This window comes from Bufo bufo, chromosome 1, assembly GCF_905171765.1.
Source record: "Bufo bufo chromosome 1, aBufBuf1.1, whole genome shotgun sequence".
NCBI lineage: Eukaryota > Metazoa > Chordata > Amphibia > Anura > Bufonidae > Bufo > Bufo bufo.
In genome coordinates, this window is record NC_053389.1 from 479214679 (window position 1) to 479358857 (window position 144179).

At 43.8% G+C, this 144179-nt stretch overlaps 1 protein-coding gene across 3 annotated transcripts; it reads right to left on the bottom strand.

Moving 5' to 3' along the window:
- Positions 1–18035: 18035 nt before the first annotated feature.
- CPSF6 (cleavage and polyadenylation specific factor 6) lies at positions 18036–83067 on the bottom strand. 3 transcript variants are annotated; one of them, XM_040409729.1, is made up of 10 exons: positions 82910–83067; positions 73434–73643; positions 62111–62214; positions 39900–40045; positions 36855–37031; positions 34371–34857; positions 34179–34294; positions 31390–31543; positions 30626–30811; positions 18036–18186 (listed from the first exon to the last, which is right to left on the bottom strand). In XM_040409729.1, the coding sequence occupies exons 1-9, from the start codon at positions 82967–82969 to the stop codon at positions 30631–30633; spliced, it is 1635 nt and encodes a 544-aa protein (XP_040265663.1). In that variant the 5' UTR covers positions 82970–83067; the 3' UTR covers positions 18036–18186; positions 30626–30630. The 3 variants fall into 3 exon arrangements, with proteins under 3 accessions (XP_040265663.1, XP_040265649.1, XP_040265655.1); XM_040409715.1 differs by having other exon boundaries at positions 30626–30814; XM_040409721.1 differs by lacking the exon at positions 18036–18186 and having other exon boundaries at positions 30623–30814.
- Positions 83068–144179: the final 61112 nt, after the last annotated feature.

Consider the following 144179-nt stretch of genomic DNA (forward strand, 5'->3'; position numbering starts at 1 on the left):
GCCCGAACCGATCTGAGCTGTCTCAAACCGAACTCCAGACTGGGTGGTGAAAGGGGGAACTACTGGTGCGGCTGAAGTTGGGGGGCTGCCAATCAGGGTTTGCCAGCACCTCAGGGACTCTACGGCCTGTCTGTGCGGTGGCTGCGACGGGTAACTATTGCACGTGCCACCGTACCAGCTTCAACTGCCCTTCTGGTGCTTGCCACTTCTCCATGTTGTACAGCATGCTGGTACTAGGTCCAGGGTGGGCTGCGCTGCTGGTGTATGCCTCACCACGTAATCCGACAGCGCCACCCCACTCTGCTGCCCTGGAAGCGGATCCTGCGCAACCTGTGGTCTAGCAACACGGGGCCGGGTACGCCAGGTGGGGAACCTCAACCTCCTCGTCCGAACTCTGGTCAACTGCCACTGCTTTCTACAGGTTCATATTCTGACCCGCTGGATTCGTCAGTGACTGCGGTGGGCTGGGCGCTAAACGATCGCTAACTACCTAACCAAGGGGCCTAAACTATCCTAAAACCTAACAGTCAATACCAGTGTGAAAAAAAAGTGACAGTTTACACTGATCACTTTTTTCCCTTTCACTAGGTGATTGACAGGGGCGATCAAGGGGTTAATTGGGGTGATGGGGGGTGATCTGGGGCTATGTGTGGTGTTGGTGTGTACTCACTGCGATCTGTGCTCCTCTGTTGGGACCAACCGACGAAAAGGACCAGCAGTGGAGCACAGAAGCCATTTAAAACACCTTATATTTATACTATAAAGTGTTAACTGCTTCTGATTCGGGTTTTTGAAAATCAGCAGCCTGCCAGCGACGATCGTTGCTGGCATGCTGATGACGAACGTGTCCTGTTACTTTTGCCGGCCCGCGATGCACATGCGCGGGCCGCTGTGAGCGTAATCTCGCGTCTCGCGAATGACGCGTAGATGGGTGACTCTGCCGAGACAGCCGCCTCCGGAACGCGATCCTGCGTTAGGCGGTTAAGCAGTAAAGAAAAATTGCTGGGTTGTTATGGAAACCTGGAGTAAAACTGTTTATAGCAGTTGGGATTAGAAGAGAAAAACTTGCAGGCTTGTATTGGGGGGGGACTCATTTTTTGGGAATATCTCAGGAACGGTACGTCCTAGAGAGCGGAGACCCGGTCTAAAACTTCGCCCGGACACCTGATGTACCTGTGTGCCAAATTTGGCGAAGATCGGTCCAGTCGTTTGGTCGCGCATAAAGAACTCTCCAGACAGACACTTATTTATTTATTTATATATATATATATATATATATATATATATACATACATACATACATACATACATACACATGATAATAGACTTTCCTATGGTTTTGAGACAGTAAAAAGTCTGTGAACCGAAAGTAAACAGGTCTCGTAAGAGTGAGGTAATGGAGAGAAATGTCGGCAAAAAATATGACTGACTAAACCTCTAATAGAGAGTGAGAGTGTAGGGGGGAAAAAAATGTAAAAATGATATATGTAAAAAAAAAATATATATATATATATATAACACAAATAGTGCAGCAGCACAGTCAGATAAGGTGTACCGGGTGCAAAATCCCCACAGAGGTTGGCTCTTCCTCCACGAAGTATATCAGACGAATGAAAAGGCAGCACTTCCAGTATAGCGTAAACGGGTGAGGACCCCAAATTTATTAAAGCGACGTTTCGGCCTGCTCAATGAGGCCTTTCTCAAGCTACATAACAGTGCAAATCAGAAGGTATATATACCCACAATCCAATACAAATCAATTACAGAATGTGGTAGGGCGTATCTTTAGTCTGGTCACATGATCATTAACCATATCTTCACATGACATAAGTGCATAGTAAACATTCTCATATAAAAAACATCAAAATTACATACGTGATCATAATAGTATCAAGATAATTCATAGAAATACAATTACTGTGCCTCCATTACACTTAAGTGGGATATATCTATCCTTTCCATACATAATTATACATAGCAACCACTGTGCATAAAGTGACAAGTCCATAAAGGGTTAAAATCACAGTCGCTGGTACAGCTGTACCTTATCATAAGTTAAAAACATCAGGACGGAGCTCACCACACTTAGACTCTTGAAACACGCCGGCATTGGCGTCTCCTAGTCGACGATGCGCCTGCGCCGAGCCATACGTCACTGGCCACGCCCCCGGCACAGCCGCGCTCCCACGTGACCGCTCCATGGACCGCAGCGTCATCCATTGGAACGCATCATCAGGGAGACGGCTGTAAGGGGAGGGAGGCCAGAACATGTGACTCAGAGTCACGCGCACCGCACAAGGGGGTGTATACAAGTAACCATAGTGATGTAAACATTAAGGGGAAGTGCGGACATACGCTCTGATTCCAGAAAGCATAACTCTGCACACAGTCCAAATATCAGTATGCCATGAGGTGCATGAGAACACCCAAAGGGGGGTAATTGTACTATAGTTGCATGCAAAAAACGATTGCTTGATCAACAGTGATCATCACAAAACCACCTTATGTGTATGTGATTTCACCTCCCATCTGTCTAAACCCATGGCATTGATGTATGTGTGTCACCACCTGCCCACAATGGTGTAGCAGGTGAAGTGACACACACCATCCATACTCTTAAAACCTCTCACAGGCAAATTCAGCAAAGTGTGCATCACGCTATCAATCCGGGCCATCAGTCGCAGTCCAGCAGATCTCCACACTACGGTCACACTAATGTTCAAGTGTTCAAGTTCTGTAGGCGGCTCAAATCCTGTGCATAGACAAAAGCTCATCAAGTCTGCCAAAGTCATTTAGAATTCGAAAAATACATATCATTAAACATTGTTTGTTTTGTCAAAACAACATAACACTGTTAGGTGTCTCATACACCACACCGGGTGGTCGATAGGCCCACATGCCGCGAGCGACTACACACTTCTATCGATCCACATAGTTCCCATCTACATTCAGCATTAAGGCCATCGGGCTCCAATGTCTGTAACTTATTATCCACATAATCTCACGTTGTTTAAGTAATCTCTCCCTGTTCCCTCCCCGTTTAAGTGGGGGTAGTGTGATCTATTACCCTAAACTTGAGATCCTTCTCTCTGTGCCCAGTCTCAACAAAGTGCTTCGGCACAGGGAGATCTCTCCTTTTTTGACGAATCGAATACCTGTGATAGTTCATTCGGTCTTGACCTCACAAGTAGTCTCCCCCACATATAGAAGGTTGCAGGGCAAGACAACAGATAGATCACAAATGTACTATCACAGGGTTAAATGATGTCGTATTTCAAATTAGGGGTACCGTTATATCTACATTCACCGAGGGTAGTTTACCAGGTAGCAGATGCCATCAAAAAACACTGGCCTATTCTATACAGCAATTCAGAAAGGTCAAGGAATTTGCGTACCCCCCCTGATGTCCTATATGGCGAGCTCCCAATCTGAGGTATAAGTTAGTTAAGGCTGAAGTGGCTGGAAGTAAGGCCCAAGTCCAGACCTACATTGGTCGCAGGAAATACGGATGTTATCCGTGTTTAGGCTGCGTGAATTGCAGTTACATGCTAAAAGGTGAGAAATTCATACACCCGACACTGAAGACGCAATTTGAAATACGACATCATTTAACCTGTGATAGTACATTTGTGATCTATCTGTTGTCTTGCCCCTGCAACCTTCTATATGTGGGGGAGACTACTTGTGAGGTCAAGACCAGAATGAACTATCACAGGTATTCGATTCGTCAAAAAAGGAGAGATCTCCCTGTGCCGAAGCACTTTGTTGAGGCTGGGCACAGAGAGAAGGATCTCAAGTTTAGGGTAATAGATCACATTCCCCCACTTAAACGGGGAGGGAACAGGGAGAGATTACTTAAACAACGTGAGATTATGTGGATACATAAATTACAGACATTGAAGCCCGATGGCCTTAATGCTGAATGTAGATGGGAACTATGTGGATGATAGAAGTGTGTAGTGCTCGCGGGCATGGGGGCCTTCGACCACCCGGTGTGGTGTATGAGACACCTAACAGTGTTAATGTTTTTGACAAAACAAACAATGTATAATGATATGTATTTTCGTATTCTAGATGACTTTGGATGAACTTGATGAGCTTTTGTCTATGCACTGGATTGAGCCGCCTACAGAACTTGAACACTTGAACATTAGTGTGACCGTAGTGTGGAGATCTGCTGGACTGCGACTGATGGCCCGGATTGATAGCGTGATGCACACTTTGCTGAATTTGCCTGTGAGAGGTTTTAGAGTATGGATGTGTGTGTCACTTCACCTGCTACACCATTGTGGGCAGGTGGTGACACACATACATCAATGCCATGGGTTAGACAGATGGGAGGTGAAATCACATACACATAAGGTGGTTTTGTGATGATCACTGTTGATCAAGCATCGTTTTTTTGCGTGGCAACTATAGTACAATTACCCCCCTTTGGGTGTTCTCATGCACCTCATGGCATACCGATATTTGGACTGTGTGCAGAGTTATGCTTTCTGGAATCAGAGCGTATGTCTGCACTTCCCCTTAATGTTTACATCACTATGGTTACTTGTATACACCCCCGTGTGCGGTGCGCGTGACGCTGAGTCACATGTTCTGGCCTCCCTCCCCTCACAGCCGTCTCCCTGATGATGCGTTACAATGGATGACACTGCGGTCTATGGAGCGGTCACGTGGGAGCGCGGCTGTGCCGGGGGCGTGGCCAGTGACGTCTGGCTCGGCGCAGGCGCATCGTCGACGAGGAGACGCCAATGCCGGCGTGTTTCAAGAGTCTAAGTGTGGTGAGCTCCGTCCTGATGTTTTTACATGATAAGGTACAGCTGTACCAGCAACTGTGATTTTAACCCTTTATGCACTTGTCACTTTATGCACAGTGGTTGCTATGTATAATTATGTATGGAAAGGATAGATATATCCCACTTAAGTGTAATGGGGGCACAGTAATTGTATTTCTATGAATTATCTTGATACTATTATGATCACGTATGTAATTTTGATGTTTTTTATATGAGAAGGTTTACTATGCACAATATGTCATGTGAAGATATGGTTAATGATCATGTGACCAGACTAGAGATAAGCCCTACCACATTCTGTAATTGATTGTATTGGATTGTGGGTATATATACCTTCTGATTGCACTGTAGCTTGAGAAAGGCCTTCTGATTTTGCACATGTAGCTTGAGAAAGGCCTCATTGAGCAGGCCGAAACGTCGCTTTTAATAAATTTGGGTCCTCACCCGTTTCGCTATACTGGAAGTTGCTGCCTCTTCATTTCGTCTGATATATATATATACGTTTATATATATATATATATAATATATAGTATAAATAATATGAGGCAGCACATAGGGTTCAGTCAGTAGAAGGGTGCACGCCCTTAAGGATAAGCAGTCCTTGTATACAAAATATAAAAAAAAAAAAGGCTTAAAAGGATTAAATGAAAAAACAAACAAAATCACCTTTTATTCACCCCATGTGGCAGCGCAACGGTTTCGGCCTCAGCACTAGAGCCTTTCTGCCCGGTCCCTTTTAAGAACAGTGACCTCAACTGTGCCCGCCCCTTTAAGCAGTAAAGAAAAATGGCTGGGTTGTTATGGAAACCTGGAGTAAAACTGTTTATAGCAGTTGGGATTTAAAGAGAAAGACTTGCAGGTTTGTATTGGGGGGGGGGGGCTCTGATTTTTTGGGAATATCTCAGGAACTGTACGTCCTAGAAGCAGAGACCCGGTCTAAAACTCCCTGGACACCTGATGTACATGTGTGCCAAATTTTGTGAAGATCATGTCCAGTCGTTTGGGTCGCGACTATATTATAATATATCTCAAAACCATAGAAAGTCTATTATAAAATATAAGTAGATGAAAATTTTATATTATATATATATATATATAGTATATATTATATATATATACACACACATACACATATACACACACACAGTGTTTCACTGAAAATAAGACCTAGGCCCTCTCACACATGTTTGTCATACACTCGGCATTTGTCAGATTCACCGCTAGTCAACTGCTTCCAGCTTGGCTCCTCTACAGTTCTTGGCTGCCCTCTAGTGTTATAAACAACACAATATCCTTTTTACTTTATGGTCTTCTATGTACATTTCAGTTTTCTTATATTTGCATTAGTATTGATCAATTTATTACTTATCTATATTTTTAGATGTTTTAATTATATCAAATTTTTCATTATTTTCCTTAATAGTGTTGAGCGAATTTGTGTTTCAGTTCAGCGTCTAAAGTTCGGGGTCGGGTTATCGAAGAATCGCGTTTGGATTCCACTACCACGGACCATAAGTTATGGTCCGTGGTAGCGGAATCCTAACGCGATTCTTCGATAACCCGACGCCGAACTTGAAACACAAGTTCGCTCAACACTACCTTATTAATTATCTATATACTTTTCCTCTACCATGTCCGCTGAGGGATTCTAATAAAATACCTTGGACGTCACGTTCAATCATTGTGGAGGAAGATTTCCTTCAGCCATAGTCAAATGATACAGTGGCAATATCTGTACAATGTGCGGTTGATTCCGCCATGTCTTCACTACAAAAGTTATTGCACAATCTGTGGCCATGGCTATTACTAATGCACAAACTATGGTAAACTTCTAAAGACCCTGCTACCCCCGTCCAACCAATTTTGGTCCTACGGAGGGAATCCACTTCCATGTTAGCGCAAGGTATGAAAAAGGGGGTAAAGCCGCCCTTAAAAGGCGCTTTTTTACTGATCCCACCCCTAAAAAATTGCAAAAACTAATGACAAATGGGATCAGGATACTTCTAAAGCTTTTTCAAAAAAACATCAGTTACCGCTGCTAAAGCAGTCAACATTGAACCCTCCGCCCCTGAGGGTTGTCAACATGAAGCGGGCTTCTAAGGCTTTGAGAGTTAAGCCAGATTTCATAGGAACTCTTCCTCTTCGGAGTCCTCCTTAGATGAGGCTGATAATTCTGACATTGACAATATGTCCCTGTATGAGGACGTTTCTGATGAGGGAGATGAAATTTTTGGGAGAAAAAAGTTCTTCATCCCATATCTTAGATGGTTCGGGTGTCCCTTTCTTTGACCCAGGGATGATCAAACATCCTAGGTCAGGAAAATGGGTAACACAACCTCAAGTTTCCAAATTTGTTTCTTTAGGGCTCAAAAAAAACAGACAAAACAGCGAGAAATAAACTACGTTCAGAGTGCCCTAGACCCAAACTTCAGCATAAAGTTGCGGATACCCCGGAAATAGATCCAACCCTTATTATTTATCCAAATCTGGCAAAAATCCCAAAAAAGGAGTCGATTGTTTCTTCAGGTCGATCCACGACAGACTATTGGCCGTTGTTGGTCCATTAACAAAAATTTTAGATTTAACTGAACAGGCCTCTCTCTGGTAATCCAGTAGACTTATCAGTCCTGAAGGGCTGGTCTCAAAGGGTTATATGTTTATTGGGTAACACCAATGCATCTATATATATGAAAAGAAAGAGGTCTATCCTCATGCGATTAGACCCACAACTAGTACACCTGGCTGCTGCATCTCTTCGGAGATTCCTTTGTGAAGGACATAAATAAATATGTAGGACTCTTTTCATCCCTGGATGAGGCTCAAAACATCTTTAAAACGTGTTTTCCAAGGCCGTGTTTTTGGAAGGGCTGGGAAACAAAGGGGCCGGTTTCCCAGCCGAGTGTTCCATGAGAGACAATATTTCAGAGGCCCTCCCCCTCCTCAACCAGAACATTCTACCTTCCCAAACACCTCTTATACCACTCCTTTCTTGCCCACAAGAGGAAGACCATGGTGTGCCAAGGGCAATAGAGGATTCCCAAGGTCAAGATCCTCTGCAGGTAAGGAATCTTCTTCCATATTCTTCCCACATTCCCTTGGGAGGTCGAATAAAACATTTTATCCAGGTCTGGGCTATGATCTCAACAGAAGCATGGACACTAAACACTGTGAGAGGTTATCAAATCGATTTAGTCTGTCAACCAATACAAACACAACTACCCCATTCTATAATATTCTCAGACAGATCAGGGTCTGATACAATTGGAAAATCAAGGAACTATGTTCTAAGGGTGCATTAATCGAAATGCCCATAAAAAAAATCACTGGGTTTCCTGAGCAACCTCTTAGTAAAAAAAAAAAAAAAGAGGGATGGCGGCCACAGACCTGTCATCAACCTGAAAACCCTCAACAATTATGTCTGTTACAGACATTTCAAAATGGAAGGTTTCGGTTTACTGAGGGATCTACTCTTACAAAAAGATTGGCTCGCAAAAATATACCTAAAAGACGCCTACCGCACGGTGCCTATGCACCTCATATCTCAACCATACCTCCAATTTCTATGGGAAGGTCACAAATACCAATTCACCAGCCTACCAATCGGACTATTAAAACCAGTGGTAGCAATCCTTCGGACTCTAGGTGTACGTCTCATCATTTATCTAGACGACATCCTTATCATGGCTCAGTCTCATTCATTCTCCTTCACATCCACTGGACATTAACTCTCTTAGTCAATCTGGGTTTTTTGATCGACCACGAGAAATCAGTTTTAACCCCATCAAGACAGATGGAATTTTTGGAGTTTCTAGTGGATACTCAATCTTCTACTCTGAGTCTTCCATCCAGGAAATTTAAGACAATCAGAAAAGAAATTCGGTCCGTCCTCAATAAAAACTTAAGTGTCTCTCCGAACCATTGCTCGGTTTGCGGGTCTACTTTCGGCCTCAATTTAAGTGATTTTTCCTGCTCCCCTACACTACAGAGCTCTCAAACGTTTGAAAGCTCAACATTTGAGGGAGGGGTTAGGTTATTCAGATGAAGTAATTCTAACCCCGGATACCAGGGAAGAACTCCTTTGGTGGCTACAACATAACAAAGACTGGAATGGGAAAACCATATACAATTCTGTCCCAAATATAATTATTGAGTCGGACGCCAGTCGATTTGATTGTGGTGCTCAGTGTGGCTCCCGTTGCACAGGAGGGAAAATCTCCACAGAAGAAACTTCCCTTAACATCAATTGCCTAGAGCACTTGGCAGGATCTTTTGCCCTCAAAAGCTTCACGAAGCACAAATTCCATTGTTGTGTCCTTCGGATGGACAATATAGCAGCAGTACAATACATCAACCGTTTGGGAGGAACCAGATTGGAGACTCTAGCCAATATTGCCAAAGATCTTTGGCATTTCTGCCTAGACAAACATATCATTTTGAAGGCAGAGTACCTTCCGGTTTTGTCCAATACCATTGCAGATTCGATTCCGATCCAGAATCTCTAGGCACCGACGCTCTATCACAGTTGTGGCCCACAGAAATCTTTTACGCTTTACCTCCATTCAATCTCATCCCGAGGACTCTTCTCCTAACCATGTCTTAACAAACAACTCTAGTTATTAATAACCCCACTCTCGACAATTCAAACCTGGTTTCCCCAGGTTCTGAAAAATGACAATAGATTATCCACGAACTGTTCCGATTCATCCGTCAATCCTTCTAGATCTAACCGGACAGCGACACCCTTTGATTCTATCGGATCTTTTATCTCTAATAGCCTGGTTCATTTCAGGCTGACAAGACTTGATTGTGAAATTTCACAGTCAGCTAGAAACAGCCTCTCTGACGCCTGGGCTCCAGGCACTCTAAAGATCAGGGAAAAAAAAAAGGGGGGGAGACCCCGGATATGCCAGAAACAAATGAGGGACAGTGCCTACTCAGTGTAAATGTACTGGGGTATCCGAAAAAAAGAGATAACTCGATACAGGCTCCGAGTACAATGGCAGGAAAGGAAGGAAGCTCAGAGTACCAAAAAATGATAATAAAATTTATATTTTATTAAATCAAGAACATGATAAAGACACATATACAGTTGATGCCAAAGACAGGGAGGGGGGAACAGGGAAAGGAGAAAACAAGCGCCACCCTGGATGAACACACAGGTCACAAAATACATAAATAATAGTGATAGAATCATGAAAGATAAATATATAAGGTACAATGACCAGCTCATGAACCAGATACAGAAAATATATAAGTAATGGTATGAGGTAAGGTAAAGATCAATGAGAAGACCAACCACGGCTGTAGTGCATAGTGTGCTGACCAAGGTGGTAATACAAGGATAGTATGAAACCAGCAAAACAATGAAAAAGCCAAGTGAGAAATCTCAACATCGGTGGCACAAAATCGTGGGAGGAAGACAATGACCTAGTACTTACCTAAAAATGTACCTAGTGTGGACACAGAGAACCAGGATGGCGCTACCCCAACACGCGTTTCGGCGTGCCTGGAAGATCAGCCTGGAAGATTTGGTCTGATTGGTGCAGTCAACGGACATTGGATCCCGTATGTGCATCTCTAAATCGTATTATAAATTTCTGATTCTTTTGATGCAGGGAAGGCATATAGAACTATTAATGTCTACCGATCAGCCATCTCTTTATCATCCACCTATCCAGGCTTTACCAATAGGCAAACACCCTTTAGTTGGCAAACTAATGAAGCGCATTAGATTTCGAAGACCTCCCGTTCCCAAATATAACTCTACTTGGGACGTCAACCTGGAACTAAACTTGTTTTTAGCTTAGAAAGATAATGATCTTCTCCCTTTGAAGTGGTTATCCTGTAAATTAGCCATGCTATTATGTCTAATATCTTTTAATGTGTTTCAGATGTCCGTTCATTAGACATATCTCGTAGACAATTTTTACCACAAGGAGTTCAGTTTTCTATTGTCAGTCGTACAAAAACTAATATTTCTTCTGTTTTCTACCCCGCTTTCCCTCTACAAGAAAAACTGTGTGGTTAGGTGTCTACAATCCTACGAACGTAGAACTTTACCTCAGGAAATCCATCGGTATCCCAACTCCTCATTTCATATTGTAGACCCCATTTACCAATGTCACTGGCAACCTTAGCTAGATGGGTCTCTCAAACTAGGTCCTTAGCTGGGGTGGACACTTCTCTTTTTGGAGAACATTCCACTAGAGGAGCTATGTCCACTAAAGTTAGACAAGCCGGAGGTTCACTATCAGACATTCTAAAAGCAGCCAACTGGACCTCTGAATCAACATTTAAAACCTTTTATTTCCGACCGGAATCACACGTTTCCATGGTATTATTTAGTAACCATTAGTTAGGTATTGATAACTTTTGTTTACAGTCATATTATAGAGCATAAGCTTTGAACTTGTATAATGGAGTCTCCGGTCTTGATTTAAAATTGAAGATTTTCCTAGTTTTAATGAAGGAAAATATAGATTTTATGAAAGACAGGAGACGAACATTATCCCACCATATTGACCCGACCCTTGTTCTTATTTTGTCTCTTTCCTATTAGTTTAAAACATCTATTATCTTCAGGACTGCTTTCTCAGTGAGTCATCAAATTCTACTTCAACCTCCAACCACTGTTATTACGATGGATCTTTACGTCTTCATACTTCCTGTTACCCTTCATCTCATCAAGAAAGAAGGACGTTATTATGATGGGTTAAACCTTATATGATCTACGCTGCCTGTTGATTGGCAATTCCTGAACACTGATTTACAAATCTTGTAAAAAATGTTTTCTGTTTTACGTTGTTAACCATTTGCTGCTGGGAGTAAAAAGAAAAATCTTAAAGCATAATGTTCATCTCCTGTCTTTCATAATATCTATATTTTCCTTCATTAAAACTAGGAAAATCTTCAGTTTCTCGGTAATAGACTCCATTTGAAACATATCTCATCAATATACTTGTAGTAAATATTGTGCCAAAGGCAAACTATTTGGCTATTCTGACAAGTCATCCACATGTCATTGACAACCCGTCAACACAGTCATATTGTTACAATACAAGAGCAGCAACCAAGGGCACAATTAAAGTGTCACTAATATTTGAGTAATAATTGACATTAGTTTAGGATAGATTTTCTTGAAGGCAGTTATATGACATCTTACTTTTTTTAGTGTACCAATTTCTGACCCTGAATCCTGTATTCTAAGAATGTGGAACAAATGTGAAGGAAGCTTTTAATAGCCAGCATTTTTTTTTAAGTTACAATGATCCAAAGTGCTAGAAAAGGAATATTTTAGTGACAGATGCATTTTATCATCGTATTTTCCAAACTTTAAGATGCACCGCAGGTTTAGACAACCAAAAATTAGAGTTTTCTACTTATTAGGGCCAATGCACATGAACGTATGCCTTCCGAGACATACGGTCTGTGAGCAGGCCATATGACCCTAAGCGGCATCGATCATGTGCACGAGAGTGCACAGCATCATAGATTACTATGATGCTGTGTGCGCTCGGCCACCCACAGGACTACTGTCCCGCACTCATATGATCGGACCGTATGTCTCAGAAGGCATACATTTGTGAGCATGGGCCCTTAAGGCTTCCCTGGTGATTTAATGAAGTTGAGGGGCCAATGTCAGTAATTTACAGACATAGCACTATTACATACACACCTAACACAGCTCTGCTACATGCAGACACAGCTCTGCAACACACACATAGGCAAACTTTTTAATAATAGATATACTTGTAGGATACATCTTTAGAAATAGGTATTGGGTAAGTGCTCGTGCACATGACAGTGTACTGAATTCTGCTGACCCATTCACTTGAATGGGGTCCTTGATCCGCACCTCAAAATAGTAATGCATACACAACTTTTTTGCGGTACAGAGTGTGGAGTGCTCCCGATCCATGCCTCCATTCCACACCGCACCGCATCTTCCAGATTGCAGACACATTCAAGTAGGTTAATTGCGGGCTGCAAGACAGGCAAGGCCGGCACACAGTCCTGGGCATGAAGCCTAATAGAAATACCTCCTGCTGAAGGTCCCACCCAAGCTACAAAATAAAGGCTGTGTACTGCAACAACATTACATGATATTACCTGTGGGCAGGGCCAGATGGGAAGTGCACATTTATTCATATTTCTGCAATCCCCCCCCCCCCCCCCCCCCCCAGTCACATTTGTCGTCTTCTGCTTGTGCTGAAAGATCGTTCAGCCTTCTGTCCTGCTTGCATTGATCTCACACAGATCGGTGTCAGGCAGGGACCAAGAGAAGTATGCAGACGCACTCTTTTCTCACTGATCGGGCAAAGCACTTGCTGTGTGAGTGCTGTGTCTGAACATTAAGGAAGCAGTCAGGGAGACCTGGCCATGCTAGACCACCCAACTGTGGACTATAAGACGCTAAGAAGCGTGTCTTACAGCGAGAAAAAATACGGTAATTAAGGTATAGTACAGACCAAAAGTTTGGACACACCTTCTCAAAGAGTTTTCTTTATTTTCATGACTGTGAAAATTGTAGATTCACACTGAAGGCACCAAAACTATGAATTAACACATGTGGAATTATATACCTAACAAACAAGTGTGAAACAACTGAAAATATGTCATATTCTAGGTTCTTCAAAGTAGCCACCTTTTGCTTTGATTACTGCTTTGCACACTCTTGATGAGCTTCCCCTGAAATGGTTTTCACTTCACAGGTGTGCCCTGTCAAGTTTAATAAGTGGGATTTCTTGCCTTATAAATGGGGTTGGGACCATCAGTTGCGTTGAGGAGAAGTCAGGTGGATACACAGCTGATAGTCCTACTGAATAGACTGTTAGAATTTGTATTATGGCAAAAAAAAAGCAGCTAAGTAAAGAAAAACGAGTGGCCATCATTACTTTAAGAAATGAAGGTCAGTCAGTCAGCCGAAAAATTGGGAAAACTTTGAAAGTAAGGGCTATTTGACCATGAAGGAGAGTGATAGGGTGCTGCGCCAGATGACCTGGCCTCCACAGTCACCGGACCTGAACCCAATCGAGATGGTTTGGGGTGAGCTGGACCGCAGAGTTAAGGCAAAAGGGCCAACAAGTGCTAAGCATCTCTGGGAACTCCTTCAAGACTGTTGGAAGACCATTTCAGGGGACTACCTCTTGAAGCTCATCAAGAGAATGCCAAGAGTGTGCAAAGCAGTAATCAAAGCAAAAAGGTGGCTACTTTGAAGAACCTAGAATATGACATATTTTCAGTTGTTTCACACTTGTTTGTTATGTATATAATTCCACATCTGTTAATTCATAGTTTTGATGCCTTCATAGTCATGAAAATAAAGAAAACTCTTTGAATGAGAAGGTGTGTCCAAACTTGGTCTGTACTGTAGCTCCTTAATTAACAACTTTATAGACAGATCATAATGTAACAAAAAAAAAGTCATAACTATTTTATTATTAGGTTGAGAGTTTCAGAGTAGTGCGAAGCTATGTCAACACAAGATATCAACTTTACTTACAGTTAGATGCCCTTAGTTTGTAAAACTAATTCAAACAGCTCTGCCATTTCTTAAAGGGAACATGTAGTTTATTGTTTTCAAACACTTATAACGCTCATTGACATTAAACAAGCATATAAAAAGCTTTAAACACCCAAAAATTACCTGAAAGATAACTAGTAGTCAAAGCCAAGCAGTAAAAAATGATCAAAACAGACTTCAAAGTTACACACGTCACAGTTAAAAGTATGTGCTCTAGCTAAAGGACTACCACATGAACATTTCTAAGAAAATTAATTTAACATGTCCACATACAAGTGCGATATTTACACAGGCAAAAAAACTTGGCAAAAATATCGTACAGCTACATTAAAAATACTTTCAAGTCTTTATCCACAACCAAATTGAGCTATTTGAGCACATGCTCTACAAAGGAATACAAAAAAATTGAATATTTACAGAAGAAAGCTGCAGTCTAAAATATTTAAATGGTGAGAAAATTTACTAGAAGTGACAAGAGTAATACCAGGCAGCAAGTTTATAGCCAATCCATACAAAATGTGGCTTTCTACAAAAGAAATAAAAGTGTATATATACAGACAAAATTAGAGGCTTCAAGCAAAAAGGAGTTGTGTATGTCCACTTGGTTTAAGGAAATAGGCCACGTGTACTCCAGTTCACCTCAATGCACTGTAATATTTGTCCATGGACCTTGTAGAGTACTGCAAATTATTAGTGAATCAGGCTCATCTACTACACCAGACACAGCTGGAAGGGGTAGACCCTAGAAGAATAGCAGCTCTCCATTAATTTATGAAAACCTAAATGGCTTCTCTGGGAGCACAATATTGACAACTAAGGCTACTTTCACACTAGAGTTTTCAATTACACTATTGTGATCCGTCATAAGATCTCAATAGCGGAAGAAAACGCTTCAGTTTTGTCCCCATTCATTGTCAATGGGGGCAAAACTGAACTAAGTTTAAATCTAATGGGGGAAGGCACAGCTGACAGATTCCGTTCCATTTGGTTGCGTCCCCATCGACTGATCCATCCTGACACACAATGTAAGTCAATGGGGACAGATCCATTTTCTCTGACAATAAAAAACTGACCCGACCCCCATTGACTTTCATTGGTGGTCATGACTGATCAGTCATGGCCATAAAAGACATAATACAACCGGATCAGTTTATGACGGATGCATGCGGTTGTATTATTGTAACGGAAGCATTTTCTATGAGAGTGCCGGTGATGTGCGGTCTGCAAAATGCGGGACACACATTGCCGGTGTCCGTGTTTTGCAGATCCGCAAAACACATACGGACGTGTAAATGGACCCTAAGGCTGCATTAACACAGCCATGTGCAATCCTTGAAATGTGGCCCGTGTGATGGCCACACTTCAGACTGACAACAGCTCATGTGAGCTGAACTCACTAAATCATAGTGAACTATGATGCTATGAGAGTTAAATGATGCCATGCGTATGGTACAGTAGACCTGCGGTTGGTCTGGAACTTGCAGCATCGTAAGTCACTATGATGCAGAGAGTTTGATTCACTTGAGCCGCAGACAGTCTGGGAAGAGTGGCCATCACACTGACTGCATTTAATGGGCCACACATGGCCTAATGAAAGCAGGCTTATCCCCAGAATCAGTTATCAATATTTCATTAGTGAGGTTTGAAGAGGCTGCAGCACTCCGGTGAGTGCTGTGGCCTCCTTACAGCACCTAGGGACAGCGCTGTACATTGTATAGCGACTTTCCTTGGTATTGCAGCCCAGGCCCATTCACTTGAATGCAAATAAGCTGAGCTTAGGCCATGTGACCAATGAATGTGACATCACTGGCCTAGGAAAGGGCCACAGCGCAACCGGAGTGCAGTGGCCCTTTCAAACAGCTGATCAACAGGTGTGCCGTGAGTCAGACCCCACCAATAAGAAATTGATGGCATGATTAGGAAAAGCCATTCAAAATGTACTCTGGGAAGACCCATTTAACGCCGGAGCTTAAAGGGGTTGTCCAGCTGTTAATATTGATTACTTATCAGATAGGTCATCAATATTAGGGCTCATGCACACGGCCATTGTTTTGGTCCGCATCAGAGCCGCAGTTTTGGCGGCTTGGATGCATACCCATTCACTTCAATGGGGCCGCAAAAGATGGACAGCACACGGAGTTGTCCGCAAAAAAAAAAAATATATATAACCTGTCCTATGCTTGTCCGCATTTTGCAGACAGGAATAGGCAGTTATATTAACGGTTGTCCGTGTCGTTCCGCAAATAGCGCAACGCACACGGGCGCCATCCGTGTTTTGCGGATCTGCAATTTGCGGACCGCAAAACACACAACGGTCATGTGCATGAGGCCTTAACGGCTTCCTCTATCTCTGCTGTCAGTACACTGCCAATCCAGCTTTGATAAGCCTAGCATAGTCTTTGTAACAACCCCAGAACGGTTTGCTTTCTAACCGTCCCCTGCTAACAAAACTCAACACCTCTGCCTGTATATGCAGGAAAAAGGCATTGTGGCATATGCATGAAGTAGTAATCACTCAAAGGGGTTGAAACATTGTGGCTATCACTCACGTTTAGTATTTTAAAACATTTTCCAGTTAATTTCACTTTTACCTGACAAACTTGAAACACACGTGATCAATACAGAAGCAGCATAAAATCATAAAAAAATACTTACCTGGTTTTGTTTGCATTTACAAATTCACTGACAAATGTGTATTATAAAAACAGCTTTATACAATTTCGCTTTGCTGGATAACTGAACTACTGATCGTAGAAATACAAATGCAATGCAAAACTCCTTGGCTTGTTATACAGTAAGAGCCTATTGTCTCAGTCCTATATTTTGTGCATACAGTTTACTACAGAGAAGAAAACGTACTGCTGGAAGAACCTGTAACAGTATTCAAGCAGGATAAAGGTAACCGTGCCACCAATGGTCTTGAAAACTTGATATTATAGAGTATTCTGAGAGGAAGTAGATAAGACCTACCATAAATCTTTCACAGAAAGAAAACTGTCATGGAGCAGAAAGCAAGGTTAGTAATGCCACAATAGAATGATGTACTTGTGGGAAGGACCAAAAGATAAACTGGAATTTTAGTGAAAGCAAATTTTCAAAACCAGGAGGTGACACTTTCTGATTAATACTCCAACACAAGTTTTAATACACAGTCTGAAGTGCAAAATGGAATGGTGGCCTATGAGAACACACAATCATGGCATGCACTGGTTAAATGAATTATTTCTCTCTATTTGCTACCAAGCATTGTGTTGTAATATACAAGTGAATTACTAAATTTAAAATGTCCAACAGAGATGTAGCCGACTAACAAAGACATCTAATTCAGTTGCTTTACATGAAAGATGGGCACCCAAAAATTGCAAGTTGTGGTTAAAAAAACAAACAAAAAAAAATCCATGTATTGCTAAAACAAGCCTTTCCCTGAGGTGTAAACAGCAAAGAACTTGAACAGATTTACACATCAGCCCCATTAACCAGTTTATTACAATACCACATCTTGTAACTGAGGTGGTGCAATGTACAAACATCAGAACATTTTAACAGGAACAACTATAAAAACAAGAAAGAACTGGACTTCCAATCGCTTGCACATTATAAGGTGTCATTGTAATGCATAACCAAAGTTGCAAGAGCTATTAATGTTTACATCACATAGGTTACAGTCAAATAAAACATGTAAGCAACTTAAAAAATTAAAGTAGATCTACTGGTTACCATGTTTGCAGATTTGCTTTATTCACATCTAGATCTGTTCATTTTTATCCACAAGTTCTCAGAAACTGAGTCATGAAGCAAGCTGAAGGCCAAGTGTCTTCTGTGCAGAGTAGGTGTTGATCATTCAAGAAGCTCCTCTTCTTTCAGCTGTAATGTGTTAAAATTTTGTGATGTAGATTTGATACAGTACAAGGCATACACAATTCTTGTCAGAACAGTACCACAATACACTTAACGTCTCATTGAATATTACAGCTGTCGTGGGTTTCTGGCACAGAGCTTTACATGCCGCTACATACATTTGCATATACATTTAAACAACATTTACATGCATATATGATTGTCCAGTATCATACAAGGAGTTCTTTTTCCTAAAAATACAATTTTATCAGATACTAAAACAGTCTTATATACAGTTAAATGTGAAATATTGCATATACACACAGGTAACAGCTCTAAACACAGTGGACAGAAAAAAGTCTAAACATAAATAAATGTATAAATGTGCAAAACACCAACAAATAAAACTTTTATATGTTTACCCAAGATACTGTTAACATATTGTTTAATAGAACTATCCGAATTCCAGTTTAAATCACCTCTATATGGGCATTAAATAAAGAGCACACCTACAGAAACACCTAGCTCTCAAGAAAGTGTAAAATGGATTTTTCAGATAGCAAAATTGCCCAAAATAAAAGTCTAAACAAACAATTTGAAATGCAACACTACTACGGATTTAGTTCAAGAGAAAAATAAATAAAAAATGAACAAAATTACCAAAAAAATTACATTTTTCTTATTGGCTTAAACTGTTAACCTAGAAATTATCTAACACACATGCTTTGGCTACAGCTCAAAAAAGTCTTTATTATTAAAACCTGACCATTACAAGTTACAGGTAGTACCACCATATTGTGGAACTCAACTTTCATTTTGCATAAGAAAATGATGTTTATTAAAGAGACGCTTGTATGTTGCTGATGTTATTGTGTCCCGCCAGAAGTTTAACTCGGCTGGTTTCTCAGGTGGTGCTGTTGCCAAAGGGTTGTCGATCTCAAACTGATCTGTCAGCTGTGCCTTCCCCCATTAGATTTAAACTCCTGGCCGGAGAGGAAAACGCCAGCAACACGGAAAGCACACTTTAAACCTTGATAACAGATAAAAGGTACTATACATATTATATGTACAGATATTTGTTCCAAGGTCCGTCAAAATATCAAAAATAGGACCACATGACAAAAGTCACAAGTTAGTGTCGGAATAATACACCCTTTCTGCAAGTTCCAGAAACGTTAACATGGTGTTTAGTAGCGTAAAGTCTGCAACCAAACTCATTCTATTCAGGCCAATATAATAAGATTATTTCTAAAACCAACTGCCATTATTCAGGAATGATGTATTAGTCCTTTTTTTTTTTTTTTACAAAAAATAAAAAAATTATTTATCACAGCATAACTCACCAATAAAAAATAAAATAAAAAAATCAGTGGTCATTAATACAGGTACATACAAGCATGCCCACTAAATATTTGTACAATGTGCTAAACATGCCATATATTTCAGCCACGTCCTCATTGGTTAACCAAAATACAGCATTTTTTCTAGTTACAATATTTAAACATTTAGGGTCCATTCTCACTTTTATAGTTGAGGGTCCGCATCCGTTCCGCAATTTTGCAGAATGGGTGCTGACCCATTGATGTCAATGGGCCCGCAAAAGATGTGGACAGCAAACAGTGTGCTGTCCGCATCCGTAGTTCCGTTCTGCAGCTCCACAAATAAAAAGATAGAACATGTCCTATTCTTGCCCACAATCATAGACAAGAATAGGCATTTCTGTCAAAGGGCAGCCCATGTGTGATCCGCAAATGAATGGAACCTTACTCAGGTTATCTACTGAATATTTTCCATTTATAAAATAAAATATAAGACATGAAGTGTCTGATGATGCAAGGAAAGTAGGGCTAATATAAAGAGATCATTTTGTGAGGCAGATAATTCCATATACCTGACATCTTATGTCTTGATGCATAGACATAAAAATTCCTATTTATTCCCTACGTGTAAACTGTACTACTAAAACGCCAACATGTGAACCTAAGTTTTGACAAATAGCAGGATTTTTTAATCTAATTTTAAAAGGAAAATTATTTCCTCCACCAACTGGGGCTAAATAAAGACGTGGCCATAGACAGACAGGCAACTGCCAACGACAGATATATCTCGAAATATACATACTATTTCAAAGAGGATCTTTCAGTGGCACAAGATCCAATAATCATGCAGCATACCATTCATGATTCAGGGACATTGTGCTGCACCTTTACAATGAGTTGTCATTTGCACAGATGGCAGGAAAATGCTATTGCTTGCAGAAGCTCCCAATTCAAAGAGGTTAAATTTACAAGACTACTGTAGTTTAAAGCTCCACAATAAATCTGCTTTAGAGTGGGTAGGGGATAACAATTCAGACAATTTATTAATGCACCTCAAACGCCCTTGTCTCTAGTTAAGTCCAGTTCCAAGTAATCATGAGGATATTCTCCTTGAAGAACAATTACCACATTAGAGAAAATGGTACTTATAAATGTATCATTTGACAGTAATAAAGTTATGTGCAACTGATATATTTGTGTTTATTTTACAGCAAAAAACTCAGTATCATGCTTACATAAAGTATAGGAAATATCAGCTAATGCCTCTTTCACACTTGCGTTGTCCGGATCCGTCGTGCACTCCATTTGCCGGAGGTGCCCGCCGGATCCGTAACAACGCAAGTGAACTGAAAGCATTTGAAGACGGATCCGTCTTCAAAATGCGTTCAGTGTTACTATGGCACCCAGGACGCTATTAAAGTCCTGGTTGCCATAGTAGTAGTGGGGAGCAGTATACTTACAGTCCGTGCGGCTCCCAGGGCGCTCCAGAATGACGTCAGAGCGCCCCATGCGCATGGATGACGTGATCCATGCGACACGTCATCCATGCACGTGGGGCACCCTGACGTCACTCTGAAGCGCCCGGGAGCCGCACGGACGGTAAGTATACTGCTCCCCAGCTCCCCACTACACTTTACCATGGCAAACAGGACTTTAGCGTCCTGGAAGCCATAGTAACCATTCAGAAAAAGCTAAACGTCGGATCCGGTAATGCGTCGAAACGACGTTTAGCTTAAGGCCGGATCCGAATTAATGCCTTTCAATGGGCATTAATTCCGGATCCGGCCTTGCGGCAAGTGTTCAGGATTTTTGGCCGGAGCAAAAAGCGCAGCATGCTGCGGTATTTTCTCCGGCCAAAAAACGTTCCATTCCGGAACTGAAGGCATCCTGATGCATCCTGAACGGATTTCTCTCCATTCAGAATGCATGGGGATAATCCTGATCAGGATTCTTCCGGCATAGAGCCTCGATGACGGAACTCTATGCCGGAACCCAACAACGCAAGTGTGAAAGAGCCCTTAATCTAAATTATCCCTAATACAACAGACTACATAACACTGAATCCTCACAAACTCTAAGTTAAAAAAAAAACAGCAGCACAACGTTACAGACAGTGGCAGCTTAGCCATCCCATCAAAGATACAGAAAATGTTTACCAAGGAGTAAATATTACAAAAAAGTGGCTAAAAGTCTGACAGGCTAGGTCTAGGATGTGAAGAAAAAGAAAAAAAGTATTTTGGAATCCAGAGAATTAAAGGCGGGTTTCTGCCTGATAATGAGCCCCCAATCGACCATACAGCATATTGATCAGCACTCGTTAAGTGCAGTGTACATGTGACAATTATGGATAGAATAGGGACCAACTACTGTTAATACCTCCTCATACAGGTTTTTATTTGTGGGCGGCACATCCCATGTTCACAGAGGCCAACATGCTGCAGACAAATTATAATTTTTAATGTCACATGAAAGATACAATCACCTGAAAAATGATTAGTGCCATATTTGAATGGGGGCAATGATAGGGGACCCAGCGTTCCTATAAATGTTCGTTCCAGACCATCGGCTGGTGTAAAAAGGCCCTAAAGGCTATATCAGACTCTCGCTGGCTATCATCTGGCAATCTAATACCGACTCGGAATGCCTGATGAATGAGCAAACGTTTATTCATTGGGCAATTCAGATCTTTCAGTATGCTGAAAGATCTGAATTTGCCGGCGGCAGATTGTGCTGTGTAATCATGACCTGCCGCCCAGCACACTGACGTCCTGCATGGGGACGAGAGATGGCATAGCGATCGCTCCTCCTCATGCTGCGGAGATCTCTGCATTTAATAGTAGCAGTGTCCTCTCCTAGCTATCTGGAGAGTGCTGGAAGGGACAATCGCTTGCAGCATCGGGTGTCTAATACACCCTGAGTTTATTTATTTGCTACATAATGATGATCTTTTTTTTGACTCAGCATTTTTAAAAGTTTTAAAAACTATTTTAGATGGGGTGGAACAATTACCCATGGTGTTTTAGCTTACAATTTGCATACCCATTTATTCTTTGTAGAAGCAAAAGCACATATGTAAATATATTTTTGAATAATTTTAACAAATAAAAGGATTTACAGTATCACATGTAATAAATTCTCCTATGATACACATGAAGTATACTGAAGGTAGGTGTGGAATAAATGCATAAACTATACATCTTTTACATGTAAACAATCATCTTATGTTGCCTGTTACATGTGTTAACACTGCTTAGTGGGTAAAGTCAGGACTGTTACAAATGTTTTGATTTGTGCACTGCATATCAAAAGAAACATAATTTTAACCTTACGACAAATAGTAAAGTACACCTTTTTATATGTGGAACATAACAGATTACAAAATAAGAATGTAGTAATGCAAATTATATTTTACGATCAGAGGAACATTGTACAATAAAGACTGCAAGAAAGTTACAATGTATTTCAATTGTGTTCCCTGGCTAAGCTTAGGACGTTACTTAAAGGGGCTGTCTAGCTACTCTCTCCCACCCGATTTGACACTGGAGAGACACTGCTGCACACTGGGTTAGGCAGATTCAGGATAAGTTCAATGGCACACTACCACCAGTGGTGGTAGTCTAAAGCCATAGGGTGCAGGAGATGGGTCCTAGACCAGCCAATACAGTAACAAAAAGACTCCGCACTCCAAAACATAACTTGCAAAGCACACTTGATTTATTGAAGGAATATCCAGTGTGAAATTGAACGTTTTGCAGTGTACATGGCCTTTGTCAGACACAAGAACACAGCACTGGAAAGGAGATGGGGCTCTGCTGGTAATGGGCCTGAGCCCAAAGGAATGGTGCCATTCCTTAGGGCTTAAGACACATTTGCCAAAGCAAAGCATTTATTCAATCAACAGGACATATCATGTACGGTTCTTATTCTAGTTCAAATACAAAACATGCTAGGTGTCAGATGGATGCTGTGGCATCTGTCTCTTCCAGCCTGCAGAAGCTCTCTCCACACCCAATGTCAGATCGGACGGGAAACTGGGACTGAACAACACTTTAAAATTAGTGTATGTGAAACTGGCAGAGTAACACTGCAGTTAACACCTGGAGTTCAGATGACATAATTCTCACATACAAAATTCACTCACCATAGAAATACATTACGGCAGCAAAAACATCATTACATCTTTTCATTCCCAAGGAACAGAAATGCTGATGTAAATGTTTAAATACAAATGGCAGATTTTCTTTAGTAAAGTGGGTGTGCTGGCTTTTTCTATGAAAGCTAGCTAGTGACAATTTATGAAACCAATTTAGGATGAATGTCTAAGTTACTGAATTATTTTAAACCACAAATTTTTTGAGGTAAAGTTAGGTTTATTTTGAAATTATCAGATAAAATTTTTTTTACAAATCACTGAATATACAAGTGTTTTGAACAAAATTTACAAATAACCCAACAGAAGACACAAAGTAAAACTATTACTATGCTTTAGTTACAGCAGACCTGTCATTAGTGACACACTGCCCTAATTTAAATTCATGAAACATTTGTACATATTATATTCAAGGTTTAGTCAAATCCCGAGACACACACAGCAATGGTCTCCATAGAAGTCTATTAAGAAAGGAGGAAGAAGTGAGCTGAGTAAGATGGAAGCGGAGACACACAGAGTGGCTGCTACTGCTAATAGTGAGCTTTCGATCTGTCCCCAAGTGCTTTATTCACATCAATACTGTTCAGTGCTACTACATAATGTCATATGTTGCTACTTCTGAGTGAATAAGTATTAGAACGTCTCTATGTGCATTCTACAGGACATGATGCCAGCTAGTCCCGACCTACTAGCTTAGGGAGAACTGAGAACTATAGATGTAGCCTGCAGAGGGGAAAACTGCTAGAAGTGCAGAAGTCACATAACAGCCAGGTATAGTGTTATTCCTCAGCAAGTACCATATAGAGGGCTGCAAAGCTACTACTAAAAATCTCTGGTGGTGCTTGTACCCCAAGGGAACAATGGATAGGACATGTTGTATTTCAAAAAGAGACGTCAGGGGGACAGTTGGGTTTTTGCTCACACAATAAGAGTGCACCGTCAGCTTAACAGAGGTATTTTCATCATATAAATCTAGTCTTATTTAATTCCACATACAAAAGAACTCTCGAGGAAAACATTGAGTACAACTTAAAAAAGCAATATAAAAAAAAAAAAAAAAGACTAAGTATATTTCAAAAGTTTTTATTGACATGTGATAAAACAGATTTTACAAAAGGTGAATAATACATGAAACCTATATTATAAATTATAAATAATGAATTCACATGTGAGTGCTGGTGAAGAAATTTCTGCAGATGAGAATCAGTTCCTTTAGGCTCCATTCAGACGTCCATAGTGCATTGCGGATCCGCAATACACCCGGCCGACACCCCCATAGAAATGCCTATTCTTGTCCGCAGTTGCTCCGGAAACGCGGATGCGGAGAGCACATAGTGTGCTCTCTGCATCTCTTCCGGCCCCATAGAGAATAAATGGGTCCACACCCGTTCCGGATAATTGCGGAACGGATGCAGACCCATTCTACGGACGTCTGAATGGAGCCTTAAGCTGTAAAGGGATGTTTCGGCAGCATGTGCATGGTTTTCAGATGAAAGGGACATATGCAGAAATTTCTGCAACAAACCTGAAGTGTGTGAATTCATCCAAAATCTGCTGTATTCTGTCAGCTGCTATTAGCCAAATCTCTCCATAATATGCTACAGTTTAAAAAATCTGTCACCAACAACAGATTCAATAAAAATTGGTGATGGGTTCACATCAGCATTCAGGATTCAGTTTTGGCTTTCCGTTATAACGGAATTCATGAGACAGACGTCAAAATGGAAGCCTTTAAGAGGCATTCCGTTTTGATCCGTCACTATAGAAGTCTATGGGAATCATAACTGATACGTCTGGTTCCCGTTATGCAAGACGGAAAACAAAGTCCTGTGGACAGGACTTTTTTCTCTGTTCTGCACAATGGAAACCAGGACGGATCCGTTATGATGCCCATAGACTATTAGGACGGAAAGCAAAACGGAATGCCTTATAAAGGCTTCAGTTTTGACTTCCGTCCTAATACAAGTCTATGGGCAGTAGAACGGATACGTCCTGGTTTTTGACGTCCGTCTCATGGATTCTGTTATTTTCCGCTATAACCATGTTATAACGGAAAGCCATAATGAAATCCAGAATGCAGATGTGAACCCACCCTTACAAAGGTGGGGATGATTCTGTATGCCCCCACTAATGATCAGCATTCTGAAGGTGAAAATATCACAATGGGGCAAACTGACCTCAACATGTGCTGCTAGCAGATTTAAGAGTTCTAGACGCACTAATCTGACCTGATCTGGAAATACACTAGGCGAATCTCATTGACCAACAATTTTATTTACTATGCCAAAATCCAGGCTTCTTTTACAACTTACAATTATAGCCTAGAGTTCGTAATTATCTACTGCAAGCGGCAGTCATTTGGCAAGAAGTTGAAAGGAATTTAAACGACTCCCTTCTGGCAAATCATCCCAAAAATAGCTTTTAAATTTGTACAACTAAATAAAAAAAATTAAATACTTTTATACTGTTAATTCATACTTGATACCCATGTTAACAGTTTTTCAATAGTGTTCACTTCTAACATCTGGCTTTAATAGCTGTAGAATGTTTCAACATGTTATTCACCAAGCAAGAAAAGCATACCGTATTTTTCGCTTTAGAAGACGCACCCCAGGTTTAAGGAGGAAAATAAGAAAAAAGTATTTTTCAACAGACCTCAGATCAGACTCCCATATCAGATCTTCACATCAGACCCCCATATCAGGACCTCAGATCATTCCCTCATATCAGACCTCAGATCAAGATCAGACCCCCCATGCCACACCCCAGTATCAGACCTTAAAAAAAAAAAATATTCACTTACCTCTCCTGTAGGTCTAGTAGTTTCCCCTGCATTCTTTGCTCCTTGATCCTCTCTGGGGCCATGCTACACTGTCCTGACTGCGTGCAACGTCAGGTCATAGTACACGCCTACATCCTGATGCTATACAGTCATGATAGTGCAGTGCGGACACCGGGGAGGAAGACCAGGGAGGGTGAGCACCGGCAGCGCTCACAGTGTCTCACCCCGCATCTACTGCATAGTAGTGAGCTCTTCCATAATGTAAGCGCTCACTAACATTACCTTTATAAGACACACTGACATTTTCCCTTCACCTTTGGGAAGAAAAGTGCTTTTTATAAAAGAAAAAAATATATATATGGTAACTTAGATCTTGGGCTGGATTCATACAAGCCATTTCTAGTGCATTTTTTAAGTCATACACAGGACATGGCATGTCTACGAAACTTTGAATGGAGCTGTGCTTCGAGCTCCAATCAAAGTGCTAGTTCTGATGCCAGGACACAGGAAACCTGCTAATATTCTATTACCCTCATCTGGCTTGCTACTCTGTCATTCTGCAACTAGGTGTAAATCTCAGCCTGTAATGAAAAGGTGACATCTCGTCTGTCACTGGCCACAAATAAACAGGTAAAGGGGTTCTCCCATCTCACACATTGGTGGCATATAATAATCATCTTTATTTATATAGCGCCAACATATTCGGCAGCGCTTTACAATCAAGGGGTTCAAGTAAAAACAGTCAAATAACATTGCAACAAACAAGTCTACAATTAAAAGAAGAGGAATGAGGGCCCTACTCGCAAGAGCTTACAATCTATGAGGAGATGGATGGGGGGGGTACACACAAAAGGTGACATAATAGGTAAAAGTGCTCGTTTTATAAAGTAGTTCCAGACAATGGCGGAGTAGATATAAGGCTGCATGAGCCACTCACCAGCGGATATCTGTAGTGCTTCTGAGTGCATGGGGTGTGGTGGATACTGATAGATCAGGTTAAGTGGAATAATTCTTAAGGAAGGGGGATGGAAAAGGGTAAGATCAGGGGATGAAATAGGCTAACCTAAAAATATGTTTTTAGGGAGTGCCTAAAACTGTAGATGTTATGGATTAACCTAATTGCTTGGGGAGGGCATTCAAGAGAACTGGTGCAGCTCGAAAATCTTGTAGCTGGGAGTCAGAGGTTCGGATTACAGTGGATGTTAGTCATAGGTCAATAGCTGAACGGAGAGCATGGGTAGGATCAAAGAGATAAGGAAGGAGATGTAAGGGGATGCAGCACTATGGAGAGCTTTGTGGGTGAATCCTGTACTGTTTGGGCAACCAGTGCAATGACTGGCACAGACATCAGTAGTAATTAGACCGATAAATGAGCCTGGCTGCTGCTTTCAGGATAGACTGGAGAGGGGAGAATCTGGTGCGGGGGAGGCCAATTGAGTTATAATAATCAAGGCGGGAATTAGAAACAATAATCAAGGTGGGAATGGATCAGGGCAACAATCAGAGTTTTTGCGTTTCCACAGTAAGAAAGGGGCGGATTGTAGAGATGCTTTTGAGGTACAGGCGGCATGAGCGGGCAAGAGATTGAATATAGGGGGTAAAGGATGTGTCAAACATAACACCGAGACAGTGGCCGTGCTGCCCCAGAGTTATGATAGTGCCACACACAGAGGAAGCTATCAGGTTTAGGTACTTTAGTGGAAGGAGAAAACACCAGTAGTTCAGTTTTTGAAAGACTCAATTTCAGATAGAGAGAGAGAACATGATGATAGAGAAAAACAGACTGGTGTTCGGTAGCACAGCAGGTGAGACAGGAAGAAGTATATAGTTAGTTGTCATTGGCATAGAGATGGTACTGAAAAGCAAATCTGCTGATAGTCTGTACAATAGGAGCTGTGTAGAGAGAAAAGAGGAGAGGACCAAGGACTGAACCCTGAGGAACCCCAACAGCAGGTGGGAGAGAAGGGGAGGTAGAGCCAGCGAATTATACACTGAAAGAGTGGCCAAAGACATAGAAAGAAAAACAAGAAAGAACAGTGTCCCCAAGGCCAATAGATTGGAGCATGGTGGTCTACTGCAGCAGAGAGATCAAGGAGAATTAATAAAGAGTAGTCACTGTTGCACTTAGCTGTCAGGGGGTTATTGGTCACTTTGGTGAGGCCAGTTTCTGTCGAATTTCTAGGATTCGCCACCAATGTCAGATAGGTACGGGCTCCAGATGTGGGACCCACACGTATCTGTAGAACAGGACCCCCAAAGTAAATGAGGGCACATTGCGCAAGTGTGGCCATTGTCCATTCACTTCTATGGGAGTGCAAAATTAGTCGATTGCCATTTCCACAACTCCCATAGAGGTGGCCTCTCCATTCACTTCTATGGAAGTTCCAGAAATAGCCAAGTGTGCTTGCTCGGCTCTTTTGGAACTCCCATAGAGGTGAATGGAGAGCATGCTGCTCATGCACTCTCCTTCGCTTTGGGGGCCCCCAATGTGTGAGATGGGCCATCCCCTTTAATTTCAGGAGAAAAGGCAATTTTTCTGAAACCTGATTAAAAAAAAAGTATAAAACATGTTAAAAACATGGAGTTCACATTTTTTAAGTCAGCTATGACTCTGTGTACCATTATCCTCCTATGAAGCAGAAGAGACTATATCTTTTAAGTGTTGGACCTCGTGTTAATTTCTCTTTATTTTAGGACTGTTTGCTGGTCCTCCAGATAGGTCACCAATATCAGATTGGTTGGGGTCTAAAACCAGGTACTACCACCGATTAACTGTTTCAGGGGGCTGGAAACGACAAAGTGAACATAGTGCAAGCAGCTGATTGGTGGGTGGTGTCAGACCCCCACTGATATAATATTGATGACCTATTCAGAGGGTAGGTGCTTAATTTAAAAAATCTAGCACACCCCTTTAAAATATTAATGTAAGGGCTAAAAGAATTCATAGCGAATGAAGCTATATTAACGGCTTCAGTTACACCTAAGTTCATACAATTAGATTTAAGCAAATCACTAAAAAGGTCTTACTCCCACTTTCCCATAGACATCACCAAAATCTAAGATTTTGTCAACAGCACTTTAGAATTTTATTTCCAAGCTAAGCCTGCATTCACATAGCCGTGTGCAGTCTGTGAAATACGTTCCGTGTGGCAGCCAAATTTCCTGGACTGACCATGGATGTGATCCGAACTCACTGCATCATAGAGATCTATGATGCTGCGAGTTCCAGCCCAACCACAGGTCTATTGTCCTGTACTAAAAAGATGCTGTAAGTACAGGACAGTAGACCCACAGTTGGGCTAGAATGCATAGCATCATAGATCACTATAATGCAGTGAGTTTGGCTCACGAACCATGATTGGTCCAGGTGTGGCTGTCACTAAGGATCGCATTTCACAGACCACACACGGCCAGGTGAATGCAACCCAATACTCGAATCACTGCCAAATTTAATGGGAATAATCTCTGTATGAATTTTGTTAATACATAAATGTAAGATTCACTGAAAGATTATTGATTAATAATGGATTGAAGCATGTGATCTGAAAAGGTTCCCAGCTTACAATTACTTCAAGAAAATACGATTCCCATAGTAAAATCCTATTTTATCAAGACCAGTAATTCACCTCTCTTATTTCAAAGTTCACCTGAGTAAGGTGCAAAAAAAAAAAAAGAAGAAAAAGGTCCATTTTCTATGCACACAATGTGCACCTTTTTGACACCAGAACTTTGGCGCAAAAGACATGATAAACCCTTGTCTTTAAATGAGCCATGAACTGCCATATTTATTTTACATTTGGTAAAATATTTAGGTGGAGATCAGTTTAGTTAACAAAATTATTGGAATCACTCACCTGTTCTTAATGTTATTACGTGATAAATAATTTTCATGACATCCCTAAACACTGTAAGCAGTATCTCCAGAAAGAATATGACGGCATACCAATATTTTTCTAAACCTTCAATATTCCTGCAATTTTCTCAGCTGGAATTCAAGATGTGCACTATTGCTTTCTCTTGGAATTGCAAATACTGACATTATAGATTTACCGTACATTTAATACATAACAGTTTTCCCTTGCTTCTACTAACCTCTAAACTGACAGGTACTTACCAATACACCAATGGTTTAGACTGGTCTGTTTTTTTTTAAACAGTAACAGACTCATTCTGCAGAGTTTATCTCCTCCAAGATTCAGCCTGTAATATACCCACCTGGCTTAGCGATGACGATATTCTCTTTCTCTGTCTCTGTCACGATCCCGCTCCCGATCGCGATGCCTCTCTCGTTCACGGCTTCTTTCCCGGTAATAGTCATCATGACGATCTCTGCTGCGAGATTTGTGACGCCTGCTTTTTTCTCGGGACCTACTATGGTCCCTTTCTCTTGAACGCTCACGTCTTCTAAAGGAAATCATTCAATTAATTTTCCTTTAAACTGAAAACATTAGCTCCCATTACCAAGTCACCCTTCCCAAACAAAAATCTATATTCTAGAGCAGGGATCAGACACCTTCGGCACTCCAGCTGCTGTGAAACTACAAATCCCAGCATGCAAACATGCTCAGCTGTTCTTACAACTCTAATAAAAGTGAATGGAGCCGTTTCAGAACTGCTGGAGTGCAGGAGGTTGCTGATACCTGTTCTAGAGGTAGGTCTCTGCTACAAGCAATGCAGCTAACGTTTAAAACAAAGTCTCAAAGGATCTACACATTAAGTAGACTCAGGCTTGTTATGACATTAAATTGCTGTCTTCCTCAAGACTCAAATCAAGTCTTACTAGATGAAGTTATTATGCAGCCATTTGCATTCAGCCACCTTTAGGCAAATAGACACTAGGAGAGAAGAAAACCATTCCTTAATAGCCAATGCAAGAGAGGAAATGTATATAATAATTATAAAGGACCTTGCACATTCTAAGCACTTTTGTTGCTTCCCTACACAAATACACATATTACAATGAGGACAGAAAATGTTACCTAGACCCTGAACCATAAGATTTCGATTCAATTCCATGAAGACAATCTTGTAGAGAACTTATCAGCACTTTGCAACGATCATCGGCTGAAACTTTGGATTGTTTAATTAAAGAGATAGCTGTTACCAAAGTTTCTATTGCGCTTCCATAATCACCTGTGTGACAAAAAATAAACTAAATTTTAACAACGAAATTGCAATAAGAAAACAAACAGGGTCTAGTCTAACTGTTCATGTGTTATCCATCACCTTAAAAAAAACTGTTTCCCAGGATTTTTATACTGATGAGCAAAATCGATTTGTACAAATTTAATTTCTTTAAAAATCTGTCTCCTTGAACAGCAAGGAGCTAACCTATTGCTCAAGAGACTCCCTTCTCCCGCTTGATTTACAGGGCCAGTTATCTTGCCGGGCCATGTCAATCTCACGCATGCGCCATTGCTCGGCATAGTGGTGCAGGCTCTACATGGGGCTCATATCTGAGTATACCCAGAAATTCAGCAGCGCATGCACAGTTGGGCTTTAGCGAGACTCTGTGCCGCTACTTGGAGCAACTGCGCAGATGTGAGACTAAGGCTCCATTCACACGTCCGCAATTCTGTTCTGCATTTTGCAGAACGGAATTGTGGACCCATTAATTTCTATGGGGCCGCACTATGTGCTGCTCGGATCCGGAATTGCGGATCCGCACTTCTGGGTCCGCAATTCTGTTCCTGAAAAAAATAGAACATTGCCTATTCTTGTCTGCAATTGCGGACAAGATTAGGCATTTTCTATTTAGCGCCGGCGATGTGCGGAACGCACATTGCCGGTGTCCATGTTTTGCGGATCTGCAAAACACACACAGATGTGTGAATGGACCCTAACAAAGAGAAGCAAGATGTCTGGCCCTGTCAATCAAAGGAGAGGAGAAAGTTTTTTGAGTGGCAGGGACAGCCACTCACTCCTCAAGGTGGCTGATTTTTTAACTAATTGGATTTGTACAAATCAATTTGCTCATCACTACTGATCTATCAGAACTGCCCTCAGGATAGGCCATCAATATCAAATGAGATTCTATGCAGAGTTGCATTAAAGGAGTTGTCTCATAGTATCAGTTTGAAACACCTTAAAGGGCTTCTGTCACCCCACTAAACTAATATTATTATTTTTTCGGGTACTTATAATCCCTATACTGCAATATATCTATACATTATGTTATTAATAATTTTCGTTCAGTAGATAATGCAAAAAACGTACTTTTATCATATGCAAATTACCTGTCTACCAGCAAGTAGGGTGGCTACTTGCTGGTAGCAGCCGCAAAAAACCGCCCCCTTCTCCTGTTGATTGACAGGGCCAGCAGCGATCTCCTCCTCTTCCAGCTGGCCATGTCTGCATTTCAAAGATCGCGCGCCTGTCTTGATTCGGCGCAGGCGCTCTGAGAGAAGGAGGCTCGCCTCCTCAGCACTCCCTCAGTGCGCCGATGACGTCACCGAAAGAGAAGACGTCATCGGCGCAGGCGCACTGAGGGAGTGCTGAGAGCGCCTGCGCCGAATCAAGACAGGCGCGCGATTTTTGAAATGCAGACATAGCCAGCCGGAGGAGGAGATCGCTGCTGGCCCTGTCAATCAACAGGAGAAGGGGGCGGTTTTTTGCGGCTGCTACCAGCAAGTAGCCGCCCTACTTGCTGGTAGACAGGTAATTTGCAAATTATAAAAGTACGTTTTTTGCATTATCTACTGAACGAAAATTATTAATAACATAATGTATAGATATATCTCAGTATAGGGATTATAAGTACCCCAAAAAAATATATGAGTTTAGTGGGGTGACAGAAGCCCTTTAAACGCGAGTCTGTCAGCACATTCGACCATGCACAAGGTAGAGGCTGGGGAGGGCAGTACACATATATTTTTGTTGAGTTTTTATTATGAGAAATAGTGAGAATGTGAAGGTGTATTCTGCCTAGTTCAGCTCCTGTAAGTTCCCTGGAGGTGGTGCTTCCCTGTGCACTGCTTCAAAGCCCCTGTCCACTGATTGGACACTACAGCTGTCAGAGGGGATGTGAGGCAGCTAAATGCAGAAAGCAATTCACAGTGAACCTCTTCCTCCAGGGCACTTGCAGGAAGAGAATCCAGCAGAATAAAAATTAATATTTACACTACTCCTTAAAAAAAGCTCCACAAAAGTTGTTTACACTGCTATCCCCAGCCCCACCTAGTGCTTTCAGCTGTTTAGCATGGTCATAACACTGTTGGCATTTAAATCCATGCTCTGAGTTCAGTTGTACATGGGGGCAGTCTTATCAGTGACTGACAGCTATGTATACACACTTACACAAAGAATGCTATCAATCACTGATAACATATTTTCTGTGTGCTACTGAAGTATATAAAAAAAAAAGCAGAGATTTAAATGTATTAAAAAAATGTATTTAAAATGTATTAAAAGGGTTGAGCTACACAGTGAAATGAATCGGGTCGCAGGGTAATTTGCAAGTTGGCAACTACTGCAACCCCCCCCCCCCCCCCCCCCCTTTTTTTTCTATGGCTGCCCTTTGATACTTGAGCACAACAGCTGTCGTGCAACCAAGATCACCCTGTAGCCCTGCTTTGTATTACAAATTTTACTAAATCTTATTCCACATAACTATAAATCAATCTGCTCATCTCCTCCGGCTCTATAACATGCTGCCTACAGATTGCACTGCATTTTATGCTGAAGGGTTGTTTTAAGTTTATGCAACAAATCAAAGTCTACACCTACATATTCCGGCATTGGATTTTTATTTTATTCAGATTTACTGTACCAGCACTGGCATCAGAGACTGCTCTTGAAATCGCACTGCTTGAAATCGCCCTGTTTCGATTCATTATTTCTTCAAATTCTGCTTCACTTAAAGGAGTTCTGACAGAATCCATGTCTCTGTAACAAACAACTTATGAATGTAGGCACTTAAAAAAAAAAATCTTTGATCTTAGTTTATCTTTAAATAGATTACCTTCCTGGTGGCCCATAATCTACTCTGTCATATGGAGGAGGTCGACCATACGGGTCTGATGATGGTGGTCCTCTGCTATCAGATGCAGGCATACCAGCATTGCCTGGAGGTGGGAAGAAGTTTGGATTCACATGTGGAGCTGGAGGAGGTCCACCTGGAGGCGGGCCTGGTAAATGAGGTGGTGGTCCAAGTGCCATTGGGGGACCTGGAGGCCGTGGGGGAAATGGACCAGGTGGAGGAGGTGGACCTTGCTGAGGTGGTGGTGGACCAGGTGGAGGACCATAGACAGGGGGTGGTGGACCTGGAGGGAGAGGAACTAGGGGTGGTTGACCATAAGGCTGTCCAGGAAATAGTACTGGGGGAGGAGGGCGGTCACCCCTATTTGGAGGTCCAGTCAATGGGGGAGGAAGTGGCTGTCCAGGTGGAGGGGGACCAGGTGGCCCCGGAGGACCAGGTGGGCACATAGGTGGCCTTGGAGGAGTCAGACCTAAAAATCAAACATATTTTAGTTATCGAAAATCAAAGAGTTCTACATTTTACTAGTTATTTAAAGTGGGTTGTACCACAATGGATGTTTATCACCCATCTATGGGACAAGAGATAAATGTCCGATTGCTGAGGGCCCCCATCTAGAATGGAGGGTCACAGGCCAACGTTCACACTGTGCAACAGCAGTGTTGAGAAGTTTTGAGGGAGTGTCAATTGAGTATTTGTCCTAGCTCTCCATTCAAGGTCTTTGGGGCTTAAACACATAGCCAAGCACGGTCCCCAGCTACTTCCATCCGCTTCATAGAGAGGCTCGACCGCCTCTATTCAAATGCCTCCTCACTGTGTTTGTGCAGTGATGAGGAATGGGGAGAAGGTCAATGACCACCATTCTTGCTCTAATGATGGTTGAGGGTCCCCATGGAAAGGTAATACATGTCCATTGTGGCACAACCAATTTAGTTATTGTTGTATATCCATATGGAGGAAGTAAACTTTTTAAATGTTTACAGCAATCAAGTACAAATGAATACTTTAATAGCTATGAACGCTTTAATGCATTGAATGTTAGGTTTAAAAATAAAACTAGTAACTGATTTTTTTATTAAAATGTTCCTATAGTTTGGCTTGGAGAACATGCATGCCATACAATACATTGCAGACTACTTGATCCTGTTCTGTGCTAAATCTGCCAGACTAGCTCCGATGGCTCAGTCTGCATATCCCAACACGTCACCACTGGTGTGCCAGGAGTACCGTGCAGAAAACAGCACTAGAGTAACGGGTGAATATAGGATTTTTTTTTTTAAGCCACTGTAGGGATTGTCCAAGATTTTTAACCTCTTCCCTACTGCCGCACCAGTATATACGTCAGCTGTAGAGTCTTTAAAGCAGGGATGCCCAACCTGCGGCCTTCCAGCTGTTGTAAAAACTACAACTCCCACAATGCCCTACTGTAGACCAATATGTGTAGGCTGTCTACGCATGCTGGGAGTTGTAGTTTTGCAACAGCTGGAGGACCGCATGTTGGGCATGCCTGCTTTAAAGGATGAGCCTGCTCTGGAGAGGAGCGTCTGCCACAGTCGCTGAGTTTCTGCTGGTTTAAACATTTAACCCCTCAGATTCCGTGCGACCAAGACATCTAAGAGACTTTCCCCAGGAATGTTGCGCTCTGGGAGCCTGAAAGGATCCCACAAGTGAAGATCAGGAGAGCCGTTGGATCATTGTGAAAAATGTGTACTATTAAAATATTTATCCCGTACATTGAATGCCATAATCGAAAAAAAAAAATTTGCCAATACAGCGTTTCTCATCGCTTCACCTCCAAAAAGGGATCAAAAAACAAAACTATACATTACCCTGCAATAAAATGAGCCCTCACACAGCATTTTAAAGGTAACTATTAAAAAGTTGTGGAGGTCAGAATATGACAATGCAAACAAATATTTTTTAAAACAATATAAATGTGGTATCGCGGTAATCGTACTGACCCAGAGAATGAAGGAAGAACAGGCCAATTATTATTTTTTTACTCCAGCCCATTTAGAATTTAGAAATGTTTTTCTAGCTTTCCACTACTTCATATGCTTCATACTTAAATAGTGTCAAAAAAGGTAGAAAAAAAGAACAAAAAAAAAAATATGAAAACTGCCCAGTAAGGAAGCGATTAACTTATCTCGAACAACCCATTTAAAAGAAAATGTAGTTGTTAAAAAGCTTCTAATGTAATAAAACGGAGCAGTCCTCTGGGGCAGGTAAAGAGCAGTACACAAAATGTACTATTTTACAGAGGCACTACTAGAGTACACAATTATACATTCAATATATTGGAACCGGACGCCATTGTAACTTGAGGAATCAATGTACAATAAAATTTATGAATACTTATATAGTTATGAATAGCTATACCGTTAGGAATATTATCATGAAATAAAATATTTCACAGCACAGAGTGCTGGTCAGTGAAAATCTCTTATTGTACTCTATTTTTTTTCTTACCCGCAAAAGGTGGAGGAGGCCCTCCGGGTCCAGTAGGTCCAGGAAATCTGTCACCACCAGGACCTGAGGTTGGGAACCGACCCCTACCTCTGCCACCGGGCGGAAAAGGAAGGCGGGCATTTATACCAGGGGGGCCAGCCTTTCCTTCTCCAGACATTTGGCCAGCCTGTGTAGCTGCAACAATTTGAAATAGGACAAAAAGTATCTGTGCCTCAAAACATTGAAAGACCAAACAATATCGGACTCCAAATTCGAGGTTGTGCAGTGGTTCCAAATAAGTCAATAGAAGAGTAACAGTCTTAACATTGGAAAACTGCAAGCAATTAAACTATAATTTATTTTCTTTGAGAACTTGTGTTTTTCTTCCATGTATATGGAACTGTTTCTCCTTTATAACAAATAAAAAACTTATGTTTCAAAATAAAAATTCTGCATACATGTTTCTTTTATCAGGCAGTTGACCCCTGATGTGCACTAGAATGGTAGAGCCCACGTATTAGTCCTGTGTAATATAGCCATGGCCTAACTGAAACAGGGCATCGGTCATGCAACACATCTGACATTCAGTAAGCAGCAGTGTTACATGAAGTACATGTGCTGGATCAGCACACATTCTTGTGATAAGCAAATCGGACCAGTGGTGGAATCAGCACTCAGCTATCTCCATAATTCCCAGAGAAATGAATGGAGCGGCCATATGCATGCCTGCCCGGCCACACTGTTCGTTTTAGGGGGGCTGCAGGGGGTACAGGGCCCCCGTTCTTGTGATTGGTTGGGGTCCCAGCGATAGGACCCCCACCGATCTAATAGTTATACCCTATCCTTTGGCTAAGGCCTCTTTCCCACGAGCGTCATGGATTAGGTCCAGATGCGTTCAGTAATACTCAGACTATTTTGCAAGCAAGTTCAGTCAGTTTTGTCTGCTATTGCGTTCAGTTGTTCAGTTTTTTCCGCGCGGGTGCAATGCATTTTGATGCGTTTTTCACGTGCGTGATAAAAAACTGAAGGTTTACAAACAACATCTCTTAGCAACCAGTGAAAAACGCATCGCACCCGCACTTGCTTGCGGATGCAATGCGTTTTTCACGCAGCCCCATTCACTTCTATGGAGCCAGGGCTGCGTGAAAAACGCAGAATATAGAACATGCTGCGATTTTCACACAACGCAGAACTGATGCGTGAAAAACGCTCATGTACACAGCCCCATTGAAATTAATGGGTCAGGATTCAGTGCGGGTGCTATGCGTTCACGTCACGCATTGCACCCGCGCGGAAAACTCGCTCATGTGAAAGGGGCCTAAGGGATAACTATATCTAATAGGAATACCCCTTTAAAGAGGAGGAAATGCTGGCACACGTATGTACAGGACTGGAGTTCTGCCTAGAAACTGCCACCAATGGAGCGCACATCAGACATTGGAAGTGTAGAGATAAAACTTGGATAGATGTGTCTTTTCATATTAATAAGTGTGTGCTATGATCTCTCAGTTATGAATCCCGAGGCTGTAATGTATAAGTATTCTTTTTGCACCATTCTGTATAGTATGGGAATTAAAGGAGTGTTCCAGCTAATCAAAAATAGATGGCACTGGGGTGAAAGGGGCTTAACATAAAAAGAATTACTCATCTCCACTGATACACCCCCCACCCCACCGTTGCCTGGGTTGCCACGCCCACTGCACTTCTTGCTCTTGTCTTCACAGCCATGAAATTCCTTGAAATGCCCTCTCAATCACTGGCTGAGGTGTGTCACCACTGTGGTCAGTGATTGAGGGCATTGTGAGACAGGAGCTGAAGGTAGAGAGGAGCGAGTATCACAAGGCAGCATTGTGGAATTGGTGCAAAGGTGTATGTGTTTAACTACTTTTATGCCATTCTCAAACCGGTGCGTACTAGTTTTGTTTAGCTGAACACCCCTTCAAACTAATGGTTGCCAAGAGTTTCAATTATACAACTTCTTAAACCAGGGTTTGTGGGATGTATCCTGTGCATAGCATCAAATTTAAAAGGACCTTTGGGAAAAGCACTGTGAAGACAGTCATGTCTGCTGGCTGAGCCAGAAAGGGCTCTCATGACAATATTCCTGACAAACAGCGGCTCAGCAAGAGCTATAATGGAAGATTATTTGATTCTCTAGTTAAAATAGGTTCTCTCTTCACAGAAAACCCCTTTAATCTGAGAGCAGGGACCCCTGGAGAACAGCTGATTTTGCTTGGGAAGAATCCAGTCCACTGATCTGTTTGCACTTTTAGACTAAGGATGAAGAATCAATCCTGAGAGAATGACTCCTGGAAACCACACTGGTCAGCTAAGAGCGGAGTTTTCTTTGAAGGGCTTTTCCAGTTGTTAAATAGTTATCCCCTATTCGTAGAGAGCATGAGCTCCGACGCTCTAATCATCTCTATGGGAGTCCTAGACACAGCCAAGTACAGCGCTCAGCTATTTCTGCAACTCCCATAATGATGAATAGAGCAGCAGAGCGCATGCCCTAGTTGCTCTGCTCAAGTGCAAGGGACAAACAGCTGTAATTACACAGCGCCACCACTACAATCTAGACAGCCTGCAGGTAACTGAAGAGGCTGCACCACTCACACAAGTACCGCGGCCCCTTCAAACAGCTGATCAGCGGGTGCCAGGAGTCAAGCCTCCACCTATCTGGTACTACTGATCTATTCCTTTTTTAGGTTTAATTTAGAGGAAAACAGCTAATTATTATTAAAAAGTAATTTTCTTAAATATTAAAAATAAAAGAAATTAATTATTGCAATGGGTTCCCTATTTTGTGACGATCGTTTCCATACATAACATGTATAGGGACAAACAGCTGTAATTACACAGCGCCACCACTACAATCTAGACAGCCTGCAGGTAACTGAAGAGGCTGCACCACTCACACAAGTACCGCGGCCCCTTCAAACAGCTGATCAGCGGGTGCCAGGAGTCAAGCCTCCACCTATCTGGTACTACTGATCTATTCTAAGGAAAGGTCTTCAGTATCATAAATGGACAACCCCTTAAAAATACTAGGGAAGTGAGGATACTTACTTTTTCTTGACTGCATTTCAAACTGACTAAGGAATTGCTTGCTGCCGGGTGTTACAGCAGGATTCTGTCCATGAAGTTCCCTCTTGGGCAACAAATCCATGAGTTTCTTTGATGAGGACTCAGACCCAACACATATCAGTGCAAACCTTTGAAGACAAATCAATGTATAAATGAACAAAAATAATAGCAACCACAAGGCAATGCAATTAAAGGGGTTTTCAAGGATTTTGATACTAATGGCATATTCTCGGGATAGGTCATCAATATCAGACCGGTGGGATTCAGCCTTGTGGCACCCCTGACAATCAGCTGTTTGAAGAGACCATGCCACAGTCTTTAGCTACACCAGTGGAATGTTCATCGGTCACGTGGCCTAGGAGCAGCTCAGTGCCATTCAGGTGAACAGGGCTGAGCTGTGATATCAAGCACAGCCGCTATCCAATGGACGGTGCTGTGCTTGGTAGGTTGTGAGAAGGCCATTGCCTCCTCAAAGAGCTGATTAGCAGGGGTCCCATTGTCAGACTCCCACCGATCTGATATTGATGACCTATCCTGAGGATAATATCAATATCCAACTCTTAACCCTTAAAACCCTTTTATGACTGGGCCCCAAAAAGGCCTGAATGTCCAGGCAACCTTTTTGTGATTTTGTGCACATGGTGGTTTAGTGACTACCAAAATAATTTTTGTGATTTTTTTTTTTTTTATAAATTTTTTTTACTTGACACTTAGGACTTATTAGAACTTTTTTTTTCTTAAAGGTTTTCCTTTTTTAGGTTTAATTTAGAGGAAAACAGCTAATTATTATTAAAAAGTAATTTTCTTAAATATTAAAAATAAAAGAAATTAATTATTGCAATGGGTTCCCTATTTTGTGACGATCGTTTCCATACATAACATGTATAGGTTTGAATAAATGGGGCGACTATGGTGACTGTTTCTGTTAGCAACTGCATTTTAACTTTTTTTTTTTTTTTTTTTTTACTTATATTAAAATATATTTTTGGCACATATGTCCCCCAGGAGCTCATTAACCACCTCAGCCCCCAGTGCTTAAACACCCTGAAAGACCAGGCCACTTTTTACACTTCTGACCTACACTACTTTCACCGTTTATTGCTCGGTCATGCAACTTACCACCCAAATGAATTTTACCTCCTTTTCTTCTCACTAATAGAGCTTTCATTTGGTGGTATTTCATTGCTGCTGACATTTTTACTTTTTTTGTTATTAATCGAAATTTAACGATTTTTTTGCAAAAAAATGACATTTTTCACTTTCAGTTGTAAAATTTTGCAAAAAAAACGACATCCATATAGAAATTTTGCTCTAAATTTATAGTTCTACATGTCTTTGATAAAAAAAAAATGTTTGGGTAAAAAAAAAATGGTTTGGGTAAAAGTTATAGCGTTTACAAACTATGGTACAAAAATGTGAATTTCCGCTTTTTGAAGCAGCTCTGACTTTCTGAGCACCTGTCATGTTTCCTGAGGTTCTACAATGCCCAGACAGTACAAACACCCCACAAATGACCCCATTTCTGAAAGTACACACCCTAAGGTATTCGCTGATGGGCATAGTGAGTTCATAGAACTTTTTATTTTTTGTCACAAGTTAGCGGAAAATGATGATTTTTTTTTTTTTTTTTTTTTTCCTTACAAAGTCTCATATTCCACTAACTTGTGACAAAAAATAAAAAGTTCTATGAACTCACTATGCCCATCAGCGAATACCTTGGGGTCTCTTCTTTCCAAAATGGGGTCATGTGTGGGGTAGTTATACTGCCCTGGCATTCTAGGGGCCCAAATGTGTGGTAAGGAGTTTGAAATCAAATTCTGTAAAAAATGACGAGTGAAATCCGAAAGGTGCTCTTTGGAATATGGGCCCCTTTGCCCACCTAGGCTGCAAAAAAGTGTCACACATCTGGTATCTCCGTACTCAGGAGAAGGTGGGGAATGTGTTTTGGGGTGTCATTTTATATATACCCATGCTGGGTGAGAGAAATATCTTGGCAAAAGACAACTTTTCCCATTTTTTTATACAAAGTTGTCATTTGACCAAGATATTTATCTCACCCAGCATGGGTATATGTAAAAAGACACCCCAAAACACATTCCTCAACTTCTCCTGAGTACGGGGATACCAGATGTGTGACACTTTTTTTGCAGCCTAGGTGGGCAAAGGGGCCCATATTCCAAAGAGCACCTTTCGGATTTCACTCCTCATTTTTTCCTGAATTTGATTTCAAACTCCTTACCACACATTTGGGCCCCTAGAATACCAGGGCAGTATAACTACCCCACAAGTGACCCCATTTTGGAAAGAAGACACCCCAAGGTATTCCGTGAGGGGCATGGCGAGTTCCTAGAATTTTTTATTTTTTGTCACAAGTTAGTGGAAAATGATGATTTTTTTTTTTTTTTTTTTTTTTTCATACAAAGTCTCATATTCCACAAACTTGTGACAAAAAATAAAAACTTCCATGAACTCACTATGCCCATCAGCGAATACCTTGGGGTCTCTTCTTTCCAAAATGGGGTCACTTGTGGGGTAGTTATACTGCCCTGGCATTCTAGGGGCCCAAATGTGTGGTAAGTAGGTAAATGACCTGTGAAATCCGAAAGGTGCTCTTTGGAATGTGGGCCCCTTTGCCCACCTAGGCTGCAAAAAAGTGTCACACATCTGGTATCTCCGTATTCAGGAGAAGTTGAGGAATGTGTTTTGGGGTGTCTTTTTACATATACCCATGCTGGGTGAGATAAATATCTTGGTCAAATGCCAACTTTGTATAAAAAAATGGGAAAAGTTGTCTTTTGCCAAGATATTTCTCTCACCCAGCATGGGTATATGTAAAATGACACCCCAAAACACATTCCCCAACTTCTCCCGATTACGGAGATACCAGATGTGTGACACTTTTTTGCAGCCGAGGTGGGCAAAGGGGCCCATATTCAAAAGAGCACCTTTCGGATTTCACAGGTCATTTTTTACAGAATTTGATTTCAAACTCCTTACCACACATTTGGGCCCCTAGAATGCCAGGGCAGTATAACTACCCCACAAGTGACCCCATTTTGGAAAGAAGAGACCCCAAGGTATTCGCTGATGGGCAAAGTGAGTTCATGGAAGTTTTTATTTTTTGTCACAAGTTAGTGGAATATGAGACTTTGTATGAAAAAAAAAAAAAATAAAAAAATAAGCATTTTCCACTAACTTGTGACAAAAAATAAAAAATTCTAGGAACTCGCCATGCCCCTCACGGAATACCTTGGGGTGTCTTCTTTCCAAAATGGGGTCACTTGTGGGGTAGTTATACTGCCCTGGCATTTTCCAGGGGCCCTAATGTGTGGTAAGTAGGTAAATGACCTGTGAAATCCTAAAGGTGCTCTTTGGAATATGGGCCCCTTTGCCCACCTAGGCTGCAAAAAAGTGTCACACATGTGGTATCGCCGTATTCAGGAGAAGTTGGGGAATGTGTTTTGGGGTGTCATTTTACATATGCCCATGCTGGGTGAGAGAAATATCTTGGCAAAAGACAACTTTTCCCATTTTTTTATACAAAGTTGGCATTTGACCAAGATATTTCTCTCACCCAGCATGGGTATATGTAAAATGACACCCCAAAACACATTCCCCAACTTCTCCTGAGTACGGCGATACCAGATGTGTGACACTTTTTTGCAGCCTAGATGCGCAAAGGTGCCCAAATTCCTTTTAGGAGGGCATTTTTAGACATTTGGATACCAGACTTCTTCTCACGCTTTGGGGCCCCTAGAATGCCAGGGCAGTATAAATACCCCACATGTGACCCCATTTTGGAAAGAAGACACCCCAAGGTATTCAATGAGGGGCATGGCGAGTTCATAGAAATTTTTTTTTTTTGGCACAAGTTAGCGGAAATTGATATTATTAATTTTTTTCTCACAAAGTCTCCCGTTCCGCTAACTTGGGACAAAAATTTCAATCTTTCATGGACTCAATATGCCCCTCACGGAATACCTGGGGGTGTCTTCTTTCCGAAATGGGGTCACATGTGGGGTATTTATACTGCCCTGGCATTCTAGGGGCCCTAAAGCGTGAGAAGAAGTCTGGAATATAAATGTCTAAAAAATTTTACGCATTTGGATTCCGTGAGGGGTATGGTGAGTTCATGTGAGATTTTATTTTTTGACACAAGTTAGTGGAATATGAGACTTTGTAAGAAAAAAAAAAAAAAATTCCGCTAACTTGGGCCAAAAAAATATCTGAATGGAGCCTTACAGAGGGGTGATCAATGACAGGGGGGGGTGATCAATGACAGGGGGGTGATCAATGACAGGGGGGTGATCAATGACAGGGGGGTGATCAATGACAGGGGGGTGATCAGGGAGTCTATATGGGGTGATAACCACAGTCATTGATCACGCCCGTGTAAGGCTTCATTCAGACGTCCGGATGCGTTTTGCGGATCCGATCCATCTATCAGTGCATCCGTAAAAATCATGCGGACATCTGAATGGAGCTTTACAGGGGGGTAATCAATGACAGGGGGGTGATCAATGACAGGGGGGTGATCAGGGAGTCTATATGGGGTGATCACCACAGTCATTGATCATGCCCCTGTAAGGCTTCATTCAGACGTCCGGATGCGTTTTGCGGATCCGATCCATCTATCAGTGCATCCGTAAAAATCATGCGGACATCTGAATGGAGCTTTACAGGGGGGTAATCAATGACAGGGGGGTGATCAATGACAGGGGGGTGATCAGGGAGTCTATATGGGGTGATCACCACAGTCATTGATCATGCCCCTGTAAGGCTTCATTCAGACGTCCGGATGCGTTTTGCGGATCGGATCCATCTATCAGTGCATCCGTAAAAATCATGCGGACATCTGAATGGAGCTTTACAGGGGGGTAATCAATGACAGGGGGGTGATCACCACAGTCATTGATCATGCCCCTGTAAGGCTTCATTCAGACGTCCGGATGCGTTTTGCGGATCGGATCCATCTATCAGTGCATCCGTAAAAATCATGCGGACATCTGAATGGAGCTTTACAGGGGGGTAATCAATGACAGGGGGGTGATCACCACAGTCATTGATCATGCCCCTGTAAGGCTTCATTCAGACGACCGGATGCGTTTTGCGGATCCGATCCATGTATCAGTGCATCCGTAAAAATCATGCGGACATCTGAATGGAGCTTTACAGGGGGGTGATCAGGGAGTCTATATGGGGTGATCACCACAGTCATTGATCATGCCCCTGTAAGGCTTCATTCAGACGTCCGGATGCGTTTTGCGGATCCGATCCATCTATCAGTGCATCCGTAAAAATCATGCGGACATCTGAATGGAGCTTTACAGGGGGGTAATCAATGACAGGGGGGTGATCAGGGAGTCTATATGGGGTGATCACCACAGTCATTGATCATGCCCCTGTAAGGCTTCATTCAGACGTCCGGATGCGTTTTGCGGATCCGATCCATCTATCAGTGCATCCGTAAAAATCATGCGGACATCTGAATGGAGCTTTACAGGGGGGTAATCAATGACAGGGGGGTGATCACCACAGTCATTGATCATGCCCCTGTAAGGCTTCATTCAGACGACCGGATGCGTTTTGCGGATCCGATCCATGTATCAGTGCATCCGTAAAAATCATGCGGACATCTGAATGGAGCTTTACAGGGGGGTAATCAATGACAGGGGGGTGATCAATGACAGGGGGGTGATCAGGGAGTCTATATGGGGTGATCACCACAGTCATTGATCACGCCCATGTAAGGCTTCATTCAGACGTCCGGATGCGTTTTGCGGATCCGATCCATCTATCAGTGGATCCGTAAAAATCATGCGGACGTCTGAATGGAGCTTTACAGGGGGTTGATCAATGACAGGGGGGTAATCAATGACAGGGGGGTGATCAGGGAGTCTATATGGGGTGATCAGGGGTGATTAGGGGTGATCAGGGGCTAATAAGGGGTTAATAAGTGACGGGGGGGGGGTGTAGTGTAGTGTAGTGGTGCTTGGTGCTACTTTACTGAGCTACCTGTGTCCTCTGGTGGTCGATCCAAACAAAGGGGACCACCAGAGGACCAGGTAGCAGGTATATTAGACGCTGTTATCAAAACAGCGTCTAATATACCTGTTAGGGGTTAAAAAAATCACATCTCCAGCATGCCAGCGAACGATCGCCGCTGGCAGGCTGGAGATCAACTCTCTTACCTTCCGTTCCTGTGAGCGCGCGCGCCTGTGTGCGCGCGTTCACAGGAAATCTCGCGTCTCGCGAGATGACGCGTATATGCGTGACTGTGCGCAGCGCTGCCACCTCCGGAACGCGATCCTGCGTTAGGCGGTCCGGAGGTGGTTAATGGGGGTCTCCGGGAATTAAGAAAATGAAAATACTTAAATATTACTTTATTATAAATATATTTCCAAATACCTCTCAGTTATAATAGCTTGTTTTGTCTGGGGAGAAATCATAAGGATAATTAAAATGGCAGCCATCCTATTAGTACACACAAAAATATGTCCTAATCACAACACTGAGCTGAAGAACTGCCTCATCATCCTCTGCTCATCTTGTCAGGGATTATGATCCTGAATACTAGGACTGCATAAAAGTGCTGCTGCTCATTAGTCACATCTAAAGATGAGCGAATTTCATATTTTGAAATTCGTTCACGCTTCGTTTGGTGGTAAAAGCAGAATTGCGTCATTGATTCCTCTGGGAACTATAAAGCAAATGCTTTATATAAAAGAAAGGCTCAAAGGAAAAATTTCAAGGGGAATTGATCCTAGAGGTTGACATATAAAACACCTCAAAAAGAGTTAGTTGTTAATTTAATTATAGTGTGTAATCAGTAAAACATGGTACAAGCGTCTATGCAACAACATAAATGAATATACAATAACTTAAAATACAATCAAAGCTTAATCAATATAAAACTCAATAATATGCAATAACAGTGATATGCAGTGCCCTAAATTTACCACTAGATGGCTCTAACACATACCAGCATTCCATATTACCTCTCAAACATAAAATGTAATACAACCGTCTGGACCACAATTATGAGATATACCATCAGTTGACTATACACAGTAACTTAATAGTGATAAAGATAGATACGAACCTTCGCTCTGCTCAAACTATGACCAATCTCAGATATCGGGTAGTATTGCTACACAGCTTATAAATTATCAGGCCTGATATTGACTATGGAATGTGAATATTCCAATCAGAGAGTTTCTCTGATATCAATATTAGATCTTTTATTCAGTAATATGCATCTTTTCTGAATATTGGTAATATTGATGTAGCACTTTTAACATTATACATCCACATTAAAGCGGGGAGTTACTAAATATCAGGCCAATTAATTCAATCAATACTACACATAATAAAGTTATACGTTACCCGAGAATGCAGATGATATGCAGAGTCTAAGGGAAGTCAGCTCTAAAGTCTGTTCTGATCATTGGAATTTTTCTCCTGGGGTGTCCCTCCTTTCTTTTTTCCTCTCTCTTACTGTATGTGGTTTATTATCCAAAAACGTAACCTTCCTAGCTTGGAGTTTTCCAATCATTTGTCGGTTAGGCGTGTACATATGATAACGACTGTGATGTCACTGCATTACGCAGAATGCATTTCTGCTGTTGGTGTAATTTTACTTATTTATACCTAGGTGGCACTATTGCATAAGCTACTAGCATCATTACTAGTAAGGGTTAAATGTTCAGGTCTGACTTAATCTTAGACACTGAATAAATGCGTTAATGGTGGTTATATAAAGAATTAACTATCACAGAGGTAAACCACCTAAAATATAGCTTTTAATAGTAAATATTAGAAATTACCATAAATCCCTCACGTGGGGACAATAGAAAGACAAACATACCAATACACGTGGGCTGAGTCAAGGACAGGTGGGATGGATGGTATGGCAGGGAGTAGGCAGACCAGAAGGGTCCCTAGTATCACCCTAAGGTATCCCTTACTGGTACTAAGCCCAGAGATGCACCCTGATGGTGGGAGCACTCTGTCCCCGTGCCTGCCCTGTCTGTCCTTAAAACAGCCCTACAAATACACAATAGACCCTTATGGATGCCCGGGTCGAATAATATTATAAGATATACACCAAAAAGATTGTCAAGATTCAATTGAAGGTTCTCGTCTCGACGCGTTTCCCCATTTGATTTGGTTTGTCAGGAGACAACTAGAGAAAAACCAACGCAGTGCAAAAACACACCGCTGTATCTATACATATACAATCCGCAAAATCAAACAAAATGCTGGAGCACCAAAAGAAAAACACCTTCAAACCGCCTGACACTTTACCCAATATACAGAGACAATGCAACAGATCGGATGGTGTAACCCCAAAGTATGCGGCAAACATGTACACATAACCACCTAAAAGTTAGTCAAGGGTGCTGTATCTGTCAATTAAGCAGAGCATGCAGCGGAAGAGAGTACCTATAAGCTCGAAGTAAATGCCGTACTTATCTTTGAGAAGTATGTCCAGGCGGTTTGGGGTGCTCCAGGGGGCACTAAGATGAGGCTCCAGTGTGTATATCTGCGCCAAAGCATTTAAACCCTGAATAGGAGGTTCCTATCAAGGTCTCCCCCAATCAAAAATGAGGGCTATGTCACATGATCTATCCTGCATGTCCTTGCTGGATAGACTCGGTTGATATAGTGCAATATAGCATAGTAAATAGTGATTCCCCCCTGTTAATAAATATAAATCTGATATTAGTAGGGCAATAAACCCTAAAAAGCTTAATAAGAGAGATCGGGATACCTGCAAAGTGCAGGTGGAACGCACGCCGAGAATCCAAGATGGCCGTGCGTTCCACCATGTGCTTACTAAGCTAAAGTGTCGCCTGCGCTATTCAGACGTGTGGAACGCACGCCGGAACCCAAAATGGCCGTGCGCTCCACTGTACAGGAAGCGCTACCTCAGCCACTCATCTCCGATCCTCAGCCAAAGTTCTTGTGGAACGCACGCCGACGTCAGAGACGGCCGTGCGTTCCACAGACCAGACAACTGCAGGATACAGCGTCGATGTCCCTGGGTCAGTGAGCGCTATCAAGAAGTGAAAAGCAAGATATATAAGCTAGGGATCGACCGATATTGATTTTTTTAGGGCCGATACCGATAATTTGGCAACTTTCAGGCCGATAGCCGATAATTTATACCGATATTCTGGGTATTTTTATTTTTGAGGAAAAAAATGTTTTTCCTACACAAATCTGCTGAAAATTAATCTTTATTGTTAACGTGTATTATTATTATTTTTTTTGAAAATCTTTTTTATTTATACTTAATATTTTTTTTTTTTTTTTTTTTTTTTACTAACTTTTAGCCCCCTTAGGGGCTAGAACCCTTGTCCTATTCACCCTGATAGAGCTCTATCAGGGTGAATAGGAGATCACACTGTCCCTGCTGCTCTGTGCACACAGCAGCAGGGAGCTGAACATGGCAGCCAGGGCTTCAATAGCGTCCTGGCTGCCATGGTAACCGATCGGAGCCCCAGATTTACACAGCTGGGGCTCCGATCGGAGGAGCAGGGGAGAGGGGATCCTGTGGCCACTGCCACCAATGATTAACACTGGGTGGGGGGGCGCACTGCGCCACCAATGATTAATACTAGGGGGCTTGGGGGGGGGGGGGGGGGGGCGCACTGCGCCACCAATGAAGATAAGTCTCTCATTCATATACAGGAGGCGGGAGCTGGCTGCAGAATCGCCTAGCCGGCTCCCGACCCCTATGAACGGTAGCTGCGATCCACGGCACCTAAGGGGTTAACTACCGCGGACCGCAGCTGCCGTTCATAGAGGTCGGGAGCCGGCTATGTGATTCTGCAGCCAGCTCCCGCCTCCTGTATATGAATTAATGAAAGACTCATCTTCATTGGTGGTGCAGCGGCCACAGCCCCTCCCCTCCCCTCCTCTTGTTTCCTCTCCTGCTATTGGCGGCAGCGGCATCACAGGGGGAGGGAGACACTGCTTCCTTCTCCCCTGTGCTGCGGAGGGAACACAGAGAGCGCTGAGAGCAGCGCGTTCTGTGTTCCCAATACGTTATCGGTATATCGGCAAAATAGATGCCGATAACGTTCAAAATCCTCAATATCGGCCGATAACATCGGTAAAACCGATAATCGGTCGATCCCTAATATAAGCACTTCCTAAATAGTATAATATAGATGGGGCACTTTAGATAACCAGAGGGGATATTATATACTTAAGAAATATTCATATAAAAAGCTATCAATCCCAAAGATAGGGTCCGAAATTTTATATATATATATATATATATATATATATATATATATATATATATATATATATATATATATATATATACATACACACACACACACACACACACACACACACACCATGTTATCCCTATAATGCCATGCAAAATTAAGGGGGGAAGAATGAAGGTGAGGAAGGAATGCTATTTAATTATTGTATTGCACTATAATGATGGACAGTTTATTTGATGTCATTAAATATAATAAATTTCAATATATATGTTGTTTTTAATTATCAGACATATAAAAATCTATGCAGGAAATAGACTATAATTCATGCCCTTATCTAGCCAAGGTGCGAGGCACCAGCTCGGGGGTGAGTGACAGAGGCGTATCTATCCCATGAAAAATAACAACGGGGTAGTACAGGACCCTACAAAGATATAAAAAAAAAGGGTTAGTGGCTACTAGAATGTTAATGCCGTCTTTAGATATAATAAAAGATATAGTGGGTCTGTATATTCAGACAAACCCTAAGATATATGTATTTGACACTTCTTGTGTCGATGTAGCTTTCTGTCTTTTGAGGACGAGAAGTAAAGAAGGGGGCGGATCCCCCTGAATGAAAAAGAATGCTGAGGTCTGCTAAAGAAAACAGGAAAATGTGAGCCGCTCGTTTAGGCCACCTGGTGTCTGGGACCGCAGTCGATAGATCCATTCGGATTCCTTTTGAAGGATCCTGCGGTCCCAGTCTCCCTTACGTGGGGAGGGTCTAATCAGTTCTAATGCTGAAAATTTAATGAGTCGGGGGTCCCCGTTATGGTACTCCCACATATGATTGGCTACAGGGGTATCCTTTTTTATTCTTTATGTCATTTAGATGTTCAAGGACCCATTTCCGGAGCTCTCTAAACGTTTTCCCCACGTAATCTTTCGGGCAAGTGCACTGAGCTAAATACACCACTCCCTTACTAAGACCGTTCACAAAATCACGAATATCATATGTTTTTCCCGTGACAGTACAGATATTTTGTTTGGAGCTCCGAATATTGCGGCACGCCAGACAGGATCCACACCGAAAGGTACCCAGGTGCTTACGATCCAGCCAGGTGCACTTGAGTGCAGGACCTGTATAGTGACTGTGAACAAGTCGGTCACGGAGACTCCTACCGCGTCTAAATGTGATATTAGGTTGAGGAGAGAGTTTATCCGCCACGTCCGGGTCCATTAATAAAATGGGCCAGTATTTTCCAATAATATTTCTCACTTCATGGCTCATGTTTTCGAAGGTTGAGATTATTCTAATAACCTCTTTATCCTCCTTAATAGATTTCCTTGGGACCAACAGGGTATTACGTTCACATGAAGACGCATATTGGAATGCATCCCTCAGAACGTGTTGCGGATAACCTCTCTTCATAAACCTATTTTGTAATTTCCTCGCATCCTGGTGGAAACCTTCCGTACCTTGAGCAGTTTCTCTTCATACGGAGATATTGACCGCAGGGGATTCCCCGCTTTAAACTGAGTGGATGATGGCTATTCCAGTGCAAAAGGCTGTTGGTAGCTGTGGTCTTCCTGAAAGTGGAGGTGACAAGACTGCCTCCAGTTCTGGTAACTCTAACATCGAGAAACGTCAGAGATTCTGGGTGGTACTCAGAGGTAAATGAAAGTCCTAGTTCGTTCATGTTAAGAGCCCTGATAAATAAATCAAACTCTTCCCGTGTACCATTCCATATGATAAATACATCGTCGATGTATCGAGTCCAGAAGACGATCTTGTCACCCCACCACGTGTGTATATCCGGGAAGACCACATTGTCTTCCCACCAGCCCAGGAGGAGATTTGTATAGGAGGGTGAACAGGGGCTCCCCATTGCAGTCCCCCTGAGCTGGTGAAAAAACTGTCCGTTGAAGAGAAAAAAATTATGTGTCAGGACAAAGTCCAGGAGGGTTACCACAAAGTTACTGTGCACTCTGTGGTAGACGGCTCTAGTATCAAGGAAAACCTTAGATGCCATCAGGCCCTTCTCATGCGGAATCGAGCTATACAGAGCTTCAACATCGATACTGGCAAGGGAACACGATGGATCAATGTTAAGCGACTCAATTTTGCGCAAAAAATCCATTGTGTCCCTTGTGTATGATGGAAGAGCCGATACAAAACCTTTCAAGACATAGTCTATGTAGATCCCACTGTTCTGTATTATGGAACCTACTCCAGATACTATGGGGCGACCTTTTAACGGAGACACGCCCTTGTGGACCTTGGGCAGCCCGTAGAAGGTGGCTATCTGAGGTTTGTTAGGTAACAAAAAAAGAAAATTTTGCTTCGCTGATGACTTTTTTGGTCAATCCATCTGTAAGTATCGATGTGAGCTCTCCCAAAAAGGTTTCTGTAGGGTCGGATGGTAGTATGCGGTAGCAGTCACTGTCGTGTAATAGTTGTTTACACATATGGTTGTATTGGTCATGTACCAAAATCACCAGATTCCCGCCCTTATCCGCCCGTTTTATCACAATCGAGGTATCCCTCTCGAGGTTACGGAGGGCCTCAGTCTCACTAGCAGATAAATTATGATAATATGACTTCAAAAGGAGATAGTTTATCTATTTCTTTCGTGAACATCTCCAGGAAGATTTCGATATGATCGTAATTCATGGGCGGGGGTGCTTTTTTGCTCTTAGGTCGAAGGTCCGTAAATGGACCCTGACCCAATGTATGAGAGCCTTCTTCCTGTAACTCACATAAAATCCTAAAGTCAAAATAGTCGCTCTCCTGCAAGCCCAACTGTTCACAGGTGCTACGGTTATTATTTCCTATAAATTTATGCCACTTTAATTTTCGTGAAAAAAGATGGGAGGTCCTTCGTCCAAGTAAAAGGGTCAAATCTGGTGGTGGGAACAAAAGAGAGCCCCTTTTTTAGTAGGGCCTCTTCCGCTACACTCAGTGTCCTGGGAGATAGATTTATAATCTGTGGTTGGTCACTAGTTTCAGAATCTTTATTAATTAGGTGCGGGCTCGAAGCTGATAGGGCCCCCCTTTGGCTAAAAAATCCCCCTGAGTTTTGGACGGCAAGGGGTTGGAAACCAATGGTAAAGAGGAGGACGGTGAGGGTGAATGATAATCGTTGCCTCTTCCTCTTTGATTTTGTGTTTTCGGACATCTCTTTTTGTAATAACCTCTACCTCCTCCCCTCTGGCCCCATCTGTTGTTACTCCTTCCTCGGACCACCTGTATATCTGAATCAGAGAATTCTTGTTCTGAGGATGAAATGTCAGTCTCAGGGCGGACTTGAGGCTTATCGAACTGGTAGGTCTTATTCTCCCTAAATTCTTTCAGATCCTTATTAAACTGCCTATGCTTTCTTTTTCTGGTCTGCCTACTCCCTGCCATACCATCCATCCCACCTGTCCTTGACTCAGCCCACGTGTATTGGTATGTTTGTCTGTCTTTCTATTGTCCCCACGTGAGGGATTTATGGTAATTTTTAATATTTACTATTAAAAGCTATTTTTTAGGTGGCTGACTTAATCTTACATTCCATACACAACATATTGAATCCTAAATCATCAGAGCTACAGGGATTAACTTTGACACATGTACCAATTAAAGCATAGACATTAAGGTACCAGTTTAGACATTTCCCAAACTATCAAATGTATGGTAGTGATAAGAATATAATAGACCTTGTACTCTCACAGACATGTGTGTCTCCCGTGTCACTTCAACGGGTGATTGATTGTTAGTTAAAATAATACTGCCTTCCCTGAACGAAGACTCATTAACAAAGTCTATACTTAAAATTCTTCTTATCATATTTTAGGAGAACATGCGTTCCTAGTGAGAAATATATAAGATAATAGATGCATTGACGTCCTTCATAATATATAATTTTTTTTTAACTTCAATCTCTTTATTGATCTACAAGACAAATACACACAAGATATTCAAACTTAATATAACTAATGCCATTTTACCCCCAACCCCCCCCCCCCCCCCCCCCGTGATGCGTCCACCCCCTCCCCCCCCCAGCCCCCCTAAAGGGCAGAGAAGGAAGGAGAGAACGAAGAAAGAAAGGGAATAATATTTAACAACATAAAACAATACATATGTCCTATTGATTATCTTATACAAAAAAAAAAACTAAGGTTCATCATGTGTGTATAAAGACATTACAGATTTTCTGCTTCACCAATAGACATCAACTGTAGGGGTACTTAGTACCAGATATGTCTAGAGAATATCCTTAGCTCAGTTATAAATCTATAAAGAGACAAGAATGACTCTTCTCAGACTGGTACATCTATAGAGAAGAAACCTTATGAACAATGTCCTTTCCATGAACCTCTCTCGGCAGACTTTAAAATACATACAAAATGGTGAATATATCACAATATGGCCTCTTATATATAATCAAATCCACTATAATTATGATAATTGAGACATAAAGGTTATATACCTATGAAAAAGCATAACATTCCAATACCACAGACCTATGGGCTGCAAAACGGATCCGTCCTGTTTCCGTTATGCAGGGGAGTCCTAGCCTGCATAACAGAAACGGGACGGATCAGTTATGCAGGCCATAGACTTCTATTATGATGGAATGCCTCTAAAGGCATTCCGTTATAAAATTGCGTTATGGTCTGTGGTAACAGAATCCATGATGCAATTCTGCTTTTACCACCAAATGAAGCATGAACGGATTTCAAAAAATTCAATTCGCTCATCTCTAGCCACATCCCCCCTTCCTATCTGCACTTCACGTGTCCTCATGAACTCCATTTCTACAGAGATTAAGCTGAAGATCTTATCAGCTGTATTCAGGATCATAATCCCTGAGAGAGCAGAGAGGAGGATGAGGCAACTTTTTAGCTCAGTGTTCTGATGTAACTTGTCCTCCTGTGTGATTAGGACAGGTTGTGTGTGCACTAATGGGACAGCGGCCATTTTATTTCCCCTGATGATTGCTCCCCAGACAAAACAGGCCATTAATGACAAACAAAAAGTATTTGGGAATATATTTATAAAAAAGTAATATTTAAAGTATTTTAATTTTCTTAATTCATGAAGAACCCCTTTAAAAAACCTCTGGAGGACACTGACTTTTTTTTTTACTCCACGGGAGCCCCAGTTACGGTAGAAAACAGCCCCCTGGGGGGGGCATGACATACAGGCAGCTCTGCTCTTGCCACTGCTCCAGACACCCCCGGGGACTAACAGAGGAATCTGCTCTGCCACTTCCTGCTCCCTCCACCATGTGCTTGTGCAGCGCTCTCCTGCTGGCACAGGGGAAGGCGGAAGGCAGAAGCAGTAGTAAACCGCTCTGTCCTCCTCAGGGTCCTCCGCTGTGTCTGTCAGCCGAGACACGACCTGCTCCTGCTAGATTGTAGGAGCTTTAATCCCAGCGCTGATCACTGATTGGATTAAAGCATTGCCGTGCTTTATACGTGCCATCTGCATGGGGCCTGTGCAGATAGGACGTATATACACAGTGGGCAGTCGGGAAAAGGGTAAATCAAAATTAAACTAGTGAAACACATTTTTCACCATAACTTAACCACTTCCCGACCGCCCATTGACTATAAACGTCCTGGGCGGTCAGGTTAATCTCTGAACGTATTTTCAAAGATGGCAGCTCCACACTAATCGTGCAGCTGCCGAGCAGGAGGCCCGCTGTCAGTGACAGCAGGGCAACTCAAAGAGTAGGTAGGAAACAATCCTGGGTGTCCCTGCCTTCTAGATCGCTGTATACACAGCGCTCAACAAGCGCTGTGTATACAGATCAGGAAGCTGACCCAACGGCCCCTGCACTCTCCCAGCTCCGGCAGTCACATGATCGCCGGGGTTGGGAGAGTGCAGGATCTGTCGGGTCTTCCATAGACCATGATCAGCCCTGCACTGAGGCTGTACAGCCTCTCTGGGGGGTGTATTTCGAGTTACAGGAGAAATCGTTAAAAGTTTAAAAAAAAAAAAAAAAAAGTTCCACATTTAACCCCCTTAAGGACACAGCCTTATTTCACCTTAAGGACCAGGCCATTTTTTGCAAATCTGACCAGTGTCACTTTAAGTGGTGATAACTTTAAAACGCTTTGACTTATCCAGGCCATTCTGAGATAGTTTTTTCGTCACATATTGTACTTAATGACACTGGTAAAATGAAGTCCAAAAAATTTAATTTTTTTTGCATAAAAGAAATACCAAATTTACCAAAAATTTGGAAAAATTAGCAAATTTCAAAGTTTCAGTTTCTCTACATCTTTAATACATAGTAATACCCCAAAGAATTTGGATGACTTTACATTCCCTATATGTCTACTTCATGTTTGAATTATTTTGGGAATGATATTTTATTTTTGGGGGATGTTAGAAGGCTTAGAAGTTTAGAAGCAAATCTTGAAATTTTTCAGAAATTTACAAAAACCCAATTTTTAGGGACCACACAGCTCTGAAGTCACTTTGCAAGGCTTACATAATAGAAACCACCCAAAAAATGACCCCATTCTATAAACTACACCCCTCAAGGTATTCAAAACTGATTTTACAAACTTCGTTAACCCTTTAGGTGTTACAGTTATTGGCAAATGGGGATGAAATTTGAGAATTTCATTTTTTTGCCTAATTTTCAATTTTAACCCATTTTTTCCACTAACAAAGCAAGGGTTAACAGCCAAACAAGACTATCTTTATTGCCCTGACTCTGCCGTTTACAGAAAAAACCCATATGTGGCCGTAAACTACTGTACGGCCACACAGCGGGGCGTAGAGTGAAAGGTGCGCCATTTGGTTTTTGGAATGCAGATTTTGCTGGACTAGTTTATTTACACTATGTCCCATTTGAAGCCCCCCTGATGCACCCCTAGAGTAGAAACTCCATAAAAGTGACCCCATATAAGAAACTACACCCCTCAAGGTATTCAAAACTGATTTTACAAACTTTGTTTACCCTTTAGGTGTTGCACAAGATTTAATGGAAAATAGAGATACAATTTCAAAATTTTACTTTTTTGGCAGATTTTCCATTTTAATATTTATTTTTTTCAGTTACAAAGTAAGGGTTAACAGCCAAACAAAACTCATTATTTATGGCCCTGATTCTGTAGTTTACAGAAACACCCCATATGTGGTCGTAAACTGCTGTACGGTCACACGGCAGGGCGCAGAAGGAAAGGAATGCCATACGGTTTTTGGAAGGCAAAAGTTTTTTTTGACACCATGTCCCATTTGAAGCCCCCCTGATGCACCCCTAGAGTAGAAACTCCAAAAAAGTGACCCCATTTTAGAAACTACGGGATAGGGTGGCAGTTTTGTTGGTACTAGTTTAGGGTACATATGATTTTTGGTTGCTAAATATTACACTTTTTGTGCGGCAAGGTAACAAGAAATAGCTTTTTTGGCACAGTTTTTTTTTTTTTTTGTTATTTACAACATTCATCTGACATGTGGTAATTTTATAGAGCAGGTTGTCACGGACGCGGCGATACCTAATATGTATACAATTTTTTTTATTTAGGTAAGTTTTACACAATGATTTCATTTTTAAAACAAAAAAAAGTTTGTGTCTCAATAGTCTAAGAGCCATAGTTTTTTCAGTTTTTAGGTGATTATCTTAAGTAGGGTCTCATTTTTTGCGGGATGAGATGACGGTTTGATTGGCACTATTTTGGGGTGCATATGACTTTTTGATCGCTTGCTATTACACTTTTTGTGACGTAAGATGACAAAAAATTGCTTTTTTTACACCGTTTTTATTTTTATTTTTTTTACGGTGGTCACCTGAGGGGTTAGTTCATGTGATATTTTTATAGAGCCGGTCGATACGGACGCGGCGATACCTAATATGTATACTTTTTTTTATTTATGTAAGTTTTACACAATGATTTCATTTTTGAAACAAAAATAAAAAATCATGTTTTAGTGTTTCCATAGTCTAAGAGACAGTTTTTTCAGTTTTTGGGCGATTATCTTGGGTAGGGTATGATTTTTGCGGGATGAGATGACTGTTTGATTGTTCCAATTTTGGCGTACATGCGACTTTTTTGATCACTTATTACCTTTTTTGGGAAGTAAGGTGGGCAAAATTTCAATTTCATCATAGTTTTTTATTTTTTGGGCGTTCACCGTTCGGGTAAAGTAACATGACTGTTTTATAGATCAGGTCGTTACGGACGCGGCGATACCAAACGTGTAGGGAATTTTATTTTTTTCATTTTTAATCAGTGATAAATGTGTTTTTTGATTTTTTACTTTTTTTTTTACTTTTTTTGACCCAGACCCACTTGGTTCTTGAAGATCCAGTGGGTCTGATGTCTGTATAATACAGTACAGTACACTATATAGTGTTTTGTACTGTATTTTACTTACACTTTGTCTGAACAGATCTATGCCTTTAGCACAGATCTGTTCAGCACCATGGACAGCAGGATGCCTGAGTAGGCGTCCTGTTGCCATGGGAACCTTCCCCGTCTGCTCAGTTGTGGCCACAACAGCGCAGACGGGGAAGGGTAAGGAGGGGAGCTCCCTCCCTCTGTCACCCCATCCTGTCTGGGGGCTGCAAAGGCACTGCAGCCCCCGATGGGAGAGGGAGGGAGCTCCCGACTGTTAACCTCTGCTTTTCCATATCACGGTCCGTACGGACCGCGGTATGGAAAGGGTTAAACGGCTGACATCGCATCACAGATGTCAGCCGTTTATACCAGGTTGTCAGCAATGTGCTGACACCCTGGTATACCCACTGGCCACCAACGATTATTCAAGGGGATTATACACTGCCGCACCGCCCGCCTCCCGCGCCGCCTTCAACCCCCCCCCATAAAATCATTCAGGGGTGCAGGGGGGGTGAAACATATATATTTTAGGCATATTAAAGTTTCTGACCCTGACCGCGGGGATCAGAAACTGCAGAAAGCGCAGCATTTAGCCAAGGTGCCTGCTCAATGATTTGAGCAGGCACATTGTTCCGATCACCGCCAGGCCAGGCCATGTTGTCACTGGCAGCACTGACAACATATTGTCAGACTGTGCAAGGACATACCCCCAACACCCAGATAGACATAAACTTCTAGTAGGAATAATAGAAGATGGAACAACAGAGTCATAAGGAATGATGTGCAAGATTTGTTACATGGGGAGTCTAGGTGACAGATCATAATGTATATCAAATGTAAGAGGCAAGTGTATGAAGCTGGATCAGATGCCCAATTCAAATCCTGTTGGTGCTGGCTCTGCTACACAGCTGACACTGCTTGAAATAATAGCAACATCTGCCGGTAATTGGGACCATGTCATAAGCGGTTAGACAGGGGTACGGTTCTTCAGTCACTTAATCACCCCCATATAGAGTACTATTGCAATACACTGTACAAGCGATTGCTGCTCAAATAAATTTTAAAAAAAACTTTCATAAAATGAATTAAAAGTAAAAAAATATATATATTATATAGTACATTGACCCCTTCAGGACCCTGTCATTTTTCACCTTAACCACCTAACGCAGGATTGCGTTCCGGAGGCGGTCGATTCATTCCTCCTTGACGCGCCGGCGCGTTATCTCGCGAGACGCAAGATTTCCTGTGAACGCGCGTTCACAGGAACGGCAGGTAAACGAGCTGATCTACAGCCTGCCAGCGGCGATTGTTCGCTGGCAGGCTGTAGATGCGATTTTTTTAACCCCTGAAAGGTATATTAGATACGGTTTTGTTAACAGCGTCTAATATACCTGCTACCTGGTCCTCTGGTGGTCCCTTTTGCTTGGATCGACCACCAGAGGACACAGGCAGCTCTGTAAAGTAGCAACAAACACCATTACACTACACCCCCCCCCCCCCCCCCCCCCGTCACTTATTAGCCCCTTATTAACCCCTGATCACCCCTTATTAACCCCCATATTAGACTCCCTGATCACCCCCCTGTCATTGATCACCGGGTGTATGCGATCACCCACCCTGTCTTCTCTTCCGGGTGTATGCGATGACGTCATCGACGCAGGCGCATTGAGGATGGAGCGGTCGAGCAGAGCGGCCGCCTCTCAGTGCGCCTGCGCCGATTGAAGCCAGGTACGGCGCAGGCGCGAGATTTCAAATTCTAACAGCGCCAGCAGAGAAGGATTCCCTTCCCTGGCCCTGTCAATCAGCATGCCGAGGGGGCGTCATTACCATCGGAGGATGCGGCTGCTACCAGCAAGTAGCCGCCCTACTTGCTGGTAGCAAGGTAATTAGCATATTTTAAAAATCGTTTTTTAGCAAAATCTACTGAACCAAAATTATTAATTTGATTATGTATCATGAGATCGCACTATAAGAATTATTATTAAAGAAAAAAAAAAAAAAAACGGTTTAATGGGGTGACAGAAACCCTTTAAGCTAGGGGAGCTGAGGTGGTTAAGGACCAGACTGATTTTTGCAAATCTGACATGTGTCACTTTATGTGGAGATAATCTGACTTTAAAACGCTTTTACTTATCCAAGCCATTCTGAGAAGGTTTTCTCGTCACATGTTGTACTTCATGACAGTGGCAAATTTGAGTCAAAATAGGTAATTTTTATCAAAAAATTTGCAGTTTTCAAAATTTACATTTCTCTGCTATTAAAACAGATAGTGATAACTCCTAAAATAGTTATTACTTTACATTCCCCATATGTCTACTTCATGTTTGGATCATTTTGTGAATTGCGAATTTTTTTTGGGACGTTAGAGGGCTTAGAAGTAAATCTTAAAATTAAGAAAATTTCCAAAACCCAATTTTTAACCCCTTCATAGCCCTGCCATTTTTCACCTTAAGGACCAGGCCATTTTTTGCAAATCTTAGGCTACTTTCACACAAACGTGTGGAGCCAACACGTTTTACTTCTAGTGTCAGCCTCCTAGTGGCAGCTGGGCATATACCCATGGTGCTGTGTCCCCCAATGCATTCAAGAGAAATTTTAAAAGACCTTGTCCACTTTAATTTTTTTCACTTAACACAATAAAAGCATTTGTGAAACAAAAAAAAAAATCATGTTTTAGTGTCTCCATATTCTGAGAGTCAGTTTTTTTAATATTTTGCCCGATTCTTTTATGTAGGGCCTAATTTTTCACTGGATGCGGTGACAGTTTGGTACTATTTTGGAGGCATACGCCTTTTTGATCGCTTGGTGTTGCACTTTTTGTGATTTAGGGTGACAAAAATTTTTTGGGGGTTTTAGCACAGTTTTATTTTTTAGTTTTTTTTACGGCGTTCAGGTGAGTGGGTGGATCATGTGATATTTTTGTAGAGCTGGTCGTTATGGACACGGCAATACCAAATATGTGTGGTTTTCCTTTGGGAAATTTTATTTATTTTTTTACTTGAAACTTTTTTGTTTTTTAATCTGAAAAACTTTTATTTTTGTCCCACTCTGGGACTTCAACCTCTGGTGTCGGATCCCCTCTGCAATGCATTACAATATATCCTGTAATGCATTGGCTGTCAGATTTTATGCTGATAGCCTACCTGTGAGACCCAGCCTAAGGGGCTGGATCTCACAGGCTTCTGTAGAAGGCAAGCCCCGATGCCTATGGAAGCCATCAGGCTTGCCTTCTTTACCATCGGGTCCCCACCACTGCAGCGCGGGGACCCGATGGGGAAGCGGAGGGCACCCGTACCCTCTGCGAACCCATTGCATGCCGTGGTGAACGGGTTAACACACCGGCATCTGTGTTTTCACCGATGCCGGCGCATGCAGCAGGGGCCCGGCTGTCAGCTCCTGCACCAGCCCAATCATCCCGTCGTACATGTACAGCGCTGGTACTTAAGGGGTTAAACGTATTAATAAAATTTTACTTGTCTAGCAGAAAAAAAAAAAAGCCTTCACACGGTTATGTTATGTCATGGCTCTTTAAAAAAAAAAAAAATGATAAAAAAAAACAAGAATTAGCTTGGACATGAGGTGGTTTAATCTCCACTGAGGTGTTCATTTTAGGAGAAGGCTTTAACTCACCCTTTTGACTGGCCATTTGCACGATTTTCATAAAACTTGATTTCCAAAATATCATTAACACCCAAGGAGTGAACAGCATCTGTCAAGTCATCATCTGTCGTCCACTAAAAACAGAAAAATGTACAAACATAATTAAAGTAGCAGTACAAGTGTAACAGCAACAATGAGTTAAAGGGCTTGTGTCATCTCAGACTGATAGCTTATCATTAGGATATGCCATAAATCAGACAGGGTAGATCATGTGCAATTTTTATAGAGCAGGTTGTTACAGACGCAATGATATCAAATATGTCTATTTTGTTCGTTTGTTTCAGTTTTACATAATAAAGCATTTTTGAAAAAGAAATTATGTTTTTGTGTGTCCATTTTCTGAACGCCATATGTTTTTTATTTTTCTGCCGATTGTCTTGTGCAGGGGCTCGTTTTTTGCAGAAAGAGTTGGGTTTTATTGGCACCATTTTTGGGTACATAAGATTTTTTGATCATTCATTATTACACTTTATGGGGCAAGGTGACCAAAAAATTGGCTGTTTTGGAACAGTTTTTATTTATTTCTTTTTACAGCGTTTATCTGAGGGGTTAGGTCATGTGACAGTTTTATAGAGCAGATCGTTACGGACGTGGCAATACCTAATATGTATACTTTTCCTTATTTATTAAAGTTTTACACAATAATAGCATTTCTGAAAGCAAAAAAATGACGTTTTAGTGTCTCCATAGTCTGAGAGCCATAGCTTTTTTATTTTTTAGGCGATCGTCTTAAATAGGGTAAAAAAAATTGCGGGATGAGGTGACGGTTTGATTGGTACTATTTTGGGGGTCATAAGCCTTTTTGATCGCCTGCTGTTGCACTTTTTGTGATGTAAGGTGACAAAAATGGCTTTTTTGGCACAGTTTTTTTTTTTTACGGTGTTCACCTGAGGGGTTAGGTCATGTGATATTTTTATCGAGTAGGTTATTACGGAAGCGGCGATACCTAATATGTACACTTATTTATTTCACTTTAACACAATAATAGCATATTTGAAATAAAAAAAATTATATGTTGTAGTGTCTCAATGTTCTAAGAACTATAGTTTTTTTATTTTTTGAGCGATTTTCTTATGTAGGGTCTAATTTTTTGAGGGATGAGGTGACTGTTTTATTGGTACCATTTTGTTTGATATACACCTTTTTGATCGCTTGGTGTTGCACTTTGTGATGTAAGGTGACAAATTGTTTTTTTTTACACCGTTTTTATTTATTTTTTATGGTGTTTATCAGACGGGGTCTGATATAATTATAGAGACGGTCGTTACGGACGCGGTGATACCTAATATGTCGATTTTAATTTTTTTTCATTTTTTATAGGAAAAGGCCATTTATTTTTTATTTTTTTAATTTTACTTTTATAAGGCCTCTTTCACACTTGCGTTGTTGGGATCCGGCATGCACTTCCGTTGCCGGAGGTGCCTGCCGGATCCGGAAAAACGCAAGTGTACTGAAAGCATTTGAAGACGGAACCGTCTTCCAAATGCTTTCAGTGTTACTATGGCACCCAGGACGCTATTAAAGTCCTGGTTGCCATAGTAGGAGCGGGGAGCGGGGGAGAGGTATACTTACAGTCCGTGCGGCTCCCGGGGCGCTCCAGAATGACGTCAGAGCGCCCCATGCGCATGGATGACGTGATCACATGGATCACGTGATCCATGCGCTTGGGGCGCCCTGACGTCACTCTGGAGCGCCCGGGGAGCCGCACGGACGGTAAGTACACTGCTCCCCCGCTCCCCACTACACTTACCATGGCTGTCAGGACTTTAGCGTCCCGGCAGCCATGGTAACCACTCTGAAAAAGCTAAATGTCGGCTCCGGCAATGCGCCGAAACGACGTTTAGCTTAAGGCCGGATCCGGATCAATGCCTTCCAATGGGCATTAATTCCGGATCCGGCCTTGCGGCAAGTGTTCCGGATTTTTGGCCGGAGCAAAAAGCGCAGCATGCTGCGGTATTTTCTCCGGCCAACAAACGTTCCGTACCGGAACTGAAGACATCCTGATGCATCCTGAACGGATTACTCTCCATTCAGAATGCATTAGGATAATCCTGATCAGGATTCTTCCGGCATAGAGCCCCAACGACGGAACTCTATGCCGGAAGACAATAACGCAGGTGTGAAAGAGCCCTTAGTTTCACATTATTATTTTTATCAAGTCCCTCTTGGATCTTGAAGATTCAGTGGGGCTGATGGCTGTACTATACTTTGCAATGATCTTGCATTGCAAAGTATAATACTATCAGATGTCCTGTAGGTGGCAACACTAGACGCTTTTGCAACGCGCCGGTTGCCATGGCAACCATCGGGCGCTGCCATCGCAGCGCGACAGCCCCGATTGTTGAGAGAGGGAGCCCCCTCCCTCTATTAACCCCATGGATGCCGCTGCATCTCAGGGGTTACAGCAGAGTGTCAGCATAGAGCTGACACTCTCTGCTGATGGTGGCGGCTCAGGAATGGAGCCGCCGCCATCAAAAACAGCAGGGGGACCGCACCGCATCTGGGGCAGCGCTGGAAAGGGGGAGGGGGAAGGTACGGCCAGCATTGAGGGAGGCAGCACAAATGGGGGCAGGAGGAATGTATGGGGCGGGGAGGGGGCGGACCGCATCAGGGCAGGCTGCATGAATGTGATGGGAGCAGGGGGAACTGGAGGCGCACAGGAAGGGGCACGAGGACACTACCTAATTTCAGGCACTGATCTGCAGAGCACAGATCAGAGCCTGAAACCAGCATTTTTTTCACTGCGGTGATCCGATTGGTCTGCATAGACTAACCAATCGGATCAATTGCCGGCAAGGGGCCACTCTGATTGGTCCCTTGCCGGCATTACTGCACTGTATGCTGTCCGTGACAGCAGCAGTGCAGGGGCAGAAGCTTTAATCCAAGCGCTTTGCAGCACTAAGTGAGCAAGCTTGGCTATTTTCGTCAACCCAATAGAAATGAATGGAGAGCACACCACACAAGAGACAGCCGATCTGGAGATAGGTGCGGGTCCCAGAGGTGAGAGCTGCACCTATCCTAGTGATATGCTTCCAATGTCTAAGATGACACAACCACTGTAATATAAAAAGGAGATTTTTTGTGAAACTCACCTGTAAAATCTTTTTCTCGACTTTTCCAATGGGGGACACAGACCATGGGTATAGCTTAGAGGTATTAGAGGTATTAGTAGAGCTTAGAGGTATTAGTAGAAGGGACACTATGCAAATACAAAAGAGCTCCTCCTCCTCAGGCTATACCCCCCCGACTCCACCTGGAGGAACTCAGGCGTTGCACAAGCCGTAGGAGAAGGAGCAAGAAAAATCATGGAACCATCGGACCAAGCCATAAGGTCCAACCATAAACAGAAACTGAACTGAAGACCCCTCCTGCAACCGGCAGAATGGGTGGGAGCTGTGTCCCCCAATGGAAAAGTCGAGGAAAAGATTTTACAGGTGAGTTTCACAAAAAATCTCCTTTTCTCGTACTTTTATCCATTGGGAGACACAGACCATGGGACGTCCTAAAGCAGTCCATGGGGTGGGAAAAAAAAATCACAGCACCGCCAGGAGGAACGTCCAACGGTCAAACAGGAACCACAGCCTGCAAAACCCTGCGGCCAAAGACAGCATCAGCCGAAGCCAGTGAATACGACTGATAGAACTTCGTAAAGGCATGTAAGGACGACCAGGTGGCCGCCTTACACAGCTGAGAGGCAGAGGTACGATTGCGCCTTGCCCAGGAAGCCCCCACCGCCCTAGCGGAGTGAGCGGAAATCCGAGCCGAGGGAACCCTACCACGAGCACGATAAACCGCGGAAATAGCCGAGCGGATCCATCGTGCCACAGAGACCTTGGAGACCGCCAGAGCCCACGAGGTCTCTCGGGAATCACAAGGAGGGAATCCGAACGGCGGACGAAAGAGGAAGCCGCAAGATACCCTTCAGGGCCCGTATGACATCCAGGGAAGGTAGAGCGCGTTCCATGTGGTTCACCGGGGAAGGGCAAAAGGAGGGCAGAACAAGATCCCCGTTAAAGGTGGAAGGGAGAGACCACCTTGGACAAAAGGAAGGGAACCGGGCGGAGCACAACCTCGTCCTGGAGAAAAAACTGAAAAAAGGCTCCTGGCCGGAAGAGCAGTCAGCTCCGAAACCTGTCTGATGGAAGTTATGACCACAAGGAAGACCACCTTCCAGGTGAGAAAAGTCAGGGAGGCCTCTTGAAGGGGGGCCATCTGCAGAGCGCGCAGGATCAAAATAAAATCCCAAGGAGGCAAGGGGGAACATACGGGGGAATCGAAAGTGCCATCCCCTAAAGAAAGGTCTTCACAGGACCCATAAGAGCAAGGGACTTCTGAAAGAAGACGGCCAGCTCCGAAACCTGACCTTTCAGGGAACTCAACGACAGTCCCATCTCAAGCCCGGACTGAAGAAAAACGACAGCACCACCGGGATGGAAAAACGAAGGGGAGGGAACCCCGAGGTCTCACAAAAAGTCAGGAAGGCCTTCCAGGTACGATAGTAAATCCTGGAGGAAGCCGGCTTCCTCGCACTGATCGTGGTTCTAATCACTGAATCCAAGATGGATACATCAGGATGGCGGGTCCAACAGCCACGCCGCTAAACGAAGAGGCCGTAAATTCCGGTGGAAGATCGGGGCCTGAGACAGTAGATCCCTTCTGTCGGGAAGAGGCCATGGGGCTTCCACCACATTCAAGCCACCTTTGAGAACCACGCGCAGCGAAGCCACTGTGGGGGCTATGAGAACGGTCTGAATCCTTTCTGCCCCGATCTTGTGTATGTAGTAGAAAGAGCGGAGGGAAGACATAGAGGAGACTGAAGTCCTGCCATGGAGACACCAGCGCGTCCACCCCGTACGCCTTCGGATCCCGGGAGCGAGTCAGGAACCTAGACGCCATCAAGTCCACATCCGGACGGCTCCATCTGTGGCAGATTCCTTAGAATACATCTGGATTCAGACACCACATGCCTGGATCCACCTTGATGCGGCCTAGAAAGGAAAGTCCGCTGTCCAGTTGCCCCCTCCTGGAATGTAAATTGCTGACGACCTCGGAACGTGCAACTCCGCCCACGTCAGAATTCTCGTCACCTCCTGAACCACCATCCGGCTGCGGATCCCGCCCTGATGGTTGATGTAGACCACAGGGTTGATGTAGACCACAGTCGTGGCACTGTCCGATTGGATCCTCATCGGGAGGCCCGCAAGGAAAGAAGTCCAATGGGAGAGGGAGTGGGAAAAAAAAAAATCGCTGTCAGCTCCAGAATGTTGATCGGAAGGCGAGATTCCGCCGCCGACCAAACCCCCTGAACCGTGCGAGACTGGAGAACGCCGCCCCAACCCAGGAGGCTGGCATCGGTGGTGATAATCGTCCAGGAGAATAGGAGAAAAGATCTCCCCGACCTCAGTTCATCGGGGACAGCCACCAAGGGAGAGCTGCCCGAACCCGCTGAGACAAGCAGATGCTATCGTCCAGACCCCGAGAGGTATCGTCCCAGAGGGAAAGGATCTCCTGTTGCCACAGGGAGTGTGAAAACTGTGCATCTGGAACGGCCTCGAGAGAAGCTACCATAAGACCCAGGACCCGCATGCATTCCCGTATGGAGAGGCACGGGGAGCGCAACATATGCGACACTGCCCCCGGATCTGGGAGGACTTGAAGGCTGGCAGGAATATTCTGGCAGCCGAGGTGTCCAAATTCATCCCCAGGAAGGAGAGCTTCTGGGACGCTGTCCTCGGCCTGCGGTAGAGAGGGGGCCTTTATCAGGATATCGTCCCGATAGGGCTGGCGCCCAGAGGGTGGAAATGTAAACTTTTTTTTTTTTTTTTTGAGGCTGAAAGGGGCTTTGAACTCAGAAAGCCTGGACATGGGGCAACAGCATTACCACTGAGCTACCAGATTGCCTTAGCAAAGGAATGTCCCTGGTACGAAAAAGCGCCATGAGCGGTTCAGAACCTTGGTAAGGACCCGAGGGGTGGTCGCTAACCAGAAGGAAGGGCGACAAACTGACAATGTCGACCCCCAATGGCGAATCGCAGGAATCGTTGGTGGGATTCCACGATCGGGACATGCAGATAGGCTTAGTAGAAGCAGAACGGGCTGACTGGGCCCCCTAGCGCCAGGAAGGCTAGTTTGAAGGAGGGCCTTATTGCGGACGACCTGATACCTCCAGCGGAGGAAACAGGCGACGGCCTACCAGACTAGAAAAGGCATGCAAAGATGAACCCGTCTAGCTGATCCCCATAAGGTCTGAAAACCCCAAGGGAGAGATTAGCGAGGGAACGCGTCGACGACCCACACCTTTAATCAGATCTCTCTGCGCTGAATGACAGAGATTGCTAACCTACAGGCAAAGAGAGAAACAATGCCCCAGAAGCTTCGCAAAGAAGCTTAGAAGCCTGAGACATCTGGAGAACCAAATCCAGTGTGTCAGTAGACGCATCCAGTTCCGCCAGTTCTTGGTGGTGGCGCTGTACCACACAGAGAGAGCACTGGCCACCCCTGCTGAGTCAAAGGTAGGTCGCAGGGACGCGCCTGCCAGTGAAAAATGGACCTGAAGGAGAGTCTATGTGCCTGTCTACAGCGTCCTGCAAAGAGGAACTGTCTAAGACAGGGAGGGCCGTATAACTGGCTAATCCGGCCACCGGGGGATCCACCTTAGGGGGAGGAGACACCTCTCCTTGCCATCAGCAGGGAAAGGAGAAAGTGTATTCATGCGCTTGGTGGTCGAGAACCTTATTAGGACGGCCCCAGGCCCTGGATATGACCGCGAAAAATCCCTCATGGACCGGGAACGCGGTAGTCTCCTCTTCCTGGACGGAAAAAGGGGGGGGGGGAACTCCTGACCCGTGGAAGGAAGAGAATCTCCCTGGAGAATAAAGGTGTCTCGGACAGTCGCCACTAAGTCAGCCACAGAGTGGAGAGCTTAGGCGAGGGGTCCCGCTTCATGACCTGGTCAGAGCCGGACAATTCCCCTTCAGACTTGCACTCCCTAAGGGGGATGGGAGAGTCGTCCGAACGCGCCTCTAGGCGAGGGGGGGGGGGGGGGGGAGGAGAGACGGAGTCATCCGAGGAGGGATACTGCCGCTCACGCTCCCTGTTAGTAGTCGGGCGTCTTCTGTGGAAAAAACCACCGAGAGGTGGTTGGCGTCACAGGATTTGCAAATGCCCTATAATCCAAAAAGGACATGGCTCGTCCGAGCCGTCCTCATGGACCGGAAATACAGCAGCCTCCGGTTTTTTGGGAGGAAAAAGGGCGAACTCTCTCCTAGTGGAAGGAGGAGAATCCCCTTGGAGATTTAAAGGTGTCACGGAAGGCCGCTACTAGATCAGCCACCATGGTGGAGAGCTTTGGCGGAAGGTCCCTCTCCGTGACCTCGTCCGAGCCGGACAATTCCCCGTCAGACCTGCGCTCCCTGGGGGGGATGGGGGAAGTCTGAGCAAGCTTCTAGCCGAGGGGGAGAAGGGGAGTCATCCTAGGAGGGATGCTGCTGTCGCTCACGCTGCCTATTAGTAGTCAGGCGTCCTCTGCGGGAACCACTGTGAGGGGACGAAGTGGTTGGCGCCGCAGGATTGGAAACGGACATACGTTCCATAAAAGACATGGCTGCCTTGGCGAACAGGGCCAAATCAGCGGCCGCGCAGGACATGGCAGATGCCCAAGCGGGAGCCGCAGACTCCGCAGTGACCAGGGGGGTACTGGACTGGGCAAGAGAAGGGGGAGAAGGGTGATTCTGTCCAGGAGCAGGGCAGGAGGCACAGGTACCAGTGACCAAAAGTGGGAGCAGACACTCCATACAGGACCCTATTGGGGTCTGAGAAGAGGTCTTAACGGACTTAGGCTTAGGCAGGATGGTCCCTCACAAAAAGTGATGAAAAAGTCCTACCGCTCAGGTAACAGCGCAACCACAAACCCAGAGAAGAGCGGTGACCGGGGGGGGGGGGGGGAGCAGCCGTTCAGTGAGAGAAGCCTCTCAGTAGCAGCAGGAAGGAGCCGGAGTGCCGATTAGGCTCCGCCCCAGCAGCAGAAAGGAGCCGAAGCCGATTAGGCTCCGCCCCCTGTTGTGATTAGGCTCCGCCCCCGGCCGCATCATAGGAGCGCGAAAACAGCGCGCGCTCCGCTCTCTGTTTAAAGAAGGTGACTAATAAAGTGGCCCCCGGCGCCCTCGGCGAGGCGGGGGATAACAAAGATATGGCATCCCCAGCAAGGGGGTGTAAGGCCCAGAGAGAGCGGAGAGCGGAGGGGGAAGTGCACTGCCTGCAGAGAGTAGCCGCTTCATAGAAAATGATATGCTGCCAAAGAAAGCCGTAAGGGGCAGGAGCGTCAAGAGACGCCTGCCCAGCTATGTGCCTCCAGACCCTTGCGCCCCAGACAGAACAAGCAATGACACAATGACACCCAGATCCCCTTCACCCAGGAGGCCCATAGGTCTTTAGTGCAGAGGGGGGGGGGACACAGAGGATGTCAGCTTCATACTTATCTGCTCCTGCAGATCTTCTCCCTCGACTCCAGGACCAGCAGGGATGCACCTCTTCAGACTTCTGACTCCTTGCCCAGGAGTGCAGTGCTCTGGTGGAGGGTGGCAGCAGGTGACCCAGGAGCTGGTGGGATGCCGGAGTAGGGTTGGACGATATCAAAAATATTCAGACGATAACTATATTAAAAAAATTTATCGCGATAACGATATATATCGCGATAAATACCCGTTTAAAAGAAAAAAAAACACAAGGAGACGTTATACTGTATGGGGGCAGCCACAAGGAGACGTTATACTGTATGGGGGCAGCCACAAGGAGACGTTATACTGTATGGGGGCAGCCACAAGGAGACGTTATACTGTATGGGGGCAGCCACAAGGAGACGTTATACTGTATGGGGGCAGCCACAAGGAGACGTTATACTGTATGGGGGGGCCACAAGGAGACGTTATACTGTATGGGGGCAGCCACAAGGAGACGTTATACTGTATGGGGGGCCACAAGGAGACGTTATACTGTATGGGGGGCCACAAGGAGACGTTATACTGTATGGGGCAGCCACAAGGAGACGTTATACTGTATGGGGCAGCCACAAGGAGACGTTATACTGTATGGGGGGCCACAAGGAGGCGTTACACTGTATGGGGGGCCACAAGGAGACGTTATACTGTATGGGGCAGCCACAAGTAGACGTTATACTGTATGGGGCAGCCACAAGTAGACGTTATACTGTATGGGGCAGCCACAAGTAGACGTTATACTGTATGGGGCAGCCACAAGTAGACGTTATACTGTATGGGGCAGCCACAAGTAGACGTTATACTGTATGGGGGCAGCCACAAGGAGACGTTACACTGTATGGGGGCAGCCACAAGGAGGCGTTACACTGTATGGGGGCAGCCACAAGGAGGCGTTACACTGTATGGGGGGCCCACAAGGAGGCGTTACACTGTATGGGGGGCCCACAAGGAGGCGTTACACTGTATGGGGGGGCCACAAGGAGGCGTTACACTGTATGGGGGGGGCCACAAGGAGGCGTTACACTGTATTGGGGGGCCACAAGGAGGCGTTACACTGTATGGGGGGCCACAAGGAGGCGTTACACTGTATGGGGGGCCACAAGGAGGCGTTACACTGTATGGGGGGGCCACAAGGAGGCGTTACACTGTATGGGGGGGCCACAAGGAGGCGTTACACTGTATGGGGGGGCCACAAGGAGGCGTTACACTGTATGGGGGGGCCACAAGGAGGCGTAACACTGTATGGGGGGCCACAAGGAGGCGTTACACTGTATGGGGGGCCACAAGGAGGCGTTACACTGTATGGGGGGCCACAAGGAGGCGTTACACTGTATGGGGGGCCACAAGGAGGCGTTATAATAAGGTCTTGTGGCCACAGGCTACCATACATGCAGTAATACTTTGCGATATACCTTTCCCACGGCTGCCTCGCTTGTGTGCTCTGATTCTGACATCAGATGCCGGTGGGCAGAGATTTGAATATGGGAGCAAGGAGGAGGGAGAGCCGGGGCGGCCGCTGCGGGAAGTAGTAAGTTTATAATTTCGTCACCAGAGCACACACTAGTGAGGCAGCCGCAGGAAAAGTCTCTCCAGAGACACCAGTACTCACACAGGGGATCGATTCGCCACATATACAATAGAGCCGGCACTGGTGGGTGACGACGGTGATGATGTCAGATGGTGGGTGGAGACTTGACTAAGGGAGGCGGAGCAAGAAGGAGCCAGGCCAGGAGCGAGAGGAAGTAATGTTACTCAGCGGCAGCGCTATGCAAGGTGCAGGGGCGGGCGGGCGCACGTTTAGAAGCGGTCAGCGCACAATGTGAGCTGACCGCTTTGATGACGTCACAAAATACTGCGGTATTTTGGAAACAGCGATATCGCCATATCGCCGTTTTTTTAATACCGCGGTATATCGTGATACCGGTATATCGCCCAACCCTATGCCGGAGCTAACAGGTCGAGCCCGGATCCACTTATCTTCTTGGGGGGAAATGGAGGCAGCCAGGCAACGTCCCAGAGACGGCGGCGGGCACTCCACGGGGGACCAGGAAGGCGCCATACCAACTTGTGTCCCCATCTAGAAAGAAAATAACAAACCGGAGTAGAGATAGTGTAGCGTGTCAACCTCCTTCACCAGACACTAAGCAACGACTGAGCTTCTCCTTGTGGAGTCGGGGGGTATAGCCCGAGGAGGAGGAGCTCTTTTGTATTTGCATAGTGTCCCTCCTACTAATACCTCTAAGCTATACCCATGGTCTGTGTCCCCCAATGGATAAAAGTACGAGAAAAAGGGGGTACTCTTTGTACATGGGTATTATACATCACAACCCCCTAATGACAGTGAGCATATACTTGCACACATCAGATTTTTTGGGGGAAATTTCTGTGATGATGAATGGAAGCAACTTTCAGTCAGAGAAGTTCCGGAAATAACTTTGCCATGTACAATATACCCTAATAAATCCAGTGTATATTTGACAGTAGCTTCCAAGGCACTTGCTTGCTTATGTGTGTCTTTCAGAGACAAGCAGGTGCTTCCCCAGGAGACAGCAATATACTCAAGACATATTACCCCTTCCTGAGGGAAAGGGGTTCTATACGTACCCAACATTTGGACACTTGGGTACTTTTATCAGCTAACTTTTCACTAGCAAAATGAAAGTTTAAAATACATATAAAAACACTTTACAAGGGATGGTATATTCAGAGAACCCCAATGCAATGCTCTACTAGGCCTGTCACTGGAGGACAGCTTCCCCCATCAAGACTGAAAATCAGATTTATAGCATCAGACTCACCCATGTAAGATTTCCAATATACAAAGCAATTCTCTTCCCTGGATAAGTAAATACAACATTGGAAGAAGACCCTTTCACTACATCATCCGACACCGATGTAGCAAGATTATCCATATAGTCCCGATCTTCCGGAGCATCTCCATTGTTTGCAGAAGGGGAGAGGACATCCTCGTACAGCTCAATCTGCTCATGTGCCCCATACTCTGCTTCCTACAAGGCAAAGGTACCTAGAGTTAGAGTATTGGCAAAACAGATATATTTATATAACAATAGTATAAGTGTCCGTGAAAGTGAATATTAGCCTAGAGATTGTACCCTTTTAAAATGTAGCTTTTATTAGTTCAAATAAAAAGCAAAAAATATCACCCTATGATAACTGGGTGACCGAAAAACATATATATCGGGACAGGATATCGCCCAGCTACTACCGTGAATTGGTGCAAATAATAAATAAGATGGAAGTGGTGCAAATTCCAAGGGCACTTATGACATTTATGAGAGGTGTGGGATATGGGGAAAAAGGTTAGGGCACTTATTATGGGTGCTGGGGATGGTTCTCTCCCTGTACCCGCCCTAGGTTAACCCTTTGAGATCACCCTGTCCCCGTACCTACCCTGTCTGGCCCTGTACAACCCTGTACCTTGGGAATTTAGCACATATACTGATGTTGATTTTAACCCCAAAACAGATATATTGCAGTAATTATTTGAAGGCAAAATCTTCTGAAAAAGCATGGTCACGTGCTTTAAAAGGGGGATGTGTGGTATCAGCTCTACCACTGCAAGGCTAGACTAAAGACCCGAGCCCCAACTGCTGAAGCCTGGACTTTTTCCTACGTTGACCAGTTTTCTGAAATAGCTCCTTAGGATACATTCACATCTAAAATATATCCGTCAGGCTGTCCTGGTAGAGAACACCCTGTCGGAGTTCTCTAGATCGGATATGCCACCCACAGCCGAAACCCATAGACTGTAATGGGATCCGTCATGTTTACCATATTTATCATATTAGTGGCACAGCAAGCAGCATGAGAAAACAGGGCTACTTCATCTAGCAAAGAAGAGGAGAGTGCACTGAGGAGTGTAGCTGTAGTGATGCTCCAAGACCTACATTAACCCTTCGGTGCTCCAACCATTTACTTTGTATAAAAATAAAAATGTCCACGTATCTCAACAGCCATTTTAGATACAAACAAAATACACTGCTCAAAAAAATAAAAGGGAACACTTAAACAACACAACTCCAAGTCAATCACACTTCTGTGAAATCAAACTGTCCACTTAGGAAGCAACACTGAGTGACAATCAATTTCACATGCGGAAATTATAGGCAATTAGCAAGACACCCCCAATAAAAGAGTGGTTCTGCAGGTGGTGACCACAGACCACTTCTCAGTTCCTATGCTTCCTGGCAGATGTTTTGGTCACTTTTGAATGCTGGCGGTGCTTTCACTCTAGTGGTAGCATGAGACGGAGTCTACAACCCACACAAGTGGCTCAGGTAGTGCAGCTTATCCATGATGGCACATCAATGCGAGCTGTGGCAAGAAGGTTGGCTGTGTCTGTCAGCGTAGTGTCCAGAGCATGGAGGCGCTACCAGGAGACAGGCCAGTACATCAGGAGACGTGGAGGAGGCCGTAGGAGGGCAACAACCCAGCAGCAGGACCGCTACCTCCGCCTTTGTGCAAGGAGGAACAGGAGGAGCACTGCCAGAGCCCTGCAAAATGACCTCCAGCAGGCCACAAATGTGCATGTGTCTGCTCAAACGGTCAGAAACAGACTCCATGAGGGCCCGACGTCCACAGGTGGGGGTTGTGCTTACAGCCCAACACCGTGCAGGACGTTTGGCATTTGCCAGAGAACACCAAGATTGGCAAATTCGCCACTGGCGCCCTGTGCTCTTCACAGATGAAAGCAGGTTCACACTGAGCACATGTGACAGACGTGACAGAGTCTTGAGACGCCGTGGAGAACGTTCTGCTGCCTGCAACATCCTCCAGCATGACCGGTTTGGCATTGGGTCAGAAATGGTGTGGGGTGGCATTTCTTTGGAGGGCCGCACAGCCCTCCATGTGCTCGCCAGAGGTAGCCTGACTGCCATTAGGTACCGAGATGAGATGAGATCCTCAGACCCCTTGTGAGACCATATGCTGGTGCGGTTGGCCCTGGGTTCCTCCTAATGCAAGACAATGCTAGACCTCATGTGGCTGGAGTGTGTCAGCAGTTCCTGCAAGACGAAGGCATTGATGCTATGGACTGGCCCGCCCGTTCCCCAGACCTGAATCCAATTGAGCACATCTGGGACATCATGTCTCGCTCTATCCACCAACGTCACGTTGCACCACAGACTGTCCAGGAGTTGGCAGATGCTTTAGTCCAGGTCTGGGAGGAGATCCCTCAGGAGACCGTCCGCCACCTCATCAGGAGCATGCACAGGCGTTGTAGGGAAATCATACAGGCACGTGGAGGCCACACACACTACTGAGCCTCATTTTTACTTGTTTTAAGGACATAACATCAAAGTTGGATCAGCCTGTAGTGTGTTTTTCCACTTTAATTTTGAGTGTGACTCCAAATCCAGACCTCCATGGGTTGAAAAATTTGATTTCCATTTTTTTGTGATTTTTTTTGTCAGCACATTCAACTAAAGAACAAAGTATTTCAGAAGAATATTTAATTAATTCAGATCTAGGATGTTATTTTTGTGTTACCATTATTTTTTTGAGCAGTGTATATATAAAATAATATTGCTTTACTCTGCATGATCTACCCTACCAGACAAATTCCTGGTTTAATAGTATTGACCATGCTGACAGAGGATATTTAGGTTAGATTTACAACCATGACAGATGGAATAAAAAAATAAAAATAAAAAAAGTTCCTGCCATGATGTAGAAGCTAATTTCTCTCATGTTAGGGTACTTTCACACTCCCGTTGTTGGATTCCGTCAGGCAGTTCTGTTGCCGGAACTGCCTGCCGGATCTGGAAATCCGTATGCAAATGGATAGCATTTGTTTCCAGATCTGGCTGACAATTGCATTGAAACACCAGATCCGTCTCTCCAGTGTCATTCGGAAAAACTGATCCGGTATTTATCTTTCTCACATTTTTAAAGATCTGCGCATGCGCAGGTCGGCAAACCGTATCTGGTTCACTTGGTACCGGATCCGGCATTTATACATTTCACTGGAAATTAATGCCGGAATTCTGGCCGGAGAAAATACCGAAGTGACTGAACTGATGCATACTGAACGGAATGCTTTCCATTCAGAATGCATTAGGATAAAACTGAAGCGTTTTTTTTCCTAGGACAGAACTTAATACCGGAAAACTTTAACGCAAGTGTGAAAGTGCCCTTAGAAAAAGAAATCCCTTCCCAACTCCAATCAGAATAACTCCCTATAAACAACCCTTCTCCAGAAATCTAATAACTATAAGGCTAAGTTCAGATCATTGTTTAACTTTCTGTCCGAGGGAGGGAGAGGGAGAGGGAAAGAAAGAACCAACCAGATCCTGTTGCATCAGTTTCAGCCATTTCCATCTGAGATCATTTTTTTTTAAAGACAAAAGTACTGCATGCAGGACTTTTTTTGTCAAACCGAAATGGCTCAAATGGTGCACAACTGACGCAAAAGGATTATTATTATTTTTTCTCAGGATCCTGTTTATTTTTCTCTCTTCTTCTGACGGATCAGAAGAACGGAACTCAGCCAAACCAGTAATATTACACTCCAGAAATACATCTAGGCCTCTCTTGAACTCTCTTACTGAGTTCTCCATCACCATCCCTCAGGCAGAGAGGAGGTGGTGATGGTGTTCATGTGAGCTCTGACACTGCAAACAGATGTTTTTTTTTCCCCAGATCTTCCCAAGTTCTATTAGGTTGGATGGGACCGTCTGTGGACAGACATTTACAGGTCTCTCCAGAGAAGTTCCATTTAGTTCAAGTCAGGGGTCTGGCTGGACCACTCAAGGACATTAAGGTACTCCTGTGTTGCCTTGGCTGTGTGCTTAGGGTCATTGGCTTTTTGGAAGGTAAACCTTCAACCCAGTCTGAGCACTGGGTTTTCATTCATCTCTTTGTACTTTGCTCCGTTCAGCTTTTCCTCAACCCTGAGCAGGTTCCCTGTCCCAGCTACTGAAAAATACCTCCACAGCCTGATGCGGCCACCACCATGCTTTATTGTAGGGATGGTATTGGGCAGTGCCTAGTTTCCATCAAACTTGATGCTTAGAGAATCTTATTTCTCACAGAGTCTGTTAGGTGCTCTTTGAAAACTCCAGGCGGGCTTTGTGTGTGCCTTACTGAAGAGAGGCTTCTTTCTGGCCACCTGGCCATAAAGCTCAGACTGATGGAGTGCCGCAGTTTCTCCCATCTACACCCAGGCTTTTTGGAGCTCAGCAAGAGTAACCATTCGGTTCTTGGGCACCTCTCTTACTGAGGTTCATCTCCCCTGATTACCTAGTTTAGTGAGTGGCCAGTTGAAGCAAGACTCCATGTTGTCCCAAACTTCTTCCATTAAGCATTATGGAGGCCACTGTACTTCCGGGAACTTCCAGTGCAGCACAAATGTTTTGGACCCTTCTTAATATCTTCGCCTCCAGGTAATCCTGTCTCTGAGCTCTACAGGCAGTTCTTTCTTCTCATGACTTTGTTTTTGCTCCAATATGCATGGTCAGCTGTGAGACTTTATATATACAGGGTCTTTTTCCAAATCATGTCCAATCAACTAAATTTACCATAGGCGGACTCCAATCAAAGTGTAGAAACATGTCAGAGATGATCAAGAGAAAGAGCTAAAATTTTAAGTGTCATAGTAAGGCCCCTTTCACACAGGCGAAAATTCCACACGGGTGCAATGCGTGAGGTGAACGCATTGCACCCGCACTGAATCCGGACCCATTCACTTCAATAAGGCTGTGCAGATAAGCGGTGATTTTCACCCATCACTTGTGCGTTGTGTGAAAATCGCAGCATCTTCTATATTCTGCGTTTTTCACGCAATGCAGGCCCCATAGAAATAAATAGGTCTGCGTGAAAATCGCAAGCAAGTGCGGATACAGTGCGATTTTCACGCATGGTTGCTAGGAGATGATAGGGATAAAAGCAACCCGGGACCCCATTAAAGTGTGGTTATAAGGGCAAATAATAGCATCCTTAATACAGAATGCTTACTAAAATGTGGCTTGAGGGGTTAAAAACTAAAAAAATTTAATAATTTACTCACCTCATTCACTTGATCACGCAGCCGACATAGTCTTCTTTCAGGACCTGCAAAGGGACCTTTGATGACGTAATCGTGGTGAGTGCGGTAACGTCAGCGCAGGTCCTGCTGAATGAAGATAGAAGATTTCAATCTTAATTCAGCAGGACATGCGCTGACGTCACCGCGCTCACCACGTGGTGAGCGCAATTACTTCATCAAAGGTCCTTTTGCAGGTCTTGGAAGAAGAAGAAAGAATATGATGCCGGCTGCGCGAACAAGTGGATGAGGCGAGTAAATTATATTTTTTTTAACCCTTCAATCCACATTTTAGTAAGCATTCTGTATTAAGAATGCTATTATTTTCCTTTATAACCATGTTACAAGTAAAAATACAATCAACAGAACAACTAACGCAAACCCGAACTTCAGTGAAGAAGTCCGGGTTCGGGTCTGGGTACCACATTCAGTTTTTTTCTCACGCGCGTGCAAAACACATTGCACTCGCGTGGAAAAAAAACTGAACATCGGAACGCAATCGCAGTCAAAACTGAATGAAATTGCGGGTTTCCCGCAATGCACACGCAACGCATCCGTAGAAAATACAGAACACCTGTGTGAAAGAGGCCTGAAGGGTCGGAATATTTATGTCCAGGTGAAATTTTAGTTTTTTCCCCTTTGCATAAATTTGCAGTATGGGGTATTGAGTGCAGAATGACGGGTAAACAGTTTATTTTTTTTATTTGATATTAGCACAAGATCACAAGTTCAACATAAAAAGTGAAAGTGAACGTGTCTGAAGACTTTCTGAATGCATTGTAGGAGTGTTTTTCTCTGTGCCACAGAAGGATGACATTTTGTATTTTATGTGGGGGATTCAGTCAGCACAACCCTATATGCAGGTGCACATCGCTATGGCGAAATACATATACAAAGAAAAGAACACAAATGCAATAGCACTCTGCAACCAGCACTCCGCCCTGCCTCTATGCTGGATGTTGAATGAGGCATTGGTGTACATTTTGGCCAAAGCGTAATAAGCCACTCACCACGTCAAGGTCGCCTCTATGAGTGGTCCCTAACACTAGTTCCTACCTGTTTATGGGCCATGACAGCCACACAAAGTCCAGGGAGCGCAGGTACAGCATGAACGCCAGGCACACTCTGCTTTTAACACTGTCCGGTGCCGTTACAGCTTTCATCGGATCCAGGGATGCAAGTACCAACATGCATGCTGAGCCCACTATATACTTCTCCTGGAGCCAAATGGCTACTGGTAGGCCCTGTAGAAGTAGACTCAGTTTTATACTGACTTTAAAACCAGCCTCCAGGGCAGACTAGCTGGTCAGGTGTGCATGACTGCATGGAGATCGCCACGCCTCCAATATATACTACAAAGAAAAAATGTGGGGGATTCAGTCAGCACAACCCTATATGCAGGTGCACATCACTATGGCGAAATACATATACAAAGAAAAGAACACAAATGCAATAGCACTCTGCAACCAGCACTCCGCCCTGCCTCCATGCTGGATGTTGAATGAGGCACTGGTGTACATTTTGGCCAAAGCGTAATAAGCCACTCACCACGTCAAGGTCGTCTCTATGAGTGGTCCCTAACACTAGTTCCTACCTGTTTATGGGCCATGAAAGCCACACAAGTCCAAAGAGCGCAGGTACAGCATGAACGCCAGGCACACTTTTGTATTTTATGTTCAATAGCACAGCACAGCCAAGATGAAACTGGAAAAACAGGTAAACGTTCTAGAAAATAATAATTTTCTATTTCTATGAACACTGGCAGCACAGTGGCCAAGTTGTGTGGGTTTCCTCTGAGTACTACAGTTTCCGCGAACACTCCAAAGACACACTGATAGGTAATCTAGATTGTGACAGAGAGTGATGATGTCTGCAAAGCGCTGCGGTGTGTCAGCGCTATATAAGTGAGAAAAATGAATAAGACCCCTTTAAACTGCGGCATGACAAAAAGACTGACAAAAATTAAAAAAAAAAAACTTGGGAATAAATAAGGAGTCATTCACATCTCCGTCAAGATGAGGCTGTTGGCCGGACGAAAAAACTAACAAAAAACGTTGCGTGCAGCGTTTTTTATCCAGCCAAAATACAGCATTTAGGCTAGGGCTACCCAGGTCATGGCCAGGATCGCAGAGTATCGGTGATCGCACAGAAATTAATAGGATTGCAGCGACAACAGGGCTGGATTTCTTGAGACTGCTGAGGTGATCCCATGCATTCCTATGAGATCACTGCTGCTCAGTGATCCTGGCCGTGACCTGCGTCACCGTGTAGCCCTAGCCTTATAGCGGGACACAGCCGCATCACCGCCGGACCTCATGGGGATCCAACAGTGAAGGAGAGAATGTGACAATGCCGGATTCTGCAAGATCCAGGAGGTTGCTTTGTGCCAGAACCCTTTGACGGACATATGAAGTCAGCCTTAGGCCTCTTTCACACGACAGTTTTTTTTGTTTGTTTACGGGTCGTTTCTTGCATTCCGTATATGGAACTATCATTTCAATGGTTCCGCAAAAAAACAAAACTGAATGTACTCCGTAAGCATTCCGTTGAAAGATAGAACATGTCCTATTATTACCCGCAAATCAAGTTCTGTGGCTCCATTCAAGTCAATGGATCCGCAAAAAGAACGGAACACATACGGAAATGCATACGTATGTTTTCCGTATCCGTTCCATTTTTGCGGAACCATCTAGAGAAAATGTTATGCCCAACCCAGGTTTTTTTTAATGTAATTACTGTATATGCCATACGGAAGAATGGGACGGAAAAAACTGAACAGATCCGTGAAAAATGGACCGCAAAACACTGAAAAACCCATACGGTTGTGTGAAAGAGGCCTTACTGGACTTTTTAACAGTCCAGAGCTGCATTCATAAGGGTACATTCACACGACCGTATAATTTTATCCGCATTTTGCGGATCCATTCATTCCTATGGGTGAAAAAAAAATGTGCGAACAACATTCAGTATGTTGTCCGCATCCGTGTTTCCGCAGTTCTAGTCCGCAAAAACATGAAGCTTGTACTACTATTGTCCGCACAGATCGGTCCGCAGCCCAATTCAAGTCAATGGATCCACAAATTGCGGATCAGTTTCCGTATTTCCTTGACAACTATGAATTGATCATTCTTTTTTCCCCTCTCTCTTTTTTTTTTCTTCCTATTTTTGTGTACCGTAAAAAACAGAAGACATACGGAACACAAACGGAAGTCATTCGTCCGCAAAACGGAAAGGATTACACGCGGTCGTGTGAATGTACCCCAATTCTGCAGATCTCTCCTGGAAGCTGTCAAGCCTGTGGACTTTCAGTGTAAATGTATGACGTTTGGTGAAAAATGTCATGTTCATGAAGCATCACTGACTGTAAAAGCTGATCAGCAAAATGTCTCCAGTGAGTCAACATCTACTCCATGCCCCAACCAGACTAGTGCCACTGTCACATTGGCACAGAGACTTTATTCCGCAGCATTTGGCGCATTTCCAGCTGAATACTAAGAAAAGAATAGGACACGCAGCAGCAGGCCGGCCGTGGGGTGCACGGCCGCGGGGTGCACCTCGCAGCAGCAGGCCGGCCGCGGGGTGCACCTCGCAGCAGCAGGCCGGCCGCGGGGTGCACCTCGCAGCAGCAGGCCGGCCGCGGGGTGCACCTCGCAGCAGCAGGCCGGCCGCGGGGTGCACCTCGCAGCAGCAGGCCGGCCGCGGGGTGCACCTCGCAGCAGCAGGCCGGCCGCGGGGTGCACCTCGCAGCAGCAGGCCGGCCGCGGGGTGCACCTCGCAGCAGCAGGCCGGCCGCGGGGTGCACCTCGCAGCAGCAGGCCGGCCGCGGGGTGCACCTCGCAGCAGCAGGCCGGCCGCGGGGTGCACCTCGCAGCAGCAGGCCGGCCGCGGGGTGCACCTCGCAGCAGCAGGCCGGCCGCGGGGTGCACCTCGCAGCAGCAGGCCGGCCGCGGGGTGCACCTCGCAGCAGCAGGTTGGCTCAGCCTGTTATTGTTGTGCTCAGGCCTAACCCACAGCTGAGGGGCGGGGCCGCGGCCTTCTCGCACACGAGGCCTACACAAAGGAAACCGAACGCCGGGATATGGCGCTCTCCCTGGTCACTTATAGAGCCCTGCCCACACGCGGAAACCAGCCCGCAGCACGGCTCACATACACCCTCCCGGAAAGCAGAGCACTCAGCGCCATTGTCGCCCTGACATACAAGGCAGGCGCTAACGGAACAGAGGCGGCCGGTACCTGGTTAAACTCCTCTCCCACGTCCGCATAAATGTCTATGTGATCCACTCCATCCGCCATCTTCTTCCGCAACTCGCCGTGCCAGCCAGTCACCGGGCGCCGCGAGCCTGGCGACTGTACGGGGAAGGAGAGCAAAGCGGGAAAGCGTGCGTCACTTCCGACCCACGGCCAGGATGCGCGTAGTTCCCAAAGGAGGAGGACGCTTGTTTGAATTTAGAAATCTTTATTACACAGAGTCTAAACAAACAAGTGTATCTCAACGTTTGTTTTGTATCCTATTAGGATACACTGAGCTTGCTGGTCATTGTTCACACATGGCATATTTATTACAGGTTTTCATTGGCAGAATCCTTAGCAAATTCCTCACAGTTCAGTAGGATATAGCTATTTAGATTAAGGATTCATGCACACGACCATATCTGCATTTAGGTCCACAAATCATGGATCCGTACTTTCCGTGTGCATTCAGTGTTCTTCTCAAGCCCGTCAACAGAAAGGATTCTCTCACCGCAAAATGGACAACAGTAAGACCTGCTCTATAGTGGCTCATGCAGTTTGCAATGCACGAGCACCAACCGTAGGGCCGCCATATGCAGAGGCAGGACCCATTCACTCCGCGATCCGCATCAGACTGTCTGCACCGCAAAAAAAAAATAGTGCATGCGATACTTTTTTGCGGTGTGGAGGCACGGAGAGAAACCCCACAGAAGCACTCCATAGTGCTTCTGTAGGCTTCTGCGCCTCCGTTCCTCACCGCACCTCCCGGATTGCGGACCCATTCAAGTGAATGGGTCTGTATCTATGATGCGGGGTGTACACGGCCAGTGCCCGCATATTGCAGACCTGCTGTTTGTGGCCCGCAATACAGGCACAGCCGGACAACGGCCGTGTGTATAAGGCCTATTTTGAAGAATGGCCACACAGATGCCTGCATGGCTACATAGAAATGGATGGGTCAGTACGCTATCCACAAATAATACGGATAGCAGACAGGTTGTCTCACTTCCGCAACTGGCATTTATCATGTAGAGAAAGTTAATACAAGGCACTTACTAATGTACTATGATTATCCATATTGCCTCCTCTGCTGGCTGGATTCATTTTTCCATCACATTATACACTGCTTGTGTCCAGGGGTTACGACCACCCTGTAATCTATCTTTGGTGGCCATGCTTGCACACTATAGGAAAAAGTGCCGGCCTATGTGAGCTCCCACAGTCCACCAGGTCAAAGAGCTCAACACTGTTTCCTATAGTGTGCAAGCATGGCCACCTGTGATGCATTGCAGGGTGGTCATAATCCCTGGATCCAAGCAGTGTACAATGTTATGGAAAAATGAAACAAGGCAGCAAAGGAAGCAATATGGACAATCTCAATACATTAGTAAGTGCCTTGTAGTAACTTTTCTACATGATAAATATCACTTGATGAAGTGACACATCCCCCTTAACATAATTGTGACGCACACCTTCTATATCATGGATCAGCAGCCATCGGCACTCCAGCTGCTGTGAAACTACAACTCCCAGCATGCAAACATGCTTGACTATTCTTCTAACTCCCAATGAAGTATTCTGGGAGTTGTAGTTTCTGAACAGCTGGAGGTTGCTGATCCTTTTTCTATATGCTGGGTGCCAAGCGGAAGGATTCTCCAATCCACTGTCAGCAGATTTTCACTGACCACTGATAGGAGATGGTCTTGAATAGAGGTGAGACGAATCAATTTTTTCGAATCCGAATCGGAAAAGGTTCTCGAATCCTACGAATCCTGTACATAAGAATTGTGTGAACGGTGTAAGAAACAAAGTGATCCAAACACTTATGGGGGGGGATCTGTGGATGATACTGCTATGGGGGGGATCTGTGGATGGCACTGCTATGGGGGGGGGTCTGTGGATGGCACTGCTATGGGGGGATCTGTGGATGGCACTGTTATGGGGGGGATCTGTGGATGGCACTATTATGGGGGGATCTGTGGATGGCACTGTTATAGGGGGATCTGTGGATGGCACTGTTTAGGGGGGTATCTGTGGATGGCACTGTTTAGGGGGGGATCTGTGGATGGCACTGTTATGGGGGGGATCTGTGGATGGCACTGTTATGGGGGGATCTGTGGATGGCACTGTTATGGGGGCGGATCTGTGGATGGCACTGTGATGGGGGGGATCTATGGATGACACATATATAGCATCTTATGCTATGTGCCATCCACAGATCCCCCCATAACAGTGTCCCTGCAGTGTGAATGACCCCCAATACAGGGGCTGGGGGCCGGCATCTGGATTAGGAATGACAGCGGGGACCGGTGCAGTCCCTGTATTCGAATGCACTGGCCCCGCTCACTGTAGTATAATCTTATGGTCTAACCTGCATTGTTAAGATATAATAATCCATCTGTATTACTTACATTACAACATTAAGTTCCGTAGCAGAGAGGAGGGAGGAGGCAGGCCGGGAGGACGGACGGGCGGCGCGTCACTCACTACGTCATGCGCCCGTGCCGCCTGCTTCATTTATATAGTGGGCGGCGTAGGCACGTGACGTAGTGAGTGACGCGCCGTCCTCCCGGCCTGCCTCCTCCCTCCTCTCTGCTACGGAACTTAATGTTGTAATGTAAGTAATACAGATGGATTATTATATCTTAACAATGCAGGTTAGACCATAAGATTGTACTACAGTGAGTGGGGCCAGTGCATTAGAATACAGAGACTTCACCGGTCCCCGCTGTCATGGATTCTTATTTAGTAAATGAGGTCAGGATTCGAGTTCACGAATCCCTCGAATCCAACAAGATTTGAGGGATTCGACTGATTCGTCGTCCCATCTCTAGTCTTGAAATTAATTTTCAGCAGTGCCCATGGAATATGGATGACACATAGACCAAACACAAATACTCACAAATATCTTCACGGATGAACCACTGACCATCTTGTCGGCAATGTCATCACAGCCTTGGACATGTGAATGAGGTCTAACATCATAAAGAAATTACAGCTTATTGCCTATGGTATGATGCAAAGGTTAACCACTTCCATAATTAACATTTGAGTTGGTAAAATCAGGGCATATAAGCCCTGCCCTGGGAATACCCACTTGTGAGCTGTGTTTGTGTTAACCCCATTTACGACACAGCAGTTTTGTTTTTTACTATGTGGTAAAACTCACCCATGCCCTTCAGTCTCTGGGTCAGTACGATTACAATACCACATTTATATAGTTTTTCTTGTGTTTTAAAGGGCTTCTGTCAGCAGATTGCACCTATGAAATTGGATGACCTGTTACATGGGCATTTGGCAGCCGAAGGTATCATTGTTGGTCTCATGTTCATATGCAAATGATCTCTAGGAGCAACGAGGGCGTTGCTGTTAGGCCTCTTTCAGACGGGCGTTGCGGGAAAAGGTGCGGGAACATGCGCAATTTTTCTGCGCGAGTGCAAAACATTGTAATGCGTTTTGCACGCGCGTGAGAAAAATCGCGCATGTTTGGTACCCAAACCCGAACTTCTTTACAGAAGTTCGGGCTTGGGATCGGTGTTCTGTAGATTGTATTATTTTCCCTTATAACATGGTTATAAGGGAAAATAATAGCATTCTGAATACAGAATGCATAGTAAAATAGCGCTGGAGGGGTTAAAAAAAATTAAAATAATTTAACTCACCTTAATCCACTTGATCGCGCAGCCGGCATCGCTTCTGTCTTCTTTCTTTGCTGTGTGCAGGAACAGGACCTGTGGTGACGTCACTTCGGTCATCACATGGTCCATCACCATGGTAAAAGATCATGTGATGACCGGAGTGACGTCACCACAGGTCCTGTTCCTGCAAACAGCAAAGAAAGAAGACAGAAGCGATGCGGGCTGCGCGATCAAGTGGATTAAGGTGAGTTAAATTATTATTTTTTTAACCCCTCCAGCGCTATTTTACTATGCATTCTGTATTCAGAATGCTATTATTTTCCCTTATAACCATGTTATAAGGGAAAATAATAATGATCGGGTCTCCATCCCGATTGTCTCCTAGCAACCGTGCTGAAAATCGCACCGCATCCGCACTTGCTTGCGGATGCTTGCGATTTTTATGCAACCCCATTCATTTCTATGGGGCCTGCGTTACGTGAAAAACGCACAAAATAGAGCATGCTGCAATTTTCACGCTACGCACAAGTGATGCGTGAAAATCAGCGCTCATGTGAACAGCCCCATAGAAATGAATGGGTCGGGATTCAGTGCGGGTGCAATGTGTTCAACTCACGCATCGCATCCGCGCGGAATACTCGCTCGTGTGAAAGGGGCCTTACTCCTAGAGTCTTTGCGCTCTCTCTGCAACTGCCATGCCCTTTCCGCTTTGATTGACAGTTTCAGGCAGTGAAAACGTCTTCGTCCCTGTCAATCAAAGTGCAGCAGCTGCAGAGAGAACAGAGATTCTCTAGGTGTAATGGCAACGCCCCTGTTGAACCTAGAGGCTCATTTGCATATTTTAAAGCATAATTTTTTTAATAGTTTTTTTTATAGTTATCTCTAAGAAGCTGTGTTAAGGCTCATTTTTTGTTTGACGATCTGTAGTTTTTATTGATACCATTTTGCTTTATGGATGACTTTTTGGTCACTTTTTAGGGGATGTGAAATGAAAAAATGGCGAATTGGCCTTTTGATATTTTTTTCCCAGTAAGGCCTCTTTCCCACGGGCGTCTGCGCCCTGTTGCCGTATTGCGGACCGCATTTGCGTATCCACAATACACGGGCGCTGTTTCGTGGGCATTCCGTATCATGGATGCGGACCTATTCACTTCAATGGGTCCGTAAATCCAGAGATGCGGAACGGAACCCTACGGAAGCACTACGGAGTGCTTCCCGTGGGGTTTTGTCCCGTACTTCCGTTCCGCAAAAAGATAGAACATGTCCTATCTTTTTGCAGAACGGCTGGATCGCGGAGCCATTCAAGTGAATGGTTCCGCGATACGATGCGGCTGCCCCACGGACTGTGCTCGTGCATTGCGGCCCGCATTATGCGGGCCGCAGCACGACCACAGGGCGCACATGCCCGTGGGAAAGAGGCCTAAGGCTCCTTTCACATCACCATTTCTCCTTTCCGTTCTGGAGCAGGAGAACGGAAAGGATGGATTCTGCAAATAACTGAGCGTAACGGAGCCTAAAGACCTCATAGACTATAATAGGGTCCGTTCGGTGTCCGCTCAGAATATGATTTTTGAGCGGAGACGAAAGTCCTGGTGATACAAAAAGATATTTTTTTTTTCAAAGGTTTTTATTATTTAAAGGAAATAAAACAAAATAAAAACTATACAAATTGGGTACTTTCACGCATTGCGGTATTTTTAATTCCGGATCCGACACTAATACATTTCAATGTAAATTAATGCCACATTCGGCATTCCAGCAACTGATCTGGAATTTGGGGCGGAGATAATACCGCAGCATGCTGCGGTATTTCCTCCGTCCAAAACGCAGTTCAGTGACTGAACTGAAGACATCCTGATGCATCCTAAACGTATTTCTCTCCATTCAGAATGCATTAGGATAAAACTGATCAGTTCTTTTCTGGTATTGAGCCCCTATGACGGAACTCAGTGCCGGAAAAGAAGTGTGAAAGTACCCTAATGATGTCATGTCATTTTGAGCACACAGTGAACGTCATAATATAAAAAAAAAAACTGCAAAATTGTGTTTTCTTTTTCAATTTTACCCCCACAAAGAAAAATGGGAAAAAACTCAATACAAGACATGGTAAATGAAATGGTGCCATTGCAAATGCATCTTGTCCAGAAAAAAATAAAAATAAGCCCTTGTATGGCTATATGAATGGAAATTTTTTAAAGTTATGGCTATTGGAATGTGGTGAAGAAAAATAAAAAATGCAAAATCAAAAATAGACTCAGTCCTTAAAGGGATACTGACAGGCCCGATAAACATATTTAGTTATTCCTATGCAGTCATAGGTCTATTAAAGTGTATTCCAATGATATAAGAGTACCTCCTGTCCGCATTTTAAACCATGTAAAAACAACTTTATAATCATCTGTCAATCAGGTTTTTTTATGCCCAAGGGGCGGTTTTTCACATCTCTTTATGCCCAAGGGGCGTTTTTTACTCCTACCTTTGTGCCCAGCCGCGCCTCAACTGTCGCTTCCTAGCGCCGCCCAGCTCATTATTATTCACTGGCTGGGCGGCTTTTACAGTCCCCGATCCTCCCGAGCCGACGCAGGCGCAGCAGGAGACGCTGGAATTGAATAAGGGACGCAGGTTCACTGCGAGTGAGGGTGCCGGGCAAGTTATCCGGCGCACGCGCAGAAGGTACAAGTGAGTTCAATGCCAGGGTCTCCTGCTGCTGTAGGGGCCACAGCCTAACATGAGGACTCATGTTATAGCTGGAATCGCCTGACCAACGATGCCAGCCAGGTGAAATCCTCATATACCTTGGCCATGGTCCCTCCTTCACCAGTAAGTATCATTCAATATTAAGTATACAGTCATGTGAAAAAATTAGGACACCCTTTGAAAGCATGTGGTTTTTTGTAACATTTTTAATAAATGGTTATTTCATCTCCGTTTCAACAATACAGAGAGATTAAAGTAATCCAACTAAACAAAGAAAACTGAAGAAAAGTCTTTTCAAGATCTTCTGTAAATGTCATTCTACAAAAATGCCTATTCTAACTGAGGAAAAAGATAGGACACCCTCACATGTATTCCCTCTTAAATTGGCTCAGATCTCACACAGGTATATCACACCAGGTGCACATACAGTGGGGGAAATAATTATTTGACCCCTCACTGATTTTGTAAGTTTGTCCAATGACAAAGAAATGAAAAGTCTCAGAACAGTATCATTTCAATGGTAGGTTTATTGTAACAGTGGCAGATAGCACATCAAAAGGAAAATCGAAAAAATAACTTTAAATAAAAGATAGCAACTGATTTGCATTTCATTGAGTGAAATAAGTATTTGAACCCTCTAACAAAAAAAGACTTAATACTTGGTGGAAAAACCCTTGTTTGCAAGCACAGAGGTCAAACGTTTCTTGTAATTGATGACCAAGTTTGCGCACATTTTAGGAGGAATGTTGGTCCACTCCTCTTTGCAGATCATCTCTAAATCCCTAAGGTTTCGAGGCTGTCTCTGTGCAACTCTGAGCTTGAGCTCCCTCCATAGGTTTTCGATTGGATTAAGGTCCGGAGACTGACTAGGCCACTCCATGACCTTAATGTGCTTCTTCTTGAGCCACTCCTTTGTTGCCTTTGCTGTATGTTTTGGGTCATTGTCGTGCTGGAACACCCATCCACGACCCATTTTCAGTTTCCTGGCAGAGGGAAGGAGGTTGTCGCTCAGGATTTCACGATACATGGCTCCGTCCATTTTCCCTTTTATGCGAATAAGTTGTCCTGTGCCCTTAGCAGAAAAACACCCCCAAAGCAAAATGTTTCCACCCCCATGCTTGACGGTGGGGACGGTGTTTTGGGGGTCATAGGCAGCATTTTTCTTCCTCCAAACACAGCGAGTTGAGTTAATGCCAAAGAGCTCTATTTTGGTCTCATCAGACCACAGCACCTTCTCCCAGTCACTCTCTGAATCATTCAGGTGTTCATTGGCAAACTTCAGACGGGCCTGCACATGTGCCTTCCTGAGCAGGGGGACCTTGCGAGCCCTGCAGGATTTTAATCCATTGCGGTGTAATGTGTTTCCAATGGTTTTCTTGGTGACTGTGGTCCCTGCTAATTTGAGGTCATTGACTAACTCCTCCCGTGTAGTTCTAGGATGCTTTTTCACCTTTCTCAGAACCATTGACACCCCACGAGGTGAGATCTTGCGTGGAGCCCCAGAGCGAGGTCGATTGATGTTCATTTTGTGCTCCTTCCATTTTCGAACAATCGCACCAACAGTTGTCACCTTCTCTCCCAGCTTCTTGCTAATGGTTTTGTAGCCCATTCCAGCCTTGTGCAGGTCTACAATTTTGTCTCTGACATCCTTGGACAGCTCTTTGGTCTTTCCCATGTTGGAGAGTTTGGAGTCTGCTTGATTGATTGATTCTGTGGACAGGTGTCTTTTATACAGGTGACTAGTTAAGACAGGTGTCCTTAATGAGGGTGACTAATTGAGTAGAAGTGTCTAACCACTCTGTGGGAGCCAGAACTCTTAATGGTTGGTAGGGGTTCAAATACTTATTTCACTCAATGAAATGCAAATCAGTTGCTATCTTTTATTTAAAGTTATTTTTTCGATTTTCCTTTTGATGTGCTATCTGCCACTGTTACAATAAACCTACCATTGAAATGATACTGTTCTGAGACTTTTCATTTCTTTGTCATTGGACAAACTTACAAAATCAGTGAGGGGTCAAATAATTATTTCCCCCACTGTAATTAGTAGATCGTTACTCTGCATGTTGAATGAGGCTTGCCCTATTTAAACCTCAGACATTTAGTTTGGTGTGCTCCTGACTGTTGAAGTGAGAGTGAGCACCATGGTGAGAGCAAAAGAGCTGTCAGAGGACTTCAGAAAAAAGATTGTAGCAGCCTATGAGTTTGGGAAGGGATTTAAAAAGATCTCAAAAGATTTTGAAATCAGCCATTCCACTGTCCGGAAGATAGTCTACAAGTGGAGGGCTTTCAAAACAACTGCCAACATGCCCAGGACTGGTCGCCCCAGCAAGTTCACCCCAAGAGCAGACCGCAAGATGCTAAAAGAGGTCTCCAAAAACCCTAAAGTGTCATCTCGAGAACTACAGCAGGCTCTGGCTACTGTTGATGTAGAAGTACATGCCTCTACAATCAGAAAGAGACTGTACAAGTTTAACTTGCATGGGAGGTGTGCAAGGAGGAAACCTTTGCTTTCCAAGAGAAACATCGAGGCCAGACTGACATTTGCCAGAGATAAAGTTGACAAAGACCAGGACTTCTGGAATAATGTTCTTTGGACAGATGAGTCCAAAATTGAATTATTTGGACACAACAGCAGAGGACATGTTTGGCGTAAACCAAACACAGCATTCCAAGAAAAGAACCTCATACCAACTGTGAAGCATGGAGGTGGAAGTGTCATGGTTTGGGGCTGCTTTGCTGCAGCAGGACCTGGTCAGCTCACCATCATAGAATCCACGATGAATTCTACTGTGTATCAGAAGGTGCTTGAAGAACATGTGAGACCATCAGTTAGAAAATTAAAGCTGAAGCGGAACTGGACCATGCAACATGACAATGACCCAAAACATACTAGTAAATCAACCAAAGATTGGCTGAAAAAGAAGAAATGGAGAGTCCTGGAATGGCCAAGTCAAAGTCCAGATTTGAATCCCATTGAGATGCTGTGGGGTGACTTGAAAAGGGCTGTACGTGCAAGAAACCCCTCAAACATCTCACAGCTGAAAAAGTTCTGCATTGAGGAGTGGGGTAAAATTTCCTCAGACCGATGTCGAAGACTGGTAGATGGCTACAAGAACCGTCTCACTGCAGTTATTTCAGCCAAAGGAGGTAACACTCGCTATTAGGGGCAAGGGTGTCCTATCTTTTTCCTCAGTTAGAATAGGCATTTTTGTAGAATGACATTTACAGAAGATCTTGAAAAGACTTTTCTTCAGTTTTCTTTGTTTAGTCGGATTACTTTAATCTCTCTGTATTGTTGAAACGGAGATGAAATAACCATTTATTAAAAATGTTACAAAAAACCACATGCTTTCAAAGGGTGTCCTAATTTTTTCACATGACTGTAGGTAATGTATACATGGTGTAATTAGCTTCACTAAGTCACTCCAGTGTCTTATCTGGGTAAATACATTTTATTAGACCTGTCTAAATTTCTTCTCACACTATAGCAGACTATGCAAACCCTCCTAAGTTTTATAAACAAAAGTCTTTACACAAGTCTAATCTCGAGTTAGCGATTCTAAGTCCACAAGGGTTTGAACTTATATTATCCTCTTGAATAAGACAAAATCAGACCAAAATGGCTTCTCTTAATGTTCCTATTCATATGCCTTATATTATGGACTCTTTTTATACTCAAAAGTTCTGACAAATCCCCCCCTTTCTTCAGTTATTCCAGTCGGTACTGGACATAACCGGGAAAAAGTTCGAAGAATTTTTATGTCTATCAAAATATATATATAGTCATTTTAATGAAGAAAAAGAAACGATATTGTCTTTTTCCAGAATTCTGTCCATCAAATCTTCACCCGAGTCTTTTCTCTGTATCAAATGGGGATATCCGGTATCTTCATCCAATGAATGTCCTTGGATCCAATTTCAGAAAGATTCTTGAAGTAAAATCTTCTTTGCCATCATTCACAATGCTGGGACATCTGAAAAACGACTGATAGATTCAGGTTGATGATTAGTTCCGTCTTGAACTGGACATCTCGGATCAACACGAGCCGCACGATATCTGTATCTTTGTTGTCATCATTGTCGCCAGGAATCACGTCTAGTTCCGCAAATTACTTCCTTTTTCTATAAAAGAAATTAAGAATATAAATATATATATACACTCACCTAAAGAATTATTAGGAACACCTGTTCTATTTCTCATTAATGCAATTATCTAGTCAACCAATCACTAGGCAGTTGCTTCAATGCATTTAGGGGGGTGGTCCTGGTCAAGACAATCTCCTGAACTCCAAACTGAATGTCAGAATGGGAAAGAAAGGTGATTTAACCACCTCAGCTCCCCTAGCTTAAACACCCTTAATGACCAGACCACTTTATACAATTCTGCACTACACTACTTTCACGGTTTATTGCGCGGTCATACAACTTACCACCCAAATGAATTTTACCTCCTTTTCTTCTCACTAATAGAGCTTTCATTTGGTGATATTTCATTGCTGCTGACATTTTTACTTTTTTTGTTATTAATCGAAATTGACCGAATTTTTTGCAAAAAAAATGACATTTTTCACTTTCTGTTGTAATTATATTTTTTTTTAACTACATTTATATATAAATTTTTCTCTAAATTTATTGTTCTACATGTCTTTGAAAAAAAAAAATGCAATAAGTGTATATTTATTGGTTTGCGCAAAAGTTATAGCGTTTACAAACTATGGTACAAAAATGTGAATTTCCGCATTTTGAAGCAGCTCTGACTTTCTGAGCACCTGTCATGTTTCCTGAGGTTCTACAATGCCCAGACAGTAAAAACACCCCACAAATGACCCCATTTCGGAAAGTAGACACCCTAAGGTATTCGATGATGGGCATAGTGAGTTCATAGAAGTTTTTATTTTTTGTCACAAGTTAGCGGAAAATGATGATTTTATTTTATTTATTTATTTTTCTTATAAAGTCTCATATTCCACTAACTTGTGACAAAAAATAAAAACTTCCATGAACTCACTATGCCCATTACGAAATACCTTGGGGTGTCTTCTTTCCAAAATGGGGTCACTTGTGGGGTATTTATACTGCCCTGGCAATTTAGGGGACCTAAAGCGTGAGAAGAAGTCTGGAATCCAAATGCCTAAAAAATGCCCTGTGAAATCCTAAAGGTGCTCTTTAGAATTTGGGCACCTAGGCTGCAAAAAAGTGTCACACATGTGCTATAGCCGTACTCAGAAGAAGTAGGGCAATGTGTTTTGGGGTGTATTTTTACATATACCCATGTTGGGTGAGAGAAATATCTCTCTAAAAGTCAACTTTTCCCATTTTTTTATACAAAGTTGTCATTTTAGAGAGATATTTCTCTCACCCAGCATGGGTATATGTAAAAAGACACCCCAAAACACATTGCCCAACTTCTCCTGAGTACGGCGATACTACATGTGTGACACTTTTTTGCAGCCTAGGTGCGCAAAGGGGCCCAAATTCCAATGAGTACCTTTTAGGAGGGCATTTTTAGGCATTTGGATTCCAGACTTCTCACACTTTAGGGCCCCTAAAATGCCAGGGCAGTATAAATACCCCACAAGTGATTCCATTTTGGAAAGAAGACACCCCAAGGTATTCCGTGAGGGGCATGGCGAGTTCATAGAAGTTTTATTTTTTTGGCACAAGTTAGCGGAAATTTTTTTTTAATTTTTTTTCTCACAGTCTCCCTTTCCGCTAACTTGGGACAAAAATTTCAATCTTTCATGGACTCATTATGCCCCTCAGCGAATACCTTGGGGTGTCTACTTTCCAAAATGGGGTCATTTGTGGGGTGTGTTTACTGTTCTGGCATTTTGGGCGGGGCTAAATTGTGAGCAACCCTGTAAAGCCTTAAGGTATTCGTTGGACTTTCGGCCCCTTTACGCACCTAGGCTGCAAAAAAGTGTCACACATGTGGTATCACCATACTCCGGAGAAGTAGGGCAATGTGTTTTGGTGTGTATTTTTACATATACCCATGCTGGGTGAGAGGAATATCTCTGTAAATTGACAACTTTGTATAAAATTTTTTAAAAAGTTGTCATTTACAGAGATATTTCTCTCACCCAGCATGGGTATATGTAAAAATACACCCCAAAACACATTGCCCTACTTCTCCTGAGTAGGGCTATACCACATGTGTGACACTTTTTTGCAGCCTAGGTGCGCGAAGGGGCCCAAATTCCAATGAGAATCTTTACGATTTCACAGGGCATTTTTTACGCATTTGGATTCCAAACTACTTCTCACGCTTTAGGTCCCCTAAAATGCCAGGGCAGTATAAATAAATACCCCACAAGTGACCCCATTTTGTAAAGAAGACACCCCAAGGTATTCCGTGAGGGGCATGGCGAGTTCCTTTTTTCTTTTCTTTTTTTGGCACAAGTTAACGGAAAATGATTTTTTATTTTTTTTCTCTTACAAAGTCTCATATTCCACTAACTTGTGACAAAAAATAAAATTTTACATGAACTCGCCATGCCCCTCGCGAAATACCTTTGGGTGTCTTCTTTCCAAAATGGGGTCACATGTGGGGTATTTATACTGCCCTGGCATTTTAGGGGCCCTAAAGCGTGAGAAGAAGTCTGGAATATAAATGTAGAAAATTTTTTACGCATTTGGATTCCGTGAGGGGTATGGTGAGTTCATGTGAGATTTTATTTTTTGTCACAAGTTAGTGGAATATGAGACTTTGTAAGAAAAAACAATAAAAAATAAATAAATTTCCGCTAACTTGTGACAAAAATAAATAAAAATCTTCTATGAACTCGCCATGCCCCTCAAAAGTGATCTTTTTATAGCGCCGCAGCGATTTTACGGTGTTTTTGCAGTGATCAGAAAAAATTAATTTCTGTCACTGCGGTGGGGCGGACTGAAGGCAAGTGTGCGCACAAGATCAGGCCTGATCGGGCGAACACTGCGTTTTTTGTAGAGCCTATAGAACATGTCCTATTCTTGTCCGCAATTGTGGACAAGAAAAGGCATTTTCTATATAGTTCTGGCAATGTGCGGATCCGCAAAATGCAGAAAGCACATTGCCGGTGTCCGTGTTTTGCGGATCCGTGGCATCAGGCATAGCCTTATGTAAAAACACAGCAAATTCATGACCTGAGTTTATGTATCCAAACAGTAGTCTGGTCCAGGTAAACTGTTCTTTACCAAAATTAATGGCCAATTTGTATTGGTCTTCAGGACTCACCTTGATGGTCCAATATCCCTGAGCGCAATCTAATGTGGTAAAGATCCTGGCGCCTTTCATTTGTACCAAGCATTGGTCTATATATGGCACGGGCCAGCCGGACATATATACTCGTTTATTGAGCTGTCGGAGATCAGCACATAAACGCCATTGGCCATTCGGTTTAAGAATTGCAAGGATAGGATTGTTATAAGAACTGTGCACGGGTCTTACAATACCTCTCTCCTTGAGATTTCGGATTATTTCCACTAGCGAGTCGTCACAAGCTAGTGGAAGACAATATTGCTTGAAATAAACAGGAGGTGCCTTGGGATCAGTCTGAATCCTGGCAATGTGAATGTCAGTCATACCACAATCAAAAGAATCTTTAGCAAAAATATCCTTGAATTCTAAGAGAACTTCTTTTAATTGTTGGTGCTCCAGGTCATTGAAGCATCCATCAGCCAACAATATTTGCTGTTGTACCATTTCTAGTAGGGGTGCACCGAAATGAAAATTCTGGTCCGAAACTGAAACCGAAAATTCAGGATGCCCTTGACCGAAAACCGAAACCGAAACTGCCTTTTTGCCAAAATACTTTTAAAATACTTTTTTTTTTTATGATTGGCGCTGTTATGGAGAGGGGGATCTGTGGGTGGCGCTGTTATGGAGAGAGGGATCTGTGGGCGGCACTGTTATGGAGAGGGGGATCTGTGGGTGGCACTGTTATGGAGAGGGGGATCTGTGGGTGGCGCTGTTATGGAGAGGGGGATCTGTGGGTGGCGCTGTTATGGAGAGGGGGATCTGTGGGTGACGCTGTTATGGAGAGGGGGATCTGTGGGTGGCGCTGTTATGGAGAGGGGGATCTGTGGGTGGCGCTGTTATGGAGAGGGGGATCTGTGGGTGGCGCTGTTATGGAGAGGGGGATCTGTGGGTGGCGCTGTTATGGAGAGGGGGATCTGTGGGTGGCGCTGTTATGGAGAGGGGGATCTGTGGGTGGCGCTGTTATGGAGAGGGGGATCTGTGGGTGGCGCTGTTATGGAGAGGGGGATCTGTGGGTGGCTCTGTTATGGAGAGGGGGATCTGTGGGTGGCGCTGTTATGGAGAGGGGGATCTGTGGGTGGCGCTGTTATGGAGAGGGGGATCTGTGGGTGGCTCTGTTATGGAGGGGGGGGATATGTGCACTGTTATGGGCATAACAGTGCACAGATCCCTTTCCCCATAACAGTGCACAGATCCCTTTCCCCATTACAGTGCACAGATCCCCCCTCCCCATAGCAGTGCCATAGACCGATCCCCCTACCCATAACAGCCCCGGCCCTGCTGCTCACAGCATCACTCACTGCATCTTTATTTTACCTTACAATCGTGACGCTCCAGTAAGAACTCTGCAGGCAGAGCGGAGGGCGGCGTAACGTCACTTACTCACGTGACGCAACTGCTCCGCCCACTTTATGAATGAAGGAGGCAGATCAGGTGCGTCACGTGAGTAAGTGACGTTACGCCGCCCTCCGCTCTGCCTGCAGAGTTCTTACTAGAGCGTCACGATTGTAAGGTAAAATAAAGATGCAGTAAACCGCCCGCCCGGCGCCCGCCCGCAGATGGTGGGTGACAAATCCCACACCCCATATTTTCGGCCGATATGTAACAATATCGGCCGAAATGGATTAGGTACATTTTCGGCCGATATTTTCGGCTGCCGGAATTTCGGTGCACCCCTAATTTCTAGGAACCCTGGAAAAAATTTTGGCTGACCTATTTCGTAGGCTTCCTCCAGCTTGTTAGTGAGGTCAAGATTTGACTTGCCAACCTTTTCAGCAAACTCATGATATTCCTTGGCTTCCTGCTCTTTAATTGTATGATTAAAGGTAAGGGAGGATTTCTCTACCCTACAAGTACCTTCTTCAAGATTAAAAGGATATACGGAACTAATAGTGAACAATCCTTCAGGAGAAGAATAAAATGTTTGTTCAACCAATTGTTCTTTTGTTAGACACGATTCAGGTATTAGGCCAATAATTACATTCTGAAACCCAAAGGTATAATAATCTTAATCTAATGCCATACCAATGATTGTGTCTTTAGACAAATGGACTTCATTTGGCATACCATTATTCACAATTATTTGGGTTTTAAAGGTTTGTAAATTCACCATAGAGGTAGGATTTACTAAAATACCTAATTGTTGCATTCTGTTTGATAAGCATATCAAAGCATCAGAATTCTTAAATTTTGGGCCTTTTGATACCTGAATGTGTAACCGGAAATTATTAGTACCTGGAGGTATGATTATATCTCCTGGCACTAATACACTGACTGCATATGGCAGTATCTGGGATGACTTGAGTGCTTCAGGTTCATCCATAAAACTATCAGGATTCCCTTTTAATATTGTCCACAATGTGGAATTTACCAAATCCACATGAATGGCAAAATGATGTATTATATAGTTGCCTATGTACATTTGATACCGTGGTTTATTTAGCACCGGGAATAAATGAGTAGCCGATTTACCTGCAATAGAAATAGTTAACATACATTTTGCAATCACATTATGATTATCAGAGTCATTATCCAAGTCATGGACCCCCAATTATCCTGAGGGTTTTGATACCTAATTACCTTGAGATTGGCCAATTGATGTAATAGATCCCTACTAATATAACTATTTCCATGGCATAAATCTAATTTAGCCCTTTTAGTTCTTTCTTTCTCATTAACCTGTACTGGTAAGAACACCTCATCATCCACCTTTTCAATCCCCACTTGGAATTGTTCATGACTAGAGTTGAGCGGACACCTGGATGCTCGGGTTCAGCAGGTTTGGCCGAACTTAAAAAAAAAGTTCGGGTTTGCGACCCGAACTTGACCCCTAACCCGAACCCCATTGAAGTCAATGGAGACCCGAACTTTTGGCCAAAATGGCTCTAAAATAGCCCTGGAAACAGCTAGAGGGCTGCAAAAGGCAGCAAAATGTGCTAAGAGCATGGCAAATGCTCTGCAAACAAATGTGGATAGGGAAATGAATTAAAAAAACATAAAAGACCTTAAAAAAAAAATAGGAATGATGTAGGAGGAAGAGGTTGAGGAGGCGGTGAATGGGTGGATGTGGCCATGTAGACTCACGTGGCGGTCTAGGTGGAAGCGGTGGCAAAGGAGGAATAGGTAGCCAACACAGATGTGTGTTATTTTGTATTTTTACATAGGGGTATCCCCCAAAATATTGGGACATATAAATAAAAAAAAAAGGAATAAGTGCACTTGAGTACAAGGATGGATGGTTGAGGCTGTCTATTCTGCACAAGGTACAGACAAGTCCTGAGGGATCCAAGCCTTGTTCATTTTAATGAACGTGAGCTTGTCCACGTTGGCTGTGGACAGCCGTGCTAAATACACGTTCAGAGAGTACACTGGCTGCAGGCCAGGCCAGCACCTCCAAGGCATACAGGGAAAGCTCTGGCCATGTGGACAATTTGGAGACCCAGAAGTTGAATGGGGCAGAACCATCAGTCAGTACGTGTAGGCTTGTGCACAGGTACTGTTCCACCATGTTCTTCAAATGCTGCCTCCTGCTAACACGCTCCATATCAGCAGTGGGGGCCGGTTGTTGCGGCGAGGTGACAAAGCTTTTCCACATGCCGGCCATGCTAACCCTGCCTTCTGAGGTGCTGGCGCTGACACAGCTGCGTTGGCGAACTCTTCCTCCTCCCCTGCCTTCGCCTTGTGCTTCCATTTGTCCCCCGGCGTCAGTCGGGAATGCTCTGAGGAGCGCGTCTACCAGCGTGCGCCTGTAGTCGCGCATCTTCCGATCACGCTCCAGTGAGGGAATTAAGGACGGCACATTGTCTTTTTAACGGGGATCCAGCAGGGTGGCCACCCAGTAGTCAGCACACGTTAAAATGTGGGCAACTCTGCAGTCGTTGTGCAGGCATTGCAGCATGTAGTCGCTCATGTGTGCCAGGCTGCCCAGAGGTAAGAACAAGCTGTCCTCTGTGGGAGGCGTATCGTCTGCGTCCTCCGTATCCCCCCAGCCACGCACCAGTGATGGGCCCGAGCTGCGTTGGATGCCACCCTGCTGTGAACATGCTTCATCCCCAACCTCCTCGTCCTCCAGTAGTGGGCCCTGGCTGGCCAAATTTGTACCTGGCTTCTGCTGTTGCAAAAATCCTCTTTCTGAGCCACTTCTAAAAGACTGGCCTGAAAGTGTTAGAGATGACCCCTCTTCCTCGTCCTGGGCCACATCCTCTTCCATCATCGCCCTAAGTGTTTTCTCAGGGAGACATAGAAGTGGTATTGTAACGCTGATAACGGCGTCATCGCCACTGGCCATGTTGGTGGAGTACTCGAAACAGCGCAACAAGGAACACAGGTCTCGCATGGAGGCCCAGTCATTGGTGGTGAAGTGGTGCTGTTCCGCTGTGCGACTCACCCGTGCGTGCTGCAGCTGAAACTCCACTATGGCCTGCTGCTGCTCGCACAGTCTCTCCAGCATGTGCAAGGTGGAGTTCCACCTGGTGGGCACGTCGCATATAAGGGGTTGAGCGGGAAGGCCGAAGTTACGCTGTAGAGCAGACAGCCGAGCGGCGGCAGGATGAGAACGCCGGAAGCGCGCACAGACGGCCAGCACTTTATGCAGCTGCTCTGACATGTCGGGGTATTTGTGAATTAATTTCTGCACCACCAAATTCAGCACATGCGTCAGGCAAGGGATGTGCATCAAACCGGCTAGTCCCAGAGCTGCAACGAGATTTCGCCCATTATCGCACACCACCAGGCCGGGCTTGAGGCTCACTGTTAGCAACCCATCGTCGGTCTGTTGTTCTATACCCCGCCACAACTCCTGCGCGGTGTGGGGCCTGTCCCCAAAACACATCAGTTTCAGAACGGCCTGCTGACGTTTACCCCTGGCTGGGCTGAGGTTGGTGGTGAAGGTCTGTCGCTGACCGGATGAGGAGGTGGTAGAAGAGGAGGAGGAAGCCGAGCAGGAAGAGGAGGCAACAGGAGGCAAAGGATGATGCCCTGTGATCCTTGGCGGCGGAAGGACGTGCGCCAAACAGCTCTCCGCCTGGGGCCCAGCCGCCACTACATTTACCCAGTGTGCAGTTAGGGAGATATAGCGTCCCTGGCCATGCTTACTGGTCCACGTATCTGTGGTTAGGTGTACCTTGCCACAGATGGCATTGTGCAGTGCACACTTGATTTTATCTGATACTTGGTTGTGCAGGGAGGGCACGGCTCTCCTGGAGAAGTAGTGGCGGCTGGGAACGATGTACTGTGGGACAGCAAGCGACATGAGCTGTTTGAAACTGTCCGTCTCCACCAGCCTGAATGACAGCATTTCAAAGGCCAGTAGTTTAGAAATGCTGGCATTCAGGGCCAGGGATCGAGGGTGGCTAGGTGGGAATTTACGCTTTCTCTCAAAGGTTTGTGAGATGGAGAGCTGAACGCTTCCGTGTGACATGGTGTAGATGCTTGGTGACGGAGGTGGTGTTGGTGGCCAACGTTCCTCCAGAGGCGGAGGAAGAGGCCGAGGCAGCAGCAGAAGAGGAAGCAGGAGGGACCTGAGCCCTTTCTTGGTTTTGAAGGTGCTTACTCCACTGCAGCCCGTGTCTCGCATGTAGATGCCTGGTCATGCAGGTTGTACTAAGGTTCAGAACATTAATGCCTCGCTTCAGGCTCTGATGGCAGTGTGCAAACCACTTGGGTCTTGTCGTCAGCACATTGTGTGAAGAAGTGCCATGCCAGGGAACTCCTTGAAGCTGCCTTTGGTGTGCTCGGTTCCTGGTGATGGTGGCCAGTAGCAGGCGAACTGTTTTGGCGACGGCTGCTCTGCTTTTTCACCCTTTTTCTTTTGCTACGCTGTTGGCACTGTCTCACCACTGCCTCTTCCTCCGAACTCTGAAAGTCAGCCTTCATTCCATGTGGGGTCTAGGACGTCATCGTCCCCTGCATCGTCTTCCACCCAGTCTTCCTCCCTGACCTCCTTTTCGGTCTGCACACTGCAGAAAGATGTAGCAGTTGGCACCTGTGTTTCATCATCATCAGAGACGTGCTGAGGTGGTATTCCCATGTCCTCATCAGGAAACATAAGTGGTTGTGCGTCAGTGCATTCTATGTCTTCCACCCCTAGGGAAGGGCTAGGTGGATGCCCTTGGGAAACCCTGCCAGCAGAGTCTTCAAACAGCATAAAAGACTGCTGCATGACTTGAGGCTCAGACAGGTTCTCCGATATGCACGGGGGTGATGTGACAGACTGATGGGCATGGGTTTTAGGCACCACCTGTGCACTTTCTGCAGAAGACTGGGTGGGAGATAATGTGAACATGCTGGATCCACTGTCGGCCACCCAATTGACTAGCGCCTGTACTTGCTCAGGCATTACCATCCTTAGAACGGCATTAGGCCCGACCAAATATCGCTGTAGATTCTGGCGGCTACTGGGACCTGAGGTAGTAGGTTCAGTAGGACGTGTAGCTGTGGCAGAACGGCCACGTCCTCTCCCTGCATCAGAGGCTCCACCGACACCACGACCATGACCACATCCCTTATTATATGTTTGCCTCATAGTTAGCGTTCACCAAGCAAAGTTAAAAGTGGTTAAGTCTGTTAAAAATAATTAACCGCCAATAAAAACCCTGATGTAGGGTATTGCACTCAATTTTTTTTTTTCAACTCTATATGACAGCAGTATTTGTGGCCTAAATTTCACAGTAACTTATGCACGTCTAATCCCAGATGTGCAGTATATCAGAGGTTTTTTTTAACCCCAGTAACCAAAAAGCCGTATTTCTGGCCTAAATGTGACACTCACTTATGCACGTCTAATCCCAGATGTGCACTATATGAAACAGATGGGTTTTTTTTCACCCCAGTAAGGAAAAAGCTGTATTTCTGGCCTATATGTGACACTCACTTATGCACAAAATCACAGAATCACATGATGGGCTCCGATATGTTCCTGACAGGAATATATTGGCAAAAGTCTCAGCTTTTAACATCTGCTTGTATGACTAGCTAGTATAGTCAGTGGCATATCCGTTTGGTGCATTTTTCTGTGATTTATATAATTATATTTTCATCCGCACAATGCTCCGTTTTGTGTAGGATGCCTTTGTGGTGCATGTGGACCGCGCCGGCATCCTCCATTGTACGCATTTTTTTGCTGGGGATGGTCATTTGCTGCGGTCCACATGCAGTGGGACTGCTCCCCCAATGAAAAACAAGCTACAGTGTTTTAGGTTTGAGCAGTTCCCCCATATTTGCCACTATATTTCTGTGATTTTGTTTTATATGTATTGAATGTGCCTTTACCTGGCATTTAAACATTCTTTTGCACCTGGTAACCTCCATCACATGGTCTGATATGGGAGTCTTACTTTGTTCACATTGCACTAGTTGTCCTGCTATGCGGTTGTGTGGAAGCTTGGCTGTGAGCTGGATTTCATCACCTTCAGACCGTGTTCACACCATAGTTAGCGTAGTGGTAGGACCCCTTGCCATGCTGAGAGACCGTGACGTGGTGCATGATGGGCTCCGATATGTTCCTGACAGGAATATATTGGCAAAAGTCTCAGCTTTTAATATCTGCTTGTATGACTAGCTAGTATAGTCAGTGGCATATCCGTTTGGTGCATTTTTCTGTGATTTATGCTCTCTTATGTACGTCTTATCCCAGATGTGCAGTATATCAGAGGGTTTTTTTTCACCCCAGTAAGCAAAAAGCTGTATTTCTGGCCTAAATGTGACACTCACTTATGCACGTCTAATCCTAGATGTGCACTATATGAAACAGATGTTTTTTTTCCACCCCAGTATGCCCCAGTATGAGAAAGCCGTATTTGTGGCCTAAATTTCATAGTCACTTATGCATGTTTAATCCCAGATGTGCAGTATATCAGAGGTTTTTTTCACCCCAGTAAGCAAAAAGCCGTATTTCTGGCCTAAATGTGACACTCACTTATGCATGTCTAATCCCAGATGTGCAGTATATCAGAGGGTTTTTTCACCCCAGTAAGCAAAAAGACATATTTCTTGCCTAAATGTGACACTCACTTATGCATGTCTAATCCCAGATGTGCAGTATATCAGAGGGTTTTTTCACCCCAGTAAGCAAAAAGCTGTATTTCTGGCCTAAATGTGACACTCACTTATGCACGTCTAATCCTAGATGTGCACTATATGAAACAGATGGGGGGGTTTTTCACCCCAGTATGCCCCAGAATGAGAAAGCCGTATTTGTGGCCTAAATTTCACAGTCACTTATGCATGTCTAATCCCAGATGTGCAGTATATCAGAGGGTTTTTTCACCCCAGTAAGCAAAAAGCCGTATTTGTGGCCTAAATTTCACAGTCACTTATGCATGTCTAATCCCAGATGTGCAGTATATCAGAGGGTTTTTTCACCCCAGTAAGCAAAAAGCTGTATTTCTGGCCTAAATGTGACACTCACTTATGCATGTCTAATCCTAGATGTGCACTATATGAAACAGATGTTTTTTTTCACCCCAGTATGTCCCTGTATGAGAAATCCGTATTTGTGGCCTAAATTTTAGTCACTTATGCTCGTCTAATCCTAGATGTGCAGTATATCAGAGGGGTTTTTCACCCCAGTAAGCGAAAAGCTGTATTTCTGGCCTAAATGTGACACTCACTAATGCATGTCTAATCCTAGATGTGCACTATATGAAACAGATGTTTTTTTTTCACCCCAGTATGCCCCAGTATGAGAAAGACGTATTTGTGGCCTAAATTTCAGTCACTTATGCACGTCTAATCCCAGATGTGCAGTATATCAGAGGGTTTTTTTCACCCTAGTAAGCAAAAAGCTGTATTTCTGGCCTAAATGTGACACTTATGCACGTCTAATCCTAGATGTGCACTATATGAAACAGATGTTTTTCTTTCACCCCAGTAAGCAAAAAGCCGTATTTCTGGCCTAAATGTGACACTCACTTATGCACGTCTAAGCCCAGATGTGCAGTATATCAGAGGGTTTTTATAACTCCAGTAACCAAAAAGCTGTATTTCTGGCCTAAATGTGACACTCACTTATGCATGTCTAATCCCAGATGTGCACTATATGAAACAGATGGGTTTTTTTCACCCCAGTAAGCAAAAAGCTGTATTTCTGGCCTAAATGTGACACTCACTTATGCATGTCTAATCCTAGATGTGCACTATATGAAACAGATGTTTTTTTTAACCCCAGTAAGCTAAGCTGTATTTCTGGACTTGCAGACATGCAGATATCCTGTGCTGGTGCACTATCGTTGCATAAAATGGCTGCCGATTATGTATTGATATTGACAAACTGAAGTAAAAAAAAGTTTGTTTTCAGTAATAGTTGACTCAGGGCAGGCTTAAAACAATTGTGCACTGGACCCACAAAACTCATTTGCTGTAGATCACTGAGTAAAAAAGCAGTTCTTCATAAGATTTCTCCCTGATCTCACCCTCACAGCAGCTGCAGCCTATCCCTACACTAATCCGAGCAGAGTGACGGGTGGCGCTACGTGACTCCAGCTTAAATAGAGGCTGGGTCACATGCTGCAGTTGGCCAATCACAGCCATGCCAATAGTAGGCATGGCTGTGATGGCCTTTTGGGGCAAGTAGTATGACGCTTGTTGATTGGCTGCTGTGCAGCCTTTCAAAAAGCGCCAAGAAAGCGCTGAACACCGAACCCGAACTTTTATGTAAATGTTCGGGGTTTGGGTGCCGAAAAACCTAAAGTTCGGTAAGAACCCGAACTTTACAGTTCGGGTTCGCTCAACTCTATTCATGACCATTGAACCCAGTAGGGTCAGTAGTTTCTGGATGTAGATGGATTGTAAGAACATCCCCTTCCAAACAGACATCTTTAACTCGTTCAGGAGCTACACATATGGTGTTATCCTCCTGTCCACCTACAGTGGCGTTAGGGTTTGCTTGCAGGAAAGAGACATCAGGAACTTGGCTATTTCTGAAATGTATTTCAATAGAATCCGGCCTTTCCTCTATCACATGGCAGCGATACATCCTGCAAGTGTTGGAAGTACTTTAGAGATAATAAAGTTGCTTGGCTACCAGTATCCATCAAGGCTATTATTGGTAGGAAATTATCAAATAATTCCACTTTCATATAATATCGGTGTTCTATTTCCTGTAAGGAACACAGATATTTGGAATGAAAAGTTAAATTGTTTTTCTGCTCCGCAGTCATACTTACCCTTGACTCCTCCTCCTTCCCTTTATTAGCAGGATTGCATGTCGTCATCTCCACAGCTGAAGACTTTGTGGGCTTTAAGACAGAACAAACATGTCTCCCCTCCCCCTTGCCATGTGGCTTTGGAAGGGTTAAATTATTTTCATGGGGAAAGACAATTGTGTTAGTTTCCCCATTACAATACACTCAAGTATTCAGTATTTGCAACATTGGACATACTTACCTGCTTCCCCCAATTTATAATTGGGGAGGATTCTCTACAGGAGGAGCTGCTCCTAAAAAAGGATTTTTAAAGTTAGCAGAAAATGTTTTGGACAACTCTTCCATCCGCTGCATCATCACTCCAAACTGGCTTTGGATTTGTTCCATTCGATCATATAAGTTAACTCTCTTATTCCCATTACCTTTTGGAGATTGATTTTGGAATCGGGATGATTGAGATCTCCCAGAACCATCTAACTCCGAACCATCTAGAATCCTTCCCGGCCCACGTTGGGATCTCCTTTAATAATTTGGCGACTCGACGCTATTTTGTAGCGTGCCATACCGAGTTGTACTCTCTGTTAGCAACCAATCCAGAGTTTTTCTGGGATGGTAATTCTTAGCCAAAATAAATTTTATTTTATTAGGCAAAGCATCATAAAACAACTGGATAAATTTACGACTTTCAAAATTGGGATTTTTTTCAGATAGACTATAAGGACCGACAAAAATCAACTCTGATTTGGCCTGCACTTCAATGTAAACAGGGCCCTCCTTGCAGCAGTAGCTGACTTATAGGGACCAAACTTAGTCTTAATCTCTGACACTATTTAGGACCAGGTATCTTTGCCCATATCTCTGAGGGAATTAAAGAAATACCGGTGTTTTGGCTCAAATACCCAGGTAATAAATTCAATTTTTTGTCTATCCTTTTCTAAATGTAATGTTTTCATTGCCTCTTCATATGTTTCTGAATGATTGATTATGGAGAGTGAAATGGCCCACAGTTTCTTTCAGAAACTTGATCACTTTGGTGGTATCAATCATAAGCTGATAGGCTTTCTGTGAAAAAACTTTTGGTGGACCTAGGGGGTGATATTGGTTTTAACTTAAGAATAGAACGTTCTCTCAGAGACATTAATTCTTCTCCTTCAGAGGGGCCACCATATTCACTTTCTGCATCTGATTTCCATATTGAATGTCTAACCTTTTCTTTACTGGCAGACTCTTCCTGTCTATACCGCAGATATGATACATTACAGTTATCTATCACGTTCTGTAACCTTTTATTATCATTACACAACTTCTCGCATTCTTTTTCTAATTCTGGTTTTATTGTTGACATCCTGCCAATTCTCTAGAGACTTGATCCAATCTCTTTCCAGAGTTTTGTCATCTCAGTATTCTGACTATCTCTGTTTTCATATTCTGATAATTTTGCAGATAATTGTGCTAATTCACCAGAAACTGTGGCGGCCTTAACTTCAATTACACTTATTTCTTTCTGGAACTGCTCTATCTCATAAGCCTGCTGATCATTTTGATATTTCGCCTTTTCTAATTGTTTTGCGAATTCACAAATTTCAAGTATAAATTCAGGCCAAGATTAAAGGATCATCGTATCCTTATTCTTTTTGTGTTTAGCTTGAGCAATGCTACAGATAAACTCGGCCAACCTGGATTTTTTTAGCCCAAATATCATCAGGATATCTTGTAACTGTCCCTTCCAGAATAGCCCCCCAAACTTTTAAATCCTCTTTGATATCTAATCTATCTTGAATATGCAGTAATACTTGATCTTTTATTAATGCTTGCATTTATTTGTTAAGCATATCAGGCTTTGCCTCTGCATCAGCCTGCAAGGCCTTACTTGCCTCACCATTGCCTTCAGACATTTTCCTACTTTTTGCACTACAAATACCACAATAACTTTATCAAATATATTTTGCACCCCAAATTTTTGTGTCAACTAGGCACATGTCAGTGGAAACTCCAATTATGTCGGAATATTTATGCTGTCTCCGATTAACAGTCTATATTATTTATGTAAATAGATTAGAATCTGTAATGAAGGAGATTCTAATCTATTATAAAACAAGCTCGTGATCTGTGTTAAGTTAGACAAAAAAAAAAAGGCAGTGGTAAATCAAAATATATATTTATTAAACAACAATAATACAGTGAAAATTAATATATAAAATAAATTGGTGACAAATGAAATTCAATCAATGATATGCAAGTTTTTAAGAAAGTCAAAGTACTTTAGAGTATATATCCATCCACTACAATGCCTTATAACGCTAATACCCTTCAATTATATTATAAATCAATTTGATACCTGATTTCTCTCAGCCGACAAATGTCTGATTAAATCCAAATCTGGTCTATTTCAGATTTCCTCTTTTATTGATACAAATATATATACATAATTAACCATACCGGCCTAGAACTGAATTCAGTTCTTTGGAGATGATACCGTTTTTCCAACAGTACATATACAGGGAGTGCAGAATTATTAGGCAAGTTGTATTTTTGAGGATTAATTTTATTATTGAACAACAACCATGTTCTCAATGAACCCAAAAAACTCATTAATATCAAAGCTGAATATTTTTGGAAGTAGTTTTTAGTTTGTTTTTAGTTTTAGCTATTTTAGGGGGATATCTGTGTGTGCAGGTGACTATTACTGTGCATAATTATTAGGCAACTTAACAAAAAACAAATATATACCCATTTCAATTATTTATTTTTACCAGTGAAACCAATATAACATCTCAACATTCACAAATATTCATTTCTGACATTCAAAAACAAAAACAAATCAGTGACCAATATAGCCACCTTTCTTTGCAAGGACACTCAAAAGCCTGCCATCCATGGATTCTGTCAGTGTTTTGATCTGTTCACCATCAACATTGCGTGCAGCAGCAACCACAGCCTCCCAGACACTGTTCAGAGAGGTGTACTGTTTTCCCTCCTTGTAAATCTCACATTTGATGATGGACCACAGGTTCTCAATGGGGTTCAGATCAGGTGAACAAGGAGGCCATGTCATTAGATTTTCTTCTTTTATACCCTTTCTTGCCAGCCACGCTGTGGAGTACTTGGACGCGTGTGATGGAGCATTGTCCTGCATGAAAATCATGTTTTTCTTGAAGGATGCAGACTTATTCCTGTACCACTGCTTGAAGAAGGTGTCTTCCAGAAACTGGCAGTAGGACTGGGAGTTGAGCTTGACTCCATCCTCAACCCGAAAAGGCCCCACAAGCTCATCTTTGATGATACCAGCCCAAATTAGTACTCCACCTCCACCTTGCTGGCGTCTGAGTCGGACTGCAGCTCTCTGCCCTTTACCCATCCAGCCACGGGCCCATCCATCTGGCCCATCAAGACTCACTCTCATTTCATCAGTCCATAAAACCTTAGAAAAATCAGTCTTGAGATATTTATTGGCCCAGTCTTGACGTTTCAGCTTGTGTGTCTTGTTCAGTGGTGGTCGTCTTTCAGCCTTTCTTACCTTGGCCATGTCTCTGAGTATTGAACACCTTGTGCTTTTGGGCACTCCAGTGATGTTGCAGCTCTGAAATATGGCCAAACTGGTTGCAAGTGGCATCTTGGCAGCTGCACGCTTGACTTTTCTCAGTTCATGGGCAGTTATTTTGCGCCTTGGTTTTTCCACACGCTTCTTGCGACCCTGTTGACTATTTTGAATGAAACGCTTGATTGTTCGATGATCACGCTTCAGAAGCTTTGCAATTTTAAGAGTGCTGCATCCCTCTGCAAGATATCTCACTATTTTTGACTTTTCTGAGCCTGTCAAGTCCTTCTTTTGACCCATTTTGCCAAAGGAAAGGAAGTTGCCTAATAATTATGCACACCTAATATAGGGTGTTGATGTCATTAGACCACACCCCTTCTCATTACAGAGATGCACATCACCTAATATGCTTAATTGGTAGTAGGCTTTCGAGCCTATACAGCTTGGAGTAAGACAACATGCATAAAGAGGATGATGTGGTCAAAATACTAATTTGCCTAATAATTCTGCACGCAGTGTAAATCTCCCTGAATCGGATCAAATTTTAGGATGATTCTGCAGGTACACCCCAATCTTATTCCAAAACAGATACTATACACAGAGTATGGTTAATTGAATATATATAGATATATATATTATATTAATTATCCTATAAAATATAGGTAAGATTATACTATATCAAAATGTCAGCTAGCAGAAATCAGTATCAATGGCTCTAAGATGGCTGCCTCCAATGGCTGAAAAGGTGGTCAAGTGGCTGAATCCGATGGTGAAGATGTCTTCAGGTCTCAAGATGTTTTCTTCAAGATGATCATCCCAAGCTGATTCAAGAAGATGATCCCTCTGTCAACCCATACCATCTTTTTATCCCATCTAAAATGGGACTGGCCTGGTTCGATCATTTACTTAGTGACATCACTTTATAACTAATAGGACCTCCCCTAGTGATTTCACAATTTAAGCCTTAATTTTATCCTAACACTAGGTGGCACTAAGGCTCCATATAAAAATCTTGGCAATTATAGCTATTTTCTGTATATTTTCTTATTAATTTGAAGAAGGGATAAACTTTAACTAAGGTTTCAGACAGAACCTTGAAGAGATCTGAAAGAGACAATGAAGATTATCTTTTGTCAAACATCTAGTCTCTTTCTAAATCTCTGACTAAACCTAATTCATTCCAAACACCCACTACAACACTCGTGGTCATTGTTTCATAAAAAGGGTTTGTTTATGATCACCTGTGTCCACATTTCTCCATTCAAGAAACATTCAGGGAAAGAGATCATTAACTTACACTGTTCTCTGGGAGACATTCTGAAATTAGATAGGAATTTCTACCTCAATTCTAACCTTTAAAATGAATACAGTCAGGTCCATAAATATTGGGACATCGACACAATTCTAACATTTTTGGCTCTATACACCACCACAATGGATTTGAAATTAAATAAACAAGATGTGCTTTAACTGCATACTGTCAGCTTTAATTTGAGGGTATTTACATCCAAATCAGGTGAACGGTGTAGGAATTACAACAGTTTGCATATGTGCCTCCCACTTGTTAAGGTACCAAAAGTAATGGGACAGAATAATAATCATAAATCAAACTTTCACTTTTTAATACTTGGTTGAAAATCCTTTGTAATCAATTATAGCCTGAAGTCTGGAATGCATAGACATCACCAGACGCTGGGTTTCATCCCTGGTGATGCTCTGCCAGGCCTCTACTGCAACTGTCTTCAGTTCCCGCTTGTTCTTGGGGCATTTTCCCTTCAGTTTTGTCTTCAGCAAGTGAAATGCATGCTCAATCAGATTCAGGTCAGGTGATTGACTTGGCCATTGCATAACAGTCCACTTCTTTCCCTTAAAAAACTCTTTGGTTGCTTTTGCAGTATGCTTTGGGTCATTGTCCATCTGCACTGTGAAGCGCCGTCCAATGAGTTCTGAAGCATTTGGCTGAATATGAGCAGATAATATTGCACGAAACACTTCAGAATTCATCCTGCTGCTTTTGTCAGCAGTCACATCATGAATAAATACAAGAGAACCAGTTCCATTGGCAGCCATACATGCCCACGCCATGACACTACGACCACCATGCTTCACTGATGAGCAGTTCCTTTCCTTCTCCATACTCTTCTCTTCCCATCACTCTGGTACAAGTTGATCTTGGTCTCATCTGTCCATAGGATGTTGTTCCAGAACTTTTTTAGATGTCGTTTGGCAAACTCTGTTTTTGAGGCTCACCAATGGTTTACATCTTGTGGTGAACCCTCTGTATTCACTCTGGTGAAGTCTTCTCTTGATTGTTGACTTTGACACACATACACCAACCTCCTGGAGAGTGTTCTTGATCTGGCCAACTGAAGGGTTTTTTTCTTCACCAGGGAAAGAATTCTTCGGTCATCCACCACAGTTGTTTTCCGTGGTCTTCCGAGTCTTTTGGTGTTGTTGAGCTCACCGGTGCATTCCTTCTTTTTATGAATGTTCCAAACAGTTGTTTTGGCCACGCCTAATATCTCTCTGATGGGTTTGTTTTGTTTTTTCAGCCTAATGATGGCTTGCTTCACTGATAGTGACAGCTCTTTGGATCTCATCTTGAGAGTTGACAGCAACAAATTTCAAATGCAAATAGCACACTTGAAATGAACTCTGGACCTTTTATCTGCTCATTGTAATTGGGATAATTAGGGAATAACACACACCTGGCCATGGAACAGCTGAGAAGCCAATTGTCCCATTACTTTTGGTCCCTTAACAAATGGGAGGCACACATGCAAACACCGTTCACCTGATTTGGATGCAAATACCCTCAAATTAAAGCTGACATTCTGCACTTAAAGCACATCTTGTTCGTTTCATTTCAAATCCATTGTGGTGGTGTATAGAGCCAAAAATGTTAGAATTGTGTCGATGTCCCAATATTTATGGACCTGACTGTATATCTACAATTACTACACTCTTAGTTATATAAAACACACATATTTAAATCGATTATATAAAAATCAAAATCCACTCATAAATTGATTAAAATAAAAACCCCAAAGAAAATTAGAGTCTCTTTCTATCCATTTCAACTAACCTAAAACTCACACATTTCTACTTCAGTGTCTTATCTGGGTAAATACATTTTATTAGACCTGTCTAAATTTCTTCTCACACAAGAGCAGACTATGCAAACCCTCCTAAGTTTTATAAACAAAAGTCTTTACACAAGTCTAATCTCGAATTAGTGATTCTAAGTTCACAAGGTATTGAACTTATATTACCCTTTTAAATAAGACAAAATCAGACCAAAATGGCTTCTCTTAATGTTCCTATTCATATACCTGTATAGGCCTTATATGATGGACTCTTTTTATACTCAAAAGTTCTGACACAGTCCTTCTAGGACCACAGGACAGCTGCTAAAATCTGCTGCTGTCCCTCTGGATCAGGGAGGTCTTTAACATGGTTTTAGTAAAAATGGATGTAGAGCAAAAGTAAATGCCCAAACATTTTATCCATTGCTCTTCCTTCTTTATTGCTTTAAAAGTCTCCAGTCTTCTGGGAATCATTTCCAACAGAATTTGTAACTGTAGTGATTTGCTTTCATCCAGCCACAATACTGAGGCCTTGTGCAAATGTTTGACCATAAGGGTCTGGCTACACAGTAACGGGGGTCATGGCCAGGATCTCAGGGGCATCACAGTGTAGCAATAATCCCGTACAAATTGATGGGGTCGCAACACCAGTTGTACATGTGCTGCGATTGCTACTAGAGATGAGCGAAGTTATGAAAAATTTGATTCTGCAGCTTAGCCGAATTTCACAAAGAAATACGATTTGTGATTAATTACTTTGTCACGAAACGCATTCCTTTGTATGTAGCGGGTGCAATGACTGGGAACAACATCACACTGTTCCCTGTCATTGAACCCCTCAGATGCCGCATTCATCGCTGATCGAGGCATCTGAGGTTATAATTTCGGCCTTTCAGGGGTTAATCAGGGTAAAAAAAAAAACACTCACCTTATCCATTTGCTCACGTGGAGGCCATCGCAGCCACCTTAATTAAAGAAATCTCGCGAGGAGATGGGATGATGTCATCACTCTGGCCAGCGTGGTGGAGTCATATGTCACCCTGCGCGAGATTTCGCACGTTTTCTGCAATCAAGATGGCCGCAATAGCCTCTTCATGCGCAAATGGATGGAGTTGAGTATGTATTTTTTTTACATTCAGGAAAAATATATTTGTTACCACGAGACACAAAGTAATTCAGCTTTGCGGCAAATCAAATTTTTCCTGAAATTTGGATCAAAGTCAATTTGTTTGGCTCCGAGTCGCTCAACACTAATTGCGGCCCTTGAATCCCAAAAAATCCTAGCTAGCAGTTTTATGGACTTCCATAGGGCACATAATGATTTCATATAAAAAAGGTATTACTCTCTACTCTAGAACTAATTGATGATTAACTACCACAAACAATTACTCTTAACTTTACACTGTGTATTACGTTTAGTGGAGCACATTTATCACGTTCGTCTGTTTTTAGGCATATTTGATTTGTCTGTCTTTCTTTTGCCTAATATTTATACAAAGTCCCACAGCACTTTATGAATAGGCGTATTGCTACTGACCTCTGGTGGTTATTTTTCAGTACGACAGTTTCATATGTACTGAACTGGTCTAATTCGTATGCATATGAGAATGTTGGGCTGTACAGTGAAAGTGAGCTGGAAATAGGTGCACGTCTCTATGCACAACTCACCACTCAAAACTGAAACAGAAAAGTACGCCAGCCCTGAAGTGGAGTAGAAATGAGACTGTTTTTGTGACTAAATCAGGCACAAAAAAGGCACACCTACATAAAATGGTTGGAAAAAGGCTCAAAAGTTAGAAAACTTCTGAAATAGTAAAAAAAAAAATCCAAAACAGGCACATTTTTAGTAGTAAATGCGATTAAAAAAAATAAGACTGTCTAAGCCCTCATGCACATATATGGCAGTTGCCCGGCCCGTAAACAGCAGGTATGCAATATATCTGAACCGGTGTGCGAACCGTATCAATTGAATGGGCCCCAATCCGGGAGATATGGTGCGGTCTTAAATGGAAGCATGGATCGGAATCCCTGTGGGCTTTCTGTCCGTGCCTCTGCACTGCAAAAAAGCAGTCCATGCACTACTTTTTTTGCAGTGCGGATCGTCGGATGCAGATCACAGACTCTATTCAAGTGAATGGGTCAGCGTCCGCAGACAGCGGCCACACAGTCGGTGTCCATGCATTGCAGACCGCAGCAAGTCGTGTGCATGAGGCTTGAGGCTACTTTCACACTAGAGTTAATATTTTCCGGTATTTAGATCCATCATAGGGTCAATGGGGACAAAACGTAACTGAACAGAACGGAATGCTCCAAAATGTATTCCGTTCCGTTTGGTTGCATTCTCATATCGGACAGCAAACCACAGCATGCTGCGGTTTTCTTTCCGTCATGGAATGCGGAACAAAACGGATCCGTCATGACCCACAATGCAAGTCAATGGGGGACAGATCAGTTTTCTCTGACACAATCTGACACAATAGAAAACGGATTCGTCCCCGATTGACTTTCAATGGAGTTTATGACGGATCAGTCTTGGCAATGTTAAAGATAATACAACCGGATCCGTTCATAATGGATGCAGATGGTTGTATTATCAGTAACGGAACTGTTTTTGCAGAACCCTGACGAATCCAGCAAAAACGCTAGTGTGAAAGTAGCCTTAGGCCTCTTGCACACGAACGTGTGCTGTCCGTGCTGCGGACCGCAAAATGCGGTCTGCAATGCACGGGTACCGACGGAGGGCCAGCCGCATGCGGATCACGACCCTATTCACTTGAATGGGGTCCGCAATCCGTCTGTTCCGCAAAAAGATAGGACAAGTTCTATCTTTTTGTGGAACGGAAGCACAGAACGAAACCCCACAAAGCACTTTGTAGTGCTTCCGTTCCGTGGTTCCGTTCCGCATCTCTGGATTTGTGGACCCATTCAAGTGAATGGGTCTGCATCTCTGATGCGGAATGCACACGGCAGGTGTCTTGTTTATTGCGGACCCACAGTATGCGGGCCGCAATACAGCCACGGGGGACACAGTAGTGTGCAAGAGGTCTTACGCTGATGGAAATCACTCACCAAAACACTGACGTGTGTATAAGGCCTCATGCACACAACCGTTTTTTTTTACGGTCCGCAAAAACGGGGTCCGTAGGTCCGTGATCCGTGACCGTTTTTTCGTCCGTGGGTCTTCCTTGATTTTTGGAGGATCCACGGACATGAAAAAAAAGTCGTTTTGGTGTCCGCCAGGCCGTGCGGAGCCAAACGGATCCATCCTGAATTACAATGCAAGTCAATGGGGACGGATCCGTTTGACGTTGACACAATATGGTGCAATTGCAAACTGATCCGTCCCCCATTGACTTTCAATGTAAAGTCAGGAGTCCCTTTTATACCATCGGATCGGAGTTTTCTCCAATCCGATGGTATATTTTAACTTGAAGCAGCCCCATCACCATGGGAACGCCTCTATGTTAGAATATACTGTCGGATATGAGTTAGATCGTGAAACTCAAATCCGACAGTATATTCTAACACAGAGGCGTTGTCCTATCTTTTTGCAGAATGGGCGGATCGCGGACCTATTAAAGTGAATGAGTCCGTAATCCGCTGCGGCTGCCCCACGGACGGTGTTCGTGCATTGTGGTCCGCATTTTGCGGACTGCAGCATGGCCACGGGGCGCACACGTTCGTGTGCAGGAGACCTTAGGCCAAATGCACATGGCCGTGTTCCGTGGCCGAGAGCGGTCCGTGGTTTGCCGGGCTGGATTCCTATTCAGAGCAGGAGTGCACGGCGTCATTGGTTGCTATGAAGCCGTGCGCTTCATGCCGCCGCTGCTGTACAGTAATACACTCGTATAGATCATACGAGTGTATTACTATAGTGCAGCGGCGGCATGAAGCGCACGGCGTCATAGCAACGAATGACGCCGTGCGCTCCTGCTCTGAACAGGAATCCAGCCCGGCATACCACGGACCCCTCTCGGCCGCGGAACACGGCCGTGTGCATTCGGCCTTAGGCTGAGATCACTGGGTGAGTTATCAAACCTGGTGTAAAGGAAAACTGGCTTAGTTGGCCATAACAATCAATCAGATTCCTCCTTTCATTTTCCAAAGGAGTGCTGAAAAATGAAATGTGGAATCTGATTGGTTGCTATGGGCAACTAAGCCAGTTTTCCTTTACACTAGTTTTGATAAATCTCCCCCATTATGTGTAACGTCAAGCATTGAACGGAGTGCTGCAAAGTACACCAACATTTATGCCTTAGGCCTCATGCACACGACCGTTGTGTGCATCCGTGGCCGTTGTGCCGTTTTCCGTTTTTTTTCGCGGACCCATTGACTTTCAATGGGTCCGTGGAAAAATCGGAAAATGCACTGTTTTGCAGCCGAGACCGTGATCCGTGTATCCTGTCCATCAAAAAATTATGACCTGTCCTATTTTTTTGACGGACAACGGTTCACAGACCCATTCAAGTCAATGGGTCCGTGAAAGAACACGGATGCACACAAGATTGCCATCCGTGTCCGTGATCCGTGGCCGTAGGTTACTTTCATACAGACGGATCCGAAGGCCCCCCTCCCCTGTAGTTAACTCGTTGGTGGCCAGTGGGCCCCCCTCCCTCCCCCGTAGTTAACTATTTGTTGTCCAGTGCGGCCGGCCCCCCCTCCCTCCCCTGTAGTTAACTCGTTGGTGGCCAGTGGGCCCTCCCCCCTCCCTCCCCCTTCTAATTAAAATCTCCCCCCCTATCATTGGTGGCAGCGGAGAGTACCGATCGGAGTCCCAGTTTAATCGCTGGGGCTCCAATCGGTAACCATGGCAACCAGGACGCTACTGCAGTCCCGGTTGCCATGGTTACTTAGCAATTTGTAGAAGCATTATACTTACCTGCCAGCTGCGATGTCTGTGTCCGGCCGGGAGCTCCTCCTACTGGTAAGTGACAGATCATTAAGCAATTCGCCGCACAGACCTGTCACTTACCAGTAGGAGGAGCTCACGGCCGGACACAGACAGACATCACAGCTCGCAGGTAAGTATAATGCTTCTACAAATTGCTAAGTAACCATGGCAACCGGGACTGCAGTAGCGTCCTGGTTGCCATGGTTACCGATCGGAGCCCCAGCGATTAAACTGGGACTCCGATCGGTACTCTCCGCTGCCACCAATGATAGGGGGGGGAGATTTTAATTAGGAGGGGGAGGGAGGGGGGAGGGCCCACTGGCCACCAACGAGTTAACTACAGGGGAGGGAGGGGGGGGGCGGCCGCACTGGACAACAAAGAGTAAACTACAGGGGAGGGAGGGAGGGGGGGCCCACTGGCCACCAACGAGTTAACTACAGGGGATGGAGGGGGGGCCGGCCGCACTGGACAACAAAGAGTTAACTACAGGGAAGGGAGGGGGCCCACTGGCCACCAATGAGTTAACTACAGGGGAGGGAGGGGGGGCCCACTGGCCACCAATGAGTTAACTACAGGGGAGGGAGGGGGGCCGGCCGCACTGGACAACAAAGAGTTAACTACAGGGGGAGGGGGGCAGTCATGAACACAGTTCTTTTAGTATATTCTAACCTGAAGCGTCCCCATCACCATGGGAATGCCTCTGTGTTAGAATATACTGTCGGATCTGAGTTTTCACGAAGTGAAAACTCAGCTCTGAAAAAGCTTTTATGCAGACGGATCTTCGGATCCGTCTGTATGAAAGTAACCTACGGCCACGGATCACGGACACGGATGGCAATCTTGTGTGCATCCGTGTTCTTTCACGGACCCATTGACTTGAATGGGTCTGTGAACCGTTGTCCGTCAAAAAAATAGGACAGGTCATAATTTTTTGATGGACAGGATACACGGATCACGGTCTCGGCTGCAAAACAGTGCATTTTCCGATTTTTCCACGGACCCATTGAAAGTCAATGGGTCCGCGAAAAAAAACGGAAAACGGCACAACGGCCACGGATGCACACAACGGTCGTGTGCATGAGGCCTAAGGCATAAATGTTGGTGTACTTTGCAGCACTCCGTTCAATGCTTGACGTTACACATAATGGGGGAGATTTATCAAAACTAGTGTAAAGGAAAACTGGCTTAGTTGCCCATAGCAACCAATCAGATTCCACATTTCATTTTTCAGCACTCCTTTGGAAAATGAAAGGAGGAATCTGATTGATTGTTATGGCCAACTAAGCCAGTTTTCCTTTACACCAGGTTTGATAACTCACCCAGTGATCTCAGCCTAAGGCCGAATGCACACGGCCGTGTTCCGCGGCCGAGAGCGGTTCAGAGCAGGAGCGCACGGCGTCATTCGTTGCTATGACGCCGTGCGCTTCATGCCACCGCTGCACTATAGTAATACACTCGTATGATCTATAGCAACCAATGACGCCGTGCACTCCTGCTCTGAATAGGAATCCAGCCCGGCATACCACAGACCGCTCTCGGCCACGGAACACGGCCATGTGCATTTGGCCTAAGGTCTCCTGCACACGAACGTGTGCGCCCCGTGGCCATGCTGCAGTCCGCAAAATGCGGACCACAATGCACGAACACCGTCCGTGGGGCAGCCGCAGCGGATTACGGACTCATTCACTTTAATAGGTCCGCGATCCGCCCATTCTGCAAAAAGATAGGACATGTTCTATCTTTTTGCGGAATGGGAGTACGGGACGAAACCCCACGGAAGCACTCTGTAGTGCTTCCGTAGGGTTCCATTCCATGCTTCCATTCAGCACCCTTCCGCATCTCAGGATTTGCGGACCCATTGAAGTGAATAGATCCGCATCCGTGATGTGGAATGCACACGGAACAGTGCCCGTGTATTGCGGATCCGCAAATGCCTAAGGGCTCATGCACACGATCGTATAGCTTTTTCAGTGTTTTGCGGGCCATTTTTAACGGATCTGTTTTTCCATTTTTTGTTTCAGTAGTGTTTCTGGTTCCTTTCCGTTTTTCCATATGGCATATACAGCGCAAGAAAATTTAGACTAGAACCTTCAGAATCACAGATGCATATCCATGAAGCAAACATAATTACAAAAAACAAAATGGCTGCACACCGTTATATATACAAACAATAGAGCTATTGTTTGTATATATAACGGTGTGCAGCCATTTTGTTTTTTGTATATACAGTAATTACACAGAAAAAATTGGGCTGGGCATAAAATTTCCAATAGATGATTCTGCAAAAACGGAACGGATACGGAAGACATACTGAGTACATTCCATATGTGTTCCGTTTTTTTTTGCAGACCCATTGACTTGAATGGAGCCACGGAATAATAGGACATGTTCTATCTTTGAACGGAAAAACGGAAATACGGAAACGGAATGCACACGGAGACACTTCAGTTTTATTTGCCGACCTTTTGAAATGAATGGTTCAGAATAAGTAACGCATACTGAACAAAAAAAACGGCCAGTATACTGAACGCAAAAAACGTTCGTGTGCATGAGCCTTAACCCCTTAAGGACGCAGGGCGTACCGGTACGCCCTATTTCCCGAGTCCTATAACCCTTTAAGGACTCAGGGCGTACCGGTACGTCCTAACTTTAAATCGGGATTCCGGCGCCGCGGGGGTCAGCCGGCATCCCGTAACAATGCAGGGGGGGGTCATTTGACCCCCCTGTATCGGCGATCGCAAAAACCGCAGGTCAATTCAGACCTGCGGTTTTCTGCGCTTCCGGTCCATTCGGGTGTCCTGTGACCCGATGAACCGGAAAAAGACTGCGATCGGTGGCGTAATTATACACCACCGATCGCAGTCCGAAGATTTGGAGAGGCGGTGCTGGCCCTGGTGCTGAACACTGCTGTACAGGGTGCTGATTCAAACTTCTTGCGCTCCTCTCTCCCCTCCTCTTCCTGTTCTGCATGAGCACCCGGCAGCATCGTCCAGCACCAGCTCCTGAGTCCCCCCTAATCGCCATCCATCACCCTCCTGCACCCATCACCACCCAGGTAGGTTAGGGTCAGTGAGGGATCAGACCCCAGACCTTCCCCTGCCACTTGCCTCGTGTGGGACCTTATGTACCCACTGCTGGATAACGGTTACCACTTGTACGTAGATAACTTTTATACCAGCATTCCCTTGTTCAGGTCCCTTGCCGCCAGATCCACGTTCGCTTGTGGGACCGTGCGGAAAAATTAACGCGGCCTCCCTGCCTACCCCCTCCAGGTACCCATCCCAGGGGTGAGACCCGTGCACTTACCAGTGGAAACCTGTTGCTGGTCAGGTATAAGGACAAGAGGGATGTCCTTATGCTGTCCACAATCCACGGTAACAGCACCACCCCCGTCTCTGTGCGAGGTACCACGGCAACGGTCCTCAAGCCCGATTGTTTCGTCGACTACAATCGGTATATGGGAGGAGTTGATCTCTCTGATCAAGTCCTCAAGCCATATAACGCCATGCGCAAAACCCGGGCATGGTAGAAAAAAGTTGCGGTCTACTTGGTGCAGGTTGCCATGTACAACTCTTTTGTACTATCCCGAAGCGCTGGCAGCACAGGAACATTCCTCCAGTTCTATGAGGCAGTCCTCAAGGCCCTGATCTTTTCGGACCGGGAAAGAGCAGGCCGGAGTACCTTGGGAATTGGAGGCGCCCGGATCGTCCCTGGCCAACACTTTCCAGGTGTGGTCCCCCATACTGGAAAGAAGGGACAAACCCCAAAAAAGTGCAGAGTGTGTCGCAGGAGTGGGATACGGAAGGACACCACCACTCAGTGCGACACGTGCCCCGATCATCCGGGCCTCTGCATTATCGATTGCTTCAGGGAGTATCACACTTCCATGGAGTACTAAATTTTTATAATCCCCAACAGTCCACTAGAGAACATAAAAAACTATGGCTCTCAGACTTTGGAGACACGGAAACAATTATTTTTTTTCCCCAAAAAATATTAGTTTTAGTGCAGGCATCCTCAAACTGCGGCCCTCCAGATGTTGTAAAACTATAACTCCCAGCATGCCCAGACAACCTACAGCCATCAGCAGGGCATGGTGGGAATTGTAGTTTTACAACATCTGGAGGGCCGCAGTTTTAGGATGCCTGCTTAGTGTCTCCAAAGTCTGAGAGCCATACATATTGGGCATCGTCGCGTGCGTAAAAGTCGTCGCTATAAAAATAACTTTTCTACCAAACGCCTCAGATGAACGGTGTTAAAAATATAAAATAAAAACACCCATTTTTGGGCAAAATTTCCATTTGAATCCTTTTTGCCGGTAATAAAGCAAGGGTTAACAGCCAAACAAAACTAAATATTTATTGCCCCGATTCTGTAGTTTGCAGAAACACCCCATATGTGGTCGTAAATGGCTATATAGCCACACGGCAGGGCATAGAACGAAGGGAACTCCATACGGTTTCTGGAAGGCAGATTTTGATGGACAGTTTTTTTTTTGACATCATGTCCCATTAGAAGCCCCCCCTCATGTAGCCTAGACTAGAAACTCCAAAAAAGTGACCCCCATCTAAGAAACTACACCCCTCAAGGTATTCAAAAGTTACTTTACAAACTATGTTAACCCTTTAGGTGTTCCACAAAACTAAATAGCGAATGTAGAAACAATTTTAGAATTTAATTTTTTTGTTACATTGCCTCAAAAAAGAGTAATATAGAGCAACCAAAAATCATATTTACCCCTAAAATAGTCCCAAAACAACAACCACCTTATCCCATAGTTTCCTAGATGGGGTCACTTTTATGGAGTTTCTACTCTAGGGGTGCATCAGGGGGCTTGAAAGGGTACATGGTGTAAATAAACCAGTCCAGCAAAATCTGCCTTCCAAAAACCATATGACGTTCCCCTTCTTCTATGTCCTGCCGTTTAGCCAAATAGTAGTTTACGACCACATATGGGGTGTTTCTGCAAACTACAGAATCAGGGCAACCCATTTTGAGTTTTGTTTGGCTGTTAACCCATTTTTTCCAGTAATAAAGTAAGGGTTAAAATGGAAAATTTTCCAAAAAATAGAAATTTCTAAATTGTTTCTCCCTCTGCCATTAACTCTTGTGGAACACCTAAAGGGTTAACAAAGTTTGTAAACCCAGTTTTGAATACCTTGAGGGGTGTACTTTCTTAGATGGAGTAACTTTTTTGAAATTTCTAGTCTAGGGGTGCAACAGGGGGCTTCAAATGGGACATGGTATAATCAAAACCAGTCCTGCAAAATCTGCCTTCCAAAACCCATATGGTGTTCCCCTCCTTCTATGTGCTCCCGTTTGTCCAAACAGTAGGTTACGACCACATATGGGGTGTTTTTGCAAACTACAGAATCAGGGCAACCCATATTGAGTTTTGTTTGGCAGTTAACCCTTGTTTTTCTCCTGGAAAAAATTGATTATATTGGAAAATCTACCAAAAAAATCAAAATTTAGAAATTGTTTCTCCATCTGCCATTAACTCTTGTGGAACACCTAAAGGGTTAACAAAGTTTGTAAACCCAGTTTTGAATACCTTGAGGGGTGTACTTTCTTAGATGGAGTCACTTTTTTGAAATTTCTATTCTAGGGGTGCAACAGGGGGCTTCAAATGGGACATGGTATATTCAAAACCAGTCCTGCAAAATCTGCCTTCCAAAACCCATATGGTGTTCCCCTCCTTCTATGTGCTCCCGTTTGGCCAAACAGTAGTTTACTACCACATATGGGGTGTTTTTGGAAACTACAGAATCAGGGCAACCCATATTGAGTTTTGTTTGGCAGTGAACCCTTGTTTTTCTCCTGGAAAAAATTTATTATATTGGAAAATTTTCCAAAAAATAGAAATTTCGAAATTGTTTCTCAATCTGCCATTAACTCTTGTGGAAGACCTAAAGGGTTAATAAAGTTTGAAAAGTTTTGAATACCTTGAGGGGTGTAGTTTCTAGAATGGGTCATTTTTGGGAGGTTTCTATTATCTAAGCCTCACAATATGACTTCAAACCTGAACTGGTCCATAAAAAGTGGGATTTTGAAGATTTCTGAAAAATTTCAAAATTTGCTTCTAAACTTCTAAGCCTTGTAACATCCCCAAAAAATAAAATATCATTCCCAAAATGCTACAAACATGAAGTAGACATATGGGGAATGTAAAGCCATCACAATTTTTGGGGGTATTACTATGTATTACAGAAGTAGAGAAACTGAAACTTTGAAATTTGCAAATTTTTCAAAATTTTTGGTAAAATTTTAATTTTTTTATGCAAAAAAATTAACTTTTTTGACCCAATTTTAGCAGTGTCATGAAGTACAATATGTGACGAAAAAACAATCTCAGAACGGCCTGGGTAAGTCAAAGCGTTTTAAAGTTATGAGCACTTAAAGTGACACTGGTCAGATTTGCAAAAAATGGCCAAGTCCTTAAGGTGAAATAGGGCTGAGTCCTTAAGGGGTTAAAGGGCTTCTGTCACCCCACTAAAGTCATTTTTTTTTTTTTGGGCTAGTTAAATTACTTATACTGCGATATATGAAAATATAATGGTCTTACTTACTTTGCTTCAGCAGTTTCTTATAAAAACAAACTTTTATAATATGTAAATTAGGTCTACTTGCTGGTAGCCGCCGCAAAAAACCGCCCCCTCGTCGTGTTGATTGACAGGGCCAGCCGCGATCTCCTCCTCCGGCTGGCCCTGTCAGCATTTCAAAAATCACGCGCCTGTGTTCATTCGGCGCAGGCGCTCTGAGATGAGGAGTCTGTCAGTGAAAAAAGGACAAGATAGAACATTTTATTTTTTGCCGTCCATTTTTCACTGAAGATGGACAATATAAAATGTAGGACACACAGGCATTTTATTGCTCCTAGCGTTTTTTGTTCATTTGGTGGCATTTTTTGTCTGTTTGTTTTCTTTAAAAAAGTACATCATGCTGCGGCTATTGGCAACTTTTTAGACTTTTGGACAACACCTTCTCTATAGGAACAAAACACCTTCTCCATGAAGAAAACACTAGCAGTAAGACACAGCGTCCCAGATTTGCTAATCCTAAAGATGGCATACGCTTCAGGTAGGAGATTTATCAAACTAGTGTAAATTAGAACTGGCTTAGTTACCCATAGCAGCCAATCAGATTCTACCTTTTATTTTTTCACAGCTGCTTTGGGCAACTAAGCCAGTTCTACTGTACACCAGTTTGATAGTTCTCCTTCCCGAGTGTCTAGAACTGTACCAGAATTATCACAGTGGCTCAGGCCGGTTAATATAAAAGTACAGAAACCCTAGATGCGGTGAATTCTACCAATTTGCACTACTATTTGAAATGTTTTTGGCACAGAGACTAGTAAATCTGGGCCAAAAAATGTCAGTAAAAAATGCAGATGCAAAGAAAAAAAAGCAAGACTGGACAGGACAATTCTTTTTTCCCGTGTTGCGGTTTTTAACCCTTTCCCGACATGTGATGTAATAGTACGTCACATGTTGGGTCTTTAAAGATGCTAATGCATTGGAGTCTATAAAAATAGCAATCCAATGATTGCTTGTTATAGTTCCCTGTGGGAACTATAAAAAAGTGTAAAAGAAAAATAATAAATCACCCCCTTTCCCCAAAATGAGAATAAAAAAGTAAAAAAATACACATCAAGCATATCACCGCTTGCGAAAACGCCCCCACCATCAAAATATAAAAGTATTTATCCTATACGAAAAAAGGCAAAATTAAAAAGAGCATTAAAATGGCTGATTTGCAATTTTTGGGTCACTTCTCCTTCCACAAAAAAATGAATAAAAAATGATCAAAAAGTTGCACACACCTCAGAAGGTATCATATTTTTAAAACCGTTTTATTAATGAAAAGTACAGATCGCAGGTTTAGATTCTGTCCTATCTGCACAATGTGAACATACGCCTTAATGACCTGTCGCCCACCAACCCTGCACCTCCAGCTCCCGCTGCAGCGGCTAACCCGGTACCAGCTACGTCGACATCCTCTGTGCCATGTTCTAGTCCTCATTTGTCAGCTCTGCCACGTTTTGATGGAGACCCTAAAGAGTGCAAGGGATTCATTGATCAGTGCACTCTGCACTTTGAGCTGATGCCGCATCAGTTTATTTGTGACCGAGCCAAGGTCGCCTTTTTAATGTCGCACCTTACAGTAGAAGCCCTGGCCGTGATCAACCCACTCTGGGAGAGGAATGACCCAGTCGTTATGAATCTACAGGCCTTCCTAGAGGCTTTCCGTTGGGTGTTTGACGAGCCAGGAAGCACCACCTCAGCTGCATCTTCTATACTGCGGTTGCACCAAGGAAGTCAGTCCGTGGGCCAGTATACAGTCCAGTTCCGGACACTGGCCTCTGAATTGGGCTGGAATAATGAGGCTTTAGTGGCCGCCTTTTGGAGGGTCTCTCCGGGAAAATTAAGGATGAACTAGCCGGTCGGGATGTTCTCTCTACCCTGTACGACCTTATTTCCCTGGCCACCTGGATGGATCTGCGCTTCCAGGAGCGTGCTAAGGAGGTAGCACATGAGAGTAGACCATATCATCCAGCGTCTTCAGTCCCTCAGTCTTCTACGTCTGCACTGCGCCACAACCCTTGCAGGGTGACCGAGTCAGGCTGACTTAGCAAGAACGTGGTCACCGTCGTACAAGGGGGCTTTGCTTCTATTGTGGCGGTGCTGGTCATCTTCTCTATACCTGTCCTCTAAAGCCAGGAAAACTCCCAAGCCTAGGGTCTGTTGGGGAGGCAACCCTAGGTGAAGACAATTCCTCTCCTCCTCTGCCAGTAACCTTGTCGTTAGGCGATGTTCGATTTACGGAGATGGCGCTTCTGGATTCCGGAGCAGCAGGGAACTTCCTGCAACAATGCCTAGTGGATCGACATCAGATACCTGTTCGACGCCTGCAGAGTCCTCTGACGGTATCGTCCGATGATGGAAAGGCTCTATCATTCTGAAGACATTTTGTTCCTGGTCTTCTCAAGTCTGTCTTATCCTCTCCTCCTGGGACTTCCATGGCTTCGTGTTCATGAACCTGTCCTTGACTGGAGGTCTGGAGAGGTGCTTCGTTGGGGGCAGTCCTGTCTTCGGAAGTGTCTTTCTTCTGTTCAGCCAGCTCGGTCACCTCGCGTACCACCCAATCTCCAGGGTCTGCCAGCAGCCTATCATGCTTATACAGATGTCTTTGACAAGAAGGAAGCTGAGACGCTACCTCCTCACAGGCCATATGACTGCTCTATTAACTTTGTTCCTGGCTCTTCGGGGACGCATCTATCCCCTGTGACCAGCAGAGACTCAATCCATGTCTGAGTATATCAAGGAGAACCTCGACAGAGGATTTATCCGCAAATCTCCGGCTGGTGCAGGTTTCTCCTTTGTGAAGAAGAAAGATGGCTCACTATGTCCATGCATCGACTACAGGGGTCTTAAAAAGATAACCGTAAAAAATAAGTACCCTCTTCCCCTAATTCCTGAATTGTTTGATAAAGTTTTCTCCAAATTAGACCTACGTGGAGCCTACAACCTGATCAGGATTCGCCAGGGGGATGAGAGGAAGACCGCCTTCAACACCCGTGATGGTCACTATGAATACCTGGTAATGTCCTTTGGACTAAGCAATGCCCCTGCAGTGTTCCAGGAATTCATTAACGATATCTTAAGAGACTTGCTATATTCCTGTGTTGTGGTGTACCTAGATGATATCCTTGTTTTTTCTCCAGATTTGGCTACTCACCGGAAGCAGGTTCGTCTGGTCCTTCAAAGGCTAAGAGAAAATCTTCTATACGCCAAGTTCGAGAAATGTTCCTTTGAGCAGTCCTCTCTGATATTCCTAAGATACATAATATCCAATACTGGTCTGCAGATGGATCCTGAGAAGCTGTCAGCGATTTTAAAGTGGCCTCGTCCTTCAGGGATTCGCCAACTACTATCACCAGTTCATGCCGTACTTCTCATCCTTGACTTCTCCCATCTCCGCCTTGACCCGTAATGGAGTAAATCCTAAGAGTTGGACAGCTGAGGCTGAATCGGCCTTCCAAGCCTTGAAGCAGGCCTTTTCTGTGGCTCCGGTTCTTCATCGCCCTGATGTATACAAGCAATTCGACCTTAAACTTGTAGGAAACATCATTAACAGTAATGGCCAGTTCGCATTGTTCGCCCGCGAACATATGCGGGCTGCCATCTTTTTTCACAAGTCCGGCGAGGCACAGGTAAGCCCTTACCTGTGCCGCGAGCCGGTCTGAAAACAAATGCGGTCACTGGGAGCAGGCAGTTCTGAGAACAGCCCGATGAAGGCCCCCGGTGGCTGTTCTCGGAACTGCCTGCTCCCGCTGACCGCACTTGTTTTCAGACCGGCTCGCGCACAGGCACAGGTAAGGGCTTATATAGTAAAAGTAGTAGTGGCTACACTTGGTGAGTGGATGTATATAGGTGCTCACTCCACAACCCACCCCAGGTTGTAACAAGAAGATTAAATTGTTGTGTATAGATGAAGGGCACACAAAATATCCGGGGCAATGTGGACTGAACAATAAATATTTATTAATATATATAAAACCTATTTATACATAGATAAAAAGTCAGCAATCCTGTCACGACCGCTAGCCCAGCAGCAGTCGTGTCGCACCAGACGGAGGGGAAGGGGGACCCTTATCTACGGATGGGAAATAGAATGGCCACCCCTGACTAACCCTAAGCTGGCACCTGTCTGCCCTGATACCCTAGATGGGGTGTGAACCCGTGCGGCGAGCAGGATGCCTAAACCCTCAGTCGCCCTAACAAGACTGGACTGGGGAAAGGCCGATGGGAGCGCTAGTCACCATCACTCACGTCTAGGAAAACAACAGGGGAAGACAGCAACAAACAAACAACAGCAGAGATAGACTTATCCAGTCACGAGCAGAGAAGGCGATCCCAAACACGACAGTCCACGCCGGACTAGTGCTCTACAGCAACACCATCAAACGATCTCCTTCCAAGGTCAGAGTAGCACTGGAAGTAATGACTATATCTGGCAATGACTGCAAGTAAAACTGAAACTAATATAGTAGCTGGGAGTGGCAGAGAGGACTCACCTGAGAAGGATGCCTACAAACTCCCAGTCAGGACAAAAAGGTTCACAAGGCAAAACCCAGATGACATACCCTGAACCACGGAGCAAACTCACAAGCTATCGCGAGTAGCAAGTCGCTGCGACCTTCTCCTCCCAGACCTGTCTGGATCAGTCACAGTCGTGACAAATCCATACCATAAGGAATAAATATTAAAACCAGAGTCATATATCTGCAGAATAAATATGATACTTCAATAGTTGGTCAATGTCAAATAATTGCACTTGGTTATAAGTGAACAGATCGTTCGTATAAAGCAGCGTATCTGTAAAGAAAATGTCTTGCTCAGCAGATCCACACCTCTTCAAGATCTCAAATGAAAGCACCTGTTTTCCTCACAATTTTAACAGCACTCCGTAGTTCACTTTTCACACCCAAACATGTTATAATGCGGACACATACACACAGGTATTTTTTGTGTACATTACCGGTCCGGTGGGTGTTGTGGCTGCACAATTGGAGTTTCACTGCGGGACTGAGGAGTCGGCGTTGGATCTTTCAGCGCGGAGTCACATTCTACTCTACGTGGTGTCCCACGTGTGTTAAAGTGAATCACGTGACTCAGTCCATCAGCTGTGTGATGATACTAGTACTAGTAGTCTCTGAAAAAGCTGGTGTCGGAAGAGAAGAAAACGGCCAAAAAAGTAACTTGTATAAACGATGAATCCTTATTGTATAGCTTTGATAAAATGGCTCCTTGTTGGTCCTTGCTGTGTACAAACGCGTTTCGGAACAACACTGTTCCTTCTTCAGTGGTCAAAAGCAAATGACTGATATGGAGGTCTTTTTATAGGGTGTCTGCCCCAATTGATTGTATTTCAGCTATGTCTAAATCAAAACCTGGGTCGGATCTGAATCCTCCAATATATGACTCATAATAGACCCTATACATAAAATGTGGTCAGTACAAAGACTTTGCATTAAAAACATGAAATAAAATTACATCCAAACGTTTATATACTATTAATATGCTTAAATTAATTTTAAAAAAAACAACGCATCTATTGGTAAAAAACGCATATGCGTTTTTGATGCGTTTTTTTCTAAAATCATGTGTAAAAGAACATATTTGGATAAATATATTGTCCAAAAGCATTTTATAAGATAAAAATATATGAATATATATAACATACATAATATAAAATGATGATAACAAAATTAGTGGAATTGTCCACGATCTGGAGGTTTTGGCTTGTCGTGGTCTGGGCGGAGGCAGGGCCGGGAGGGGGAGACGGACTTATAAAAGACACTCCCGTCTACCCCATCTATGAGGTAAAAGCTATTCTGGGGATGAGGAAGAGTAGAGGTAAAACCCTGTTTCTTGTGGATTAGAAAGGGTTTGGTCCTGAGGAAAGATCTTGGGAACCTAGAGAAAACATCAATGCCCCTCTTCTGAAAAAATTCTTGTCCAGGACGAGGCCTGAGGAGAGGGGGCATAAGGGGAGGGTACTGTTAGCCCAGCGGTCCGTGCCAGCGCTTCTGCCCCTAACCGCGGGCAAGGGCGTCAGGATCCCTCTTTCCATACCGCCATGTGCTGTGCTGACAAGCGCGGGCAGCAGATAGCTTAACTATGGTATCTGTGTTCCATGCCAGAGTTTACTTCCTGCTGGAGACTTGTACTGGTGTTTTTACTTGCATAAGTGTGTCTCTCTCCACCTATGAAGCAGCACATACACGACCTCTGTCTCACCAGCCTATGGCTGGATTGCAACAGGTATTTAAAGGTGCTTTCTACCACAGGAAGATGCCTGAGCAACCTCATGGTTTTAGTTTGTCTATCTCCAAGGTGTCTCTCTTGTCTGCTTCGCTGTGTACCGGACCTTGCTTATTGAACTGGACTTTGCCTGTTTGCCGCCTGCCTCTGACCTCGGACTTCGTTTTTGAACTTTGCCTGTTTGCCACCTGGCCCTGACCTCGGATCTCGTTTATGGACTTTGTTTACCGCCTGCCTCTGACCTTGGACTTCGCTTACTGACTTCGATTGATTGCCGCCTGTCCAGACCCGGAACCTCCTGGCTACGCAAGTCCCCTCGGTGTTTGCACTGAGTACTCTGACCCCCTGAGCAGCTGCCACTGACTCGGGGACTGCTCTGTAGTAGCCCCTGGCAACTAACCTAATGGCCCAAGCCTATCTTCACCATCAGAGGCTCTAGTGAAGACCAGGTAGTGTCTCAGTGGGTCCACACCCGCTTGCATAACAAGCAGGTGTAATACAGCCTTAACTGTTGCTCCTAGAGGATCATTTGCATATATAAAACATAATTTTTCTCAGCAATGTGGGCATGTATGAACATGGGACCAACACAAATGCCTTAAGCTGCCAAGTGCACATGTAACAAGTTAGCCAGTTCCATAGGTACAAATCTGCTGATAGATGCCCTTTAACGGTATCATAGTAACATAGTACATAAGGCCGAAAAAAGACATCTGTCCAATTAGTTCTACCTGTTATCCTGCAAGTTGATCCAGAGGAAGGCAAAAAAATAAAATGTGAGGTAGAAGCCAATTTTACCCACTTTAGGGGAATAAAAAATTCCTTCCCGACTCCAATCAGGCAATCAGAATAACTCCCTGGATCAACGACCCCTCTCTATTGTTATCCCTTTTGCTACATTTTTTGGGAGGAGAAATTAGCAAAATTCTCAGTAATTCTGGAATTTTTTATCACCGCAAAGTATATTTCACATGTTTCCTGTATTCAGTGAGTTGGTCTGATTTTTTATAGTTTCTTTATGTTTTAGCACTTTTGCACAAAAGGAAAATACACTGCTCAAAAAAATAAAGGGAACACTTAAACAACACAATGTAACTCCAAGTCAATCACACTTCTGTGAAATCAAACTGTCCACTTAGGAAGCAACACTGAGTGACAATCAATTTCACATGCTGTTGTGCAAATGGGATACACAACAGGCTGAAATTATAGGCAATTAACAAGACACCCCCAATAAAGGAGTGGTTCTGCAGGTGGTGACTACAGACCACTTCTCAGTTCCTATGCTTCCTGGCTGATGTTTTGGTCTTTTTTGAATGCTGGCGGTGCTTTCACTCTAGTGGTAGCATGAGACGGAGTCTACAACCCACACAAGTGGCTCAGGTAGTGCAGCTTATCCAGGATGGCACATCAATGCGAGCTGTGGCAAGAAGGTTTGCTGTGTCTGTCAGCGTAGTGTCCAGAGAATTGAGGCGCTACCAGGAGACAGGCCAGTACATCAGGAGATGTGGAGGAGGCTGTTGGAGGGCAACAACCCAGCAGCAGGACCGCTACCTCCGCCTTTGTGCAAGGAGGACCAGGAGGAGCACTGCCAGAGCCCTGCAAAATGACCTCCAGCAGGCCACAAATGTGCATGTCTCTGCTCAAACGGTCAGAAACAGACTCCATGAGGGTGATATGAGGGCCTGACGTCCACAGGTGGGGGTTGTGCTTACAGCCCAACACCGTGCAGGACGTTTGGCATTTGCCAGAGAACACCAAGATTGGCAAATTCGCCCTGGCACCCTGTGCTCTTCACAGATGAAAGCAGGTTCACACTGAGCACATGTGACAAACGTGACAGAGACTTGATACGCCGTGGAGAACGTTCTGCTGCCTGCAACATCCTCCAGCATGACCGGTTTGGCATTGGGTCAGTAATGGTGTGGGGTGGCATTTCTTTGGAGGGCCACACAGCCCTCCATGTGCTCGCCAGAGGTAGCCTGACTGCCATTAGGTACCGAGATGATATCCTCAGACCCCTTGTGAGACCATATGCTGGTGCGGTTGGCCCTGGGTTCCTCCTAATGCAAGACAATGCTAGACCTCATGTGGCTGGAGTGTGTCAGCAGTTCCTGCAAGACGAAGGCATTGATGCTATGGACTGGCCCGCCTGTTCCCCAGACCTGAATCCAATTGAGCACATCTGGGACATCATGTCTCGCTCTATCCACCAACGTCACGTTGCACTACAGACTGTCCAGGAGTTGGCAGATTCTTTAGTCCAGGTCTGGGAGGAGATCCCTCAGGAGACCGTCCGCCACCTCATCAGGAGCATGCACAGGCGTTGTAGGGAGGTCATACAGGCACGTGGAGGCCACACACACTACTGAGCCTCATTTTGACTTGTTTTAAGGACATTACATCAAAGTTGGATCAGCCTGTAGTGTGTTTTTCCACTTTAATTTTGAGTGTGACTCCAAATCCAGACCTCCATGGGTTGAAAAATTTGATTTCCATTTTTTAATTTTTGTGTGATTTTGTTGTCAGCACATTCAACTATGTAAAGAACAAAGTATTTCAGAAGAATATTTAATTAATTCAGATCTAGGATGTGTTATTTTTGTGTTCCCTTTATTTTTTTGAGCAGTGTATATTACCATCCAAAGGTTATTTCATCATGAAATAAAGATTCGTTTTTTTAATTATGTAGAATAAGGTTGTACGTGGACTCCCATATTGTTGAATGCATTAGGTAGTGGCTGAGGGACAGACAACAGAGGGTTGTAGTCAATGGAGTATATTCAGACCATGGTCTTGTTACCAGTGGGGTACCTCAGGGATCTGTTCTGGGACCCATATTGTTTAATATCTTTATCAGCGAAATTGCAGAAGGCCTCGATGGTAAGGTGTGTCTTTTTGCTGATGACACAAAGATTTGTAATAGGGTTGATGTTCCTGGAGGGATACACCAAATGGAAAAGGATTTAGGAAAACTAGAGGAATGGTAAAAAATCTGGCAACTAAAATTTAATGTTGATAAGTGCAAGATAATGCAGAATATAAAATCAGTGATACAGTCCTAACCTCAGTATCTGAGGAAAGGGATTTAGGGGTCATTATTTCAGAAGACTTGAAGGTAGGCAGACAATGTCATAGAGCAGCAGGAAATGCTAGCAGAATGCTTGGGTGTATAGGGAGAGACATTACCAGTAGAAAGAGGGAGGTGCTCATGCCGCTCTACAGAGCACTAGTGAGACCTCATTTGGAGTATTGTGCGCAGTACTGGAGACCATATCTCCAGAAGGATATTGATACTTTGGAGAGAGTTCAGAGAAGAGCTACTAAACTAGTACATGGATTGCAGGATAAAACTTACCAGGAAAGATTAAAGGACCTTAACATGTATAGCTTGGAAGAAAGACGAGACAGAGGGGATATGATAGAAACTTTTAAATACATAAAGAGAATCAACAAGGTAAAAGAGGAGAGAATATTTAAAAGAAGAAAAACTGCTACAAGAGGACATAGTTTTAAATTAGAGGGGCAAAGGTTTAAAAGTAATATCAGGAAGTATTACTTTACTGAGAGAGTAGTGGATGCATGGAATTGCCTTCCTGTAGAAGTGGTAGCTGCAAATACAGTGAAGGAGTTTAAGCATGCATGGGATAGGCATAAGGCCATCCTTCATATAAGATAGGGCCAGGGGCTATTCATAGTATTCAGTATATTGGGCAGACTAGATGGGCCAAATGGTTCTTATCTGCCAACACATTCTATGTTTCTATATGTGTAATTTTTTTGGTAAATAAATTCCATTAATCTATTCACAATGTCATGCTCTTCCAGAGGTTTTTGTAAGATTATTGGGCAGTTTCTCTGCCTACAAGATATTATCACAGATGCTTGGTTTACTTTTGCAGTTCTCAAAACTGAATTTGACTCAGTAGAGATCACATGCCTCTTCTTCACAGCAAAAATGTTATAACATGAACAGAGTTGAGAAAAATACCTTAATCCTAACTTCTACAAACCTATGAATGCAGAATCAACCTAATCAAACTAATATGAAAAAGTTGTTATTCAAAAAATCTTCATCTACTTGCATATTATAATTTATACCAGCAAGAATTAGTCTTTATGTAGAAAACTATGATTTAAATCAAGCCATACTGACTAGTGATTTAAATCAAATCCACCCTGACAGACACTAACCAATCCCTGCATGATCTACAGAAGGAGAGACGGAGTAAGACAAAGAAGAGAACTAGAGAACCTAGCATCTGCATGGTTGAACACTGGAGTCAGCAAGGTAACCTGTGACCAAAAGCTGTTAAGACTTTAATGCAGTGAGGGACACTTGTTGGAACTGTGTTTTGCTATTGTTGGATGTACTACAACTCCTATTTTGAACTATAGTAAAGAGAGACATTTATTCTTTTACCTCAGGCCTGGTTATTGACTCCTGCACCATACTCCAGCCATTGCACTCCACACATCCTGCCTGGTACCCATACAATTACTAACATCACAGGCACCCCAGCTACCATCAGACAGGTGCCCCAGAACCAGGATGTATAACCAGGGTAGAAAGGGCGTGCCTTTCACCACACAGCCCTAGAGAGCAACGGGGTGAGCAAAGCCCCTGTAAAAGCCCCTGTGATTGACTGTTACAGTCAGAGCCATTCCCATTCCCATCCTCCGCTATGGCTCTTACTGGCCTCACTGCATAATGACCAGAACTGGTTACTGGAATAACCAACTCAATCCACTACACACAATGGACAGGTCCTCCAAAGTGAGAGATGCTCTTTGTAGCTGCTAATCACAACACTATAACCACTTAGATGTAAATTGTAAACAGGAGTATTCTGGTAGGTAAAAGTTATCCCCTATCCACATGCCTGCACACCCCTTGCTGGTCCTCTAAAATGACCAGAGCGGCCGGTCGAAAATGTGGCCGCTCCATTCCTTTCTATGGGAGTTCTGGACATAGCCAAGTACAGCCACAGCTATCTCCAGGATTCCCGTAGAAATTAATAACGGCTGAGCACATGTGTGAACAGCTGTTCCAGTCCTCTTTGGTGGAAGTTTGAAAGTACCCCACATGTATCACCAACTACTTTGGCTTCATGAGGGGTGTGTGCATGGTGTAGACATGGACCATTATATACATTTGTATAAGACAAGCAACAAATCACAATGGAAGAAGATAAAGAACTAGCTGACTGCCTCAATGAATATTTCTGTTCAGTTTTTACAAAGGAAAATGAAGGAGAAGGACCTCAGTTAGGAAAGAAGACTAATGAATCTTTTGATGCATGTGTTTTTACAGAGGAAGAGGTTCTAAGTCAGCTGTCTAAAATTAATACAAATAAGTCACAGGGGCCTGATGGGATACACCCAAAGCTATTAAAAGAGCTCAGCGGTGAACTAGCAAAACCATTAACAGATTTATTTAACCAATCACTGGCAACAGGAGTCGTCCCAGAAGATTGGAAATTAGCAAATGTTGTGCCCATTCACAAGAAAGGTAGTAGGGAGGAATCGGGCAACTATAGGCCAGTAAGCCTGACATCAATAGTGGCGAAATTAATGGAAACCATACTTAAGGAGAGGATTGTGGAACATCTAAAATCCCATGGATTGAAAGATGAAAAACAGCATGGGTTTACTTCAGGAAGATCATGTCAAACTAATCTTATTGATTTTTTTGATTGGGTGACTAAAATAATAGATGGTGCAGTAGACATCGCTTATCTAGACTTTAGTAAGGCTTTTGATACTGTCCCACATAGAAAGCTTATCAATAAAGTGCAGTCTTTGGGCTTGGACTCCCATATTGTTGAATGGATTAAGCAGTGGCTGAGGGACAGGCAACAGAGGGTTGTAGTCAATGGAGTATATTCAGACCAAGGTCTTGTTACCAGTGGGGTACCTCAGGGATCTTTTCTGGGACCCATATTGTTTAATATCTTTATCAGCGAAATTGCAGAAGGCCTCGATGGTAAGGTGTGTCTTTTTGCTGATGACACAAAGATTTGTAACAGGGTTGATGTTCCTGGAGGGATACACCAAATGGAAAAGGACTTAGGAAAACTAGAGGAATGGTCAAAAATATGGCAACTAAAATTTAATGTTGATAAGTGCAAGATAATGCACCTGGGACGTAAAAACCCAAGAGCAGAATATAAAATCTGTGATACAGTCCTAACCTCAGTATCTGAGGAAAGGGATTTAGGGGTCATTATTTCAGAAGACTTAAAGGTAGGCAGACAATGTCATAGAGCAGCAGGAAATGCTAGCAGAATGCTTGGGTGTATAGGGAGAGGAATTACCAGTAGAAAGAGGGAGGTGCTCATGCCGCTCTACAGAGCACTAGTGAGACCTCATTTGGAGTATTGTGCTCAGTACTGGAGACCATATCTCCAGAAGGATATTGATACTTTGGAGAGAGTTCAGAGAAGAGCTACTAAACTGGTACATGGATTGCAGGATAAAACTTACCAGGAAAGATTAAAGGACCTTAACATGTATAGCTTGGAAGAAAGACGAGACAGAGGGGATATGATAGAAACTTTTAAATACATAAAGAGAATCAACAAGGTAAAAGAGGAGAGAATATTTAAAAGAAGAAAAACTGCTACAAGAGGACATAGTTTTAAATTAGAGGGGCAAAGGTTTAAAAGTAATATCAGGAAGTATTACTTTAGGGTCCATTCACACGTCCGTTGTTTCTTTCCTGATCTGTTCCGTTTTTTGCGGAACAGATCTGGACCCATTCATTTTCAATGGGTCCTGAAAAAAATCGGACAGCTCAATGTCTGATTTTTTTTCAGGACCCATTGAAAATGAATGGGTCCAGATCTGGTCCAGATCTGTTCCGCAAAAAACGGAACAGATCAGGAAAGAAACAACGGACGTGTGAATGGACCCTGACTGAGAGAGTAGTGGATGCATGGAATAGCCTTCCTGCAGAAGTGGTAGCTGCAAATACAGTGGAGGAGTTTAAGCGTGCATGGGATAGGCATAAGGCCATCCTTCATATAAGATAGGGCCAGGGGCTATCCATAGTATTTAGTATATTGGGCAGACTAGATGGGCCAAATGGTTCTTATCTGCCGACACATTCTATGTTTCTATGTTTCTAATAGATTCATTACCTCTGATGGTGGTGGGCAGCACACACAATGAAACCCTGTTGGCATCTATGAATTGTAGCGGCGCATGTGCCAACACTCAGACTTGCGCACAAGAGCACTTAACCACATACGTATCACACTCAACCACAATATACAAGAGTGCAGCTGCCAAAAGTCCAAACATGCGCTGTTTCAGAAAATACAGCAAATATTATGCATATGCGCCTGAACATAAATACAGAGTCATAAATAAAACGATACCAACTAAAAAGGTACAGAGTAATAGACTGAATCACAATCCGATATCTTAGGATAAGTACACTTGTATAAGGAAGTGAATATATAAGCAAAAGTGCACAAATTGAAACTAATAAAGTGCATGTGCAACCCTCAACTGCATGTGCGTGAAAAGTATATAGAAAGTGTTGTGTGCAATAATATATAATAAAACATGATAAAACGATAATAGATTTTTATTTGTTTTTATTAACATTTTGAAAATCCAATAATATAAGCAATAGCCTATCAGAAGTCTAACATGGCATGTGATCAATATCAGGCACAACATTAAAGGTCATTTGAAGAGTCATTCATTAAAGAAAAATATTAGTGCACCCAAGAAATGCATAAAAAAAACCTACAATGAAAGGGTTATAAACACTGTGTTACAGTATGAAATGAGTCCTGTCAAACCCGGAAGATCTGCTAAACACGTGCAGATGATGTAGATCATGGGTCTTCAGGAGCTTCCCCTGAGCACATGCTGGAAACCCTGTCACTACCCCGACCACCGGACTCCTCTCTGCATGTATATAGAGTCCTCAAAGGGGCAGGGCAGTAAGAGCGTATAAGTAGACAAGTCAACATGAGAAATGAACATCAACTTCTAACCAATAAAATCAACTAACTGAACAGTGGCTCTATCCCCCTCCGGCCAGTCAGTATCCGGGTGATCTCAGAGGGCTCAGAAATTCTGCAGCCCAGTCTGATCTCACTGTCTGCAGGCATGGGAGTAATGCACGAACTGGCCCTCTTGTTCAATGGAAGAAGGATAAAAAGGCATCAGAAATGTCAGGACTTTAAAGTGAGAGATTACGAGACAGAAATTGAGGGATAATCACTCATTATACGAGTCTGCTACTACATAGTCAAAGAAAAGCATGAGTACAGTTTAGAGCAGGGGTGCACAACCTGCGGCCCGCGGACTGCATGTGGCCCCCAGAGCCAAGATTTGCGGCCCCTGTCCTCCTGGACAGAAACACAGCTGATCGTAAAATCAGTGGTGTTTCTGCCCGCAGCGCCACACGATGGATCATTACAGCTCCTGCCCCTGCATTATAGCAGGAGCAGGACGGGTCGTCGGCTGTCAGTGACAGCGGGGGAGCCGAGGAGAAGGCAGAAGCAGTTATCAGCGCTTCTGCCTTCTCCTCACACAGGTTAGCGCTATGTATGGTGGACCTGGCTTGGGGGCAGAGGAGCGCAGAGCTGCAGGGTTAGGAGACCTGATCAGCTCTGCCTGTGTACAATGCCCCACCGCAGGCTGGTTTCCCCTGTAACTGGGGCTCCTTTGGATGCCACAGTTACAGTGGAAATAGTGCAAAAAAGAAAAGTCTGTGTCCCCAAAGGTCTTTCAGTGACCTCTTGGGGACAAATTATGTGGAAAAAATATATTAAATAAGTTGAAAAATTATTAAAAAAAATATAATAAATCACAAATAAAAGAAAAAAATAAATAAAATATGATATGGCAAAAAAATTGAAAATTATAAAAATAAAATAAAATACAAATAAAATGAAAAAAAAAATAAAAGGAAAAATTGCTAAGTAAAAGAGTGCTCACTGCCCCCTAACAGTCTTTTTATGATCACTTGTCATGTGGCAAAAATATATTTAAAAAAAATGTGAAAATGTAAAAAATAAAATAAAATAATAAAATACAAATAAAAAAATAAAAAATAAAAAGTGCAAAATAGTAGTGTTCATTGTCCCCCAACAGTCTTTTTATGACATCTTGGGGGAGATATTATGTGGCAAAAATATATTTAAATAATAAGTAATAAACCAATTATAAAAAAATAATGCAATAAAATATTATCAAAATGCAAATAAATAAAAAGGAAAGAGTGAAAAATTCACAATAAAGTGTCAGTGTCCCCCAAAGGTATTTTTATGACCTCTTGGGGGATATTATTTGTAGCAGAAATATATAAAAAATTAAGTTAAAAAAGATAAAAAATAATAAAATACATAAAAGAAAAAACACCCACACCAACCAGAACCGTTGCCATTATCGCCCCATTCATGTGAAACTAACTATACATATAAATATAACAAAACGAACGACACAAAATATGGAACTAATTATAATAATTTATTTTGGTGTCAGTTTGCATATTTAAAGAATAAGGAGCTATAGTTTGAAAAAAATATACTTTTTAAAAATGTTTTGTGCAGTTTTCCCCAAATAAAACAAAAAAATTAATTATAAGGCCCTATCTGTCAAGTGAAAAATTGTTGCAAAAATTATTTTGGTAGTCCCAACACATAAAAAAGTTACCTGGTGCACAAAAACACAAAAAAAGTGTCTTTTCAGGCCTGGTTATTAAAGTGTTAACCAATAAGCGCTTTCCCCACTAGTAAGAGAAAGTGCTTACTGGTTATTGCAGGGCGCCTGTAACTGGCAGGAGGCGGTAATAACCAGGGAGCACGGCCTCTGCAGTGAGGGAAATCACTGATTTATGAACAAGTTCCTGCAGCGTGGCCCCTGAACCAGAAGATGCATACTTACCTGCTCCATGCCGCCCTGTCCCCGCTACCTCCCTGCTCCATGCCGCCCTGCCCCCACTGCCTCCATCTTCCGGTTCCTGCACTTTTACACCTGTCCGTGCATGACCATGGTCACATGACTGGCTGCAGCAGTGACACACTGCTTGTGGCCACATCACCGCTGAAGCCAGTGATTGGCTGCAGAGGTACATGTGACCATGGCCAAGCACTGACAGGTGCAATCAGCGCCGGGAGCAGGTAAGTATAACTCTTCGGTTTCAGGGGCCATGCTGCAAGAACTTGTTAAAAATTCATTTTTACTGGGAAATCCCTTTAAGCCAGGGTGGATTAGCCATAGATCTCACAGGGAAATTTCCCAGGGGGCCGCCTGGGCCCTCCTCACGGCCAGCCAGTGAGAGTTTTTGGGGATGTGTTTTTTGCTCATGGGGGCAGTATTGTGTGATGAACTGTGGGGCGGTATAATGTGTCACAATATGGTATTGCTGGCCCGGACTTCCATCAATTTGTACACGACTACAAAACGGGGCCACTGTTAGTATTTTCCAGGGACAGCAGCGAGATATTCAGGTCAATTACTGGAAACACGTCTTCATAGGGACACTCACTCATGATAACTGGTGGTATAATCGTGCCGCACATATCTCTGTGTGATCAGGGATGTGCTACTGATAGTCAATGTAACTAAATGAAGGAGGAATGATTGTGATAGCGATAATTCCTCCCCAGTCACTTCATCGGCCTGTGTACATTGCGGCCCCTTGAAATAGAGCGATGTGACAATGCGGCCCCTTGAAATAGAGCGATGTGACAATGCGGCCCTCAGACCAAAAAAGGTTGTGCACCCCTGGTTTAGAGGGCATCTCTAGAGGAAACCAAGCAATGTATTTACCCCCATACTGTGAAGAAAGACTTCACCTTCCTTTCTTTATGCTAGGCCGCCTCTATCCAGTCCATCTTCATAATAAAGTATAGTTTCTCAGAGAAAAGATGGAATGAAGGAGGAGAGGTTGCTTCCAGACTTGAAATATTGCTTTTTTCACTGCAGCTGAAACCATGTGTAATAATTTCAGGTCCTTTTTGGTTGTGAACAGGGTCTGAATCAGTGCTAGAAATCAACTCACAGCCAGACTCTCACATGCCTCCATAGTGGTATCACCAATGCTCACCTGGTTAGAGACACGCTACAGTATCTGGGTTTGGAGCATTTTCACCCGTTTAGGCCACTTTTTTCAGTGAGTTTTTGTCTTTATGTGTATGGAATGTGCCATTTTTTTTTGTTGGTAACATTCTTTTGCACCTGGTAGCTTCTGTGTCACATGGTCTGTTGTGGGTGCGACTCACAGCTTTATTCTACCTCACAGTCCATTTGTGATACCACTATGGAGGCATGTGAGAGCCTGGCTGTGAGTTAATTGCACTGTTCAGACCCTGTTCACACACCACGGGCAGTTTAGTGGTAGGACCTCATGCGTGCTGAGACACCGTGACGTGGTGCATGAGGGGCTCCAATATGTTCCTGACTGGAAGATATTGGCAAAGTTCTCCGCTTTTAACATCGGCCTGAGGAATTAGCTAGTATTGTCAGTTGCGTATCAATTTGGTGCATTTTTTGCAGTGATTTTTGTATGTATATTTTTTCATCTGCACAATGTATCATTTTGTGTAAGATGTTCTTGTGGTGCATGCGGTCCGCCCCGGCATCCTCCATTGTACGCATTTTTTGCTGGGGATTGCCATTGTTTGCGGACCGCATGCGGAGGAATTGCTCACCCGGTTATAGACACGCTACAGTGTCTGGGTTTGGAGCATTTTCACCCGTTTAGGCCTTTTTGGTTGTGCTTTATCTATATAGCCCATAATTGTCCACATGGGGTTCAAAGGAAAACGATAATAGATAAAGCAAATCACAGTTGCAACATATCAATAGTGTATAAATAATAATACAATTTATGTATAATACATATATGATCAATACATGAACAAAGAAAAAGTGGCACACAAAATAACAGTAGAAAATATGGTAATCAATACAATTGAATTGTAAGAATAAATTTGTACGTACTGCTATAAACCATATAATTATCTGATAGAAAATATAAGATAAAAATCCAAAAACCAATCCAATAAGATTGTATCTCTTTTTGCTATGTGAAAGCCTTAGAGTTCCAAAATCTAAAGTACAATCTCTCAGTAGGGCCGGCAACCAATTATACAGTTGCAAGAAAAAGTATGTGAACCCTTTGGAATGATATGGATTTCTGGACAAATTGGTCATAAAATGTGAAGTCACAACAATATACAATCACAGTCTGCTTAAACTAATAACACACAAAGAATTAAATGTTACCATGTTTTCATTGAACACACCATGTAAACATTCACAGTGCAGGTGGAAAAAGTATGTGAACCCCTAGACTAATGACATCTCCAAGAGCTAATTGGAGTGAGGTGTCAGCCAACTGGAGTCCAATCAATGAGATGATATTGGAGGTGTTGGTTAAAGCTGCCCTGCCCTACAAAAAACACACACCAGTTCTGGGTTTGCTTTTCACAAGAAGCATTGCCTGATCTGAATGATGCCTCACACAAAAGAGCTCTCAGAAGACCTACGATTAAGAATTGTTGACTTGCATAAAGCTGGAAAGGGTTATAAAAGTATCTCCAAAAGCCTTGCTGTTCATCAGTCCACGGTAAGACAAATTGTCTATAAATGGAAAGTTCAGCACTGCTGCTACTCTCCCTAGGAGTGGCCGTCCTGTAAAGATAACTGCAAGAGCACAGCGCAGACTGAATAATGAATAATGGCGTGGTCCGTGTCCAGAACAACAGTTTGGCAGTTCCTACCTGGTTCCTGATAGTATGTCCCGCTGTGTGGCGTCTTACGGTCCTTCCACGAGACGAGCGATGCCGGCTATTCAGGCGTCTTGCGTCGCACGTCTCAGGCCGATGACGTCACAGTATCGTGGGAAGGATAATACCTGATCAGCAATGTCCGCTGCTCCAAACTGGGTCTGTAGTTGTTCGCTGGAAATCTATTCTCGCATGGCCATGCAATCTGTAAGAGGGTCCAGTAGATTAGGTGGGCGCTTTTTCCTTTCTTTCACCAGACGCGTTTCGGGGCGTCTACACCCCTTCCTCAGTGGTCAAAACCAGTGGTAACCAAAACCAGGTAGGAACTGCCAAACTGTTGTTCTGGACACGGACCACGCCATTATTCATTTGGTTGAATTAAATACCCTCGGAGGGACTGTGTATTATTGTGACTGTTTGCACTGGAGACAAGTTATTATAAGTGCTCCATCTGA

Bases quoted from the DNA above. Each gene is read 5' to 3' on its own strand.
- CPSF6 (XM_040409715.1), bottom strand. From the start codon at position 82,969: ATGGCGGATGGAGTGGATCACATAGACATTTATGCGGACGTGGGAGAG. The intron at 40,046-62,110 runs GTGAGTTAAAGC...TTGTCTTCAAAG, and splicing joins GCAAATGGCCAGTCAAAAGG to GTTTGCACTGATATGTGTTG. The intron at 37,032-39,899 runs GTAAGTATCCTC...TTCAAATTGTTG, and splicing joins TGAAATGCAGTCAAGAAAAA to CAGCTACACAGGCTGGCCAA.